The sequence below is a fragment of the Galleria mellonella genome, unplaced genomic scaffold, assembly GCF_026898425.1.
Source record: "Galleria mellonella isolate WM207_F2 unplaced genomic scaffold, CSIRO_AGI_GalMel_v1 utg424, whole genome shotgun sequence".
Taxonomy (NCBI): Eukaryota; Metazoa; Arthropoda; class Insecta; order Lepidoptera; family Pyralidae; genus Galleria; species Galleria mellonella.
Window position 1 is genome coordinate 1,211,651 of NW_026442097.1, and position 112,556 is coordinate 1,324,206.

The 112,556-nt window shown below is 36.4% G+C and overlaps 3 protein-coding genes and 1 long non-coding RNA gene across 15 annotated transcripts; 2 read left to right on the forward strand and 2 right to left on the reverse strand.

The window, feature by feature from the left end:
* Positions 1-2,160: 2,160 nt before the first annotated feature.
* On the reverse strand, positions 2,161-73,951 carry LOC113515758 (paired amphipathic helix protein Sin3b). 11 transcript variants are annotated; one of them, XM_052898316.1, is made up of 30 exons: positions 73,761-73,951; positions 56,397-56,506; positions 48,379-48,445; positions 44,665-44,816; positions 42,713-42,918; positions 41,934-42,102; positions 41,170-41,279; positions 39,919-40,037; positions 39,021-39,124; positions 37,544-37,672; positions 36,757-36,888; positions 36,056-36,133; positions 34,950-35,278; positions 34,584-34,744; positions 31,388-31,546; positions 30,160-30,257; positions 29,299-29,415; positions 28,114-28,290; positions 24,748-24,852; positions 23,636-23,834; positions 21,452-21,619; positions 19,350-19,447; positions 17,575-17,671; positions 16,855-16,964; positions 15,605-15,779; positions 14,175-14,356; positions 12,139-12,282; positions 11,026-11,133; positions 8,958-9,313; positions 2,161-7,647 (listed from the first exon to the last, which is right to left on the reverse strand). In XM_052898316.1, the coding sequence occupies exons 2-30, from the start codon at positions 56,469-56,471 to the stop codon at positions 7,512-7,514; spliced, it is 4,260 nt and encodes a 1,419-aa protein (XP_052754276.1). In that variant the 5' UTR covers positions 56,472-56,506; positions 73,761-73,951; the 3' UTR covers positions 2,161-7,511. The 11 variants fall into 11 exon arrangements, with proteins under 11 accessions (XP_052754276.1, XP_052754273.1, XP_052754274.1 ...); XM_052898313.1 differs by having other exon boundaries at positions 42,713-42,921; XM_052898314.1 differs by lacking the exon at positions 73,761-73,951 and adding an exon at positions 72,492-73,731 and having other exon boundaries at positions 42,713-42,921.
* On the forward strand, positions 64,680-65,163 carry LOC128201427 (uncharacterized). The gene is made up of 2 exons (XR_008253239.1): positions 64,680-64,860; positions 64,976-65,163. It is a non-coding gene; the product is annotated as an uncharacterized LOC128201427 (long non-coding RNA).
* Positions 73,952-75,227: 1,276 nt separating the features above from the next.
* LOC113511358 (protein seele) lies at positions 75,228-82,015 on the forward strand. Its single transcript, XM_052898350.1, has 7 exons — positions 75,228-75,441; positions 75,516-75,583; positions 76,462-76,561; positions 77,047-77,201; positions 77,760-77,852; positions 78,298-78,393; positions 79,022-82,015. The coding sequence occupies exons 1-7, from the start codon at positions 75,354-75,356 to the stop codon at positions 79,154-79,156; spliced, it is 735 nt and encodes a 244-aa protein (XP_052754310.1). The 5' UTR covers positions 75,228-75,353; the 3' UTR covers positions 79,157-82,015.
* A 610-nt stretch (positions 82,016-82,625) lies between these two features.
* On the reverse strand, positions 82,626-94,952 carry LOC113513657 (uncharacterized). 2 transcript variants are annotated; one of them, XM_052898352.1, is made up of 6 exons: positions 94,574-94,952; positions 89,956-90,083; positions 89,050-89,192; positions 88,014-88,158; positions 86,685-86,778; positions 82,626-84,442 (listed from the first exon to the last, which is right to left on the reverse strand). In XM_052898352.1, exons 1-6 carry the CDS (start codon positions 94,614-94,616, stop codon positions 84,336-84,338), a joined length of 660 nt encoding a protein of 219 aa, XP_052754312.1. In that variant the 5' UTR covers positions 94,617-94,952; the 3' UTR covers positions 82,626-84,335. The 2 variants fall into 2 exon arrangements, with proteins under 2 accessions (XP_052754312.1, XP_052754311.1); XM_052898351.1 differs by having other exon boundaries at positions 86,661-86,778; positions 94,574-94,951.
* Between the last annotated feature and the right edge of the window lie 17,604 nt (positions 94,953-112,556).

Here is a 112,556-nt window from a genome sequence, read left to right on the forward strand (position 1 = left end):
TATTGTATTTTATTATATTATATTTTTATTTACCAGAGGGAGACTTTGTATAAAAGTCGATTGCTTGGATACCTCTGTCCCATTCGTGTTTCAACCGTGAAGCAGTTGTGTTTGCATGGCTGTGTTTCGGTTTGAAGGGTGGGATATGGCGTGAATTTACTGGGTACAGAGGAATAACACCCGAGTCCTCAGGAATGGCAACGCATGGGGGGTATCATGGGCAAAACAGTATACTCTGTTATGTCCATTACACTGCTCATGTCTATAGGCGACAGTTACCACTTTCCATCAGGCGAGCGGGTTGTATAAAAAAAAAATATTTTTCTTTATTTTCATAGGTATCGGTTTAATACAATAAAATAATACATAATGAAGTACATATTTAAAACCAACATCGATTATGTTGTAAAACTTGATTTTGACGGCTTCGCAACCTTCTGTGAATCCCTTATAAAAGTTTAAGGATCCCCTAGGAGGTCACGAGCCACACTTTGAAAAACACTGTTGTTTTTCGTGATTTTGTATTACGGATAAGTATTGTTTTTTTTTTAATGGGTGACAATAGAATGGTAACCCCGCCTGCGCTATCGGTATACGATGGCGGGGCACCAGTGAGGGACGATAGGTGACGATGAAAGCAGGTCAGTTAGCCCATCGTGACGAATTCCACTAGAATTAACCACAATAGTTTTCAGGAGGAACCGCGTGGAGGTCGACCTGATAGGGTATAATACTAATAATCCCTTTCTCCCCGATAGGTATTGGTTACCGTGTGGTTCGAACATTAAATAAAGCCACTCCTTTTTTTCTTGTCTTAAAAAACGACTAAGGGCATAATTGCCAAGGGATGGACAGCAGCGTCCCTCTTAGAACATGACCAAAACTTAATTACGGGGGCTAACCCGTCTGCTAATCGTGGCAACTACTGGCAAAATCCCCTTTATGGAGGAGATCTATGTTCAGTAGTGGACAGTTAACGGTTGATATTTATGTACATTTTTTTTATACAACTTAGAATGGCAAAGTTGACGGCCCATCTGATGGAAAGTGGCAACCGTCGCCTATAGACATGAGCAGTACCGTGGACATAACAGAGTATACTGTTTCGCACATGATACCCCCCATGCGTTGCCATTCCTGAGGATTCAGATGTTATTCCTCTGTACCCTGTAAATTCACGCCATATCCCACTCTTCAAACCGAAACACAGCCATGCAAACACAACTGCTTCACGGTTGAAACACGAATGGGACAGAGGTACCCAAGCAATCGACTTATTATTTATTATTCACAGCAACGCAAGGGGAGGTCCCTTGCGTTGCCATTCTTAAGGACTCAAATGTTATTCCTCTGTACCCTGTAAATTCACTGCCATATCCCACCCTTCAAACCGAAACACAACCATGTAAACACAACTGCTTCACGATTGAAACACGAATGGAACAAAGGTGCCCAAGAAAACGACTTTTGTAGTCTCCCTCTGGCTTCAGGTTCATCATGTGGTGCGGCGAATCGTATTGTGATCTCCATGGTGTTATTACTTTCCCATGATTTATTAATGAAGATCGCCTTTACACATGTACAATATTGTGGACACCATTTTCTGTGGGTTTCCAATATTTGAAATAAAATAACATATCACAGAAATTATGAATTTTGATAGTAAAAAATATGCATGCAAAATTTTTAGTGATAAATCTGCATCTTAGTCATGAGTAACATTTCAAATCATTTTTCTAAATATTTTCTTTACAAATCGACCATTTTATTTATTTATTTATTTTTTATACAACTTAAAATGGCAAACAAGCTGACGGTCCACTTGATGGGAAAGTGGTAACCGTCGCCTATAGACATGAGCAGTACCATGGACACAACAAAGTATACTGTTGTTGTGTTCGCCCATGATACCCCCCATGCGTTGCCATTCCTGAGGACTCGGATGTTATTCCTCTGTACCCAGTAAATTCACGCCATATCCCACCCTTTAAACCGAAACACAGTTATGCAAACGCAACTGCTTCACGGTTGAAACACGAATGGGACAGAGGTACCCACGCAATCGACTTTTGTACAAAGTCTCCCTCTAGTTTTTCATATAAATACATTACTCCATTTGTATGTTCTAATTTTAAAGAGGTTAGAAAAAAAAAACAAAGAAATTTATTATAAATATAATAATATTTAATCTTTCAAGTCATTTCTTTTTACAAATTAACAATTGGATCTTGACACGGTTTATTGTCGTGTCCACTCACTGCACATAACTATTTACACTAAATGTACTTTAAAACGAATAAGAGATCTTTTTACAAACTATTTGATTCCATCAACTGGTTTTAATATTTACATAACAATTAGAAATTTCTATAAAAATACGATACTCAATATTAACAAAACAAACACGATCACTCCATACATATGTCAAGACATTTTGGTACACAGTCTTCGATTAAAACATTACTATTTGAATTTAAAATGTTCTATTAATAAATTGGACGATGTATTGATAAACTAATCTTTGGTTTACTAACAATCGTCTACGCTCGTTCAAATGAACTTTTTCAGCACTACGCCAAGCTTCCCATACACCACCAAAATCTGTTATTTAAACATTCAATTTCTCAAGGAACTAATTATCATGAATTCTTTTTATATTGCTTTATTTTAACAATAGAATTTTTAACAATAGAATTAAATCAGATACCTTCGTATGGTGATCCACAAAAAAAACTACGCAGAAAACGCGGGCTCATATTAGTAGAAACTATTCATTTTAATGTCAAATTAAATAAAATACTTATTAATCTTGGTACAGCAATAAGTCTGTACAAATCATGTAAGCTTTTTAATTTATATTTAAATCTAGAGTGTTAAAGATTTATTGTAATAATCGATTTTAAAGAGGATAGAATTTCTATATTGTACTTACGTATGTACGGAGTAAATCTTATATTTACCTACATGGCCCAAAATGGCGTCAAAAGTTGTCTTATAAAGACAAATAATTTTCATTGAGTGTCGTATCTTTCAACTACAGATCGGTATTACCATTTTTATTGTATGTATTACGCACATTATAATAAATTAAAAATACATAAATATTGCAGACAGACTTGACAATTGGCGGACACAAGATGGCGGACGCTTCACGACATGGCGGCCGTCCGTGTTTTAATAATCTCAATAATAATTCCTTTCGGATCGGAAACCAGTAGTCCAATGTTAGACAGGTGGACATACCACTACGTGGCCATTTAAATGCTTTTTATTTGTGCAACCCGTCATTATCTTCGTCTAATAAATGCGTATTACATACACGTGTTAATCTGTCTGTTAGAAATTTCTAATATGTCTGGCCGAGCGGCCGCGTGTCCGGACACCACTAAAACGTGGTGTCGGACGGCCCCCATCGCAATATTGAGATTTCGACAAATGCAAATATTGTTGGTATAATGAAGTTTGTTCTTTATCATTTTTATGAAAAAAAAAAAACTTTTTTTTATTATTACGAGAGAATACAACAAGGAATTAATATTCGAGATTAATTGAAGTTTTATTACCCTGTTCTCCTAATAATTTCTTTATCAAATTGCGTGCCAATTTTTATTTTATTCCTTCATAAATAATTAAGTTATTTTTTATAAGTTACCATTAAAATCACATTTGCTAGAGGCTTGTTGCCATACTAGCAATAAGTTTTTAATCGTCAAACTCCAATGATACCAACATAGGAAAAAAAATCGACTCTTAACAGTGAGAACATTGCCTTCTGTGTCAGTTTTTTTTTATAAAAATAACAACAATAACAAATTAAAAATAAAATATGTTTACGACTATGTCAGACAGGGATGTAAGAGGCACTTGCAGATTGTTGCCATTCATTGTAATAACCATAAAATTCACGCAGATTAATAGGTAATATTTATATATGTACAATAAAACAATAATTCCGCCATTTCTAATTCGGTCGTTTCAACAAAATGGCCGATTCAAGATGGCTGTCCAAGTACAAGTATCTTGAAAGATTTTTGATAAATATCAGTAACGATTCTTTCTCTTTGTATTATACAGGATTTATTTAAATCTACCAGAGACTTTTACTATAGATACGTTTACGCAACAGACAGAATGAGACAAGAACCTCTACTGTCTTGCCCTTTTTTTATACGTGTTGTAGCGTAAACATATTTATAAATAGCTGTATTAAGCAATTATTTGTCACTGACAATTATATTTTTTAATATTTCGACAAAAAATCTGCATAACAATGTTTCATTGTATGTGTATGATAAGATAAAGGTCAAATCCCATTTACAATTGTGAACAAAAATATCAATGAATTGAATACTAACTGAAAACTACTATATTTTTACAAAATTGACTTATACAGACCTTGGATTCGTGATCAAACATTTTGTTTTCAAGTTGCAAATGGACTAACCTTTAGACTTTTTAGATTATAAATATAATAGGATCATATATGCGTTTTATAGTAAAAAAAATATAATGTAAAAATCAATTATAAACTCATGAATAAACTATATATTTCAATCGTATTTCTATAATTTGAATTAGACTCCAAAACCGCAGGAGGCGAGCTCCTCGTCATCACTAAGATTTTTTTTACCATTTTACTTCCATAAATACATTATATATCCAAATAATATGATCTTATTATTATTATTATTTTTAATAAAGCCTTCCGTCACAGCGCCAGGGTGAAAACAACGGACAGTCCGTTCGAGAAATGATATAAACAAATATTTTTTTTTAAATAATCTATTAATTACTAAACAGGTAACATATTGCCAATACGAGATTTACAATGTGAACATAACAACAATCTTAGTAATTTGATACGAGAAACGAAAAACTATTTACAATGCACTTAAAGTAAGGAATTTATGTAGACACATGACCCTATGGGAGGTTTTATAATTAAAAAAAATAAATAGTCGAAAAAAATGACAGCGGGAAGCAATATTCTCACTGACTAATAGTATATCACAAGTGTTGCCACAGATGTAGATGTAAATAGGCGTACCATGTACCATATGCTGTTCAAATTTAGCATACCAAATTTACAGTACTACCAAACCGTTTCTTCTAAACCATTCAAAATACTGCATATAGTTTTTTTTTTGTCAGTTATATAAATTAAAAGAGACTGCCAGTACGAGAAATAACATTTTTTTTTTTTAAGGATAACGTTGGAATGAAGCACCCACTTGTGCTAACGGTACCTATACACGAGGGGCACCAGTGTACAGCGAGACTATAGGGATGGAGTCAAGCCAGTTAACCCATTCTGGTGAATTTACTGGGATATTAATTTTACGACTTTTTTTATGTAGAAAAACGGAACGATACACCCGCCTGTGTTAACAGTATTCAATGTGAAGAACCCAGGAAGCTTCTGCGCTTCTGGACGGAGCTAGGTTGGCTGCACTAGCCACGACTCATACGCACAATGGCCCAAATGAGAGGCTAAGTGCGGAAAATGGAGTCCCTTTCACATTCACATTCAACAGTATTCAATGGTGGAACATTGGTTATGAATAAAATGATGGGAATGCGGTTAGTTAATTTCCCCTGATGGACCACATCGTAGGAAATTCACATGCTAACTTTTTACCCTTCATCCTTATCCACCATCCTTCCCTGGGTAGATTTATTATTTGTGTGTGTATGTATGTGTGTATGTATGTGTATATGTATGTGTATATGTATGTATATATATATGTACATTAGAAAGCGACTTATCAAGACTGATCTGAAGATCTGAAGTACAGCTTTGTATGGATGTGAGACATGAACATTAACTTAGAAAGACATAGAGAGCCTTAGAGGAGCATTTGAAATGTGGTGCCGGAAAAGAACGGACATAATTAGCTGGAAAGATCGAATTAGTAATAAAGAGGTCCTACTTGGAAAAGAGACAAATTATAAGAACCGATTGATTATTTACTGAAGAATAAATAAATAAATACTCAAATACAAAACTTTGCTACTTGGAGTTATTGTCATATATTTTGCTATTGTTTTTATTTTATAGAACCCCATATCAAACAATTACAAATAAAAAAAAAAAAAAACATTTTAATTTAAATAAAAACAAAAGCTTTTATTACAAATCTTTTATAGTTTCTTTTAATTTTTAATTCAAAGAATGTTTCACTGTACAAATAATTTCGCTGATCTCTGTGACTACTTTAATTGGGTGTAAATGGTATGGTAACCCCGCCTGCGTTATCGGTATACACTGACAGGGCACCAGTGAGAGGTGATAGGCGAGGATGAAAGGGGATGTCAGTTAGCCCATCGTAACGAATTAATTATTGATAGCAACGGGGACTAACCTCCCAATTACTATCCCTTTCCCACCCCCCTGGTGACTACTAGTCTACGGAACCCCTAGGTTTCATTTAACCCACTTTAAGAATCGCTGCACTATATAATTATACTACGTCTCTAGTGAGAGATACGTCAAGTATGTGCTGTGCTACTAATGATGAAGTTTATCGCTACTTATAGGCGTATATAAATAACGGGAGCCGGGTGGACCCAGCCCACCCCACTATTGTCAGATGCCCACCAAGAGATTTGAGTAAAGTTTCACAAAGAAATTTCTTAGAGTACAAAAGATATAAGTGAAGTTTTGGCAAAGACTTAGAGTACATATGTATATTTTTAAGGGGCCAGTCCCCCCCCCCTCTACATCCCGGAAAATGAGCTTGAATTTTAAGCTTAAGAGCACTAAGGCTCTTACTCGAATTCCGACTTATTTACGCCAAAATTAAAGCAGGGATAAGCTTTATCTATGCGTCATTTTTTTTTATGGATAAACATAGTTCAGTTGTCTATGGTATAAGTTAGCACGGTATTATACTCAATAATAAATAGTACTTAATAAAAGTGAAATCAAGTTTTGTTAAATTTATTACAGGAATAATCTCTAAATGAAATTAATAACAAATCGAAACATTTCATAAATTAACCAATTTTTGATTGGACATCTGTAGCGTCTTATTGTTGGTTCAATCATTCGTATTTTACATTTTCATTAAGCTCTATTGAGGATGAAGTCAGGGCATTTCTCATTTACAGACAGGCAAAGGTAAAGTCAGGGATTTGGCTCGTTATAATGAATTCACCAAAAAATAATATCGTAAAAGACAGCGTGGAGGTCAATGTGACCCTATATTGCCGGCACTGGGACCCCTAACGACTGCATAACAATCCCCTCCGATTTTGAGATCCATTAATACATTTCACTTCAAATAATACCCAAAGTAAGGAATCCAAAATTTTAATAATTATAACTTGCTCTGATTTAGTTTAAAATCAGCGACATCTATATTGAGAACTGACACAGTTTAGATGCGGTTGCGTCGTCCACTTGTTAAAGTGGCCAACGGATGGCAGTAGTGTAAAGATGGGCAGGTGAAGATAGACGCGTGGCCTACGAGCGCTACATCACTACATCTGCGTGCGGTGCCGCGGCCGGTTCACAGCGGGCGGCGCTGCGCGAGCCAGGCGTGGAAGCGGTCGCGGCGCGCCGCCGCCGACCGCGCCCGCGCCGCCGTCCGCGCCGCCGACAGCGCCCCCGCGCGGTACAGCTGCAGCGGCCGGGACGTCAGCAACCTGCGCCCGCATATTACATATTTTATTAATCATATTTTTTTAGGAAACTTAACTTACTAGCAGACCAATTAATGGAATTCAAAATTCAAATTCAAAATTTAAAAATCATTTATTCATGTAGGACATTTTAGCCGCTTATGAACGTCAAATTTTTACATTATAATTTTATTTTTTTCCCTACCGTCCAGTTCGGTATATAGATCCAATTGAGAAGAACTGGCAAGAAACTAAATTGAATTATAGAATGAAATAATAGTTGCTTAAAGACATAATAATAAATTTTTACTATCGCTCTGCCTGCAATTTCTTATACGTAAGCCTTGAAAGTTTACTCTTTTAGGGGTTGAATTTCCAAACTTCCTTTCTTATTGTCCATCTACACTATATAAAAAATCTCTCTACAAAATTTCAAGACTCTAAGACTGGATAAGACTAGAAATACTGCCAAAGTATACTTATTAAATTTAATATTTATATTTTTAATATATTATTAGATAATATATTAAATAATAATAATAGTAGGTTAAAATATTATGAAATACCCCTTTTCTAATAATGGGAAGAAACTATACCTTACTATACCTATATACATAAATCCATTTAAAGTTAAGTAAAGTAAGGGTTTCCAAGTAAAGTAGTAAGGGTTGATTAATACAGAATATTTGAGTACATTCTTGTAACATACAAAAGAGAGACTGGCTGAAAAGCAAAGCTGTGCAACTCTACACATTGCACTAGAACACTCACAACGTCAGCTGAGCTAATTCCTTTTGCTTAATATGAGACGCTTCTTATAAATTATTTTTTATTTTCTTTAGTAAATATGTGTTATTATTATTATTATGACACTAGCCTGCTATGAATTGACAAAAATGACAAGTGATGGTGTATCTTTCGTACTCTTTTTACTAATTATATTTGCATAAGAAGAAGGGAGGCAACCATATGATGTACAGTTTTTATTTTATTGTTCCTTCTATGTGATTCCTTGTTTTTAGATTAGTAATATTTTTTTTTTTATCCAATATAGAATTGCTATTTTTCACAAACTGACGGCCCACATGAGCAGTACCATGGACATAACAGAGTATACTGTTTCATCCATGATATGTCCCCCATGCGTTGCCATTCTTGAGGACTCGGGTGTTATTCTTCTGTACCGTGTAAATTCACTGCCATACCGCACCCTTCAAATTGAAACACAACTGTTTCACAGTTGAAACAAGAATGTAAACAGATGTATTGTGTGCCTCTGTTGCAAACGCGTTTTGTACAAATGTCTGTAGGTGGTGAATAGCAAGTGCAGTGACCTGAGCGTGTGCGTGATGGTGCACTCGGTGGCGTCGCTGATGCGCGGCGGCTTGCGGCGGCGCGCGGCGTCGTGCGGTGGTGCGGGTGATGCTGTCGGCGCGGCGGCGTTGCGCGCCAGGTCTCGCTCGGCGGCGGCGCCGCGCCGCGCCGCGCGCGGCCGCGCCGTGCGCCGCAGGAACACCGGCTTGTGCGGCCGCGCCGCCGCGTCGCTCGCGTCCGGCCGCGCGTACCGCTCGCTGTACAGCGACCACGCCGCCAGCCGCGCCACCGCCGACACGCACATCGCCGCCGCGCCGTTCGTCGCCGCCGCCGCCCCCACCGCGCCCACCGCGCCCACCGCCGCGCGGCACTGCAACTGCGCACCACAACACCACACGCTCACTACTAACGTTCACTCTTATTGTTTATTGACAGTACAGTTATGTACAGTTTATGACCAAAAATCCACTACCTACTTCATTAATTATTATTCATATAAACATTACTCCATTCAATTGGATAAATAATATCACTAATTCATTGCATTAACATTAGTCTAGCCACAATTAATTATTACTATCGCCATTCATCTTATTATATATATATATATATATATATATATATATATATATATAAATATATATATATATATATATATATATATATATATTTTTTTTATTTTTATTTTAAATAATTTAACAAATATTCAGTAGTAATCATTAATTTACTAAATGAAATTAATAACTATTACACATAGAACAGACAAAATTTAATGTAAAAAATAATATTAAATAAATAAACACTATCATATTGAAATCTTCATATAATTGTAAATTCAATCGCTTCTTTATTGAAATTGGTTGAAACAAATTATTACTAAACATGATAAATAACCAGTCAGGGTGGCACAAAGGTACCTGAGCAGACGACTTGTGGTATTCCTCTGTTATTTTTATAATAAACTTTCATATTGACAGCAATGATTACACCACTTTTCATCAGGTAACCATCACCTTAACTCTCACAAACTGTATCAAACAACAAACCACACTCCATTTTACATAAAATATGTAAAGAATTTAAATATAATTTGTTATGTATGAAAACAAGGATTAATTCGATGAGTACTTTTGAATTTTATACAGAGGTGCCCAAGCAAACGACTTTTGGTACAGTCTCCCTCCATTACTTTTTGTATAGATACTTTTGTGACTGTTATATGTGGAAGGACCCTACATAAATCATTGTATAATTATTATTATGACAATTAAAATAGTTTTACTTCAAATCTCAAACAAATTGTACCATTTATAATAGTTTTTTTTTATACAACTTAGAATGGCAAACAAGCTGACGGCCCACCTGATGGAAAGTGGTAACCGTCGCCTATACACATGAGCAGTACCATGCACATAACAGAGTATACTGTTTCGCCCATGATACCTCCTCATGCGTTGGCATTCCTGAGGGCTCAGATGTTATTCCTCTGTACCCAGTAAATATAATTTCTAATAAAACAATAGGCTTACGTTTTGTAGCTTTAAATATTAATTTAAAAAAAAAAAAGATATACTTTTTTTATAAAATAAAAGTATATATATATATATATATATATATATATATATATATATATATATATATATATATAACATTGTACATTTTATTATATATATATATATATATATATATATATATATATATATATATAACATTGTACATTTTAATTTAAAGACGTCAGTAGGAAGGCAGCATGCGTGTGTTCAACACTGACAGTCTGTCACACGACATCGCATGGCTCTCATCATTCGTCTCAGTTGCTATTCGAGTTTATTGCTCATAATGAAGATCAACATCTCTATTACTAGTAATGTCCCAATTATCCCCTAGTAAAATGGAGAAGAGGTCAATCTATTAGGTCGATACTGCATCCTCACCTTACAGGGATGATCCTCGCTGGTGCCCCACCAGCGTATACTGACAGAGCAGGCAGGGTTACCATTCCATTATCACTCATTTAAAGTAAAACCCTATTAAATAGTGATAGAGCAGTAATTATTAAATAAAATTACTATATTAAAGTTATAATACCTGGTTGGTCGGCGAGAGTCGGCTGTTGTCGTTGTTGTGCGGCGAACTTCGCCCCTCGCCAGCGCCCTCTAGCAGCTCGAACGTCACCTTACACTCTTCGCCGCCGTACTGTGCACAAATTGATAGGGTTTAATACAAGCAATATAAAATTCACGTCATGAAATAAATATATTAGCTTCATTTTTTATCAATCTTACAATGGTTTTTTTATTATATTCAATCCATGTTTGTATTGTTGTTTCGATTGAAGTGTGACAATATGGCAGTGAATTTACTGGGTACAGAGGAATAATACCCGAGTCCTCAGGAATGGCAACGCATGGGGGGTATCATAGGCGAAACAGTATACTCTGTTATGTCCATGACACTGTTCATGCCTATAGGCGACGGTTACCACTTTCCATCAGGTGGGCCGTCAGCTTGTTTGTCATAAAAAAAAGAATTAAAAACAATAAGAAATACAGAGTAAACAATGAAACATCACAGATTACATTGTGATACCCCTATATCCCCTCTAATGCATTTCCTGAAGGTTAGAAGTGTAAACACTATGTACCCTGTAATTTTACTGCCACATCCCACCCTCAAACCGAAACACAACCAGAGTGAGACAAAGATGACCAAGCAAAGTACTTTTGTAGTCTCCCTCTGTTATTTCTATCTAGCCCCACCATATTAGAGGGTTAATTCCACGTTATCTGATTTAGAAACTATCGTAATTAAATCCTAATGAATACGTCACGATGGACCAATTGATTTTCACCTATCATCTCTCACTGGTGCCCCACTAGTGTATACAGTTAGCCCAGGCAGGGTTACCATTCCATTTATACCCCATTATAACACTGTAGATACTAAGGAGGAAGGAATTGTTAGTAATGGGATCCAATTTCCCCATAACCAACAACAGACCCTATCAAGTCGATCTCCACGCAGTTCCCCCTAGAAACTTTCGTAATTAATCCTAGTAGAATTCATCACGATGGGCTAACTGACCTGCTTTCATAGTCACCTATCTCACCTCACTGGTGCCCCGCCAGCGTATACTGATAGCGCAGGCGGGGTTACCATTTCATGATCACCGATTTAAAGAGAGAGCCTATGGAAACTGACCACCCGCACGAGGAAGGCGGCGTGGTCGCCGCGAAGGTAGCTGGCAGCGCGGCGCAGGTAGCTGGCGCCGCCGCCGCGCATGCCGCCGCGGGCGCACATCTCCGCCGCGCGGACCGACCACGGCTCCGACACGCACTGCTGCAACTGTCCATACACTCCACTGTTAGTACCATGCCAACGCATGGGGGTATCGTGGGCGAAACAGTATACTCTGTTATGTCCACGGTACTGCTCGTGTCTATAGGCGACGGTTACCACTTTCCATCAGGTGGGCCGTCAGATTGTTTGCCATTCTAAGTTGTATAAAAAAAATTGCAAATGGCAAATATATTAGTAATAAAATTTGTTAAGAGTTGCCAACGCACGCGACTTCACTGGTGTCGTAGGCGTCCTTAAAGCTATGGGTAACCGTTTACCTTCAGACTTTCTGTTTGCTTGTTTGCCACCATAGTAATTAAAAAAAAATCATTTTTTTTTTCTTATACATGACATTAGAGAGAAGTAACCAACATACTATGTCTGGAAGAGATTGCTTTAGCGATAACACCGTCTTTTGTACTCCATATGTGTAATATACTATTCTTTATGTGTGTTCCTGCAGTTTCCAATTCCATCTTGAGGCAGGGTTGTGGCACTGTTAGAGGGACCAGCGTGTTTCTGTTACTGTCTTCGTGTTAGGCAGGCGATAAGTGCCGACGCAGCGATCGGGCGAAAACAAAAATGGTGCAAATAAAAGGTAAGACTATTTCTAAAGTGAAAAAAGTGTTGTCCTCCTCTCTCCTACTCGCTGCGCCCAACAGGGTCCATAATTGAAATGTCAACTACAAATTATATTATGGAATGCAATAAGAAATAAATAAATAAATAAATATTATTTAAAATCTTATTCTGCCCTTATTCTGCCGACATTGGGACATGTAACTATTTAAAACTAACTTATTGGCAATAAAAAAGTGGTATAAATAAAAAGAGACGTCAGTAGGAAGGCAGCATGCGTGTGTTCAACACTGACAGTCTGTCACACGACATCGCATGGCTCTCATCATTCGTCTCGTCAATACGATGACACAAAAATTAATTAAAAAAAAAAACATTATTTTTAATAGAATATGAACATCGCGTTTACTACCCTGTGATATCTCCATGATACTCCTCATGTGTTGCCATTCCTGAAGACTATGGTGTTATTTAGTGTTTTACTACCATATCCCAATCATCTGAGACATGAACGTGTCAGAGGTTTCTATGCAAACGTCATCATCATGTTAGGCATTATCTGTCCAGTGCTGAACATAGGTTCTGTCCGTTCAGTACTGGACTACGTTTTTTTTTTGATGGGTGAAAATGGTATGGTAACCCCGCCTGCGCTAACGAGATACGCTTGCGGAGCACCAGTGAAGGGTGATAGATGAGAATGAAAACAGGCCAGTTAGCACATCATGATGAATTCATCAGGAATTAACCATGATAGTTTCCAGAGGGAACCGCGAGGAGGTCGACCTGGTTGGGTATATTGCTAGCAATGGGATTCTCAATCTCCATCACTAACAATCCCTTTCCCCCCCTACTGGACTACGTTAGGTTTATATTATATAGGATTTCTCCATAGACTGGCATAAGGAACGAGGTTTTACCTTATGGCACTTTATAATTAATTTTACTAGTAGTTACCACTCTTGTAGTTCGGATTGGCAACCACAGTTAGGCTTTTGATGAGGTATTAAGAGAGATACCGCTACCCATCGATTCGGCCATAAGTTTCTTTAGTGGCTTAGAACATCGATGGGAAAGGAAATCTATGTAAACAAATTTAGTATAATCACCCTGTTGATAGTCGACCATTTCAGGGATTTACAGGATATGGAGGCATAACACCATAGTTCTTAGGAATAGCAAAGCATGAGGGATACCATCGGTATAATGTTCATGGTACTGTTCATATCTCTAAAGCGACAGTTACCACCTCCTCTATCAGGTGGACCGTCAGTTTGTTTACCATTCAAATTATTTATTAATAAATTGATAAAAGTACTAACCTGTCTAACAGCGATGGACACCAACTTGTCGAGCGTATACGCAGGGTACGCTTTGATGCCAAGCATTTCTCTCGCCGCATCTTCGTACGCTGCAGAGTCGATATTTCCGTCCAATACGCCTTTAACTAGTTCCAGTAGCGCGTTGTAGTACTCTGATGGGGAGGACGCGTCCGCTGGTAGGTCTGGGGAGAGAGGATTAATAGTATAATAGATAGATAAATACCCTTTATTGTTTCTTCTATAAGATTACAATAGTAAACTTATTATAGATACAAACAATTACAAAAAAATATTACAGTGAGAAAGAAATGGGCGGCCTTAGCGCTAAGAGTGATCTGTTCCAGGCAACCTATCGGTTTAAGAGTGGGATATGGCAGTGAATTTACAGGGTACAGAGGAATAACACCTCAGTCTGCAGGAATAGCAACGCATGGGGTGTATCATGGGTGAAACAGTATACTCTGTTATGTCCATGGCACTGCTCATGTCTATAGGCGACGGTTACCAATTTCCAACAGGTGGGTTGTCAGCTTGTTTGCCATTCTAAGTTGCATAATAAACTTGGAGGAGTAATTATAAAGAGAAATCTTACTTGTTCAAATAGACTTGTTTACAAGCTCTATTAAAATTTATTTATGATTCCACTGCAGTGTCACTGTTATCTGTTGAGAAGGACCCGCATGGAACTCAACAGTTAGTATTTTCAATCTATTTGTGTACTTACTAGATAATTTTACATTTGTATGGGGTACTTTGATTTTTCATTATAGCATTTTAGGGGGGAGGCCTATGTTCATCACTGGACAGTTCACTAATAATACATGCTGGTGGGGTACCAGTGAGGGATGACAGGTGAGATTGAAAAGGTAGGTCAGTGAGTCCATCGTGATGGATACACCTGGAATTGAACACGAAGGTTTTTAGGGGGAACTGAGTGGAGTATCCATCTAATAAGATGTATTGATGGTAATGAGGGTGTATTAGTTTCTATTACTACGAATTTCTTCTTAATTCTATGTAGTGTTGGTAGTGGTGCTTGTGGTAGTTTTGGTGATGGTGGTGATGATAGTGAGTGGTGATAATGGTGGTGGTGAAGATGGTGGTGGTGGTGGTGATGATGGTGGTAAGTGATGATTGTGGTAGTGGTGGTTATGGGGTGGTGGTTGTTACGGTGTTGATGGCGGTGGTCGTGATGGTGGTAAGTGGTGATGATTGTGGTGGTGGTGATGGTGTTAGTAGTGATGGTATTGGTGACTTTGGTAGTGTTGGTGGCGAGTGTGGTATTGGTGACAGTGGTAGTGTCGGTCTCGGTGTCGGTGTGGGCGGTGTCGGTGTCGGTGTGGGCGGTGTCGGTGTCGGTGTGGGCGCGCGTGGTGCCGGTGTGGTGCCGGTGTGGGCGGTGTCGGTGTGGGCGCGCGTGGTGTACGCACTGTTGGGCTTGAGGCGCAGCGCGTGCGCGACGGCGGGCGGGCGCGCGCGGCCGTCGAGCGCGTCCTGGCGCGCGAGCGCGGCGGCGGCGCGGCGCGCGCCGGCCAGCCGCTGGCACACGGCGCCGTGCAGCCGCAGGAACAGGTACCACGGCGCCGTGCACACGAACCGCGCCTCCTGCGCCACGCCCACCATACCATACACATTGTATTAGACCACCTCTGTTACATTCGTGTTTCTACCTCACGCTTCACAACACTGCGTTTCAGTTCGAACGGTGAGGTATGGCAGTAAATTACCGTGACCATTTACATAAATTATGGTAATTTAACTGAATTGTCTTAAATTGGATGTTTAGACTACTATTACTACTAGAGTGATCTATAAGTAGATCCTTTTATACATATCAAAATAAATTCAAAATCAACAGAATTACAACGTAACAAACAAACAAAAAAACTAAGAAACTCCTTTTTTAAAGTTGACAGATAAAATTGTAACTGAACGCTTTCTATACATGCGAGGTATTAAAAAAAAAAATACTATAAGGGATCTTAAAACAATCAATAAATATCAAAACAATAATTATTACAAATCTTGTCTGTCTGTATGTTAATTCCGTGGATCACATAAAAATTACTGCACCAAATTGGATGCCTAATTGCACAGCCGTATTCTTTAAAGTCTAACTTAAAATCTAATATATATTTCATCTTAATATGCCATGCCATTATAATAATGCCATAGTTAATAGCTTATTAACTCTACTTTTGAAACCACACTTATAATATAGCAAGCAAAAAGTATTTTATTTTTATTATTTTTTATTTATTCATTAAAAATAATTACAACATCATGACAGCAAAAGCCAAATCAATGTTATAAATCTAGTGTGCTAACATACAAAGTTACAATAAATGTATTTAACCCGACTCTAGATATTTCTGAGTCGCTTCTAATATCTTTGGCAGGCTACTAATCATCATCATCTTCCTACCCTTATCCCAATCATTGTTTGGGGTCGGCGTAATGTTTTCTATCCATATTATAAAAAGATTTGGCATATAGTTTTACGACCGGCCGCCTGCCTGACGTCAACTCTGTTTGGGAACCCTCTTTGGCTACTAATATTAATAGTATATATATATATATATATATATATATATATATATATATATATATATATATATATATATATATATATATATAAATTTTGTTTAAAAAAAAATAGCAATAACGAGACACAACTCACATTAGGCGGATAGTCTCTGTAGTCATCCTCCTCTTGTTCCATTTTGATCTCCATCTTCACAGAGTCCTCGTTACTGCTGTTCCGTTTCACGCTGTTTGCCGCATTTGTGTCTGCAAATAATTTAAAAAGTTCTTTTAAAAATCTACGCTCTCCATATCCTGACCTTTTTTTTTAATAGATGATAAGGAATCTGAATTTCAAGTTTTTTTTTAATGCATGATAATGAAAAGGTAACCCTTGCCTGCGCTATCGGTATACACTAGCGGGGGACCAGTGAGAAATGATATGTGAGGATGAAGCAGCTCAGTTAGCCCATCGTGATGAATTCACTAATGTATCATTCACGATGGTTTCCAGGAGGAACCACGTGGAGGTTGAGGGTATATTGCTAGCAATGGAGCTATTAAACTCCATTGCTAACAATCCCTTTCCCCTCGAATTCCAAGTATTGGAATGGACTAACTGACCTTTTTTTTTCATCCTCACCTATCATCCCTCACTGGTGCCGCCAGCGTATACCGATAGCGCAGGCGGGGTTATCATTCCATCATCACCCATTAAAAAAAAGTACAACATAGATGCACCACTCGGTAAACAAAAGAAAACTTGCCAAGACGTACTATAACTCTGTTAACAAAACAAATTTGTGGCATCCGCGTAAACAAACGTAACATGTGATGGTAAACCCGTTTACCATCACATGTTTAATGTAAAATTCACCTTTACTGTCCGTATGGTTGTTGTTCTTGGGTTTGTTCTCCTTATCGTTCTTATTGTTTCGGCCGCTCTTATCTGACGCGTTGTCCGACTCCGACGACTGTTGATTATAAAAATAAAATAAATTTTTGAATTACAACAACTTTCCAACAATAAATCAAACATATAGATAAATAAATAAAAATATTCTTCATTTATAAGGATTTTTTTTTAATCTACCGCCCACTTCGAAATGCATTTTCAGCTGTGAAATACGAGAAGAAAGTCAGCTGTTGCTTTTTCTACAAAAAAAAAAACATGAAATGGCTAAAACAACTATCCCAAACTTCATATTGATATAAAAAAAAAAATCAGTGTTCTTTTTTTTTAATCTACGTTTAATTTGGGATTTTTGTTTGTTAACATGTCAATATCCCATAAAATCTAAACAGGTTATCTACTATTATAACTAAAGAATACTACTTACTAATTCACTTAAGCAGTCAGTGTTCTTGAACAGACCAGTCCCTACTAGAAGCATCAGTTCACATCACCAGAGGGAGACTTTGTACAAAAGTCGATTGCTTGGGCACCTCTGTCGCATTCGTGTTTCTACCGTAAAGAAGTTGTGTTTGCATGGCTGTGTTTCGGTCTGAAGGGTGGGATATGGCGTGAATTTACAGGGTACAGAGGAATAACACCCGAGTCCTCAGGAATGGCAACGCATGGGGGGTATCATGGGCGAAACAGTATACTCTGTTATGTCCATGGTACTGCTCATGTCTATAGGCGACGGTTACCACTTTCCATCAGGCGGGCCGTTAGCTTGTTTGCTAATCTATATTGTATTAGCTTATCATCCGCTACTTAGTACATTTTGATTTTAGAAGTAGAAAAACGCAATGGAATATACCACTTTTAGACAACTTATCGACAAACCATTTTTAAAGTTTTTTTTTCTCTATTCAATTCTTTTTTTGCTTTTAACCCTTTTAGTGCCATTGATTTTTACTAATATCTACTTAAAAATGCCAAAGAAATCTTTGTCATGTTGATGTCATTTACTCTTGTCTCTAAAAAAAACTGTATCTCCTCCAAAAAATATCCAATTTTAATATTTTTTTTTTTACAGCAAGGTAAACAGCGACTGATTTCACGAGCGCTATGACGCTCGTGGCACTTTTAGATGCAATGCGCACGAGCGAGATGGCGCTCGTCGGCACTCAAAGAGTTAAATTGTACTTTTTGCTACTGTCGTAGCTATTTTTTCCTATCTGATTTTTTTTATCTGCTGTTCTAATTTTATCATTGTTAGAATTATAGCTGTATATTATATACATGTATTTGTGTATATAAGAGTATATGTATGTATACATACATATATGTAATGTGTAGTAACAATACACATATTTTAATAGTAAATACACCGCCTACTTAATTTTCCGCTTATCTCATGGTTAACTGGCAGAAAACGCCATTAGATGTTAAGTCCGCCATATGTACACTTAAATAATTGTGCATTCTAGTTTTAAATACGTAAATATTAGTAAGACAAGATATTGGGGTCGATACTGCGGCGATCTTCTAAAACTTATCCTTAAATTAAATATTTCAATTTGATACCACAGCGAAATCTATTTTAAATATCAATATTAACTAAATTTGTATTATATTTGATAATAATAATAATTATTTTATTTAATTACCATCAATAAAACATAAATTTCGTTAAATTACCAAATTAAAACATTAAGTTTAAGATACAGAGAGATTACACCTCATCGGCAACAACGTCTTACCTCTTGTTTCTCCGATTTGACGTTAGGTGTCGCCTTGTCGTCTTGTGGCGTTTGGTCGCCAGACGGACTATCTGGGCTCGCTGGGTCGTCTTTTTCTTCTTTGAACAAAGATATAAATATAATTATTGTGAATTAAACATTTTATTTATATATAAACTAAGCTATAATGATGTTTCAGTAACTTAGCGAGACTCAATTTGAATTTAAACTTAATTATTTTACCACTTAAGGTACAAACGTAAAAAAAAAACTAAATTCATTTTTGTACTAATAAACTGTTTAGTAAATTAAATTTATTCTACATTTCCAATATAATCGTCGTATTTTTCTTATCTTTTCTGGTGCAGTGGTACAATGGTTGGGGGCTCAGAATTAAACATTTTGTTTATTTATTTGAGACAAGTAACAAAGGTAACAGAGATATTATTTTGAAGCAATTTAGTAAAGTAATTATTGTTTATATTTAAATAAACAATTCATATTTTTAAGTTATAAAATGTATTAGAGACGCCATATTTTTTTTCTTTCAATTACCAGTCACAGGCCAGAGAGCATCAGTCTATCTCTATACATCAAGCATAGACTAATAAAGTTGCCATATTAAGAAATGTGTGGATTGCTTTCTCAACGAGAGACGTCAGTAGGAAGGCAGCATGCGTGTTGAACACACTGACAGTCTGTCACACGACATCGCATGGCTCTCATCATTCGTCTCTACTTAAACCACAGTATTATTACTTATCAAATGTATGTACTATATATAGTCTGTCAAGTAAGATTATAGTCAATTTGTAAAAAAAAAAAAAACTTTATTTAATAAAAATAAAAAATATATAGAGTCATTGTTCTTGATCAAAGCGAAGAAGCAATGTTATTAGTATCACGTTCAGTCGACATTGCGTCAATAATTGATGGATTTATCAATAAATCCTAGATATACTTTGGACCAAGTATATGGCGTATTCGTCTGGTAAAGACTTCCAAATGCGATGGATTTCTCGAGATAACTGCTTTAAAGTGTATACTCTTCTTCAACGAAACTTCCGCTTGATGTACGCTTTAACATTTCGGGTTTTTGTCACAATTGGGTTAGCGTCGGGCGATTGAGACGTCCAATCCTATGTGACAATGCCAGATCGCTCCTTCTACTCAGGGAACAGTTTGCTACAATGTTTGGGGTCGTTGTCTTCTTGTAAGATCCACTCCTCTTTTTGGTTAATGAACCGGCGTTCAACAACCAGTAACAATGATTTATTATAAATTTCGATCAAGCATTTAGATTGTAGGTAAACGAGGTCAATGGCCCAAAACTCTTATCCGAGAAGCAACGCCAAAAATTAATTTTTACAGCGTATTTTATGATGCGCTGTACCAATTTGTTGTTTGGGATTGACCAGGATCGAGGTATGGAAATATATACCCAAACAGATGCTTCGTCTGAAAAAATTACATTACTCCTGTCCCGATCGACATTTTTCTTCGCTAAGGCAAGTCGTTTTGTAACGTGTTTTTCGCTTAGTAAAGGTTTCTTTACTGTAGCACGCCATTCGATGTCGTACTCACGGAGATGCTTACGTACAATTTCGTAGGATATATCATACCCGTTTTGGTACAATTTTGTTTGTCCCTGTCACAATGTTAGATTAGGATTGCCCAAAAATAAGTTTACTATGACTTTATCGACTTTAGAAGTCACTTTATTTGTGGAGCTAACTTCCGGCAAGCCATCGACAATTTTTATCTCATTAACGAGTAACATGTTTCTGCAATAAAAGATCGACAAACTTAAACGTTCTCAACAATGCATCAACTAGAAAGTGCCATCTATCGGCGTAAAAAAGAATTCGTTCGATACGTTCACTTAAAAATGAGTTATTCAGACAACGATCTTACTTGACAGTTTTCTAGTATAAAGATTTATAATAACTTGAAAATGATTTGCCATCAATAACAAAACCATAAAATCAAATAAGTAATACACATAGACTAGTACTATGTTATATTTCAAGAAAAGGACCATAGTTTAATAAAACTAACGACTCTTTTCTTAAAATACGCTTATTCCGGGAAGAAAAAAAAAAAAACAATAAACAAATAGCCACCTTCATCCTTCTCGTCATCGGACAGCGGCTGCCTCGGGTGCGAGAAGAGATCCGGTAGGAACCTCCTGAGCAGTTGCTTGATGCGTCGCTTCTCCGCCTTCTGGATGGCAGTCTGTCTGCGGGCGTGGTGGATCAGCAGTTCCGCCGCATCCCGTACTATTTTTATTGCTGTGAAACACATCGTCATTGTATAGAGGCATTAAAAACACAGTGACAATGAGAATGAGTTTGTAAACAAGTCTATTTAAATAAAAAAATATTTCTATTAACTATCTTACTAATATATAATAAAATTATAACTAGACGTCTGTACATGTGAGATATTTCAAAAAAAAAAAAAAAAACAATATGAGGTATCAATAAGACCAAGATAAATTTTGTCTGTCTGAATGTTTGTTCCGACATCAAGCAAAAACTACTGCACTAAATTGTATGCAGTTTTCATAGTTGTTTCTGAAGATATATACATAAATATATATCTATCACGCCACTACATGGTTGACACTCAGTTAATATCAGAATAGGTTGAGAATGAACAAATTGTTGGTAATGGGGTCTAGGAGGCTTCATTGCTAACAAAATGTCCATGCAATTACCATAGAAAACATCACAATTAATAACTAGTGCATTCATCACGATGGACTAACTTGACCTGCCTTTTCCTTGCCTTTAATCTGTCGTGATTAATTCTAGTGGAATTTGTCACGATGGGCTCACCGACCTGCCTTTTCATCCTCACCTATCATCCCTCACTGGTGCCCCGCCAGCGTATACCGATAGCGTAGGTAATGTTACCATTTCGGTTTCATCTTGTTAAAATACAAAAATAAAATTTGTTACAGTATATTTATTTATTTATTTAACTCTTCATTGCACCAAAAACATAAAAATAAACAATGACATATAAACAATTCAAGTGAAATACAGTAGTATTGAGTACAGATTAAAATATATACATAAAGGTACAAAAGGCGGTCTTATCGCTTAGTGCAATCTCTTACAGACAACCTTTGGTTAAAGGTGAACATATAAACATATATTACTGAGACGTCAGTAGGAAGGCAGCATGCGTGTGTTCAACACTGACAGTCTGTCACACGACATCGCATGGCTCTCATCATTCGTCTCGTTTCTAATTAGCTGCAGGATTTTTCTTTTTATACTACTTAGAATGGCAAACAAGCTGACGGCCCACCTGATGGAAAGTGGTAACCGTCGCCTACAAACATGAGCAGTACCGTGGACATAACAGAGCATACTGTTTCGGCCATCATACCCCCCATGCGTTGCCATTCCTGAGGACTCAGGTGTTATTCCTCTGTACCCTGTAAATTTACGCCATATCCCACCCTTCAAACCGAAACACAGCCATGCAAACACAACTGCTTTACGGTTGAAACACGAATGGGACAGAGTTACCCAAGTAATCGACTTTTATACAAAGTGTCCCTCTAGTTCTCAATTAGTTTTTTTTTTATTTGTTACCTCATAATTTTTTCAGTTGTAAACCAATTTGGAATATCTTTTTTTTATCTGTAAGGATATTTTTTATCTTTCACGATTGATTCAATAGAGATTTAATCAAAATCGATTCCGTAGTTTCTAAATCAAAATTTGGTTTTGTCACAATTGAAGGAGACATTTCTTTTTTGTGAAACAAAAATGTAATTGCTCAAAAAACTGAGTTCTCAGGACCGTCTTTGATTACTGAGGTCATAAAATGTTTTCCAAAATTTCGGAGCCAAACGAAACACAAATTTGATATTAAAATTACATAATACATGCCATTTGGAATTTTTTTTTATACCACTGAGGTGGCAAACAAGTATACGGCCCACCTGATGGTAAGTACCGTAGCCTATGAACACCTGCAATACCAGAGGTATTACGCGCGCGTTGCCGACCCTACTCTTTTAATCTCTTTATTTTTAAATATTAAAAATGTTAAAATATTATTTCTTTGGACTTTTATAATAGGATGTATGACGAACGAAATGTTAAACTCCATTTATTGGTCCGATTTTGGTAAAAACAAAAACACGAAATTGAGTCCGAAATTTCGGAATTTCATTTCATGGTAGACCCGCTGATGACTTGATCGTACCTACACGTTAATGCAATGACGAGTTTACTCATCACCTATCAGCAAAGTGTTAAACTAGAGCATATGAAGTCTCATCTTACCTTCTTGCCGACTCTGCATATTGTAGTCCACGATCAGGTGCGGACCGGGCCTCCTGGCCGCGTACGCGCTTTCCACCTCATTGAACAGTGACTTGGAGCGCATCGCTTTCAGATCGTTCTGCTTGAAGTTGATGCCCTGATGATCTAGTGACTTCAGGTAGTATTTCTCATTCTGCTCGCGCCATTGTTTGTTGAAGCCCTGTCGAGTAAAATTACACAATGAGCACACATGGGGAGAGAAAGAGATTGTTAGTAATGGGGTCTCAATATAACCTATCAGATCGATATCCACGCGATTCGCCCTGGAAACCATCGTAGTTAACTTTCCCTTACTAATATAAATAATAATAAATATGACAATTTGTTTGTTTCCACTTGGCATATTAACGGTATAACCAATCGCTATGAAACTTGGTATAAAAGCACTTTCAAGATTTTTTTTATAGGTGGCAAGCAAGCTGTATGCTTGCCCACCTGATGGTAAGCGGTCACCGTAGCATCAGGTCAGCCTCAACGCAATTCCCCTGGAAACCATCTCGGCTAATTCCTGTTGAATTCATTTCAATGGGCCAATCGACCTGCTTTCATCCTCACCTATCATCTCTCACTGGTGCCCCGTCAACGTATACCGATAGCGCAAACAGGGTAGATTTCATTATAACCCATTAAAAAACCCTCCAAGCTTTACTTAGTTCGCTACTAGATGGCAAGTGTCCAGCGCTCTTTGTATTATTTTATTGTTTTCTCATTGTGATTATTTCTTGTAATTGTTTGTATCTATAATAAGTTTACTATTGTAATCTTTTGGAGGAAACAATAAAGAGAAATCTATCCATTTAAGAGCTGCGCTCTTGTCTGTGGAGCTCTTGCCACTCACTACGATTTGCAGCGAGTCTCTTCACCTCTTGATACGACACGAGACCAACTCCTTCCTTGATCTGCCTGGTGTAACTATGCCTTGGTCTTCCTCTTCCCCTCCTTCCTTCTATCTTACTTTCTATTACAATGTTCATAAGTTCGTCGTGTCGTATCAAGTGTCCCAACATTTTTTTCCAAAGATTATCTATATAGATATATCTATTTAATTATTACTGTAAACATATTTCTCTCACCTTCTGCGCCTCCCTCCACTCTTCCTCTTTAGCTTTGAGCCGCCGCAGCACGACGGGTACGGCCACCACCGGGTTCTTCTTGAGGCCAGCGATTATGTCCACCGCCTGTCAACGTAACATATTTCAAGATTGGACTTTATTCTCCACTATCTATGACGATCTAAGGTCGAGTTAAATGTTTGTTTACTTTTTTTTTATTCCATTGAAATATATTTTTTTTTATAATACTATGAAACAGGCCTGCGAGTCTAGTATAGTAATCACTGATAAGTAAATTTATTAAGTTATTATTATTTTTATTTGTCTTTTAACTGTTTTAGTGCATTGATTTTTACTAATATCTACTTAAAAATGCCAAAGAAATCTTTGTCGTGTTGATACCATTTACCTTTGTCTCTAAAAAAATTGTATTTCTTCCAAAAATTATCCAATTTTAATAATTTTTTTCTACAGCAACTGATTTCACTTTTTTTTTTACAACACAGGAGGCAAACGAGCACGCGGCTCACCTGATGGTAAGTGACTACCGCCGCCCATGAGCACTCGCAACACCAACGGCATTGCAGGTGTGCTGCCGGCTTTTTAGTTTTAGCGCTCGTCAACACGAAAACAGTTATATTTCTCAGTTTTTAGAGCTGGTAATTATTTATTTATTATTTACTTGAAACATGAGATACATGGTATTAAAAGATAAGATAAGATCGCCATACATAAGTATGTAAAAGTTAGATCCTTAATAAATTTTTTTACATTATTTTGCTGTTATTTCTGTATGTCAGTGTTAATTTAATCATGTATTCACTCTATTATATTCATTAACATTTTAACAATAGCAATACGTAAAATATTTATTTATTTATTCTTTATTGCACAATAAAACTTTGTACAAATGGCGATACCATTTGTACCCAACCAGCATTCTCTACCAGCTAACCATTAGGTAAAAACGGAAAGCGTATGCCCTTCATACGCTTTTTAAACATACGCAGTGAAAAAGATGTGACTTTATTAATATTTTATATTTTAAATACACAATCAGAACATAATGCGATGTAAAACGATGTGAAATACTATTTACCTGTAAAGACTTTTACATCGTGTTTAAGTGCCGATAGTGTATTTAAAATATGTGTAAACAACAACGAAAGTTCAAAATTAACTAACATTGTATATTTTTTTACATTATTTCTTTATCAAACTATGATCTCTTTCAATGGAACTTCAATGAAAACGTAAACAAACAACTAACCCGACTGTAAGACAGTCTTCTGTCTAGAGATGGATAATATATAGCAAATCTATATATTGGGGGGAAAGGGATTGTTAACAATGGAGTTTGCCCCATTGCTAGCCCTATTAGGTCGACCTCCACGTGGTTCCCCCTGGAAACCATCGTGAACGATTCTTGCTGAATTCGTCACGATGGGCTAACTGACCCGCTTCATCCTCACTTATCATCCTTCACTGGTGCCCCGCCGGTGTATATCGTTAGCGCGGGTGGAGTTACCATTCCATTATCACCCATTAAAAAAATATATATATATTTGCCTAATAATGGATATATTAAATATATACCCCATTCGTTATGAGGCTAGCTTCGCCACCCAGGCGTAAAGAAGCCTCAACAAAAATTAGATTAAAAAAAAACAAATAAATATATCATCATCACCTTCCTGCCCTTATCACCATTATTATTTGGGGTCGGCGTAACATGTTTATCCATATTACAAAAAGATTTGTCTTATAGTTAATACCGGCCACCTGCCTGACGTCAACCCTCTGGGAATGCATTTGCTGGTGATTTCCACCACAAATAAATATATACCCGATCGTAATTAATATATCCATCTGGTATGGGCGATGTAGAAATTTTGATGGACTTTCTTTACTCCATCAATGTCCAGAGGAGCCGAATATATAGATACTGTGCCGGTAAGGATAACACCCATGCCCGGGGGAAAGGTATTGTTAGTAATGGAGACTGAGAATCCCATTGCTAGCAATATACCCAACCAGGTCGACTTCCTCGCGGTTCCCCTGGAAACTATCATGGTTAATTCCTGATGAATTCATCATGATGGGCTAACTGGCCTGTTTTCATTCTCATCTATCACCCTTCACTGGTGCTCCGCCAGTGTATCCCGTTAGCGTAGGTGCGGTTACCATACCATTTTCACCCATCAAAAAACACCTATGCCCACTAATAATCCAAATAAAAGATCTATTAAGCGACTGAACATTTCGATTTGTTACAGATTCATTTATTATTTCTGTGATAATTTCAACAAAACTTGATTAAATACTACGAACCCCACACCAACAAATATTTACTACTACACCGGTACATAAATAAATGTACTGCCAAGCTTAAATTAAACTAAATAAATTACTTTAATTTAAATAACCAGATAAATATATAAACATTGTAAATATAGCTACTAATAAAATATATTAAACATACTGCATAATTAATAGAATATAAATATAAAATAATATATAAAAATCGAGCCTCAAAGACACTGCATGCGGTATAAATCTACATTTTACAAGTGCTCCGTTGTACTGAAGGAAAGGAGACAAGAGAAGGAGAAGGAAGGAGATACAAAATAGACAACTCGATAAATTTGAGTACATAATAACACCAGTCATTAGGAATGGCAATGTATGGGGGGTATCATGAGCGAAACAGTATACACTGTTATGCCCATAGTACTGTTCATGTCTATAGGCGACGGTTACCACTTTACATCAGGTGGGCCGTCAGCTTGTTTGCCATTTTAAGTTGTATAAAAAAATTGTACTATTTACGCCCATAATAAAAATTACTTTTATATGTAACAGATTATTTATAAAAATCTCTCCTAAAACATATTTTAGTGTTGTTTTTTCAAAATGTTTCATGAATAACACTATACTAATTGCACTTTTTATCAGAGATGAGTTTTTTTTTTTTATGGAATGGCAAACAAGCTGATGGCCCACCTGATGGAAAGTGGTAACCGTCGCCTATAGACATGAGCAGTACCGTGGATATAACAGAGTATACTGTTTCACCAATGATACCTCCCATGCGCTGCCATTTCTGAGGACTCAAGTGTTATTCCTCTGTACGCAGTAAATTCACGCCATATCGCACCCTTTAAACCGAAACACAGCCATGCAAACACAACTGCTTTACGGTTGAGACACGAATGGGACAGAGGTACCCAAGCAATATATAAATAACTAATAGATTACCGACAATACTAATAACAAATAAAAAAATATAAAATTGTGATCTACAGTTAGAGGAGGGAGGTAGAGGGTAGACGAGAGGAGATCGGCGAGGAGTGTCTGCGGCATGCGTAGAGTCCGGCGCGACCGTACCACCTTGTCTCCGTAGATCCTGCGCAGCGCCCTCTGGTGGATGGTGGGCGAGTGGCCGCCGAGGCAGTCGTCGAGCCGGTACTTGGCCGCGTCCTCGGGGCTCATGCGGGACAACTTCTTCTGGACGCCTTCTAGCACGCGGATGGTTGACGCGTTTGTCTCTATCACCACGTCCAGCTGGAAGCGATGGGGAATTTATTACCAATTTTATTATTGAAATTTTCTTAAATACATATTATATTTTAATGTAAGAATACCCGGATTGACTTTCGTGTACTTTAGAAGTCAGAGGGTCTACCATAAAATGAAATTCCGAATTTTCGGGCTCAATTTCGTGTTTTTGTTCATACCGAAATCGTCCCTGTAAATGAAGCTTAATATTTCGTTTGTCATAAATTCTACTAAAAAAGTCTAAAGGAATGATTCTTTAGCATTTTTAATATTTTTAAACGGGTATGTATTATGTAATTTGAACATCAAATTTGTGTTTCGTTCGGATCCGAAATTTCGGAATACATTTCATGGTAGGCCCTCTGGCTCGGCTTACGTCACGGCCGTTTGCGACTAAAGGACTCGGATGGTCCCGAAACTAATCGAAGCATTCTAAAATACACGTAAATCAATCTGAATATTCTTGTATTAAAACACGACGTTGTTGCCATATGGGAATTATGTGTTTCTTATTTAGAACAAAAAACTTTAATCGTGATAAAACACATTGACTGGCGACGAGAGATTTTGTAATAACCAATTAACCGATAAATTAGTTACGATGGTTTCCAGATGGAACCATCGTGGAGCTCGACCTGATAGCGGAAATTGTTTGTAATGCGGTCTACCAGTCCCATTGCTAGCAATATACCCCGTCAGGTCGACCTCTACGTAGTCCTCCCTGGAAACCATTGTGCTGAATTCCAGGTGTATTCATCACGACGGGCTGACCGACCTGCTTTTTTTATCCTAACCTATCAACCCTTACTGGTGCCCCACCAGCATACACCGATAGTGCAGGCGGGGTTACCATTTCATTATCATTCATTAAAAAACATTCCTGATTACTAACAATCCCTTTCCCCCCCCCGGTGCCGATGTAGGCATAGGTACTTAGCTTGTAAGAAATTAGAGTTTTTATAAACAAAACGATATATTTTCGTAGTCTGTGCATTCACTAGTGGTTGTAATTACCTCAAATCTCTCGTCTTCGCAGCGATATATGTACTCTTCATACTGAGTCTTCCGCGATGTCACGAACGTCGAATCCTCACTCCACGTCGGGAACGAAACCCACGTATCATTTAGCACCTTAACAATGGAGAAAATAAAATTAGATTACACTCTTTATCGTTTCCTCTAAAAGATTATTTTATACAATATAGAATAGCAAACAAGCTGACGGCCCACCTGATGGAAAGTGGTAACCGTCGCCTATAGACATGAACAGTACTATGGACATAACAGAGTATACTGTTTCGCTCATGATACCCCCCATGCGTTGCCATTCCTGATGACTCAGGTGTTATTCCTCTGTACCCTGTAAGTTCACTGCCATATCCCACCCTTCAAACCGAAACACAGCCATGCAAACACAACTGCTTCACTTTTACACAAACTTTTTTTACTTTTGTACAAAGTCTGCCTTTGATAATTAATGTTCCTTTCTCCACTAAGTTTGCTGGAAGAGAACTCTGACAGAGTTAAGCTCGCCTATTGTATATCTTTATTTAATATAAGTTACAAGAATGTAATTTTTGTGATCAATAAAGTATAAATAAATAAATGTATTCCACAAGAAGAAAACGGACTTCAATTGTGGCAAAATATGTTATTTTAATTTCAAATATTGTTGGCATTGATAATAAATTTCCATTACTAGGCAATTCCCTTCCTCTAGGGTCATGAGGTCTAGAAGCGGTAATAGTGAGATGACGATTTAAAAGTGCTTGTAAAGAAGCCTATTTAAATATTTTTTTTTATAACACACTCAAACGAACATGGGGCTCACCTGACGGCGAATAAAGCCGCCCTGATAATTTAAATTGGACTCACCTCCTTGCAGAGCTGGGTGCGACCGGAACAACGGCGGGCGGCCGCGTCCCGTGGGAGGGCGCAGTACGACGTCCCCAGTCGCTTGCACGTCGACAGGTCTGTAGTGGGAAACAGACATCTTTACTAATATAGAATATATCTAATAAATAAAGTTACCATGAGGAGTGAGGCCCTGGTGACCTGAACTTTTTTTTTATGGGTGAAAATGGTATGGTAACCCCGCCTGCACTAACGGGATACGCTGGCGGGGCACCAGTGAAGGGTGATAGATGAGAATGAGAACAGGTCAGTTAGCCCATCATGAATTCATCAGGAATTAACCATGATAGTTTCCAGGGGGAACCGCGAGGAGGTCGACCTGGTTGGGTATATTGCTAACAATGGGATTCTCAGTCTCCATTACTAACAATCCCTTTCCCCCCGGTGACCTGTACTACAGGTATTATTATACCTATCTCAGGTACCAGTCTCTCACAATTATATTTATAGGGGGAGAGAGGATTGTTAGTAATGAGGTCTAATAGCCCCATTACTAGCAATATACCCTTTTTATCGCGTGGAGGTCGACACCTCCACGAGATTCTCCCTGGATACCATCATGATTATTTTTTGTCGAATTCATCATGGTGGGCCAACTAACCTGCATTCATTCTCACCTATCATCTTCCACTGGTGCCCCGTTGGTGTATACCGTTAGCGTGGGCGGGGTTACCATTGAAATGAAATGAAACTTATTTGCTTGATTACATTCCATTGTCACTCATAAAAAAATATTTTTAATTCGATCACTTTAAGCTTGTCTCATTGCATTCCACTGTGATGAAATATGAAGAGAAAATAAATCAATCATTATTATTATATAGCAGTGAACATTGCTTTGGACTTGACATCAGTATCAACAGTTATACCCTATCAGGCAAGTAATATATATATATATATATATATATATATATATATATATATAAATATTAATTATTTGAAAATATGACCAATGTCGTCTCGGCATAGAATAGGCCGCCCCCTTCCTTTTTTGTTGGTGTTGTCTAAGACAGGGCGAGCGATGGGCAGCAGTGTCCCCCGCAAAACATCTATAAAGCCTAACTGCGGTTGCCAACTTAGTTGTTTGGGTTGCCACGATCGAGTGGACTAATAGTCGCGATCGACCGGTTGTCCACCTGGTGTATACTGTGTCGTCCAATGGTAGTGGTTAGCAGTGCAGTGTCGTTACCTATATCCATAGCGGCGTCCCCCTGCGGCCGGTCGTGCCGCAGCTGGGCGCCGAGCGGGCCGACGGGCTCGAGCCGCAGCTTGTCGGGCGGCGCGGCGCCCGCGCTGCCCGACAGCGAGCTGCGCCCGTAGCTCAGCAGGCCGGAGTTGCTGCCGTACCCTGCTCCAGAGATGACGAAACAAATCAATAGGTTTGAACATCTGGTGATACAAAATACCATTAACCAAACTGTAGAATCGCCCATTGACACGTTGGACTATAAAATGCATGGCAAAATGTGGGCAGATAGATAGATGGTACTGCTCATATCTATAGGCAACAGTTACCACTTTACATCAGGTGGGCCGTCAGCTTGTTTGCCATTCTAAGTTGTATAAAAAAAAATATTTATTTACATTACTTACAGCACACAAATTACAATAAATAGAAAATACAATACACAGTAAAAGAGATAAAAAAATGAAAATAAAAAAGCATATAATATAAAATATATATATATATATATATATATATATATATATATATATATATATATATATATATATATATATATATATAAACTAACAATCTCCGTTCTTTTATGTTCAACACAACAGCAACATTGGTTAGTAGGCATGAGTAATATCGAAACCACTCTGATATATCTATATATTGGGTATTTCACATCCTAAAGAAGTTACTCATATCGGTATCACTCATACTAGTCGGACATCAATATTCATTTTGATTGGATTCTACAATTCAATATTATGTATTGAATAAACAACAATTTAATTCATCCATTATTGAGCTAATACATATATAGATACATATTGTTTTCTCACTGTGATTATTTCTTGTAATTGTTTATATTTATAATAAGTTTACTATTGTAATCTTTTGGAGGAAACAATAAAGAGTATCTATCTATCTATCTATATTAAAACTAGCTCAAAGTCCCTGAAAAAGATAAGGTTTCTACATTTCCATCTGTCTGACATATCTCGAAGGATAAGCAAGCTGAAGTGACAATGGGCTGGTCACATAGCTCGAAGAACCAACAAGAATATACAAAGAAAAGTTCTTGACTGCAAATCCCGTACAGGCAACCGTAATGCAGCACGACCACTAGATGGAGTGACAACCTCAAACGTATTGCAGGATGTCAGTGGACACAGGTGGCTTAGGACCGTTCCTTATGGGGGAGACATATGTCCAACAGTGGACTGATAACGTCTGATATGACGACGATGATATGAATCAGTAAACAAAGCTAATTAAACTGACCAACCTATCACTGGTTTCCGACAGATCAACATTTGTATTGTTTAAAAGCACTAATTTATTAAAAAATTGCTGATATTCGCAATAAAAATGTCTGTGCACATACAGGTTATAATGTCACAGTGGAAAGCACTCGATAAATATTCAAAATTCAATAAACATCAAAATCTAATGAAGACTTGACCGAAAAACTACTAAATAACATAACACAAACACATACACAAATATATAGACAAGAAAATCAATAGAAATGAAGTTTTGAAAAGAACACAGTCTCACTTGCACAGTAGATAAAATTAGAACTGAAACGTCACATTTTTCGTATGACGCCGAGGGTAGATTATCGAAGTTGTGACAAGTAAACTGTCAACGTCATGCACTAGTTGGTTATTAATCTAAGTCGCACACGGTACGTTTCAATTCACGTAAAATATGAACAATTCAATGCACAACTATTTGATAGTTTAAAGATAGAAATGGAAAAAAATAAACAGAAAATTTATGATTCTGCAAAGAAAACATTAACTAAGACTTTTGAAAATAAGTTAGATCTTTAAGAAGAAAATACATTACTAATAAGATTATGTTCCACAAATAAAATTAACTTTAATTATGGTAAAACTAGTTAATTCGAAACTAAACTGTTATAAAAAAAAATCTATTGGATCTAATCTGCAAGTATATCCTTTTAGAATAAAAAAAGAAAAAACAACCAATTTGAGAATATTATTTCCTTTTTAAATCAATTAAAAATAAAAAACATTTGAAATACAAAATAACTATTGTATAAAGAAACAACAAAAAAAAAACAACCTCATAACTGTTTAGTTTGGAAGAAAAAGAATAATTCAAATATAGAATTGGCCGAAAATATAAAAGGAAATTTTCTAAAAAATAAAACTTAAAAATTACTTTGAAAAAATATGAAATAACAAATGGTCAGAACAACATAGAAGTATCATGGGTATAAAGGATAGGGTTCAATTAGTGGGCATTAAGGCAATAACGAAATTCAAGAATGTATACAATAAAAAAGTATGTCGGGTTAAAAACATAATACAAGCAGTAACAGGTGCAGTTTGTACAAAGATGGCCAATGATAGTAGAATGGAAGACTCCGGAGGAAGCATGTCTTCGGACAAAATAGGTGTGTCAAAACAGTTGCTGATTGAATATTAAATATATTGTTACATTGCTTATTATTATGTATAATAACTTGTACCTAGCCAATAATGATTTTGAATGCTTTAGACAATAAGGCGAACATTTGTACTTCACAATAAATCAATATCTGTAAAAACAATGTTCTGACAAATCAATCTATCAATCTAATTATCGTTTCCCCAAAATTCACATCTCCCCTCTTAATAGCAAATTAACCCCAGGCAGAAACACAGCCAGATTTCAGCACCCCAGGGAAAGAAACTGGCGTACTACTTTTTTTTTATACAACTTAGAATGGCAAACAAACTGACGGTCCACCTGATGGAAAGTATTAACCGTCGCCTATAGACACGAGCAGTACCATGGACATAACAGAGTATACACATAATACCCCCATGCGTTGCCATTCCTGAGGACTCAGGTGTTATTCCTCTGTACCCAGTAAATTCACGCTATATCCCACCCTTCAAACCGAAACACAGCCATGCAAATACAACTGCTTCACGGTTGAAACACGAATGGGACAGAGGTACCCAAGCAATCGACTTTTGTACAAAGTCTCCCTCTGGTAATTCTGGTAGTATTATGCAAGCAGTATCTCTTTCTACATCTTTCCCAGGAATGAGCTGCCTCGGAATCTCAACCATCTGAGATGTTGTTCTAGACTGTTTGGGTTAAGACCCTTCACCTACACAACAATATCTTTTTTTTTTAAGAGTTTCCTCTTGTTGGTGCGACTAATAAGATTTATTATTATCATTCCACTGACCAACATGTATGCCGGTGTTGGTGGGCGTGTGCGGCGGGGACGACAGCCCCACAAAGTCCTGCAGCCACTTCTGCAGCTCGGGGTGACGCCGGAGGAATGGACTCGTCACGCACAGCAGCTCCGACGACGAGATGACTTCGTGCGTGAACAGAAGGAGGCACCTGCCGGTGATCAATTGATAACATTAGTCTATTGTAAATATTTGAGTCAAAGGAAGCTATTTAACTATCCATCGAGATATAGGCTCTGGCTTTTAACGTTAAAAACAGAATTTCTGCGTTTAACCCTATGGTGTACAAATCCTTATTTAACAATTATATTAATCAATAAATGAAATATTAAAAATTTTTAATGATAATTAAATACCTCAAGAAATTATCGTAAACACGCTGCGAGCGGAGAGCCTTGCGCGCGCGGTCAAAGAAGTTAAAATCCTGCAGGGTGGCCACCTTCGCTGCTTCGGCTAGAGACACATCCCGTATGCCGCCGCCTCCGCCGCCACCCACGCTGCCGCCTCCTCCCCCGCTACCGCCTGTGCCGCACACACCGCCCGATGATATACGGCTCTTCTTGGCCGGCGGGCCTGCCGGCATCTGGCTGGAGGATGTGAAGCTGGGTGATCTCTTGAGATGGTGATGCTGCGACGGCGGCGTTACCACGTTGCTCGACACTGAACTTGTGTGCTTCGGTATCTGCTGATGTATTTGTTAGATTAGATTACCGTCTTTTAGAATTTAAGAGATTATGCTAAGTACAACCTTGGCTAGTCGTATGGTCCCGGCACCCCTTCTTATCCCGTGACTGTCTTAAGAGGACACTAATGGAGGGCAAGGGATGGCCAGTAACGTCCGTCTTAAAACATCTCCAAAGCCTAACTGCGGTTGACAATCAGCCTGCCAAGCGTGGCAACTACAGAAAAACCCCCTAAGGAGGAGGCTTATGGTCAGCAGTGACAGTTAAAGGCTAATATGATGATGACGATGACCTTGGGTTCGCACATTATAATAATCAGAACTGTATAGCGATCTAGCCTGTCTGCCAGCTGGTAGATAGATTTTCAAAATAATATATAGCCTATGTTACTACTCACTGATTATATAGTTTACTATAGGAGTAATTTTTTTTTAAATCAGATGAATAGTCAACTTTATGAATTACAAACAAACAATCAAATCTGTCCTGTTTATAATATATAAGCAGATGTACATATATATTTGAAGACCTCTGTGGCGCAGTGGCGGTAGACGAAATGCTAAGTTCGACTCCTGGTCCAGCCAATTTAGGAAGCTAAATTTTCTGAATTTGCTCGGGTCTGGATATTATAGGTGTTTTTACCTCGGATATTTGTCGCCTGAGTTCTTAAAACACAGGGTAAGTCTAGACTAAGGACCAGGCGAACTGGTGTACAGCATTTAAAATTATTATAAGTATATTTATATGTATACAAGTGACATCCCAGCAGTGGGCGTTACCTGCGCGAGATGGGCATGCGGTGGTGGTGATGCAGGCGGGGCGCTAACAAAACGTTCCGTTTCACTCTCCACACGTTGCTGAATCAACAATAATAATATATCAATCATAAATCATAACTATTAAGTGTCCAAATTTTTAAAACGTAAGCAGTCTAAGACTGTAGTTGTTAACTTCATCAATGTTTAAAGAAACACTTGTTAGTGGAACATGTTGAGACAATTACTAATAGGTCCTATTGACACAACCATATTGGTGGGGCCTGTTGAGACAACCATATTGGTGGGGCCTGTTGAGACAATCATATTGGTGGGGCCTGTTGAGACAACCATATTGGTGGGGCCTGTTGAGACAACCATATTGGTGGGGCCTGTTGAGACAACCATATTGGTGGGGCCTGTTGAGACAATCATATTGGTGGGGCCTGTTGAGACAATCATATTGGTGGGGCCTGTTGAGACAACTATATTGGTGGGGCCTGTTGAGACAACCATATTGGTGGGGCCTGTTGAGACAATCATATTGGTGGGGCCTGTTGAGACAACCATATTGGTGGGGCCTGTTGTGACAATAATTGGTGGAGCTTGTTGCCAATATTATTAGTAGGGCCCATAGACATTATTATATTAGTAGGACCTATTGTGGCAGCCATATTGAGAGACCTAATGAGACATTTATTGGTGAAACCTATTGAGGCACTTACCGGCGGTGGTGGCAACAAAGGCGGTGTTCTGGCGTGTGGTGGGTAGTGTGGCTTGGTCACTGCTTTAGCATCAGGCAGAAACTGACCAAACTCCGCCAGTAGATCGTCTTGATTCTCAAACAGTTTAGCGACCTGAACCACAATTATAAGTGTTAAATGTAATATCAAACCTTTATGTTTACACAAACGTACACACGGAGACAGAAAATTAAAATAGATTTAAAGTAACTTCGTTAATGTATTGTTATTAAAATATAGAACATTGAATAATTTTTTAAATTGAATCACACAAAATTCAGTATGAATGTCCTCATTTAAATACAGTGGAAACATATATTAATGCAATATCAAATTATTCATAAGCATTATTTTTATTTTATCTATATTTTATATTTTATTATTTTTATAAATGAAATTAAATTTATTTCACTAGAAACATTGTTCACAAAATGTTAGATTTTATTTTGGTTGTCCATTATGTTTCGCCAGATTAAATGTCATGAAAATAATTTCTATAGTAGATTGATTTTGAATTTTTAATTTTGCTCGCTTTTCCATCCAAATATAATCTTGCACCAATTTAAGGCAAATGTGAATAGACTATTCGTGGGCCCGCAAGCCTCATCATAGACTACATAATGGCTTTCATATATATATATATATATATATATATATATATATATATATATACATAGCATATTCATGAGTACACACATTTGTTAAGATATGATAACTCTGCTTATCATCAGGCGGCCATAATTTGCTAAAAAAAAAAAATCCAACTAACCTGCGAGTAGACTTCCTGCTCGGTCTGCTGCTTTGCTTGGGGCTCCTTCACGTCGCGGTGGCCGCGTTGGTAAGCGTGCAGTATCTCCAGGAACCTCTTGTATTTGTCCGGTTGACGTGAAAAGCGCGACTGTACGAAGGTGATTGATTTATTAAACTACTATTATGTTTATATATCTCTAATTATATGACTAAAAATTATACAAACGATTAATTCAGAACTCTTATAGAGCAGCCGCTAGTTTTTATCACTTTGGGTCAAACGGTAATTTGTGTCATCATAATTCCTAACAGTCGAACAATTGCTAGCAATATATCCTAGTTTATGTATACTTTATTGATCAATACAATGGTGGTACAAAAGGAGGACTTAATGCTACAGGCATTCTCTACCAGTCTATGTAGGATACATTATGTACATTTATATGTGATACACGCAGGCGCAACTACGATATATAGCTAGTTAAAAAAATGTAACTATAATTAAGTAATAAGTAACAGCATCATCAAAGTCCAAATGCAGTTGTCAACCTGCCAAATTTGGCACTTTGGTTGGCAACTGTTTAATTACTGGCAATACTCCCCTCATGAGGAAGGCCTATATTCATAAATGGAAAGTTAACAACTGACACAAGTAACAATATAATAAATTTATTTAATTTTGTAACTATCCTAGATAGTATAAGTATTTTTAAATATATTAATAAATAATAACAGATTGTTAATTTTTTTTTTTAAAACATTATTGTAATTCTAATGGAGGTATGTAAGTATGTAATAACATTATAAAATAAATAAATATAATATTGTGCTATTACAGGTTACAGAAATAAAAGATTACTTACATAATAATAATAAATAGGTAGATAGATAGATACTCTTTATTGTTTCCTCCAAAAGATTACAATAGCAAACTTATTATAGATATAAACAATTACAAATATAAATAATAATCATAAAGGAAAAGTAAATTTTGTACAATAAAAAAAAAAACAATTATAATATAGCCTTTATTGCTAAAAGTATATAGTCTTTTTTTACACTAAAAATGCTTATTCAGTTCATTTCCAGCTTATCCTTTGATATAGGCCTCATCAAGATACTTCCATTTTTATTTCCCATTCGTTAACCTATACTATAATTTTCCATGGAAAATTAAATAGATACTACACTTAAAAACACAGAAAATAGAACTCTATACCCAATGAACAGAACATACTATTCAATTGACGATTTCCTTGGAGAGAAATGCAATAAATTTCCTTAATATTATGCTAATACAATGATTTTTTTACTGTAAATGTGACATAATTGGATTTCTTTTGTTTTTTTTTTCTTATATATATAAGTTTTTGATATTGTATACCTCGATAGATGAGGTTGATCATAGAGGACTTGTTTTAACCATCCATTATTATATACCTAACCATGTACCTATGTATTCCGAAATAAATAAATGTAATGAAAATAGAACTCACCTTAATCTTGTTAACATATTCGATGGCATGATTGAACTCGACCGGTTGGCCGGGGGGCGCGGCCGGCTGGTGGGGACCGCTGCCGGCCGGAGGCTGCACCGTGCCTAAAATAAACGCTACGATTACACACTCGTTTACGGGACCTACACATCGGCGGTAGGTAAAGCTCGATCAGAACTCTTTTAGAGCAGCCGCTTGTTATTCTCATTTGGGGTCAATCGGTAATTAATTTCATCATATAATTAAGTGTTAAATGTTCAATATTAAATAATGACATCTCCATATTAATTTAAAGGCTTGCCAATGAAAATCAGCGCTGTATCTGCTCAGTTGCAGCATAACGCTGAGCGATGAACCGATTCAGCAAACATTACCTAACACCTTTCTCTCGGGATTGTTAGTAATGGAGACTGAGAATCCTATTGCTAGCAATATACCCAACCAGGTCGACCTTCTCGCGATTCCCCCTGGAAACTATCATGGTTAATTCATCATGATGGGCTAACTGGCCCGTTTTCATTCTCATCGATCACCCTTCACTGGTGTTCCGCCAGCGTATCCCGTTAGCGCAGGCTATTACCATACTATTTTCACCCATAAAAAAAAAACCTTTCCTTTCTATACACGTTACGTTACTCTGTATGAACCTTTTTAAAACCAGAGCTACACATTTCGCCTTATCTAAGGGCATTCAAATGTTGTCTCAGCACATGTTAGTATTTTTTAATGGCTTACATATATACATATATGTTTATTACAATTGTAAATTAAATAAATGCATTTATTTATTGTGAGCAAAGGTAGATTTATCCCTTACAAAGATCTCTTCCAGTCAACCCTACACAGTAGCTGGTGAATATAAGCATATAATAGTGATTTCGAGTCCAGACGTGCTTACCAGGTGGATGATGTATAGCAGCAGCTTCGATCTGCTGGTGAGCTTGTGATATCTGATGCAGGGTGTTGGCCGGCGGCGCGTTCACAGTCAAATTGTGGACTATGGCGCTGTTCACTGACCTAGGAGTAATGAATATATTTATTAATAAAGAAATGTAAAATTGAGTTTGATAGTCACTTGGTGGAATTGCAGCTTGATCAATAGATTTTTCTGGGGGGAAAGGGATTGTTAGCAATGGGGTTTGACAGCCCCATTGCTAGCAATATGCCCTATTAGGTCGACCTCCACGTGGTTCCCCCTGGAAACCATCATGAACAATTCTTATTGAATTCGTCACGATGGGCTAACTGACCTGCTTCACCTATCATCCCCCACTGATGCCCCGCCGGTGTATACCGATAGCGCGGGCGGGGTTACCATTCCATTTTCATCCAATAAAAAAAAAAATCGGTTGTATTACTTTTATATGTTTTTAACCTTCATAACTCCATCAGTTATTTTACAACCAATTTAGGAAATACATTTTTTATCTGAAACTATACAATTACATATTCAAATTCATTTAATTTCAGTTAAGATCTATTTTGTTAGTAGATTTAAAATTACTTTAGTGAAAAAGGTTATAATTTAATAAACCATATACGTGAAGAAAGGCATCGATCAGGACGGCGACAAACCAGGGCATGGTTATTTTGTGTTTCAGTCATCGTGCCGACGGGATGCCTAGACCTAGACGGGATCACAAGTGCATGGACATCCTCAGCTATCATTTTAAGGATGGTATTGTCACTTCCCCACATTCTTTTCACTATTGACGCAAATTTCTTAAGAATGATGGAATATTATTATGTATATTGGTCCCATAGAAATTTTATTAAAATCGGTTGTTATAGTTTAGTTTTGAAATCAAAATAACGGATTTTGGCACAATTGAAGTTGTTTTTTTCACCTATATATAACAAAACATTTATTATTATAAAACATACATATTTTACTAGCGACCCGCCCTGGCTTCGCACGGGTGCACATTACATCACATTACATTAGAAACCTCTAAAATTATCAGTGTTCCTCTACAATATTATGCATGTATTATACATATAAACGTTCCTCTTGAATCACTCTATCTATTAAAAAACCGCTTTAAAATCCGTTGCGTAGTTTTCAAGATTTAAGCATACATAGGGACAGACAGAAAGCGACAGCGACTTTTATACTATGTAATGATTATTATAAAACACAGCTACTCACTGTGCGACAGGCAGCAAGTGCACCAATTGTGGCTGCGGCGGCGGGTGGTGCACGCCCAGCAGAACGCCGCCGGTACTCATTCCAGTCGGTGAAGGCATCGACACAGAGACCTGTACATAATGGAGGTATTCAATATATTTATTTACAGGGAGTCCACTATGGTTTACTGGACAATTTTTTTTAATTTTTATTATACTTAGAATGGCAAAACAAGCTGACAGTCCACCTAATGAATGAATGAATGAATGGTTTATTTCCTCTCCACAAAAGATAGTATACAGTGACAACTTGAGGTACAATTACATATGTAAGACCAATTTTGGGAGACTGGTGCTTGCGGTAGGTTTTGAAGAACCCGTGTTACAAGTCACCAGTGCCCCATCACCATGGACTACACACATACAAGGCAACCAATTAGTGTTATAAAACACAGATAATAATAATGAGATATAAATTACGAAAATTAAGCTAATGAATGGTAGGCATTGTCTATAAGGGCAGATCCACACTACACACACTGCAATAGCTCTGCTATCCTCTCTCATAGGAACAAGCCGTTCCTTATGTCAGTTTACCATTATGGAGGATTTTCCTAGTAGTTGCCACGCTTGGCAGGCGAGTTGGCAAACGCCGTTGGGGCTTTTAGTGATGTTTTCCTCGACCATTAAGTTCCCTTAGTCGCCTCTTACGACACCAACGGGAAAGGAAACGATACCCAATTCTATGCTGGGACCATATAGCAGTAGTAAAGAATAGAAACCAACCTGTCCATTACTCTGAACTTCAATCTTGTAACCGGGCGGCAGGAATGTATTGAACCCGACTATCAACTCGGGGTGGCCCTTGAACAGGTTCGACACCCTGGTAATGACGCCGGGCGTGTCGATACTGGAAACAAAAAACTCGCTGGGGTATCGGCCGCTACTGAATTTTCTGAAATAATTTTGCTATACAATCAGTCAAGTTCGATAGGACATAATAATTGTATTGTATATGTGTATTATTTGTTTCAATAGAATACCATTAAAAGGCAACTAAATATTAATGGATTTATTTATTTATTCATTAGTACATGTATATGTGTACATGGCGGACTTAATGCTGAAAGCATTCTCTCCCAGTCAACCGTAGGGAAGTGTCAGAATACACGAATGCGGTACTAGTAATTATTGATATACATACATACTAAAATTTATATAGATACACGAAGATGAGAATAGTAAAGTTTTTTTTTTAACAGAAATGATTGATGTAGATCTGTTTGAATCGAAACATTTGGCGTTCCATTGTACCTGCCTACCCTAATGGGAGACGGGCGTGACAGATATGTATGTATAATGCAAATTCTACTGGCTGATAATATAGCTTTCTATAAGTAAAAGAATAAAAAAAAAAAAATATGAAAACAAACAATGCGTAAAGTAATATGAAGCCAGTGATGAGTACTAGTAGGTTTATATACAGGGCTACTCTGTTTGAGGTGCTTTGCATGTGTGCGTGTGTGTGTATGTGTATGCATTTCAATTGGACAAGGCGAACTCACGTTTGACTTTTAAACTCCTTCATGATATCGAGGAAATCGTTGTACACCTGCGGCTGCGTATTGAACTTGAACTTGACCTGGTCCAGGTATGATAGCGCGTCCTCGACCTTCAGCCGTTGGAACTGTGCGGCCGGTGGAGCAGCACCGGGCGACACTCGGCCTCCCGCGGCCGCCGCAGGCGGTAGGTTGGCCTGCTGCTCGAATAGCTGCTGAAAACATAGATCCTGTTAGTACAAATAAAGTAATTTAAACTAATATTAAAAAGAGTTTATTATAGTAATATATCGTTTCTAATGAATAAACTCGAATACTTGAAACAAGTTGAAAACTTCATTCACCTGTAGATAGTTACCATATCAGTGTTGTCCTACACAAGCCATATTATCTACCCATGCGAGGCAGGGACGGGTCGCTAGTATTTTACACAAATGATAGTTAGTTGATAGCCCTCTTAGGAGCATGACTTAACATAACTTTACCGTAACAAAGTGTGGTAACCTGGCGCAATTATTTGTCATTTTTCAAAAAAAAATTTCAATAATTAGTTATTTACAAAACTAAACTTTGCTAAAGTTGGCACGTGAAGACGAGAAACACGGTGGAATTGAGCTCGAATATTTTTTTTTTTTGTAAATTACCTGGGATAGGTATATTTGGGGGGTTGCAATACCCAGGATTGTCTGGTGGTGTGATTGTTTTGGTCTTAGTGTTTGTGTCTGTGTTGTGAATTAATATAATACATGAGAAAGTTTGTAACAATCAATTGAATCCTTTGTTACTCCTACACGAACGAAATTTGGTACACTTTCCATCAGGTGGGCCGTCAGCTTGCTTGCCATTCTAAGTTGCAGAAAAAAATCTGATCACTATATGGAGAATTTGATCACCTCAAAACCCAAAAAACATGGATAATTTATATCCTATAACCTAGCACATAAAACACATCTTTATTCACCCCCCCCCCCCCATCTAGGAAGAGTACGCATGGACCGGATATTAATTTCCAGTTTTTTAAGGACATTTTACATACTGATTCACGTGAGTGAAACTGCAAATCATAGCTAGTCTTAAATACGCCAATATTTATAACTGCAATACTCTGGGAGGGATCAATAAAGAGCATCTTTATTCATCTCTCAAGCCGATTGAAAACTGAATTCTCCCCAATTACAGACATACTTTAGGGTTATTGAACTATGTAGAAACGCGAAAAAACTTCTGTGTCCCCCTTCGAAACTGTCAATATTACGTACATCATTTCTGAATCGCCCTTGCGTCGGAACGACAACCCAGCACTTTGTGATACAAGGCGTCGCTCAATAAACACCCCACGAAAAATATGTCAGCCTTTATATTTAAACCAATAAAATATTTGTCAATATATTTATTTATTTATTTATTCACAGCAAAACCAGGGCTACACTACAGCAAAAAAATACAGTTTAGGATCACAAAATAAGCCACTAATAGGTTTTCACAAGTGGCAACAATATAGATACAAAGCGCTGTACACAAAGAAACAAAAATAGGAGTTAACAAAAAAAAAATGAAGTTAAATAAAAGCTTGTAAAAAAATTCTGGGTGACATTATTTTGCTAGGACGTTATGGCTAATATTATAACCCAGCTATATACCTCGGCTTTACGCGCGAGTCCGTACTAATATTATAAATGTGACCATTGCTAGGAATACACCCTATCAGGTCGACCTCCACGTAGTTCCCTCTGGAAACCATTGTGGATAATTCTAGTTGAATTCGTCAGGATGTGCTAATTGACCTGCTTTCGTCCTCTTTCATTAGTCATCTAACACTGGTGCCCCACCAGTGTATACCGATAGCACAGACGGGGTTACCATACCATTATCACCCGTTAAAAAAAAACGTACACCGATAGTGAAGGCGGGGTTACCGTTCCGTTTTAGACCATTAATAAAAAAACAAATCCACTGACCTTGAGCCGCGGCTGCACTTGCGGCGGTTGTTTCGGCGCGGCGTACTGGACTGCCGGCTTCATGTACCCCATGACCGGGGGGCCGGAGGCACGGGGGGCGGTCCTCGCGAATCCGCCTACGCTGCCGCCTACAGACAGCATCGCTGTTGCACCTGTTCGATACAAACAATATATACATATAATAAAATCGTTACTAATTCATTAGATTATGAACGCAGTAGAACCCAAAACAATGATTTTTAGATTTTTTTGTCTGTTTGTCTGTACGTCTATGCATTATAATCTCAGAAATAGCTTAATCTACTTGGATGTGATTTACTCCATTTAACATTTAGTGTTTGTTTTATTACAATCGGTTCATAAATAAAAAAGTTATATCAATCTAAAGAGTCACATATACGAGGTTTGTCCGGAAAGTACGTATAAAAATTTTATTTTACAATTATTCAGGTAAATCAATTTTATCCCCTTCAAAGTACTCCCCCTGTGACATAATGCACTTGTGCCAACGCCGTTTCCACTGTGAGAAGGCTCCTTGAAAGTCCTCTGGTTGTAGGTTTCTCAGCTGCCCCGTCGTAGCTTTTTTTATCTCATTTATGTCCCCCAAATGCCGCCCCCGAAGTACCAATTTGGTTTTTGGGAACAAGAAGAAGTCACACGGGGCCAAATCCGGCGAATAGGGGGGGGGTGTTCGGTCACCGTAATGGAATTTTTACTCAAAAACTCACGGACAACAAGAGAGGTGTGGGCAGGGGCATTGTCGTGGTGAAGAATCCAACGCCCCTCTCGCGCCAATTCTGGACGAACTCGTGCCACACGAGCTTTGAGGCGTCTGAGCACATCGACGTAGAATTTTCCATCAACTGTCTGGCCTGGAGGGACGAATTCTTGATGGACAATCCCCCGAACATCGAAAAAAACAATCAACATTGTCTTGACATTTGAGCGGGATTTTCTTGATTTTTTGTTCGTGGTTCCCCGGATGTCTTATCGAATTAGATCGGCAAAAATTTCACGGCCATTCTTGCCGAGTTTCGAGAGAAACTTGATTACGACGCGCTGCTCTTCAACGGAAGCGGGCTCCATGCCGACGGGGTTTCGTTAAGAGGTAACTTCACAGATGGCGTGACAAGCCAGTTCGCACCGCACGGCGGTCAGACCAGAACTGAAGCATTGTTAGGGACATAAGGAAGGGGTCCTGCGCTTACCTGGCCTCCCCACTCCTCTTTCTCGCATTCCAGAACACTTTTATACGAACTTTCCGGACAGACCTCGTAAAATGCTATAAAATAACCGATCAGTTGAATTGGCTGACACTTTATGAAGGTATTAGGTACGTATTTATCGTTTAAATGTATAATACAATATAAGACCGGATTCTTGAAAAGTTCCAATCGGAATGATATACGGGAACTACATAGAAGCGGGCATCGCCGCGGGTAACGGCTAGGAAATAAGTATAATCACGACTATAATCCTTAGTGGTGTAGTCAGATGAATTTATTTATTTATACTTTTGCACACATTAAAATATGTCTACAGGGCGGACTTAATGCCTGATGGCATTCTCTACCAGTCAACCGTTACGATCAACAGAGAGAGCAAATGGCGGTGCATTGATTTAGTATGATACAATTATAAATCGACATCAAATTGTTTTACATTGTAAGAGATTCCTTTTTATTTTCAATAGACTTTGCTAAATTTAAAGATTGTGTCCCACAAAAAAGAAACCGGATTCAATTACGAAAAACCAGTTATTTTAATTTAAAAATTAAACTACTCAGCCGATTTTGATAAAATTATATGGAACAAAACCAAGTAATTTTTACCTTTTACGATAAGAAAGAAACAGAAAATTCAAAATCGGTTTACAACTGACCGAGTTATGAGAGAACAAACATAAAAAAATACAAAACCGAAACGACCTTTCTTTTAAAAGTCGGATAAGGGGGGGGGGGGGGGTCCTCAATTATATTCTGGAGGGGCGTGCAATGTTAATGTTAGACCCATCCATCTATCGTACACTAGTACAATCGACTCGAACAATATAAAATTGCAGCTTCGAAATCAACACCAGGGACGCGACAATCGCTCGTCAAGCGGGTGAAAGGTTAAAAAAATATGCAGCATAACAAATATACGTCATCGAATATCAGATTTTTTTTTATACAACTTAGAATGGCAAACAAGCTGACGGCCCACCTGATGGAAAGTGGTAACCGTCGCCTATACACATGAGCAGTACCATGGACATAACAGAGTATACTGTTTCACCCATGATACCCCCCATGCGTCGCCATTCCTGAGGACTCAGGTGTTATTCCTCTGTACCGTGTAAATTCAAGCCATATCCCACCCTTCAATCCGAAACACAGCCATGCAAACACAACTGCTTCACGGTAGAAACACGAATGGGACAGAGGTGGCCAAGCAAACGACTTTTGTACAAAGTCTCCCTCTGGTAAATTCACATTATTTAAATATTGATATGTATTTATTCATATTGTAATTGTCTATTATCAGTTGTACACACACTCATAAAGTTATTTATAGAATCAACAACAGTTTAATGTATTTAATTAAAAAAAAAACGTATTAAGCACTCATTTTAGTTGGCCAGTTTTCCCAGGTTTCCCAAGAGACTACAGCATGGGGTTCTTCAAAAGGGGGGTAAAGAGGTTACTTCAGGGTCGGCAACGCGCGCGTAATACCTCTGTTATTGCAGGCGTTCATAGGCTACGATAACCACTTACCATCAGGTGGGCCGTATGCTTGTTTGCCACCTCAGTGGTATAAAAAAAAGTTCCTCGTATATGCTTTGCTTAGTTTAGGACTAGACGACGCTTTTGTAATACGTCCAGCAGTATTTATGTTAATACATAAAATAAATTCCGTGTCACGTTGTTCGTTTATATTAAGTCTCCAAAACCGATCGGACAGATTTTAATGAAATTTTGCAATTTGTTTACTTTATTTATTAATTTATAAAACAACTTTTAAGCAAGTAACAAACGAACTTTTACACTTATAATATTACTAGCTTTTACACGTGACTTGTTCCGCATGACCGAGATATTTCAATTTATTTATTGCATTCTACAATATTATTTATGAAAGATGTTATTAATCAAAACAGTATATTGTAGAGACCCTGTCGGGCAAAGCAATTAGAAGCGGGGAGGGAAACGTTTTTTTAGTTTTCATCAAGATTTCAATAATGAAATAATTCAATTTCAATTTAATCAATTTAAATTCTATTTAAATTCCAAATTAATTTAATGATTTTTTTATTTCCATGTTTCATTTTAAATTATAACAATTTAACATGGTTATTTATTTATTGAGATATGTTCATTGACAGAGAGAGAGAAAGCAGCCTATATCCTTCTCCGTCCCATTTAGCACGTTTATACCAAATTCCATAGTGATTCGGTTAAGTCATTAAAGTTATATACACTATAAGATAAACAAACTAGCTATAACCGTCTTCAAGTTTCCATCTATCTCTATACTAAAAATCTATCATAATCGGTTCAGCGGTTTAGACGTGAAAGCGTAAAAACAAACACTTTAGCAATTACAATATTAGTTAAGGATATATTTTGCTTATAAGTTTGTATCTATAATAAGTTTACTATTGTAATCTTTTGGAGGAAACAATAAAGAGTATCTATCTATATATATAAAAACAAAAATATCAATTCAGCTCACCAATAATAGAAGGTTGGGCCGATTGGGCCAATGTATGCATGTTACTTGCTCCAGGTTGTTGTATTTGCTGCAACAATACCAAATAAATAATTAAATACAATTATTTATATAAATATATCTTATATATAAAATTCTCGTGTCACGGTCTTTGTTACCAAACTCCTCCGAAACGGCTTTACCGATTTTTATGAAATTTTGTGTGCATATTGGGTAGGTCTGAGAATCGGCCAACACCTATTTTTCATACCCGTCAATGATAAGGGTGACCATCCCCAAAATATTTTTTTTTTATTTTTTTGACAAATTTTTCCATTTTTATTTTATTATGATTAAGCATTGAAAAATACATACAACTTTAAATTTTCATCGTTTTACGATCAACCCATGTATTTTAATTGCGATTTTTATATTTCGCAATAAGTGGTAAAACAACGTTTACGGGGTCAGCTAGTATACATATATATTCTTTATTGCACTAAAACATACAGTAACAACAATAAGTTAATAACTATTAGCTAGTTATATTATAATACAAACGTAAATGTTTCAAACACTTTGTTTAATGCTACTGTTTCCCTTATATCTGCATAGTTTTTTGTACCTAATATTAACTTTAGTGATGTTTTAAGAGAGACACAGCTGCCCATGCCTCGCCCGTTTAGCGACCTCTCACGACACCAACAAGAAAGGAAGGGGGCGGTCCATTCTATACCGGGAGCGTACAAGTTCTATTGGAACAGTCAAATCGAATCGACTTGCAAACAAAACAATACCACGTAAACAGACATAGTGCGGTGAAACGAACGCCCGGCGTCCGCATGACAAAGCTTCGAGAGTGATTCAAACTTCCTATTTATAACTCGCGCGTATTCAATATAAATGTCAGTTTTAACCATGTTTACGGATTTGCTTCGACCTTGAACGCTAGATAAAATGAATGTGCCTCTAATTTTTTTTTTTCACTTTACTTATATTCGTGGTGTACTGTGTAACACGATTGAGATAGGCTAAAAGTATATTATTATGTAATCCGTGACATATGTGGTCTATCTGTGGGCCGAATTTTATACAAATCTGTTCAGCCATTTCACTACCAGACATCTTTGAAACTTCAGCTTTATACACTTTTATTTAAAGGGATTACGACGACAATAGTTTTTATTTATAATCGAATCCCAAAAGGCATAGTTTCTAAACTCGTTTTTTTTCTGCGACTACGTCACGCTATTACGTAGCTAATTCGAAACCGATTTTCACGATTCTTTTTGAAATCAATTCGATCTGCTGCCCGTGTCGGTTCCGTGTTTAAATTAGAATATAGTGCGACAAATATTCTATTATTTTTTTATTGATTTACTAACTAAACAATGATCCACAATAAAGATTTGTACTCAGAAGATATAATCAGTGCTCTGTAAATTGTGATTGTGAAGTCTAACTGTACCTTAATGCATACATTAATACGTAAAGCAAAAACTTTGTACCCCTTTTTACAAAAAATGCGCGGACGGAGGAGTATGAAATTTACCACACTTATAATTTACATAGAGAAGGAGTGCGAAATGCTAAGATTTTTTAAAAAAATTATGCATAACAAATACATTAAATCAATAAAAAAAAAAATTACACACACTACCATGTATTTTGCACACACACGCACGCATATATTCTCACACACTATCACTCTTTTGTTTATTGTTAAAGTCTGTGGTCAAACTGAGAATAGATTAATATTGTTTGTCTGTTAACATTATTTGTCCATAGTCTTACTGAATGTCAAAAATGACCATAATAAATTCATTTATTTATATATATATTATGGTCGAACTTCGACCACTGGGCAACTAGTAATAGTAAATAGGCTATGATGTTATGTATGCTCAAAACTATGTAAGTAAACATTAATTTAAATTAAGCCCTATCCGAAAGACTCCCGCTGAAAATCAGCGCTGTAGCTGCTCGACTGCAGTATAATGCTGAGCGGGGATCATTTCGGCAAAAATTGCGTAACACCCTCCCCTCCTATACAAGTATATTACTCTGTACCAACCTTTGTTTACTGAATAAACTATTATTTATTTTATTTATTTATTTATTAATAAATAAAGAAATAAAGTGTCCCAGTGTGCAGTGTCTCAGTCCTTTCCGCAACTGCAGTGTCCCTCCCTTTCCATTCTCACATAAATCCTTTATTCCTCTCATTCACCAATTTCCTTTACGCATTTTCAACGTTCCCTTCCTTTTCTCCTCAATCCTTTCCTCCATACCGTAGGTGGCGTAGCCATCAACAAATGCATTCCCAAAGAGGGTTGACGTCAGGCAGGTGGCCGGTCGTAAAACTAAAAACCAAATCTTTTTGTAATATGGATAAAATCATATTACGCCGACCCCAAATGATTGAGATAAGGGTTGGAAGATGATGATTTATTAATAATTATGCGACGATGGAAGCTGCAGTTTTCCTTTACGGAGAAAAAGACTACTTATTTAAAAGCAAAAAACACCAACCGTCTAGTCCCGGCATAAAACAACCACCTCTTCCTACCCCGTGGGTGTCGTACGAGTCGACTAAGGGAGTACGAAGAATGGGCAGCAGCGTCCCTTTTAAACATCTCCAAAGCCTAACTGCGGTTACCAATCCGCTTGCCAAGGGTGGCAACTACTGGCAAAACTCTCTTTATGGGGAAAGCTTTTGTTCAACAGTGGACAGTTAACGGCTCCAATTATAATAATAATACTATTGTTGTAACAGTACGTTTCACATTGCAGAGGGAACAGAGAGTAACAATTATGCAATTCTATTCGGCAGCCATTTTTGTATCTAAACAGAGTCACTGGGCAAAACCAGTTTGGTCATGACCAGTAACAACATATGTGGTTCGTTACTCATTAAGTACAATACATTTTACATAATGCATAAAATTGCATAACAATCGCCTTCTACAAGGTCAGGAGGAAGGTGGGGGGGGGGTTACCAACAAATATATAACTAGTAATGGAGGCTTTTTTCTTTTAATGGACGATAAAGAAGTGGTAACCCCGCTTGAGCTAACGGTATATATACGCTGTCGGGGCACCAGTGAAGGAAGGTGAGAAGAAAAGGGACAGGTCAGTCAGCCCATCGTACTAATACACCTGGGGGGAACGGGATTGTTAGTAATGGAGACATAGACATGGGACAGATAAAGGAAACACTAGGTGTCACGTCATATAGAAAGTTCAAAGATATGGCCTGGGATAGAGCTGGCTGGAAGATGCATGAATTAGTCGCACCGACAAGAGGAAACTCTTAAATGAAAAGAGAGAGAAGTAAAAATTACAAAAACACGAACAAAGTCACGGGTAAAAGCCAGTAAATAATCTGTTTACACCTACAGCAAAATGATAAGTGTCGATAACCTCACACACACACACTATGCAAAGTTTATCTGAGTTATGTACCTTTGTATGCAAGTACGTTTAAATAGATCCTCATATTTTGTTTCACGTACTGTCTAATATTTGTTATATTATTTATTTTACACTTTATAGCACCATTTAAGAAATAATACAGTTAATTTTAATGAGAAATGATACAAAAGGCGGCCTTATCACTAAGCAATCTCTCCCAGACAATCTTTGGGTATAGGACATTGTAAAAAGAAAAAAAAGGGTAGGTGGCGCACTATTATATATATATATATATATATATATATATATATATATATATATATATATATATATATATATATACTAATATATGACACCTGATCGTGCCGTTTAAATTCAAATATAATAAATCTAATGTATCTACGAAACAAACATTACATCGTTTATTGACGTATTTAAAGCTTTAAATAAGTTTTCTTTTTTTTAATGTAAAATAGTTTTATTTTTTGCAAAGCAAATTTACCTGTTAAATGACTTACTTGACAGTTTTATTTTAATTTTATGGACTTTTACCTTTTTTTTTTTAATGGACGATAATGGAATGTTAACCCCACCCGCGCTATCGGTATACACCGGCGGGGCACCAGTGAAGGATGATAGGTGAGGATGAAGTAGGTAAGTTAGCCCATCGTGACAAATTCAATAAGAATTGTTCACGATGGTTTCCAGGGGGAACCACATGGAGGTCGACCTAATAAGGCATATTGCTAGCAACGGGGCTGTCAAACTCCATTACTAACAATCCCTTTCCCCCCCCTTTTACTTCTTTAGGTATATCTGCCCTATCGAACCCCGTACTGATTTCCAGATAAGGTTTTATCTGCCTTGTCAACTCACAGAAAGAGAGAAATCAATTGGGCATCAATAATTTACAAAGATGTTAAAAAAATTCCGACTTAGATTCAGCTAATATAGATTGAATAAAACCAATGTTTTAACATTTTCGGCACGCCATAAGTCATGATAAACTAGATGACGCTTCCAATGCTAAACTCAATATACCCCCTTGTACGCAGTTGGTCAAACCTATTGTAGGTAAGCAACGGGATGGGGGGGATGAAATTCGATTGTTTTACCAGAAATAGTAACATTTTGGCAAAAAAAGTTATATCACGTTTTCTTTAACAACTTGTTAGACAAAAAGTCCCTCAACATACTAAGTAATCTATTTAACATTATCTTTTCTAAAAACACCAATCTTTTATGTATTAAAGTTAATTTTATCAAAAACAATAAATTAGGCATTTACCAGAGGGAGAATTTGTACAAAAGTCGATTGCTTGGGTACCTCTGTCCCAATCATGTTTCAACCGTGAAGCAGTTGTGTTTGCATGGTTGTATTTCGGTTTGAAGGGTGCGATATGGCGTGAATTTACTGGGTACAGAGGAATAACATCTGAGTCCTTAGGAATGGCAACGCATGGGGGGTATCATGGGCGAAATAGTGTACTCTGTTATGTCTATGGTACTGCTCATGTCTATAGGCGACGATTAACATTTTTCATCAGGTGAGCCGTCAGCTTGTTTGCCATTCTAAGTTGTATGAAAAAAATCATATATTCATACGAAATATATATTTAATATTATGTATTGATAATTATCACTAACCCATATTGTTGCCTTTTTCATTTTCTATACCGAAGTCCAAAAATACACAAGTTCAACATACAAGTTCCAACTCCACTACGAGCCTCTTATAGGCGGACACTTGCTGATATGGTCGTAAAAATAGCGATCGATTGCCATTAACGAGAAAGAGTTATATCAATCCTAACATAATAAGATTACATACATACATATCTGTCACGCCTGTCTCCCATTAGGGTAGGCAGAAACAATGGAACGCCAAATACTTCGATTCAAATGCACCTCTTTCGCTTCCTCCACATGCATCAATCCTTTCATACACGCTCGCCGGTTACGGGTACTTTTAATTTGGCCCTTCTTCAGCACGTCGCCTATTTGGTCGACATACGTCCGTCTAGGGCGGCCCCTACCGACATCACCATTCATTCTTGCTCGATAAATCTCTTTTGTAATTCTTCTTTCATCCAACAAAAAAAAAACTACTTTAATTGTGACGTAACCCGTTATTTCGATGTAAAAATAAATTACTGAAGTAATTATGATAAAATTTCTATGGGACCTATATTTCTATAAGACCTCTTGCTTACTGATCGCAATTGTATATTAAAAATAAACTATCTAAACATCATATTTGGAAATAATAGAATTTCCTTGGTGCCTCCCATCAAACTGTTTATAATTACTCCTCTCCACCCAAAGGTTGCGTGGAAGAGATCGCTCTTAGCGATAAGGTCGCGCATTGTTTTCTCACTGTGATTATTTCTTGTAATTGTTTATATTTATAATAAGTTTACTATTGTAATCTTTTGGAGGAAACAAAGATCTATCTTTCTATCTTTTTAGTAACAAATCATCAAAATCTATTTATAATAAACATATATATATCGGCTAGTGATGAGTTCTATGTCCAGCGGTGGACAGATAATGGCTGAAATAATGGTGATGAATGAGTCATCTATATCGATACTTATAATAAATCTGTAGAGAGGTCAATTCTGTACATGAAATATATTTCCATTTATATATTTCTTGTAATTGTTTATATTTATAATTTATTTATTTATAGCAAGGCAACAGATTACAAATTAATTAAATAATTAAACAGATACAATAATAAGTTCACTATTGTAATCTTTTGGAGGAAACAATAAAGAGTCATAGAGAGAGAGTAAAACAGAGAGTAATACGTATCTCTATGGGCTCGATTAACACGTTATCATCAATTTACACCCACCCGTTAGTCGTGTCAAGGTTTAATTACTATAAATACTATGATTACAAATAACAAACAAACTGTTAAACATTACATTAACCACGTGATATTTTGATGGTATCAAATCAAATCATATTTGTTCGCTTGCTACATGGTACAATAAGAAGTTACATATGAATACCTGAATGTGACAGAAAATGATCTCTGACTACCCCTCATCTAATGGTATCTGTTATTTATTTATTTATTTATAATATAATATCAAATGGAGGCAAATGTAATGGACACACACAATGCATTTTATTTATATTTCTTTTTATTGTTATTTTTAATGAGGAGTTTCGCAACTGACTCTTGGCCACAGCAGAATATCAGTGTTTTGCTCTTTTAAGGGCAAAGCAATAAACTGAGCTGTGACCATTTTGTGTTACTATGGCACACGCATGAAGGAATGGAAGGAAAGGAGATTGTTAGTTTATATATATATAATCTACCAGTGTATTGTACTAAAATGTTTAGCTGTATCTTATGTTGGTAATCCTACAAATATTTTTTTTTATTTGTGCTTTTTTATTTTCATTCTTTTATCTCTTTTACGGTGTATTATGTGTATGTTTGTATTGTAATTTGTGTGCTGTAAGTAATGCAAATGTTAAACTGTATTTAGTCTCTACATTACAATTGTGAAGTTCAAACGTTTTTTAAATTATAGTACAGTTGTTTATGTCAAATTAACATAAATTTATGGTTTATATTTTAAGTAATCTTTAATACATTACATCTTTTAATAAATACATTGTTTTGTCATTAAAATATTCAATAACTCTATCGTGTATTGTATATTCTTTATTGCGCTTGTAAAAAACAAGATACAGCGATTAGTTTAACAACTTGTTAGCAAGGATAGGCTCATATCTGAAAGAGATCTCTTCCAGCCTCCTCTCAGTGCAGTGGGAGAGATATATTTGCACTATAAGACAATCCTTACGGTAATTGCTAGATGAAATAGTCTAAAATAAGTATAGGAATTAGATATAGAGCAAAATCTAGAAAAAAAAAACGTACGTCAAACCGAACGAATGGTATATGTACCTTATACACAGTACAAAGTACATATATAAGTGCATACCTATTATGTATTTTTGTAAGAAAATAAGAGTTTTTTTTTTTGAGATCCTTGTTTTTTTTTGAGACATTTTTTATTAATGAAAACTAACACTACTTTTTAATGGGGTACGTAAATTTACAATTAACGCTACATAATACACTATTTACAGCTGTGCAGTTCTGCCACAGAATGTACCACCTATTCCTTTCCCGTGGGTGTCGTAAGAGGCGACTAAGGGTATTTAACAGTCGAGGGATGGGCAGCATCTACCTCTTAAAACATCACCAAAGCCTAACAATTTTTTTTTTATGTGTGAAAATGGTATGGTAACCCCGCCTGCGCTAACGGGATACGCTGGCGGAGCACTATTGAAGGGTGATAGATGAGAATGAAAACAGGCCAGTTAGCTCATCATGATGAATTCATCAGGAAATAACCATGATAGTTTCCAGAGAGAACCGCGAGGAGGTCAACTTGGTTGGGTATATTGCTTGCAATGGGATTCTCAGGCTTCGTTACTAACAATCCCTTTCCCCCTAGTCTAACTACAGTTGCCATCCTGTCCGCCAAACGTGGCAACTACTGACAAAACCTTTCAATGACAAAGGTAGTTTATGGGGGAGACCTATGTCCAGTAGTGGACAGTTAAGAGCTAATATGATAAATACATTATCTACATACCTGGGCAGGAGATTGGGGCGGTAAGGGCGCAGGCTCGTCAGGCCCAAGCCTGGGCACGCCTGTACGCTTCATCATGATCAGTGATCAGCGGGGTCCCATCACCCGTTCACCTGGAATTAAATAAACACACACCGTTAATACATTTTTAAACTATCGAGTTATATTATTTATATTCTAGATTTATAACATTGATTTGACTTTTGCTGTTATAATGTTATAATTATTTTTAATTAATAAAGATTGAAAATTGTTGGTTATTAGTACTTTTGACTGCAAATTTGCAGTTAGATTAGGTTTTTTTTTAATGGGTGAAAATGGATTGGTAACCCCGCCCGCGCTATCGGTATACACCGACGAGGCACCAGTTGAAGATGATAGGTGAGAATGAATGCAGGTTAGTTGGCCCACCATGATGAATTCGATAAGAATTAAACATGACGGTTTCCAGGGGGAACCGCGTGGAGGTCAACCTGAGAGGGTATATTGCTAGTAATGGAGCTATTAGACCCCATTACTAACAATCCCTTTCCCCCCCAGTTAGGTAAGGTACTTTTAACTGCTATTTTAGTAAAAAGTATTATTGACTAAAGCATACGGGCAAAAGTACTTTTGATTGGTTAAGAATTTTGACTGCTACAAATACACAATGATACGATACTCATGGTGGAATGATGGGCATATTACTTTACATAAATAAGGGGTCGTTTATTAATCACGTGATGTTTTAGCATAGCAAACATAAATAAATAAATAAATACAAAAATACAAATTAGCATCTTTTACCCCCCCCCCCCCCCCCTCCTGGTGGTACGTTGTGAGGTTTTAGACTCCCCCTCCCCCTACCCAAAATCACGTGTATTTTTGGTTTTAAATATTTAAAAAATATTTAAAATCATCATGATCTTCCTACCCTTATCCAATTTTGGGGTCAGAGTAAATTAGATACAATATAATTTAATTCTGCAAGGTCCCGCTCTCGATACCCGGTGGTGGCAATTTAGGAAAGGAAAATTTCCGAATCCTCACTAAATGCGTAAACGAGTTTATTTGTAACCTTAAGTAGCGTAGCGTCTTAATGACTTAACCAATCACTATGGAATTTGGTATACAAATTGTGAGCATATTGTTGGTTAGTCTTTTATAAATAAATACATGTACTATATGGGACGGGGAAGGATATAGGCTACTTATATATTATTCTTATATATTTACATAACATCTCTTGCACACATGTGTCCGTGAGTTACGTATTTAGGGGCCTACTGAAAATCAGTGTCGTAGCTTCAGATTTGAAACTGCGACATATGCTGGAGTTAGGTCCTTTGCACAAACACTGCTACATTCATTTTATTTTTCTTTTTATTCGAAATTAAATTATTCTAAATTACTTCTTATCCTGGTCAGTAAACATATCCCGGTTACGCTGTAAATCACGAGTACAAGCTAGTCGGCTATAAAGCTCTAGGTTGTACCCTCAGATATTTTTTTTAATACTTGATAATAGAATGGTAACCCCGTCTACGCTATCGATATACGCTGACCAGCGAGGGTTTTTTTTTTTTTTATACAACTTATAATGGCAAACAAGCTGACGGTCCACCTGATGGAAAGTGGTAACCGTCGCCTATACACATGAGCAGTACCATGGACATAACAGAGTATACCGTTTCGTCCATTATACCCCCCATGCGTTGCTATTCCTGAGGACTCAGGTGTTATTCCTCTGTACCCTGTAAATTCACGCCTTATCCCACCCTTTAAACCGAAACACAGCCATGCAAACACAACTGCTTCACGGTAGAAACACGAATGGAACAGAGGTATCCAAGCAATCGACTTTTGTACAAAGTCCCCATCTGGTAATGATGAGGCAAGTCAGTCATCATTACCAGATGGAGTCAGTCAGCCCATCGTGATGAATACATCTGGAACATAATGGTTTCTACGGTACAAAGAGAAACCATTGTACAATAATCATAATCAAGAATGGTAACGTAAACCAAGAATGGTACCATTTTCCATTAAGTCTATCATGTTTTTATCATTAAATAAGATATCAAGTCTTAAAGCAGTTGGGCTTTTCAGAGTTAAATACGTGAGTAAAAGCTATGTAAATAACTTCAATACTACTTAATATTTTGTAAGAGATATATACATTTAAAAAGTATTATGGTCACGTAATTGACTTAGTGTCTTGTTTCAGGAATTCAAGGTAATAAGCTTTATGTATTTGCATGTAGCCATTGTAATTTAATGAAGCGTGGCAACAACTGGCAAAACTCCCCCTATGGGGAAGACTTATGTTCAGCACTGGACAGTTAACGGCCGAAATAATAAAAAACAAAACTATCGTTTTAACTCACGTGTAATTAGATCGAAAAATTTAGACTAGTTTCAAGATCAATTCGTGATCTTTAGTTATGAGCGACTGTGACATAGTTATTACACTAAAATATAATGTGTGTTTAAAAAACACGGAGCCATTAATTTCGATTTCTTACAAATTTGTTTTAACATTTTCGGCACGCCATAAGTCATTATAAACTAGATGACGCTTCCAATGTTAAATTTAATATACCCCCTTGTACGCAGTTGGTCAAACCTATAGTAGGTAAGCAACGGGATGGGGGGGAAATATTTTTTTTTAATTTAAGTTACTTTAGTATATAATTAATTATTTTCGACCAAAATTTGTAACCTATTTTTTAAGCAATTGCTGGTGTATTTCACGCAAAAACTACTAAATAGATTTGAATAAAATCAAGATACACGGATAGGTTATATTCTAACCTAACCGATTGACACGAACGGAGCCACGAGATGCGCCTAGTGTTATATAAAAACCATTTTTTCACGAGATTCTTTTGATATCAAGTAATAAAATAGCGTCATTAGAGATTACGCCAGTCTAACGACTAGCCTGGCTCGGCGATAATACTTACGGTGCTATAAACACGCGAGTTTGGACCGAGCCTACACAAACAAGTTGATAGGCGTCATCATCGTTTCAGCGTGAGAGGGGATGGGAGGCCTTTTGTCAACTAATCATTCCGCCTCGCCGTCCACTTGTGCATTGCACAAGACTGCCCTACAAACACGTTTGCCAGGACCTATAGAGTAATTTAAGAGAATTTCCAAATAGAAAAAAGGGCCAAAATATCCAGACAAGATTATATGCAAATAGTATACATAATTAAGACTGTTTTACAAAAGAAAATTAACTTCATTTGTGGCAAAACTGATTTTTATTTTGATTTAAAAACTAAACTACTGTATTAGTTATTGATAAAATTTCTATGGCACCAATCTAAAAGTTTATCCTTTCAGATAAAAACAGAAAATTCAAAATAGTTTCACAAATGACTGAGTTATGAGGTAACAAACAAAAAAAAAAAAATTATAACCGAAATGAGAATAACCTTTTTTGGAGTCGATTGAAAAAATAATCAAGAATCCATTAAGTAAATGTCACGTTATGAAACTACGTTTTCAATATTGTATATATCTAATATTGAGCCAATATCTATATATTGCAACTACAATATATATATATATATATATATATATTATCCAATTCTATAATATACTATACGTACGTACTACCAAGACGCATCAGACATACTTGCAGCCTCTCAAAGTCAATCGATCGTAGCCTTAACAATATTGAGATGGATGAGCAGCAGTTCAAGTTTGAGCACTCCTGTCTTATATTATGTGACTATTTGTAAATATATTTATTACTCCCTTATGTGTAAACGGCTAAACTGATTTTAATGAAATTCGATACACAAACGATCGATCAATTAGATCGAGAAGAAGAAACGATTAATGGTTTAGATGGATATCTAAAATTTACCACAGGGAGACTTTGTACTAAAGTCATTTGCTTACCACTTTCATTCAGGTAGGCCGTCAGCTCGTTTGCCATTCTAAGTTGCATAAAAAAAAAACATTTTATGCCAATTCGTATGGTCAAAGCTGGGGGACACAGATTATTATATATGGAAGATCCATATCATAAGACCATAAGCTATATCCTGTCGTTTTAATTTTAATAAAGTAGTTCAAACCAATTTTAACTATAATATTACAATGTTTTGGCAGTTTCAATCTAAGAATTTTAGCATAAAAGGAGATAAAACAGTTCAATTATTAAAATAACTTAATATGAGACGTTTGGCATTTTTAATTTTTTTTTTAAAGTTTAAACTTCCAATTGGTAGTGTTTAAATACCCAAACTGTCAGTGGTACCAGCCATTTTGGACTTCATTGGTGACGTCATAATTCCAATATGGCGGTCACAGCAGCTGGATCAATACAAGAACATTAATTGCGTTTAGCACGTGGGTGGTAGATGGAAAGTTTAATTAGTTCATCAGATAACTCAATTAGACCGTTTTATCGATAATTGACACTTATCATCGTCATTACTTTAACCAATCTTATCATCATGCATAGGAGGAAAGGGATAGTTAGTAATGGGGCCTACCAGTCCCATTTCTAGCAGTATACTCTGTCAGGTCCCATGTGGTCACACTCAAAAGAAACTCAACAGTTATATATATATATATATATATATATATATATATATATATATATATATATATATATATATATATATATATATATATATATATATATATATATATATATATATATATATATATATATATTACTTGTATGCCAAATCTCATGGAACTTGATTAAGCCTATAAAGCGTCAAGAAGTAAACAAACAAACTCACTTTCACATTTATATTTATTAATATTAAATGCAGGTGGCTCAGGACTGTTTCTTGTGGCAGTCCATGGGCAAGACCTGCTCAGCAGTGGACGGTTAACAGACGAGATGATGATGGCGTAATATTATAGAGTACAGATTTATTTTGTGTTTATTAATAGTTGAAGTAAAAAAAAAACTATTTAATCAATTTTCAAAAATATTTTACCTATAGAAAGCTACATTATTAGCACATAACATAGACTACATATTATTTTGGAAAAAAAAAATAGAGATCCCTAAGAAAATTACAATAATGTAACCCAAAATGTCAAAAAATTGTCTATTAATGCTAATATAAAATACTAATTGATCTTTCTATCTACCCATGCAAAGCCGGGGACAGGTAGCTTGTATTAAATAAAGATGAAAATCGTCTACAAATAAGTTACTGTGAGATTGAAAAAAAAAATGTGGTTAGGGCAACAAAGAAGCACTCTTTTCGAAGTCGGTCAAACTGGGTCAAGGTTCACAAACTTTCCGCCGTTGACAATGGTCCGTGGGCGTCACGGACCGTAAATACCAACGAAACTGATATTATAATATTTCAAGCCAGTTGATGGCGACTGGTAATGCTAATGACCAGATCACTGATCTCTACAAATAAACAGTAAAAAAAAAAAAAACAGAAATACACGCCAATTGTGAATGTGTTTGTTTGTCACATATTCACACATTACCGATTGTCACGAAATTGTGCATACATCAATGAATCAATAGTTTTATTTTGCCACTTAATAGTTATACAAAACACACACATAGGAAGTACTAGTAACAATATACTTTATGGGATCGACCTCCACATGGTCCTACCTGGAAACCATCGTGCTGAATTCCAAGTGTATTCATCACAATGGGCTAACTGGCCTGCCTTTTCATCCTCACCTATCATCCTTCACTGGTGCCCCGCCAGCATATACTCTTAGCGCAGGCAGGGTTACTATTCCATTGTAATCCATTAAAAAAAATCATTCATAGGAGTATGTAATAGTAAAATAAAATTTGGTGCTTGGTCATATACCTTATTTTTAATTCATTCATTAATACAAGTGATTTACTTTCCACTACTGTACAAAGGTCTTCCGAATAAGAAGGGTTTTGCCAGTAGTTGCCACGCTTGGCAGGCAGATTAGCAACGGTGGTTAGGCTTTGGTGATATTTTAAGGAGGACACTGCTACCTATCCTTCAACCATCCAGTTCATTTAATAACCTCTTATTACATCAAACTTATAAGTATACAAAATGTAAATAAAACAAAGTAACACATCTATTATACTAATACTTGGAATGGAGAAACAGGCCACATTTTACTCTAATCAATACTATCCATGCAGATAAAGTCGCAGGTAAAAATTAGCAAATCACAATTACGTATCTATCCACAGTTGCTACTGTTTTTATTCATTAGTACAAATATGTGTACATGGCAGACTTAATGCTAAAAGCATTCTCTCCCAGTCAACCGTAGGCAAGTGTCAGAATACTCGAATGCGGTACTGGTAATTATTGATATACATACATACTAAAATTACATATATAAACGAATAAATATATATGAATAACAAATATATTTACACTGTTAATTCTCTTTTTCTTATATAAAATTCAGTTAAATATAATTTATTATTAATTAATTTATTATATTCCTAGGCACCCTACCAGCTGGCAGTGATGTCAAAGAAATTTTTTATCTTTAAATATATATATATATATATATATATATATATATATATATATATTATTTTTTAATTACTTATCTCTAATTATATATCTACATTAACTATCTCATCTATTTAGATATTTATAGTTTATGGTTATTATGCAATTAGTTCATTTATTATTGTATTTCATATTGCATTCCAAAATACAATATTAGAGAAACAATTAACTAGTAATTAAAAAACAATTTTATGATATTATATGTGTATGATTTACCATCAGTATATTATAAGTGAGCAAATGTATGGAGATTCCTTTTCCACAATTTTTATACATATACATGACATCATTGGGAAAAAATAAATGTGTCTCCATACAGTTACATACATTTTGTTTCTGATATTTACAACACAAAAGAAACAAATTATAATGAGAGATTTAATGATGGATTTAAAGTTAGACAGAGTATTGTTTTTCACAAAATTACGGAACCTCGGAAGACTGTAAATTGACTCTCATTGGCTTATATGGTGACATAGAAATCAGTAGCAGTGTTTTAAAGGATGATCCTACCTTTTTTTTTTTAAATTGATCATATTCTCTAAAGAAACATTGGTTGTTATAAACCAACAAAACAATTCAAACCTTCTATATACAATCTGGAAACTGATTTTTTTGTTTATAAAACCATGCCCCTTTGGGGTCTCCGATCAAGCTGTAAAGGCCAACAGCGGCCAACAGTATTGGAATAATTAAAACAAAGTTATTTGGGAAAATTATTCAATTTTACAAATGGAACACTATCTTAAAAGAATTCTAATAATTACAATTTAATACTGTATATCTAATAATCAGAAGATAATAAAAAAAGGAATTATAATTGCAAGGAAAATGACCTTTCTGAACATGATACAAACTGCTGGCCTATAATATATTGTTTATATATATCACAGATTAAATGAACTTCTATACTTAAAACTTAAGATTTCATGCCTTCATATATTACTATTGCATAATATGTAATACACAAACGAAATAAACTGTAGGTACAAGATGAAATTTGAAAAAAGAATGTGTATATAAACTATACAAGAAAATACTAGTTCCTAATCAACCCACTGGCCAAATTGTGTTGGAAAACTGGTAATTGACTAGAAATAATAAGAAATAACTTGAGTACGATTTAAATAGAGAAAAGACACAAAACGTATCTGTAAAAATGTAATCACCTCGTACATATGTACGAAGTCATTTTAGGAGTAAAATGAACACATTACTAGATATTACAAGCTTATTAAAAATTTGATAACCTACACACTACACTGCAGACCGCATGGACTATAAAGAACAACGATAACATGAGCCCAGAGTTTACGAACAAATTGTTTCATAAACGACATGGAATATTTCTGATTACGTAACATTAAATTTATACATACCAGAAAGTTTCTCTTAATTCACAAATAAAGAAAAAAAAGAAAAATAATAATAGAATAACAACGTGACAATCAGAAGTTTCGTTTTTTCCACTTAAAAAAAATCCTCAAAATCCTATTGGCGCACAAAGTTTGACACAGATAAAACAAGACGTGTGACCGCCAAAACATACTATGGGTACGTTCTCGTTCAATGAAAAATAAACGACGCAATAAACATAAATTCTACCATGCACTCGATAGCTACGCACAAACTAGAGGTTGGTTCCAATTTGGAATTTTAAAACGCTCCGGTCACAGCACCCACACAGGTTCGTATAGAAACCGGTCCGGTGGCTACGGCGATGACACAAACTCGTACTTATTTATAGCGGAAAACGTATACAAATCGATAACAGCTCAGCTAGGTGCACAACTACATAGAACGGGGTGGCAAAATGCGATCCGCGTAGCTTTCTTCTTGGCATTTACTTAGCAACAAAACAAAAAAGAGTTGGTTATTTAAATTGCCCTTTGTTAAGTACTTAATCTATGCCCATATTTTAATAATGCCAAGGAAATATTGAATTTGGATGTGGCTTATTAAATGTGCGTTCCTTTAAGAAAATATTGAGTATTATTATTTCTACTGTGAATCATAGCACAGAGAGCGGATCTTGTTTAAAGAAAATGTTGGATTTGATTGTGGATAATCATCTTTCAGAGTATAGCAGTAAAGTCCGGTTTGCGGTGGGCTGGGGAAACGAGGACGGCGCGGCGGTATTCGTCACCGACGTAGAAAATGGCGACTAAATACCAACAATTACATCGCGCGACTGAACGTCAATGTGAATTAATTTCTATTAAAAATGCTTAATATACAAAAAGGAATACAAGTAGATCTAATTCAAATCAACCTTTTTTTATTGTCTCTTTGGTTCATTTGTTTGTCATATGAGATATATCCGATAAGACTTTTCTAAAATTGTAAATAAAAAAACTAAAAACAGTACATACCGTTAAAACACGATGATGTCACAATAAAATCTTCAATACTACGTTAGATTCACGTTTTGTAATTTAAAAAACAATTGTAAGACAAGGGATGATGATAATAACGCGTCACGGTACGCTCGAGGCGAGCATATTCGTGCGCCTCCAAATAGCGCAACGGCGCAACTTTTTCAAGCGCGGCGTCAACACGGTCAGGTGGGCGAGGTTGCGACACTGTCATAGCGCAGTCTCTTTCCCGCATCACTTGCTCGCTCTAGTTACAAGCCTTCTCGCTCGCACGCGCGACGAAGCCCTAGCCCGGGTCAGGAGGGACGCGAGCGGAACCCTCCGCAAACGAACGTCGCGCACCAAGTTGCGCGGCCGACTGACTGCGTTTAGCGCCTCCATCCACCGAGTGCCCGCGGCCGACCGACTAATCGAGCCCCGAGCTGATCGAGGAACGGCAACGTCGCAGATGGATAATAGCAAGCGAAACGGACGAGCCGCGAACCGCGATATGAAATGCCACGAACTTCTTACAGAGGTGGTAGACCAAAACAAATCTCCTTTCTCTTAAATTATACAACAGTCGCTATTGAGAACACGGCCGGGTTCTTTGTATTAATTTTCCCGCCAATAACATCAACTTTCAACACTGGAATAATGACAAACCGTCCGATGACCTAATTCAATCTTTAGTCAAAGATAGGCACGCATTAGTAGTTGTTGTTGACGATATCAGTTATCAATGTACTAAAGAATGCTAACCTCGTGTGTACTACATGTACATGCTCGCCAAGAGGCCATAATCGAAGCAGTGGGGTTGGTTACCTTGACGATAACGCAGAAAGTTGATGTTACGAGGGGTGCGGCTGAAATAACATAAGTACCTACTTATTTAAGACAAGTACATCGTGTTCTGCAAAATAAACCGTCACTTCAATCGTAAATAACCCCACATACTGCAGAATGACGAAATAATTCTCAGAGACATTAGATTGAAAATATTTAAATTTAGAACGCAGAATTGTATGTCTACAAGCCAGTTTAACTTCTTCGTAAATTCAAATAATATTCATAACAAATAGTATTGTGGGGCAAAGAAAAATGACACAGCCATTACGAAATGTATATGAGCCCAAAAAAAAAAACTATTCGATTACAAAAAAATATAATTATCCATAGACAATTGCCAACATATTAAAAATGGCAAATTTAAAAAATACAACATTTTAATTATGAAATTTCTTTTCATGGTAATCTCTTAAATATGTACCTGTCATATTGGTCGCAAATAAGTTTAAACTTGAGCAATTGACGAAAACAATAGTAAGGAATGACTTCTTTTGTTCTATTGTATTTAGGGCATTATGATGTTATTCTTCTGCCTAAACTACCAATCAAACATTATCGTTCTTTTTTTTTAATTCAATATAGGATGAGGTGCACTAAACAATAAGACGCATACAGGTATAATTTTTTTTATTTACGCCAATGGTGTAAACAATAACACATTCATAACACGCTCGACAAAGACATACTGCCACTTATCTTGCTACCTAAAATAATAATAAAAAATTAAAAGATAAGAATAAAAAAAGAATATATGAATTGAATCAATAAAGCAATAGTCATTATGACTTATAATTTTCATCAGCTATTTAAAAATGTTAACCACGTGAAAACTTTGATGTTATTATTGTGATATTTATAAGCTTAATAAAATGTGAATTTTTTTTATGCAACTTAGAATGGTAAACAAGCTGACGATCCACCTGATGGAAAGTGGTAACCGTCGCCTATAGACATGAGCAGTACAATGGACATAACAGAGTATACTGTTTCACCCATGATACCACCCATGGCGTTGCCATTCCTGAGGACTCAGGTATTATTCCTATGTACCCTGTAAATTCATTGCCATATCCCACCCTTCAAACGAAACACAGCCGTGTAAACAACTGCTTCACGGTAGAAACACGAATGGAACAGAGGTGGCCAAGCAAACGACTTTTATACAAAGTGTCCCTTTGGTAAAATGATTATAATTCATCATTAAAGGTCTTGCTTTTTGCTTCTATCTAGTACTATTACTGATCTAATATGGATATACATCATGCTGAGAAAAATAATAGCTCTAATAAAAAATACTACCACAAAAATTACTCCTTTTAAGTCAATTAAAAGCATAATAAAGTATTAGCTAAATAGTTGAGCTTCCTCTTGTAACCAACTCACCGTTTGCCTAGGACACAGGATCTAAGATCGTTCATTGTCAGATAAGTGACATATATACCTACACTTGACGATTACTGATAAGTTTTCAAATCGTATGTTAATTTATATGCATTTACTTAGTATTTAAAGTTTTATGTAAAAAAAAAATTAAAGAATTTTAAGAGAACAAAGTATGAAACTACAGATGTCTTATTAGTCATTAATTAGCAAAAAAAAAAAAAAAACAACGTAACATTGTGTCTGAAATTGTGTATAATTTTACATAAGAATATTTAAATCGAATATTTGAAATAGTAACAATAATAAATAGAAAGAAAAAGAAATATTACCATTGCAGTAAACTTAGATTTAAGCATTTTTTAATAGTCACTTTTTTTTATTATTATTTTAACAATTTTAAGTATCCACATTATATCAAAATCTCAATTTTCATCTATCCACAGCTGTAAAGTCCTAAGCCACCTCAGCAGGGAGCTCATTCCATAACCTGAGTGTTCGTGGGAGGAAACATCTCTGAAACCGCGCTGTACGCGACCATTTAGGCTGGAGAGTATGAGGGTGAACTCCCCGTCTATCTGGGGCTTACTGAAAACCAGCATCGCGACTTCTGAGGAAACTTCAGCTTTTTGCAAAGAGCTTTCTCATAAAGTCATCATCATATTAGGCGTCAACTGACAAATACTGAAGGTCTCCCCCATAAAGAGGGGTTTTGCCAGTAGTTGCCACGCTTGGCAGGCGAATTGGCAATCTCAGTTAAGTTCTTTAGTGACGTTTACAGAGGGATGCTACTGCCCATTTTTAGTCTATTAAATTTCTTTTGTTCTTACGACTCTCACGGGAAAGAAAGGTGTGGCCCAGTTTATGGCAAGATCATAGGACCACAGCAAGGCAACTAGAACATACAGTGTACCAATAATCTCTATAGTTACCTAGTCATATCGGTCATATTTTCTCTCAACCCAATAAAGTATTCCTATAATATGATGTATTACAAGCTAAAAATAGATATAAAGTGATTAAACGACCACCTATCTATATTTAGATCCTGTCTATCACAAAGGTCGTAGTGGGCGCCAGTTAATTCCAGCATGTATTTAAAACATGGAAACGTTTCTATTGCAGATACATTCTTATTCTTCTTCCTTAAACAGAAAGAAGTGTTTTTCTCCACAATATTTCCTAGAGAAATAAAATCTCGAATTCTTTAGCAATGGCGAACAATAATAGCACACAAAGTCTAAATTTTTACAAATTATTGCTTCTAGTTTGTGTAAGTTTTGCTTTGCTTTGCATTTTCTATTGGCTGTATCTGCTGATCGTGTTCTGAAGAACTCTTCAATATGATGCCTTCAGCCACTTTCCAATATCATACTGCTCGCAATCGGCAGGGAACCCATCCTCGCCAGAATGGTCACGCACAGTGCGGTTTCAGAGGAGCTTTCTTCCGCGAATACTCAGGTTGTGGAATGACCTTCCTGCCGAGGCTTTTGACTAGAGACTACAGCATGGGGTTCTTCAAAAAGGGTGTATTCAGTGTCGGCAATGCGTTAGTGACATTCCTGGTGTTACAAGCGCCTATAGACCCCGTTTACCGTATTTATTAGACCGTATGGTTGTCTACCGCCATAACTGTGTAAAAAAAGCAGATTTCATTTCAAGTCTTGCCCTTATTTTCATCATAGGTGAGGTAGAATCACAAATCTGTGTAGTAAAAAAAATTCTTTTAGACGGATACGCCTCAAAGTGATATTTTAGAGAACTGACATGTTTGTAAATAGAAGACTTATCCAATATATAGATCAGGGTGCACATAATTTCAACTGTAAATCTGCTATTTGATAAATTTTTTTTTACAACACAGGGGCCAAACGAGCGTCCGGCTCACCTGATGGTAAGTGACTACCGCCGCCCATGATCACCCACAACACCAACGGCATTGCAGTTGTGCTGCCGGCCTTTTAAAAAGGAATATGTTCTTTTCTTCAAGCTGATGATGTCGTTATAGTTGCATTGTTACTTTACAAAGCACGTTATTAAGGTTAACCTATTAAATAATTTGATAAAACCTACGTCATCACTTCTATACCCTCCAATTGGTGTCAATTTATCAATTCTTACTTATACATACATACATATCTGTCAAGCCTGTCTCCCATTACGGTAGACAGAAACAATGGAACGCCAAACGCTTCGATTCAAACAAACCTCTTTCGCTTCCTCCACATTCATCAATCCTTATTTATATAGGTACACATAATCTATATAAATAACTGTGTGATCCCGGCGTAGAATAGGCCGCCCCTTCCTTTCCTGTGGTAGTCGTAAGAAGCGACTAAACGAAACTTAAAGGTACGAGAGATAGGCAGTAACGTCCCACTTTAAACATCACTAAAGGCCTAACTGCGGTTACTAATCCGCCTGCCAAGCGTGACAACTACTGGCAAAACTCCCCTTATGGGGAAGGCTTATGTTCAGCAGTAGACAGTTAATGGCTGAAATATGTATTATTAATATGCAGTCAAATAGTAAATAATGAACTCAGGAATGGCAACGCATGGGGGGTATGATGGGCGAAACGGTATACTCTGTTATGTCCATGGTACTGCTCATGTGTATAGGCGACGGTTACCACTATCCATCAGGTGGAACGTCAGCTTGTTTGCCATACTAAGATGCATAAAAAATATCCGATCACTGTATGGAGAATTTGATCACCTCAAATGTGTTACAGGGAGTTGGTGAACGCTGACGGCTCAAAACAGAATCTTATTGCAATGTATAATAAAGACCTATGTTTAGTGAACCATTAACGGCTGAAATGATAGCACACCATTTTCACCCATTAAAAAAAAACTGACGGAATTATCAAGAAACAATCATAATATCAAATATAACCGAATCGGGAACCTCCATTTTGGAGTCAATTGAAAATTAATTTTGTTTCGTCACTTGTTTTTATCTGCAGTGGTAAATAAACTAGTGGCATACACCTGATTATAGTAGAGAAACCGTTGTTAATTAATACAGATGGTAACATAATAGCCTCAGTTTATACCGGGGGCGATATGATACGCCCATGACACGCCCCATGCGTTACCATTCGCAATAAAAAGTAGGGGATATTACTACGAAACGACAAATCCGAAGTTTCGACCAGATTTATGACATTCTCCTTTGCAAACCGAACCTAAATGGGGGGGAGGGATTGTTAGTAATGGGGTCTAATGAACCCATTTCTAGTAGGTATACCCTATCAAGTCGACCTCCACGCGGTTCCCCTGGAAACCATCGTGGTTAATTCTAGTGGAATTCGTCACGATGGGCTCACTGATCTGCTTTCATTCTCATCTCTCATCACTCACTGGTGCCTCGTCGGTGTATACCGATAGCGCAGGTGGGGTTACCATTCCATTATCACAAAAAAAAAAAATCGAACCTAACTTCATTGGATTCGTATGTTCAGACTTTTAATTCAGTCTTTAATTTTTAAAGTCTAATGTAAGCTCTACTTATTCCAGTAAATTAGACGTTTTTTTTTTTAAATTTAATTAGTTTAGATGTTTTATTTTTAATTTAATTAGTTACATCATGATGGTTAGCTATATTTAATTAAAACTTGTTTAATCTATTCTTAAAACTGATATTTCCCTTACTGATTAAATTATTCAAGTTTTTATTTTTACGCATGTTTTTTTCTCAAGTTCGTATTCCAGGAAATAAAGACTGTCACACAGACATTTCTAAAAAGTTTATTTATTAATGTAAGTACGGTAAGTAAGTAAGGTATCCATTCATTATTGTTACAGAATTTACTATTGTCACAAAAAAAAAAAAAAGGTATAGAACTAACAAAACAAATATTATCAACATGAAAAACATGCTCAGTTGTGATACACATAACGCCATCTAGTGATGGCCTCGAACAAACTCACTTACTAAACATCTAATTTTGGTGCAAAACACTGGATTTTTATTATGTTTTTACCGTTTATATTTCATTAGATGAAAATATAACAACTATGATATTTCTTTAAGTAGAAAAAAAATGTTAAATTGATTGATTTTACTGTTTATTCTAATCACATAACCCAAATGTGATAACATCGAATCAGTAGCTTATTCTTCACGTAGATAACGATCTAGATTTGATCTAAATACATACAACATGAATATTCAATGTTTACATAAATAGGTAAGAAACCTTAAATGACGTAATACACTAATACATAACAATAATACTGTGCAGAAATCTATTATCCTGTCTGACGAATAAAGGTACTCTGTAAGTGTGACGTCTGTGCTGTGTGTGTGTGTTCATAAGCACACAGACAACATACATGAAGAGGTATCGAGAGACGCCAACTTATTAACCTCAATTTACGACCAGTGTGTGCGTGACCAACATTATTAGAATTCATAAACACAAAACCAATTACTAAAATTTAATTACATATAACTCAATACAAATGCTACACAATATGTATTATAGCGCGTTAATTTTATCCATTGTTACAAGCTGAGGATACGAAACGTTTAGCCTTGAAACTTCTTATCGAACAAGTGACTGTCGAATGGCGCGAACGCGACGTTGCCGACATTCCGTGCGCGATACTGCGCCGTAATTTACAAGTAGCGCCGCCATTTTGTTTTATATCAGATGCAACGAAAATGATGAGTGATCTAGCCATACGGCTCCACATTATCAAGATTCATGGAGATAACGTCTCAAATACGCCTAACATCTAACTCACAACTCACTCTCGGCTACACAAGTAGAATATATTACGTAACCTGAAAAAAATGTCTACGTAGACGATTCATACCATCACATCATCGCACGTACATTACCTACAGCACGCTAAGAGGATATTCCAATAGAGGTATGGATATGCGAGTGATAGACGTCTAGATCGTCGAGATAACAAGCGTCCGATGCATATGCACGGCATATCCATAACCACTTATGTAGGGAGGGTAAAGTGTCGGCGCAATATGGTAGAGATACGTACATTGAGCGGATCGGGAGCCGGGGCCGGGTGCAGAGTCCACACCCAGCGGTCCTGGAGCGAAGCTCCTGCCGACCCACGACCACATAGATCACAAATTCGAACATTTTCAACGCAAATTCCACGGTATCGATCACCCACCGACGCCATTTTGAACCGACACTGAGAGCGGACGGGCGAGTGGCGAGCGGTGCGGCGTTGCCACGTCGCTAGTTTCCAATCCGCACTTCTATTTCTGGCTCCCTCCCCCCCGCGCTCGCCGTCACGCTCATCGGCGAGCAAACAGCGCTCAACAAAACATGATTTGAATCGTATCTGCCACTCCGCGGACTTATTATCGTGCCTTGAAAAATAAAAACAAAATCTAGTCGGCTGTGGACGATGCGAGGGGGGCGCGTGAGCGATACACATTTCGGCATGATAAGATAGTTAACTATACACAGTTACTATATAGTGTGTGTAATGTGGCGAGCGAACGCCCGGCTTTCACCAGAGCGGGGCGAGGCACGGCCGCGCAGTATCGCGACGACATGTGCCATTGGCCACCGCAAAGATCGATAGTCAAACACTGACGAGGCCGCCGACCTTTACAGTATTCTGTGCCTTATTACGGTGGCGGTGCGGGCGTCTCTCGCTCGGCGGCCACTATAAACAAACTACCACACAGCACACTGACGTCCTCCATGTACGAATGTACGAACACAGGCGCTTCGGAAACGACGCTCGGCCAGAGCGATGAATGTATACGTACATATCGACATATATTATGGCACTTTTCTAGAGTCGAAATTCCTATACCACGGCGCACTCAGCGCTCCCTACCGAAGGACAAAGGGCAGATTTCATACAGAAAACAAAGGGAAATGCCGGCCGAAGGATAATAACATTTTATTTCCATATCGAAATTAACTCTTTAACAAGTGTATAGCGAAACAGTGCGTTGCCAAGTCGCTAGATCGAACGTAGAGAGCGCGCGGCCCGCTGTCTACTCATTATGAAATTCAGATTTTTCGACTACACATGACTAAGATTGGGGTTTGATAAAGATTGCACCAAAATATTACGTTCGCATATGCATTATTACGATATCTCGGGGCGTAACGTATGGCTCAGGTATACGTGTGGGCAATGCATCTATACACTATATTACTAATTAAACCGATTCTCATTAGCAAAATCAACGTACTACAGTAAAAAGCAATACAAATCAACCAAACATATTGATAAAAAGCTTTTATATAAAAAGACGCAGTCTGTCAACCATTCACTCACCTGGATTTTTACTCGAAATGTGCTGATTTCTTCACAATATTCACGATAACGTCACACGTAGACGCAACAAACAAGAATATTAAGGTATTTTAAGGATTTTGAAAGATTTGATATGCACAAAAAAATTACACATTCCGCGGAGCAAACGTCTGACGCGTAGATAGACCGAATGCGAACTGTTGGTTTAGTTTGGATCGGTTGATGGGTGGGGGCGGCGGGCGGAAAACCGGAGAACGGGCGCGACCGAGGGAGTCAGAAAGGGCAAAGATTTATTAATTATAAAACAGCACAGAAACCCACTATATAATACTCAGTAAATAGTAAATAGCATCACAATTTTTCCTTTGTAAATGTCTTTTAAATTCTATACCTACAATGTAATAGAATAAATGAGTTTCTCTTTTGACATTTCGATTTTCCTGTTGACTACTGACGACTACTTACACACACATTGATATAGAACCCTGTTGATTGTTTTTTAATTTTCTTGCGATAAGTTCATTATATGCTAAGGTGCAATATGTAGAGAAATAAATTTAAATATATCAATGCTAATATTACGTTTGGAAGCTTGTAAATATGAATAGCTTATTAAAAAGTAAATATTTATTCTATTTATTTTGGAATAATGTTTATACCTATGATTTAGACAACATACTAGATTCTTATGGTAATTGCATAAAATTGAGTTTGAAAGTACAAGTAGATATAGGTAAGTATTGACATTCGCATACAAATCATAAGTTGCCATTAATAATTAGGACATTTATTCTATAGAGACACCTTATAGAGACCCTTTTTTTTTATTTATTCAAACAACTTTATGGATTAAATAAAAATATAGTACAAAAGGCGGAGTTAATACATTGTAATTTTATTTTAAGATTTTATTAATATTGTTAATACTTAACTCCTAGCTTCTAAAATATATAAGGAATTTGTATGTACTTTTGTAGTAAGTATATTATATAAGTTCAAGCACAGGCACTTAAATACAAATTATAAAGATCGTTCGCGCGATTTTTTTCTGTTCAGATGTTTATAATAATGTATTTTACACCTAGGATTCTACCTGCCAGTGTATTTGATATATATGTACTCCTAGTAACAAGACCAAAGCAATATTTGTAGTTTCCAGAAATTTGAATTAAGTAATTAATAAGTACTTATGAATTTAGAAAAAAGTATGCAGTAGGAGCGTTCTGAGGTTTCAATCTATTAAAATGGAAAAGAGAATATAGCTCATTTATAATAAATATCAATAACAATTTGTAACTATATTAGTGATATACTACAGCTATCAAGACCTACCACAATGACCATTTTATTTTTGTACTGGTAATATGAATGACATTGACGTTTCCCTATTAAAAAAAAAGCCCAACCAATCAGAAGCAAAGATTCATGAAAAGATTTATAAATTCCAAAAACAACAAATAGCAGAGCAGTTCGTGTATTTTCGTATTTGACATTAGAGACGTCACAAAAAAGATAAATATTTTTACACGTCGAAAAGTTTTAATTCACATTTAACGCGATTTTCTCTCGAAATAGCACATTTTGTACACCAAAAGGCACCCCGTTAATATAAAAATGAAGTCCAGCATCTTCATTTTAGTGTTAGCTGTTTTATTGTATAATGTATCAGCCAAAATAGATCCAAGAAATTTGAAATGTTTAGGTTCGTAATTTATTCTTTTTTTAATTATTTTATTCATTAATTCTGTATCTAAAGTAGTATTAAATTGATTGCAGTATGCCGGACGACCTTCAAGGAATTAAATAGTGTGATAAAAGGCGTGGACAAATGGAAAAAAGTCGATGTAAGTGTATCACAAATTGATGTATTTATTTTTTTTATATATAAGTTTGAAACTTATTTTGTGAATGTAACGAACATTAAATGTTATGTTGTGTATTAAAAATATATATTTTTAAAGGGATTATGACAATTTTAATTTAATTGGACTACTTGATTGACTACAAACATATGTACTATGACATAAAAGCCGGTCAAGTTCGAATCGAGTGTGTGAATTATAGTGCCTAAGGGCGTTGGTGTAACTTTATTTTTCAGAAGAAAGGAGTCTTCTATTGATCATTTTATACTCTTCTGTGGTTTGGTTATATCTGATTTTCCAGTAGTTGCCATGCTTGGTAGGAAGATTGGCAACCGCAGTTAAGTTTTGATGATATTTTAAGAGGAATGTTGCTGTCCATTCTTTGACTATTAAATCCCCTTAATCACCTCTTACTACATTCATGGGAATGGTACACCAGGACCTCTTTAATCTGAACTCTTTCAAACCCAAATGCCCAGCCCCTGCCTACATTTTCACTCCCCCACCTTTAATACATGTCTTTAATGAGCTGATCAAATGGACATTCCTTTAGCAGAAGACTTTATTCTTTTTCCATTCCTTTTATTCTTTTACGTAAATTACGAGACAAAGTTTGTTATTTATCATTAAATAACTAAAATATTGGATTTCTTTAAAATATGTAATAAATGAAACCTTTATAAATGAATATACACATGTACATTTAAAATTTCATTAGTTTTATTTAATAAAAAAACCCCTATAAATTCTTTGTACTATATTCGGAACAAATACAGAATGCAGGGTGTAGTAGTTATTAATTATTTAAGTATAAATTGCTCATTTACAATAATTGACTATGGCACTTTATTAATTTTCAGGTTGGAAACTTCCGGATGGACGCGAGTGGCAACTTGCAGCAGCAGAAGTTGCCTGCACACAGATCCGCTGTCTACATCTCTGAAGTTATAGATGGAATTTGTAAGTAAATTAAAAAAGTGGTGTTTGAGCAACCTATTTATAGGTTGGAACTTACTTGGAAATGAAATTAGTTTATTTGCATTAAACAGCCTTAAAATTACTGACAAAAGCCATGTGGCCAAATATTTAAATAAAAAAAAATTATATAATTTTTATAAAAAAAAAAACTGAATTTAACTGATCTAGATCACACACCATGTATTTGTGTTGACGCCACGATTGTACAGAAGATGATGAATTGAATATCCATCTTCTTTTTTCTAGAATTGTTTGATTTAGTAAGAAAATGTAGATGTAATTTTTTATACAACTTAGAATGGCAAACAAGCTGACCCTACCCTCCTACCGAGCATGGCAACTACTGGCAAAACTCCCCTTATGCAGGAGGTCTATGTTCAGCAGTGGACAGATAAATATGACGGGTGTCACAGTGTATACTGTGATGTCGATGGTGTCTAGTGATATTCAATACTGGTTCGTTTCAGGTAAGAAGATGGACGACTATGTACGCGTGTATTACAAGGCGACAGGCAAATTGGACATCATGTTACTTATAATGCCGGACGGCAAAATGAATCCGGACTTCTCCAAGACGAAATTCGTGACTGACGACGACCTCAACAAGAGTCTGGAGTACTATGTTAGTATTTTTGTTTATTAACTAGCCTTTAGCCGTGACTTCGCCCGCGTGACGTCGATATATTCGCTGACCTAAAAAATAGTATTATTATACCTACACAGAGCTGGGTGCTCTGCGTAAGCATATTTTTAAAAGAAGACTTTTTAATTATTTGTTGAGTCTACAAAACTTTACTAATTATGTAATTGTTTTTGATAAAATTTATTTTAATACATAAAATATTGGTGTTTTTAAAGAAGAAAATGTTTAATAGATTACTTAGTAGGTTGAGGGACTTTTTGTCTAACAAGTTTTTTGTCTCCCTCTGGTAATATGTTATACGTATTATATGTGTATTTATTATGTATAATTATTTCAGTATGTTACTATGATTATGTTACATATTTTTCACCACATCTGCCCTTCATACGCTTTCTGTTTTCACCTAATGTGTAGCTGGTAGAGAATGCCATATGGCATTAAGCTCGCCACTTGTACAAAGTTTTATTGTGCAATAAAGAATAAATTAATAAATAAATTTGAATGTGTACTAAAGTCAACCCCCCTCCTCATTTCCAGTGCGAGCGTATGTTCGAAGAGAACGAGGATGAGATCACCGATTTGTACAAGAACCGGCCCGAGGACGACGTGATGCCTGACGCGGAGAGGGAGGTGAGTACCGGACATGCCATTGAGCCGTTTCTGAGATTAGCATGCATAAACATACAGACAAATAGACAAAAATTGTAAATACCATTGTTTCGTGTTTTATTGCGTTCATAAAACCCCGCTATAGTAGTTTCTCTTATATCTTTTCCATGTACAGACAGTAACCAGTTACAATTTTATTATATATATATATATATAATAAGTATAAAAATAATAGTAAAAAGTAACTAATTTTATTAATAAAAAGGGGTAAAGAGGTTTCTTCAGGGTCGGCAACGCGCGCGTAATATCTCTGGTATTGCAGGCGTTCATAGGCTACGGTAACCGCTTACCATCAGGGGGGCCGTATGCTTGTTTGCTACCTCAGTGGTATAAAAAAAAAGACATATTTACCATAAAGAAATTTGAATATACCCCCTTATTATTTGTATATAATTGTGTTCTCCAGATATGTTTCAACCATGCTAACTACTGCGAAGACTGGATGCTGCCCAACGAGGAGGACACCACCTGGACTGAGGAGATGGAAGCGGAGTATGTTAAGGTACAATTCGCAGTTGAATTCTTGTAATTAAATTAAAAAGAGACTGTGATTATCACAGTACCATCGTTATAACCGTTACTGTCCACTGCCGAACATAGGTCTCCACCTATTGGTTTTTTTTATGGATGATAATGGAATGGTAACCCCGCCTGCGGTAACGGTATACACTGGCGAGGCACCAGTGAGGGATGATAGATGAGAATTGAAAGGCAGGTCAGTTAGACCATTGTGATGAATAAACTTACCAAGTATATTCATCACCATGTTTTTTTTTTTGGTGAGTGAAAATGGTATGGTAACCCCGCCTGTGCTAACGGGATACGCTGGTGGAGCACCAGTGAAGGGTGATAGATGAGAATGAAAACAGGCCAGTTAGCACATCATGATGAATTCATCAGGAATTAACCATGATAGTTTCCAGGGGGAACCGCGAGGAGCTCGACCTGGTTGGGTATATTGCTAGCAATGGGATTCTCAGTCTCCATTACTTACAATCCCTGTCCCCCCTCATCACGATGGTTACCAGGGGGGACCACGTAGAGGTCGACCCATTAGAGTATATATTATAAATATATATTTAGACATTAAATAAAAAAATAATATAAGTTTTAAAAATAATGATTTACAGGTCCACGGTCCTGACCCATACGGCTTCGGCGGGCTCCCCCAGCCCCCACCAGAGGCGTTCAACACCGAGGATGTTGAAACCACCCCTGATGACGGCGAGGATGAGCAGGTGCTGGACACTAAGGATGAGTTGTAATTGGAAATTGTCATTTAGTAGTTTCAATAGTACCTCAGGCACATTTATGAGAAGGCACCGGATGGGCCATGCCCATCCCAAAGCCATCATTCTATCCCAGGAGCGAGCAAAGCTTCGCAAAGACATGTCAGTATATATATGTACCTTGTTTAAGTGATCATGTCCCACTTAAAAATAACAATATGCTATAAAGAATAACTTAATAAAAAATTTAAAAACAAATAATCGATACGACCATAGACAATTTGTCGATATTCAATAGTATTACGAATAAAAAATCGATTAATCGATTGATTGATTTGATTTATTACTTATTTTATTGAGCACGCTATCATTTAGATAGTTTATTTATTTATTTATTTATTATTCGTAAAACTATAAGCAAAAAGATTTCTTTTTGTAATATGGATTAAAAAAAAACATAGATAGATAGATACTCTTGATTGTTTCCTCCAAAAGATTACAATAGTAAACTTATTATAAATATAAACAATTACAAGAAATAATCACAGTGAGAAAACAATGCGCGACCTTATCGCTAAGAGCAATCTCTTGCAGGCAACCTTTGGATGGAGAGGAGTAATTATAAACAATTTGGTGGGAGGCACGATGAAAAATTTTGTTAGTTCTAAATATGGGAAATGTAATACATATAATATTACGCCGACACGTGATGATTTATTTATTTATTTATTATTTTATTCCATAATGTTGTTGGTAGATACCACATTAACTTCCAAGTTTTAACAATGCTTAGTTACTTTTCATTAGCGGGCTATAATATTATTCTCATTCCATTTTTACATTCCGTATATTATAACGTATATATCTTCATAAGTATTTATTTATCATAGACAAACATTTATACGTCTTCCATTATAGGCATAGAGTACTTATTGTGATAAAATGTGTCGTGTAGTTGGTATGTAGCATTCGTAACTGCCAAATGTATTAATTAAATGTAATGAAACTAAATTTAATTTAACGGTACTCTAACCGGTTTACAATCAGACGGGCCGTATGCTTGTATGTCACTGTAAAAGTATTAAAAAAAAATCTTTTATATTTTTTTTAATTTAAAGTTAATAAATTTCTTTTATATTTTAATTTAATAACTACCTGTTAAACTCACGTGTAAATTAGATCGAGAAAGCTCGACTAGTTTCGGGATCAATTCGTGACCCTTAGTCGTGAGCGGCTGTGATGCGAGTACGAGCCTGACTACGTGTGACTGACTAAACCGGTAGTTATTATATTCAAATCTAATGTATCTTTATGAAACCAATAACAAATTGGTTTATTTATTTAAATATCATCACATTTACTCTCTGTATATATTTCACAGTCACAAAAATAACAGAGGAATAACACCTGAGTCCTCAGGGATGGCAACGCATGGGGGGTATCATGGGCGAAACAGTATACTCTGTTATGTCCACGGTACTGCTCATGTCTATAGGCGACGGTTACCGCTTTCCATCAGGTGGGTCGTCAGCTTGTTTGCCATTCTGAGTTGTATAAAAAAAAAGAATGTATGTCATTAATATAATATTGTTAAATTCCAAGTGATTATTTGTAAGATCATAGCGTGCCTTACTGCTTAATGCAATTTACAATTTGAGATAAATCTTAAAGACTGTTTAATATAATTTTTGATTATATATAATATAATTTATGCTGACGACAGACATTTTGTCCGCGTACTAAAAATCCCTGTGTGTACGCCATTTAGTTATATTTTAAATGGATGATAATGGAATGGTAACCCCGCCCGCGCTATCGGTATACACCGACGGGGCACCAGTGAGGGATGATAGGTGAGGATAAAGCTGGTCAGTTAGCTCATCGTGGTGAATTCAAAAAGAATTAATCACGATGATTTCCGGGGGGAATCGCGTGGAGGTCGACCTGACAGGGTATATTGAAAGCAATGGGATTGCTAATTTCCATTACTAACTATAAGAATAGAACTTACACTTAGTACAGATTGGTCCCATAGGAATTTTTATTTCAAATCAGTTCAGTAACTTAGTTTTTATATCAAAATAACTGGTTTTGCTACTTTTTAGCCTTTTTTTTTTAATAATTAATTATTTATCATGACGGTCACAGTTGAAATTGTTAAAAATGCAAAATTTCCTATTTATATTACAATTTATCATGACGGTCACAGTTGAAATTGTTAAAAATGCAAAATTTCTTAATTGTATTACAATTTATCATGACGGTCACAGTTGAAATTGTTAAAAATGCAAAATTTCTAAATTGTATTACAATTTATCATGACGGTCACAGTTGAAATTGTTAAAAATGCAAAATTTCTAAATTGTATTACAATTTATCATGACGGTCACAGTTGAAATTGTTAAAAATGCAAAATTTCCTAATTATATTACAATTTATCATGACGGTCACAGTTGAAATTGTTAAAAATGCAAAATTTCCTAATTATATTACAATTTATTATGACGGTCACAGTTGAAATTGTTAAAAATGAAACATTTCTTAATTATATTACAATTTATCATGACGGTCACAGTTGAAATTGTTAAAAATGCAAAATTTTTTAATTATGTTACAATTTATCATGACTTTCACAGTTGAAGTTGTTAAAATTGTTTTATATATTTATTTATTTATTTTGTTCGACAAAATGTAGGTATGTCGAGTGCTACGTTCACCACAACGGTAACAGGCGGTAGGTATTAAGATTATATTTATTGTTTTTTTTTTTATTCTTAATACAGATAATATATATATATATATAATAATATGACAATATTTTTTAATATCAGAGTGATGTATATGTTGTGAAATTAGTGTGATTATATTGTTTTTAAAATAAAAATGTTGTTTTTATTTGATGAGTTTTATTTAAAAATATTTTATGTATTTTTTTTTTTTTGCCATGAATGTATTATTTGTGTTATTATAATGTTCTTTTGGTATTTTTGGTTTTTGGTAAGTGTAAATCTGTATATATATATATATATATATATATATATATATATATATATATATATATATATATATATATATATATATATATATATATATATATATATATATGCATGTGTAGATTGTACAATAATTGTAATGAATTAGACATTTTTGCTTATAGTTTAAATTCTTATCTTAAAATGGCAAAAGAAGTGTCTGAATTTAATATGTAATTGTTCTCGGGTTCAATTGTTATTGTATATAATATTGAAACTAGTATAAGCTAACGCTGTGCGTAGCAACTAACGGTGTACAATTTTAAAACAGTTACTTAGTTGAAAAGCTTATTATAGTCAATGTAATGTGAATTGTATTATTGTTGCTGTGCCTAAATGAATAAATAAATATACTTTAAATATATTTTAAAATTGACAAATATAGACATCACTATTTTATAGATACTATTATATATATAAATAACAACCTATCTTCACGCCATGCTCCTTGCGGGGCAAATAACAAGACAACATTATGGAAAAATATTTTTATTCATATAGTATCACATTATTTATCGTTCACGTTCAATAAAATTAGATTATACAAAATATTATTATATAAATTCGTTATATTAGTTAATTTAATTATTGTATTAAGTCAAATCTTAACGTTTTATAGTTAAGTAAGGCTGTGTAAGTCTTTTACAGACGCTGTTATTTGTATAATAAAATAGTAAAATATATTTTTTTTAATCGAGGGTTAAAGAGCAGTAAAGAAAAAAAAATTACATTCCAGACCTAACTAACAAGTAATGTAAAATAGAAAATAATAACAAATGCTTATTGATTTAAATACTTTTTTAAATATATTTTTCTTTTCTGCTTTTAAGGGCAAATCTATCAATAATGTATCTTTTGCCAAAATTAGAAAAAGAAAATATAAGTATTCTTTACATAAAGTAGTTATTTAAAAATTCTCTATATCTTCGAACTATCTAGGTATTTTAACATGATAAATTTGCATAAGCATACAACGCCATCTAGCGTCAACAAAAATAATACAGTTGTAAAATCGTAGTGTTAGATGGCGCTGTAAATATAAAATATGTCGCCGACATATTGCAAATACATTAAAAGGTACATAAAAATTAAAAAAATATATTTGCGACTTAGAAAACGGCAGTGTTAAAAATAGGAATTATCGAAATATTTTGTACTCGACATATTTTATTCCATGTATTCTTATTTATTATTAAATAACTGCATATCCTATATTTGTATACAATATAGAAGACAGTAAACGTTCAACTTTTATATATATACCATTTACAGAGCAACCTGTAACCAAGTTAATGGGGACATTGATCCCCATTAACAACAATAATTAGTCATCATTCCTTTTTTAATGGCATAAAATGGTATGGTAACCCTGCTTGCGCTATCCGGTATACACTGGCAGAGCACCAGTGTGTGATAGATGACGATAAAAGCTGTTCAGTTAGCTCATTGTAATGAATTCCACTAGAATTAACCACGATGACTTCCAGGGGGAACCGCGTGGAGGTCGATCTGTTAGGATATATAGTTAGCAACGGGTTATACCCATTACTAACAATCCCTTCCTCCACTAGCCGCATTTTACTGGTGATACACCCCGCCAGGTAGACCACTATGCCATTCCTGCTGGAAGTCGTCTTGGTTAATTCTTTACGAAATAGTTACTATGATCTAACTGACCTGCCTTCATCCTCACCTACCATTCCTCACTGGTGCTCCGCCAGCGTATACCGATAGCGCAGGCGGGGTTACCATACCATTCTCATCCACAAAAATAGCTTAAAAAATAAGTACATACGCGAAAGATTTCAAGGTCATACAATTGGAGTTATTGTTTATTTAATCTCATACAATACTTGGTATTTTTAGTGCATTATACTTTTTAGTGTTTACATATTAAATGATTTTTTAAAATAATAAAATTGTAACCTCACTAAATCTGTACATAGGAGATATTTAAGAAGAATCAATAAGACTAATGGACGCCAGGACAAAAATTTTTAGAAATGTCTATCGGTCTGTCTGTTTTTACATATTTGTTTTTGGGTTCATACAAAAATTACGTTTGCACATTTATAATATTATTAAGCAATGTCATGTGTATAAAATTATATTCAGGAATGCATTCACTTGGTCCCCGTTTAGATTTTCATAAGACGACACCGGCGCCCCCTGCCGGCGCGCAATCAGCAACACATGCTCCTCTGCATTTCCCCGTGGGCGATGTTGTCTATACTCCACGCGGGTAGTTCCACTTTGCCCGTATGTGTGGCTGTTTCTTCGCTTGGATTGCCTGAAATATATAATTTTAACTGTAAGAACCCCATAACGTCCCACCGCTGGGCATGAGTCCCCCCATAAAGGAATATAACAATAATATGTTTATCGGTACAAAGATTACAGTTTGTTTCAATAGACTTAAATTAATATGTAAACAAATAAATAATTGATCCGACCTGTGAAAGAATTTAAAAAATTAAAAAATTTATTAAGTATACATACATTATCTACCAGACGGAGATTTTGTACAAAAGTCGATTGCTTGAGTACCTCTGTCCCATTCGTGTTTCGACCGTGAAGCAGTTGTGTTTGCATGGCTGTGTTTCGGGTTTGAAGAGTGGGATATGACGTAAATTTACAGGGTACAGAGGAATAACACACGAGTCCTCAGGAATAGCAACGCATGGGCGAAACAGTATACTCTGTTATATCCATGGTACTGCTCATGTCAGGCGACGGTTACCACTTTCCATCAGCTTGTTTGCCATTCTAAGTTGTATAAACAAAAGAAAATACAAAAAATAAAATATTTCCTTTTTATAAGTTTAGATAAGTAGAAAACATGCAGGCCATGTATATATGGTATATAAACTTATTTCGAGGAGCAATCTATGAGAGGTATCGCGGACGTCACAGTATATTCTGTGCTGTCCATGGTACTGCTCATGTGTATAGGCGATGGTTACTTTCCATCAGGTGGGCCGTCAGCTTGTTTGCCATTCTGATTTGCATAAAATATAATTCATTAATTACAAAAAAATCATTATAAAAAAGGCATTTTTTTTTAAATTCGCTAGATTTTTTTTTTCATATATGTCAGATATCTTTGCCAATTCTTATCCGAATTGAATAAGTTTTTAGACATTCAGAGTTCCATTTGTAAAAGTATTGTCAATTCTAAGAGAATTAATTTTTTTTTTTAAATAAGTAACTCCATTTTAAAGTCTGTTAATAAATATTTTAATCGATCAACACAAACAAAAACTGACAAACAAACTTAACAATTAATTAAATAATAAAAAAAAAAAAACAAAGCGCCAATTGGTAGAAAACAGCGTTTGGGTGACAGCAGGAGGGAATGTAAGGCGGGTGACATGGTTATGACGTGCCTATGAAGAAAAACTTTGCACACAACTCTTCGGCATGTATACTTCTGTCACATATTACTAACGGTATTCGCTGTGTAGGTCCCGGCATAGAATGGGCCACCCCTTCTATTCCCGTGGGTGTCGTAAGAGGCGACTAAGGTAGCTTATGATGGAGGGATGGGCAGCAGCGTCCCTCTTAAAACATATGTAAAAGCCTAACTGCGGTTGTCAACCCGCTTGCCAAGCGTGGCAACTACTGGCGAAACTCCTTATGGGGAAGGCTCATGTTCAACAGTGGATAGTTAACGGCTGAAGTCAATAATAATGGTATTCTTCAAATTGGTATTCTATTTTTCGTAACGTCAATTCGTAAATAAATATAGTTGACTTTTTTTAATTATGATAAACTGCGTATATGACGAGCTGTGATTACGACAACCTGAGTACATGACGAGCTGTGATTACGCCAACGTGTGTACATGACGAGCTGTGATTACGCCAACCTGTGTACATTGACGAGCTGTGATTACGTCAACCTGTGTACTTGACGAGCTGTGATTACGCCAACCCGTGTACATGACGAGCTGTGATTACGTCAACCTGTGTACATGACGAGCTGTGATTACGTCAACCTGTGTACATGACGAGCTGTGATTACGCCAACCTGTGTACATGACGAGCTGTGATTACGCCAACCTGTGTACATGACGAGCTGTGATTACGCCAACCTGTGTACATGACGAGCTGTGATTACGTCAACCTGTGTACATGACGAGCTGTGATTACGTCAACCTGTGTACATGACGAGCTGTGATTACGCCAACCTGTGTACATGACGAGCTGTGATTACGCCAACCTGTGTACATGACGAGCTGTGATTATGACTAATTGCGTATATAGAGCGAAATGTGATTATGGTAAATTGTATATACTTGCTACGACTTTGAGCCTTCTATAATAAACTTTTGATTCAAACTTGTCATTTATTAACCCATGTTCCATTGGAAAATTTTCCCAAATTCAGATTTACTAGTAGAACATGTCCGTAAGAGATTGTATAGAAGAACACAGAAGCATACGGTAGAGTGATATAGCGGGACACAGAAGCACACAGCAGGAGACAGAGGAGAGTGGTGGGGTTACCAAACGGCAGCCGGTGGGGCTCACCATCCGCGGAGTCGTACGAACGCAGCGACGCTGGACCCGTGTTGGACATCTTCAGCAGCGCTGCGGCCGTGCTGCGGAACACCTGGTCTATACCCTGTAATGAAGACAATTTTTTTTTAATCGTCTTCTCACTTTGGTTGTATTTTTCTTTTATGCTTGTCGCCTCATAACTCAGTCAGTTGTGGACCGATTTGGAAAATTCTTTTTTTATCTTTTTTTTTTTTTATACGACTTAAAATTTACAAGCTGAAATAAAAACATGGGTAGTTTTAATAACAAACAATATATTTTTTTTTTTTCTCTTTATAACATCAATAGAGATTAAAAATTATGGAATTCGCCTTTAAATTTATTAAGATCTTATGTCACTGTTTTTTCTTTAAAATTACTTATTTTAACATTATACAAAAGACATTTAGAAAGATTCGATTGTTTTTTTTTTTTATACCACTGAGGTGGGAAACAAGCATACGGCCCACCTGATGGTAAGTGGTTACCGTAGCCTATGAACCCGCCACAAACTAAAGTTTCATCCCAATCATCTGGACGAGTGGCGGTCTTCCACCGTGCGTTTTTCAAGGCACTTTCTTCCACGCACAACCATTCTTTGGAATCAACTTCCAGCAGCAGTATTTCCGAACCGATACGACAACATAACCTTCAAGAAAAGAGTATATTCCTTTTTAAAAGGCCGGCAGCACACCTGCAATGCCGCTGGTGTTGTGGGTGATCATGGGCGGCGGTAGTCACTTACCATCAGGTGAGCCGCATGCTCGTTTGCCCCCTGTGTTGTAAAAAAAAAAAAAAAATGAACGCCTGCAATACCAGATGTATTACGCGCGCGTTGCCGACCCTGAAGAAACCTCTTTACTTTTATAATGAACAAAAAACATAAAATTACTCGAGCGATTTTCAAAATTCTTTCACCTGTAGAAAGCTATATTATTATGGCGTACTATAGGCTACATATTGGTTTTGAAAAATTCTATCTAAACGGGCAAAGCCGGGCCGGATCGCTAGTTATCGAAACATATAGTGCTATGTCGAAGATTGACTACGCTGTGTTTTCCACCGTGATCGTATATGAAAACCTATAGGGTACTTCCCGGTTGAGCTAGAATCATGAAATTTGGCAAGAAGCAATGTCATGTAGCACAAGTAAGGGAAAAAATTCTGAAAACTGTAAATTTGTAATTTCCAAAAAAAAAAAATAAACATTTAACTCGATGATTTTGTACGGAACCCTTGTTGCGCGAGTTCGACTCACACTTGACCGGCTTTTTTTTAAAGTTTATTTATTATAACAATTGTCGTCCAAACTCAACATACCTGGTCGTGCAAGGCGGATGTCTCGCAGTAGTTAGCGCCGATGGACGCCGCATACTGTGCCGCCTCTGTTTGCGACACCGCCCTCTTGTCCTCCAAGTCGCACTTGTTACCCACCATCGATAGCACCATGGGCTCTTGTACGTTACTGTGGATTTGAGAACGCAATTAATTCATCATTATCATGTATCAGCCTTGAACTGTCCACAGTTGAACATAGCCTCTCCCATAAGGGATTTTTTTTTAATAGATGAAAATGTAATGGTAACCCCGCCCGCGCTATCGGTATACACCGACGAGGCACCAGTGGAAGATGATAGGTGAGAATGAATGCAGGTCAGTTGGCCCACCATGATGAATTCGACAAGAATTAAACATGATGGTTTCCAGGGGGAACCGCGTGGAGGTAGACCCGAGAGGGTATATTGCTAGTAATGGGGCTTTTAGACCTCATTACTAATAATCCCTTACCCAATAAGGGGGGTTTTGCCAGGTAGTTACCACGCTCGGTAAGTACCAAGCGTATTAACTACTGACAAAACCATCTTACCATCACTTGACGGTAAGTGGTACCCGTCGCCTATAGACATGAGCAGTACCATGGACATAACAGAGTACACTGTTTCGCCCATGATACCCCCCATGCGTTGTCATTCCTGAGGACTCAGGTGTTATTCCTCTGTACCCAGTAAATTCACTGCCATATCTCACCCTTTTTGCTGTGTGGCTCCGGCATAGAATAGGCCACTCCTTCCTTTCCCGCGGGTGTCGTAAGAGGCGACTAAGAGAGGGCGAGGGACGGGCAGCAGCGTCCCTCTTAAAACATCTCGAAAGCCTAACCGCGGTTGTCAATCCGCTTGCCAAGCGTGGCAACTTCTGGCAAAACAGTGGACAGTTAAAAGCTGATGTGATGACAATCTCATCCTTAAACCGAAAAACAGCCTCGTTTCTTTCAAAAGTATTACCGTTTAGTGTTTATGCTGCATTAATTAATTTTTTCTTAATAAAACTTCAAATTCCATTGAAACAGTCCACAAACCTGTGCAGTTCTCTGACCCATCCCTTGATTGCTGAGAAGCTGTTCAGGTTGGTGATATCGAACACTAGTAAGGCAGCGTTCGCGTTTCTATAATACATGGGGGCCATAGACCGAAAACGCTCCTGGCCCGCTGTGTCCCATACCTGGAAATTGATTGATGGAGTCTAAAATCCCAATGCTAGAAATATATGCTATCTGGGGGGGGAAGGGATTGTTTTTTTTTTTGCTGGGTGAAAATGGTATTGTAACCCCGCCTGCGCTAACGGGATACGCTGGCGGGGCACCAGTGAAGGGTGATAGATGAGAATGAAAACAGGCCAGTTAGCCCATCATGATGAATTCATCAGGAATAAACCATGATAGTTTCCAGGGGGGGAACCGCGAGGAGGTCGACCTGGTTGGGTATATTGCTAGCAATGGGATTCTCAGTCTCTATTACTAACAATCCCTTTCCCCCCCGGGAAGGGATTGTTAGTAGTGTGAACTACCAGTTATATTGCTAGCAATATACTCTGTTAGTGGTCCACCTTGGAAACCATCGTGCTGAATTCCTGGTGTATTCATCACGGTGGGCTAACTGACCTGCCTTTTCATCCTCACCTATCATCCCTCACTGGAGTCCCACCAGCGTGTACACACACACAGGCGGGGTTACCATTTTATTATCACCTACTAAAAAATCTTCAAAACAAATCCATACCCACCAGGAGTAAGGATATTTTAATAATGGGATTTAAAAACACCATTGCTAAGTCGACCTCCACGTGGTTCCCCCTGGGCTATCGATGGGCTAACTGACCTGTTTTCATCGTCACCAATCATCTATCACTGGTGCCTTACCAGCGTATACTGATAGTGCAAGCGGGGGTACCATTCCTTTATCACCCATTAAAAAAAGCCACCCACCTGCATTTTGACCCTCGCGTCGTCGACGTTGATGTTACACGTGAAGAAGGACGCGCCGATGGTGGGCGAAATGTGCTTGGAGAACATCTTGCCTATGTAACGCACCACGAGGCTCGTCTTGCCCACACCTGCCATTGTGATATTTCTGTACTTTATTTTACTGAACTTGATGTTATTTTATTTATTTACACGTTTACACACATTAAAACATGTGTACAGGGCGGTCTTAATGCCTGATGGCATTAGAGAATACCATCAGGCACCATTCAACCGTTACGATCAACAGAGAGAAGACAAGTCCAGACTGCCAGTATTTGAATCGTTGCAGAATGATTCACATGCTGGCTAACATACAAAAAGAAAGTAGGTTAAGTTAATGTTATTTATTATACGGTGTCAAAATTTGATTTAGTAATTTATATCTGGTACAAACTAAGATTGTTAAAGTTTTGTGCGCCCTGGTTGCCTTGATTAAAGAATTTATTTATTATTTATTATTATTAAAATGGCGGTGCATAGATTTAACTTAGTGGCGAATAAACTTAATAAATTTATTTTTGCGAATTATTCTTTATTACACACAAACATATTGATAAAAACACTTAATTTTAAAGGGCAAGTTTTTTTTTTAATAAGAGATTTCTTCGAGCAAACCTTTTCATGTCAATTAAATTGTTATTTAAAAATAAACGTAGACACTTATACGATTTGTGTACACTGCAATAAAAACATTTAAAATTATAAAATGTTAAGAAGCGCATTATGATTTATGAATGGGACAGAACTGGAATTTTACGACACTCATATATAGACACACCCAAGTGTTTACGCACTAAGTTATGCACACGCATACACGCACACACACACACACACACACACAGACGCACACGCACGCATGCGCGCGCGCGTGCACACACACACACATTCACACGCACGCACGCACGCACACACATACACGCATACAAACACCTATGCATATCCAAATTCACATTCAATGTCACATATTTAAATTAACCCTGTTCGCCGCACTATAACTGTCAAATTTCAAGCTTTGACTTGCACGAGACAGGCTTTGCCTAGTGTGGGCTCATAGTTATATTGTACTACAGGCTAATTTTGTTTAAGGAAATATAGTATATCTTATATATAAGTAAGAATATTTGTTATTTACATATATTTCACCAGAGGGAGACTTTGTACAAAAGTCGATTGTTTGGGTACCTCTGTCCCATTCGTGTTTCAACCGTGAAGCAGTTGTGTTTGCATGGCTGTGTTTCGGTTTGAAGGGTGGGATATGGCGTGAAATTACACGGTACAGAGGAATAACACCTGAGTCCTCAGGAATGGCAACACATGGGGGGTATCATGGGCGAAACAGTATACTCTGTTATGAACATGGTACCGCTCATGTCTATAGGTGATGGTTACCACTTTCCATCAGGTGGGCCGTCAGCTTGTTTGCCATTCTAAGTTGTATAAAAAAAAAAGTTTATCTGTTTATATATGTAATTTTACCGCATTCGTGTATTCTGACACTTGCCTACAGTTGACTGGGAGCGAATGCTTTTAGCATTAAGTCCGCCATGTACACATATATGTACTAATGAATAAATAAATAAGTCAGTATCAAAAGGAGTATACGAGTATAGCGTTCACATACAACGATAAGATTAACTCAAATACTTGAACCGAGGAGATTAACTGTAGAAAACCACTGCTCTTTATCTAGTAGTCCATGTGGCCATGTAAGGTGACGGACTTTTATAGATAGATAGATACTCTTGATTGTTTCCTCCAAAAGATTACAATAGTAAACTTATTATAAATATAAATAATTACAAGAAATAATCACAATGAGAAAACAATGGGCGAGCTTATCGCTAAGAGATCTCTTGCAGGCAACCTTTGGATGGAGAGGAGTAATTATAAACAATTTGGTAGGAGGCACGATAAAAAATTTTGTTAGTTCCAGATATGGGAGATGTAATACATATAATAATATAAAAATTATCCCTACTCATTATTATATATATATACATATATACACATACACACACATATACATATATATACACACACACATACACACATATACATACATGCATATAAACGCCTACACAAATACATAAAAATATATAAATACTGTTCACGTAAAATATGCAAGAAATAAATATGCTAACCAGACATATAAACATATTAAGGAGATGACAACTTGCTCAAATAAAAGTCCTTAACTTTTGTTTTAAACTTTGTTTTGTTTTAAACAAACTTTCCCTTCCCCTTTTATGGGGGAGGGGGGGGGGGTAATAATAATAGTGTCCAGTAGTTTTGTTGCTAGCAATATCCCCTATGAAGGGGAAAGGGATTGTTAGTTGGAAATTTTTTTTCAATTAATGATAATGTAATGGTGACCCCGCCTGGCGGGGCACCAGTGAAGGCTGATCGATGAGAATGAAAACAGGCCAGTTAGCTCATTATGATGAGTTCATCAGGAATCAACCATGATAGTTTCCAGGGGGAACCGCGAGGAGGTCGACCTGGTTAGGTATATTGTTAACAATGGGATTCTCAGTCTCCATTACTAACAATCCCTTTCCCCCCCAAGTAGATCAGTTGGCCTATCGCGACTAACAATTAATCAAGCACAATACTTTTTAGGGGGAACCGCGTGGAGGTCGAACTAATAGTGTATAGTGCTAACAATGAGATTGTAATTCCTATTACTACCAATCCCCTCTCCCCCCCGTTAGTTGGGAATTAACAACCCCATTGCTAGCAATACATCCCCTCGTACTGACGGCGGCGGTTTGGCAACCGCAGTTAGGCTTTGCTGATGTTTTGACGCTGCTTTCCATCCTTTACCCTCCCTTAGTCGCCTCTTACGACAGTTACTGGAAAGAAAGTGGTGGTCCATTCTATGCCGGGACCACACGGCGATATTATTGCAGTCGATTAAATTATGAAGTTGGTTAAAAATGGTTGCACAATATGAAAGAATACAGTGTTCCAACTGTAAAATAAATACGTAACAGATGCGTCAGTGCGTTAAAGCGTAACCGAGCATTGTAATAGCCACTTGTATGTTATGAAATGTATTGTCCTCTTTTTAAATAGTATTTTAAATAGAGAGACGTAAGAAATTCAGCAGATCTGCATTATTTGTCATCATGATTTCCTATTTTATGGACACTCATTGTTGTACATAGTTTCTTTGATGGATGGGCAGCAGCGTCCCTCTTAAAACATCTCCAAAGCCTAACTACCAGAGGCAAACTTTGTACAAAAATCGATTGCTTGGGTACCTCTGTACCATTCGTGTTTCAACCGTGAAGCAGTTGTGTTTGGATGGCTGTGTTTCGGTTTGAAGGGTGGGATATGGCGTGAATTTACAGGGTACAGGGGAATAACACCTGAGTCCTCAGGAATGGCAACGCATGGGGGGTATCATGGGCTAAACAGTATACTCTGTTATGTCCATGGTACTGCTCATGTTTACAGGCGACGGTTACCACTTTCCATCAGGTGGACCGTCAGCTTGTTTGCCATTCTAAGTTGTATAAAAATAATAACTGCGGTTACTAATTCACCTGCCAAGCGTGGCAACTACTGGCAAAACCCCTTTATGGGGAGGCTTATGTTCAACAGTGGACAGTTAAAGGCTGGTATGATGATGATTTATTCTATAATATAATTATATTGAGATTATCAGAGTAAGTTATTTGTTTCAGAAGAAATTAAAAAAATTAAATAATATATTTATATAAATACTAGCTTTTACCTACAACACCTATATGACTATTCTTGATGAATTAATCATGATGGGCTAACTGGCCTGTTTTCATTCTCATCGATCACCCTTCACTGGTGCTCCGCCAGCGTATCCCGTTAGCGCAGGCGGGGTTACCATACCATTTTCATCCATCAAAAAAAAAACTATGCATATTGGTCATTCAAGTAATCGTTAGGCTTTGTTCAATAAGTATTTTTTAATAACAGTTTTAAACTTATTAAAAGGTAGATCCAAAATATCCTTCAGTACCTTATTATAAGATTTAATCTCCATTCCCATAAAAGACCTATTAACTTTTTGGAAATAATACTATTATATATTATATTCATACTATAACTCCTATGGGACAGACAGAACTGAGGACCTCTATTCTTATACATTTTTATAATTCTTCACATGGATACACAGAAAATATTTTTTTTATCCATGTGAATTGGGAGGAAGGGATTGTTAACAATGCGAACTACCACTTGCTAGCAATATACCCTGTCACATTGACCTTCAGATGATCTCCCTGGAAACCATTGTGTCGAATTCCAGATGTATTCATCACGATGCGCTAACTGACCTGCTTTTTCATTCTCACCTAGCATCCTTCACTGGTACTTCGCCAGCGTATACCGTCAGCGCAGGTGGGGTTAATATTTCATTACTTTTTAAAAGATTTTGAGTTCTCCTAATTGTATGAAATATGAAACACCTACTGTATAACTTGAGTCAGTTTTAGTTTTAATGAAAGATTAACAGTACTTGTTGATATAAAATTAATTAACATAGATGTTAATTATTACTTGAATACATTAACATTTTTTAAGTGGCGATACATACCTTGGGATCCTAAAACAACAATTTTTGCTTCAATTACTTTCATTTTGATAGTTTAAACATACAATGCACTACATTTGTAAATAGAATCTTTACATTATAAAATAAAAATAAAACAAAAAAAATAAAAACAACAATTTCAACTTTGTTTTCTTTTACGGCAGTGGAAGAACATCACTGTTCAAAGCAACAAGTATACTAATAATTTTAAAATCACTGTGTCGAAACGAGTCACATTGTTTTTCAGAGTCTATCTAATTTGATGCGATTATCAGTAGGTTTGCGTGCTACTTTGCGCGTAGAGCGAGAATATCGAACAATGCAAGAAAACAAATTACATTTTCAGTTTGATATGGTTTGATAGCCAACAAATCAAAGTTCAATTGAAATGGGGTACAGAGTAAGTACAGGATAAAAGTAATAAATTCACTATCTTCTTTAAGAGTAGAAACTAGTTTATTCTGAAGAAAATTAGAAAATGATTCTATGCAGTGAAGTAGAAGTAACAATAAAATAATAGAAATGCATATTCATGTATTTTAAAACTATTTGTAACTTTATGGGAGACAGGCGTGACAGATATGTATGTATGTATGTTGTAACTTTATTTCCGTAAAATATTCATATCGCGATAGACAAGAGCTAGATACTTTATAGGAAAAACAGAAATTGAAATTCTGTGAAGTGGTTGCATAGGAACACAAAACTTTTTAGTTTGAAATGATGTATATGCAGTAAAAGTTACAGAGTAGTAATCATTTGTGACAGCTGATAAACTGACTGACAGTACATTGACGATGACAATTATATTTTATTTTGTGGGGCGTAGAAACAAATTGTCAATACTATCCTGAATCTATGTACCCCTTGAATAAGGGGTAATTAATAGATGGATTGATGGTATGACCCACGGGAAAGGAAGGGGTGGCCCATTCCGGGACCGCAAGAAAAAATATATGTATAATGTAAAATATATTTGTAGTATAATAAGAGTATTATATGTTATATTTAAATAAAACTTATTCAATTGCAATGATATATTTATTAACTTCAAAGAGAGTGAACAAAGGTGGGAAACCAATCGGAAAATCCGCTAGTACATACATGTCAACTAATGTCATCTGTTAATTGAGATGCGTTCCTTTTATACATATTTAAACTAGGTACGTTCATCTTCATTAATTAATGTACATATACATTAATTAATGAATTACTGTTTTAATTTAATATTATTCATCACGTTGCACTGTTTATTATATTTTCTGTTATTCCCGTCTACGGTCGACTATATTGTTACGGCCATTTATACTGTTTAGGTGTATTCTTTCTGTAGCCGTATACTCATGACAGAGTGGTCGTGTTTTTCATGATTATAGTTGATCGTCGATAAGGCTCTTTTTCGTGATTGAGGTTCTCGCAATGCGTCTCCATCTACTTCTGCTCACAGCCGAGCGAGAGCATTCCACAATAGACTGCTGTGTGGCCGTTTTGATGAGGTCAGTCCATCGCGTTGGTGATCTACACCGAGAACGTTTGCCTTGTACCGACCCTTGGCCAATTAGACGTTCAATACAGTTTTCATTCCGGATAATATGGCCAAAGTATTTGAGAATTCGTATTTGAACAGTTGACGATAATTTCTCTCTTTCTTTTAGTTCGCTTAGAATGGACACGTTAGCTCGGAAGCCAGTCTAAGATATTTGCAGTATGGTGTAATAAAATTTAATATATATAAAAATTATTTATTACATATATTATTCATTCTATTAAAACAATATGCCATTATAAATACGATCTCTATGAATGTAGCAATAAATCCGCCATTAAAAGCGATCACGATGGGCGTTCATATTTTACGACGTCGTAAAATCCCAATATGCTTTTAATCTCTTATCATAAAATGGAAGTGAGCGCTTAATTATGACTATGAAATTAATTATTAATTAATTATTATTACAGCGTATAAAATTCCCGTATCTCTATGTACGTTCACGCTAAACTTCGAACCCGCTCAATCAACTTGAATATTTTGTTTGAAACTTCAGAAGTAGTATAATTTGCAATAGACTATTTAAAAAAAAAAAGCTTTACTTAATGCCATCTGCATAGTCTAGGGGTTTTAAAAGAGGTATGCATTTTTTTGTGCAATTTAGAATGGCAAACAAGCTGACGGCCCACCTGATGGAAAGTGGTAACCGTCGCCTATAGACATGAGCAGTACCACGGACATAACAGAGTATACTGTTTTGCCCATTATATACCTTAATATGTTGCCATTCCTGAGAATTAAGGTGTTATTCTTCTGTAACCGGTAAATTCACTGCCATATCCCACCTTTCAAACCGAAACACAGCCATGCAAACACGATTGCTTTACTTAAATAAATCTTGAATCTTGAATCTTTACGGTTGAAACACTAATGGGACAGAGGTACCCAAGGTTTTGAGTTTCGACTTTTGTACAAAGTACTCTCTCTGGTAATTCTATTTCATTGGAGTACCTACTTCTAAAATCAACGCATAACGGGCAAGAAGCTAGTGTAATATAAAAAGATCTAAGTAAAGAAAACCGCTCAATGCAAAGTGCAAATAAATGAATTGAATTAGTTGAATAAATTATATTGATCTGTGGCAGTAACTTTATAATACCAAAAATTCTTTGTCTAAATTCTGATCAAAACCTAGACAAAATTAACATAACAAAATCCTTAAACACAAAAAGGCGGGAAATGTAATCCAATATGGCCGATTTGCACTCGCTTTCCCGGGGATTTCTGGCGCCATTACAATATTTGAGAAATCTGTTTTGCAAATATGCATTATTCTAATAAATAAACTCTAATGTAACAGCTGGAAGAGCGCTTTTCGCTCGTTCCGACTGTATGGTGGCTTAGACAAAGCAAGAGCCAGCCCGCCACAAGTCAAGTTGCAAATCGAAAACATTATACAGATTAAATTTCTAAAGAAATACACAGAGTTGTTGTTTAATTTTTTTTCTATAAATTTTATCTATCTATATATCTATGTTCCACTTACTTTATTAAAATGTTACTTTTTTACCAGAAGGAGACTTTTTTTAATGGATGACAATAGAGTGGTAGCTCCATCCGCGCTATCGGTATATACCGGCGGGGCACCAATGAAGGATGATAGGTGATGATGAAGTAGGTCAGTCAGCCCATCGTGACGAATTCAACAAGAATTGTTCACGATGGTTTCCAGGGTAAATCACAGGTGGAGGTCGACCTAATAAGGCATATTGCTAGTAATGGGGCTGTCAAACTCCATTACTAACAATCCCTTTCCCGTTGTATAAAAGGCGTTTTCCTGGAGACTTCTATCCCAGTCATGTTTTTGGCATTTTTAGGGTAGGATATAGCAATGCAATTACAGGGTTTAGAGGTATAACATCTTAGTCTTCAGGAATGTTAGGGGGGAGGGATTCTTAGTAATGTGGACTATTAGTCCCATTGCTAACAATATACTCTGTCAGGTCGACCTCCACGTGGTCCTCCCTGGAAACCTTTGCGATTAATTCCAAGTGTATTTGTGTATTCATGACGGTGGGCTAACTGACCTGACTTTTTATTCTCACCTATCATCCCTTACTGGTGTCCCGTCAGCGTATACTGTTCACGTAGGCGCGGTTACCATTTCATTATCATGCATTAAAAAAAAGTCCTCAGGAATGGCAACATATGAAGGGTATTGTGAGAGACACTGTATACTCTGTTATATCCATGACGTTCACGTCTATAGGCGATGGTTGCCACTTATTATCAGGTGGGTGTCAGTTTATTTGTCATTGTAAGTTGCATAAAAATACTTTTCTTATATTTAAAAAACAGAAGGGGGTTGTAACTACTCTCTATAGATTGGTAATGCAGGCCCGCCCCCAAAGAAATCTCATACAATCGGATCCACTACATAAGTATATTCTCGTTTACATAAAAAAGCTATTGCCCTAACGTATACAGCAGTTAAATCGAGAGGAATTGGCTGTTCTTTCGTAAATTAACTGAAAATCATTCTATATACTATACTAAGTTAGTTACAAGTAACTTAGTGTTTTAGTATAAAACTTATAATATAAATTTTAGACTAAAGCAAGCTGACCAAACAGCCAAATGACCAGCATAACGCAAAAATTAAAAATATAGATTGTTTTTTTTTCTGTGAATGACTTTTCCATAGAGTTCATCTTAGTTTTTGGTAAGATACGGGAAATATGGCGGGAACTTATCTTATAGGCGGGAAATTATTGAAATTAATAAAATTGTCTTTTGTTATAGCCTGACAATGTGTAATTGTTATGATTGTGGTGTAATAATCATTTCAAAAATAATAATTTTCGAGTTATGAGTCTCTTATACATGATGCTAACAGAAATAGTGGTAAAAATGGTGACTGATTGTGATTGAGTAAAAGAAGAAGGAAAAGACGAAGAGTCTTCCATAGGCACGGATTTTTTTTTATCTATCCAAAATAAACTTGACAGTTATGCTTTTTAAATCAAGGGCGTTATAAGTTTGAGGTTAGGTCTTGTTCTACTCAACTATTATTTTTTTTATTGAATCTTAATAGAATGATAACCTTGTATGTGCTATCGGAGCGCTAATGTGGAGTGGTAGGCGAGGACGACACCATGGCTCATCGTGACGAATTCAACAAAAATTACATATGGTTTCCAGGGTAGAACAGAGTGGATGTCCACCTGACATATACCAGTATGTCGAGGCATGAATATATGAGCAATGAGGGTTAACATCCTCATTACTAATTCCTCCCTCACACTGTTTATTAATAAAAAAACTCCTATAATAACACTATGCGTCCTCTGTTATCTTGCTATGGGTGGAGGGAGGGGTGGAGAATTTATTTAATTTTTACCCATTAAAAAAGTATGAGAAATGGGGGGAAAGAATTGTTTGTAATATTGTCCATATCCATCATTTCATAGTAATCCATTAAAAAAAAATTGTAGCTATGGGAGAATAAAAACATTTTGTCGTTCTAAAATCCATGGTTCTTTAAATAGTTTTAATGTTAGAACCATCTTTGGGATCGCAGTTATCGAAAAAATAGATTAATTGATGCGTATAATGGAACATAACGGCTTAAATATTTTATTTTCCCGCTCAAACACTGGCAATGGGAGTAGGAACTGCCCACTCAGCCTACAGAAACAAATTGAGCAAAAATCTTTATGATGCATTAGGGATATTACGATGGCGAATGTAATCCAAACAAATATGTTAAGGTAGTAAGTAAGAAATGAGACTAATTTAGCTAAAAGCCCGCGAAATGCGGACAAAGTGGTCGTAACAATAAAAGCGGCGATAAATTCCCTAACACTGCCATCTACACATCGAATGCTCATGTTGTATTCATGAAATTTGTAACTAGATGGCGTTAGTCGTGATTTAATCCGCTTGTTCTACTCTATTGCAAGCCAAATGTTATTTGAACGAGAGGGTAAAAGGTAATTTGTCTTTTATTTGATGTATACATGCTACTGTTTAATTCGTTTCTTCCATATTTAGTTGTCTACATCTCGAACGTCCAGAGAAGCAAGCGTTCATAAAATAAGAATGACAACCAAGCATACGGTCTGCCTGATGGCTCACACATAATGGTTCAATAATTGCTTTCATTAGTCAATATTAACTGTTATAGATGCATATGCAATGCATGCTTTTTTACTTTTTAAGTAGAAGAAAGGGAAAGATTATATAGATAGAGCCTCGAGCCTCAAAAATGGGTCAACTTTTTGTTTTAAACGACTTCCAAACAGAGATTCTTAATTCGTCTGTTTTTTTTTTCTGCGTACTATATTACGCTATTACGTCGTCGATTTTTCTTTTTACTAGCGGTCGCCCCGTGGTCGATATTCGACCATTACATATATTGTAATTTTAGATTATATAGATAGAGCATCGAGTGTCAAAAACGTGTCAACTTTTTGTCAGCTAACTGTCAAATTAGCTGACTCGATGTTTTTATCAGTGTTCTATATACTTACGCACACAATGTGTCTTGACGTATCTATATTTAATTATTTAATAAATAAAATGAGTTTTTACGCATTAATAAGATGCAGAATTTGTAAGACAAAATAAATATAGAAGTTATAAAGGAATCACTCGTAACTATTTATCACGCAAAATTGTATAAAAACGTTGGCCCGTTGTCAGATGCCAAAGATGTCAGAAATAAGGGAAATAAGTAATTCTAAATAAATAATTAAGTGTATACAATTTTTCTTAGATATTTCCTGTAGCTAAGGATTTTACAGTTTAGTAGATCTATACTAGTAAATTTATTACAACTAGATGGAGACTTTGTACAAAAGTCGTTTGTTTTGCCACCTCTGTCTCATTCATGTTTCTACCGTGAAGCAGTTGTGTTTGCATGACTGCGTTTCGGTTTGAAGGGTGGGATATGGCGTGAATTTACTGGGTACAGAGGTATAACAGCTGAGTCCTCAGGAATGGCAACGTATGGGGGGTATCATGGGCGATGCAGTATACTCTGTTATGTTCGTGGTACTGCTCATGTCTATAGCGACGGTTACCACTTTCTATCAGGTGGGCCGTCAGCTTTTTTGCCATTATAAGTTGCATAAAAAAATAATATTATTATAATTATTGCAAGATTTGAACAAAAATGTATTACAAGCATGTTTTGTTTTTATATTGGGTATAAAAAAATGTTCCGAAGGATTAATATTAATATAAAATTGTAATTACGTTGTCTGTACATACAAGATATTTAAGAAAAATTGATATGTGGAGTGTCTTAATAAGAGATACCTATAGGTAATATAACAATAACTTTAAGATGTTTCGTTCCGTCTATCTTTCCGTGTCTTTGTTCCGGCATCACGCAAAAAATACTTGATCAAATTGAATGGTAGCTTTTACAACTGTGGTGTTTTTAAAAAAAATCGACCAAGTGTGAGTTGGATTAACACACAATAGGGTTCCGTAGCAATTATAATAGGAGAAAAGAGAAAAAAAATTATAAAACAAGTACACGGTTTTTGGATTTTCCCCTTTGCTTATGGTATGCGACAATGCATCTTGTTTAGTTCCATGATTCTGAGTCAACCGGAAGTACCCTATTGCCATCATCATATTTATTCAATAAATGATAATGGAATGGTAACCCCGCTCGCGCTATTGGTATACACCGGTGGGGCCCCAGTGAAGGATGATAGGTGAGGATGAAGTAGGTTAGCCCATCGTGACGAATTCAACAAGAATTGTTCACGATGGTTTCCAGGGGGAACTACGTGGAGGTCGACCTAGCAATGGGCTGTCAAACTCTATTGCTAACAATTCCTTTCCCCCGCCATCATCATATTAGCTGTTAACTGCTAGCTCCCTTAGTCGCCTCTTACGACACCCACGGAAAAGGAAGGGGTGGCCTATTCTATGCCGGGACCACATGGCATATATATATTCATATCAGCCTTTAACTGTCCACTGCTGAATATAAGCCTCCTTGGGGGGTTTTGCCAGTAGTTGCCACGCTTGGCAGGAGGGTTGGCAACCGCAGTTAGGTTTTAAGAGGGACGCTGCTGTCCATCACAGATGCAGACTTTAATACCTCTGGTATAGCAGGCGTTCATAGGCTACGGTAACCACTTACCATTAGGTGGGCTGTGTGCTTGTTTGCCACCTCAGTGGTATATAAAAAAATGTATTCGATATTAATTTCAATTTGACACCTTCACGCGTTCCTGTGAAAAAGGGTCGTGACAGACGATCAACGAAGTGATTCCATAAGGGTTCCGTTTCTCCTTTTGAGTTGCGGAACCCTAAAAAACAACTCGCAACCATGGTGAACTGTCGATATAGCGAATAGAGCACAGTGAGTGACACGGCGCGGTGTTCCCGTAAAACGGGACACAATCACGCGGCCAAGCGGTTACGGGGAAAAGAAAATGGCGGAGCTTACCTATTCTTTTTTCAAATTTATATTTTATATATATATATATAATTTAAATTTACCCTGAGGTGGCAAACCGTCATATGACCAGTCTGATGATAAACGATACAAGAAAATGGCGGACTTTTTTTATGGTTGAAAATGGTATTGTAACGGTAACCCCGCCTGCGCTAACGGGATACGCTGGCGGAGCACCAGTGAAGGGTGATAGATGACAATGAAAACAGGCCAGTTAGCCCATCATGATGAATTCATCAGGAATTAACCATGATAGTTTCCGGGGAGAACCGCGAGGAGGTTGGTCTGGTTGGGTATATTGCTAGCAATGGGATTCTCAGTCTCCATTTTTGACAATCCCTTTACCCCCTTAAAATGGCAGACTTAACTTTGTTTTTGTTTTATTTTTTTATACCTACCTTTGAGGTAGCAAACCATCATATGGCTAGCCTGATGATAAACGGCAAGGATTGTTAGTAATGGGGTGTAAAAGATGAATTGCTAGCAATGAACTCTATCAGGTCGATGTCCACGCGGTTCATCTTTGAAATCATCGCGGTTAATTCTTGAATTCTTCACTAACCTTTTTTTTTGTACAACTTATAATGGCAAACAAGCTGACGGCCCACCTGATGGAAAGTGGTAACCATCGCCTATAGACATGAGCAGTACCATGGACATAACAGAGTATACTGTTTCGCCCATGATACCCCCCATGCGTTGCAATTCCTGAGGACTCAGGTGTTATTCCTCTGTACCCAGTAAATTCACGCCATATCCCACCCTTCAAACCGAAACACAGCCATGCAAACACAACTGCTTCACGGTTGAAACACGAATGGGACAGAGGTACCCAAGCAATCGACTTTTGTACAAAGTCTCCTGTTTTCATCTTCACCTATTATCCACAACTGGTGGAGTTATGAGGTAATAACTTAAAAAAAAACATACAACCGAATTGAGAATCTATATCCCTTGGGGGGAAAGGGATTGTTAGCAATGTAGTTTGACAGCCCCATAGCTAGCTATAAGCCCTATCAGGTCGACCTCCACGTGGTTCCCCCTGGAAACCATCGTGAACAATTCTTGTTGAGTTCGTCACGATGGGCTAACTGACCTGCTTCATCCTCACCTATCATCCTTCACTGGTGCCTTGCCGGTGTATACCGATAGCGCGGGCGGGGTTACCATTCCATTATCGTCCATAAAAAAACTTATATTCCTTTAGTAAGGATACCCAATGACTACTGTTACTTAGTATTACCACAGATAATATAATACTACGTAGTAAAAACTACTTAACTATTTTAACAGGTTAAAAATATAATTATTAATAGATAAACAATGGAACATGTCCATACTATTTTAGTCGCACCGCAAACGAGCAATCAGCGAGCGATCGCCGACGCGACAACACTGCGCCCCACTCCCCCCTCACCCGCTGCTCCTCGCTAAATTCAATTTGCACCAATCAACGGGCGCTGTCTTCCCGCCTTTCGCGTTGTTGGGCGCCGGACGTGAGACAACGGTATGTTCGATTTTTGAATAATATTTTTTATTTTGGTTTGTAAGCGGCCAGTTTTAGCATTTTGCGGTTTCGACTTAGACCAAGAATATAAGAGCTGTATGGCGTGTGGCAAAGTCCTCTACGGATCGTAAAGCAATAAATTAAGCGACAGTTAATTTTAAATTCTAACCAGGGGGAAGGGATTGTTAGTAATGCGAACTACCAGTCTTATTGCTAGGAATATACCCTGTCAGGTCGATTTCATCACGATGGTCTAACTGACCTGCCCTTTCATTCTCATTTATCATCCCTCACTGGTACTCCACCAACGTACACTGTTAGCGCAGGTGGGCTTACTATTTCATTAAAATCCATTAAAAAAATATTCATATTAGTAATTACAAATAAATGTATAATTTAAAAGGGATCCATCTTCGCACCATATCCTGTTAGACAAATAAAATATTTATTAGTTCATTTTTCGTATCTGGCAAGTTAGATGGTAAAACGTCATTTAAGAACTCCCTTTTGAAGAGAGTTGATAGTTGATACTAGCGAGGAACTAGATCTATGACAGTATAATAATATTTATATCAAACCTTACCTTATATAGACAGAGTGTCTCCATACAAATGCTTAGAGAAAAACGGGCCAACTTTTTCATACTTTTTTGCATGATAAATAGTTATGAGTGATTCCTTTATAACCTCTATATTTATTTTGTCTTATAATTTCTGCATCTTTTTAATGCGTAAATATTCATTTTATTTATTAAATAATACGTCAAAATACATTTTATGCGTAACTATATAGAACACTGATAAAACAACGAACGCTAATTTGACAGTTAGCTGACAAAAAGTTGACCCGTTTTTGAGGCTCGATGCTCTATCTATGCAATCTAAGGCAACGAAATTAACATGAATTATACTAGCACAATTACATTTAGGTACCTATCTACACTAAAAATCGAAATTGATGACTCATAAAGTCTTCACTCCACATAGCTTGAAAAACTGACAACTGACCGAAGAAAAGTTGTTATAACATTCAAAGTTTCAGATCAGAACCAATTTAGATTTTTTTTTTGTTTTCTATGCACTAAGAGTCGAATTTAAGATAAATAAAGCTTCGTCCTATCTTATTTACAACATGAAAGTCCATTATTTTTCTGGATACTTTTATTTAGTAGATACAATATGAGTGCTACCGAACTAGTGTTTTATACTTATAAAATTAAATGGACCAAAATCAAATCATTTTATTGCAAACGATTGCAAAAATAATAAACGAATTTACGAGAATACCTGTGTAAAAGACGATACGCATAAAATTGTGTGCCACAAAATAAAACGACTTTAATTGCAAAAAAAAAAATGAAAACTAAAAAAAAAATAGTTTTAAAATAAAAGTACATGTAGTACTTTTGTCAAGAGTGTTTGATTAGTCTGTAATTTGTTTGAAGGTAATATAATGCGACCAACAAAACAATAAAATATTAAATTTGTTAAAATGAACAAGAAATTGCTTAGATATCGTATTACATAACAATTATAAAAGAACTTATACTTGCTTTATCTTATAATTTCTTGAATTAACCTAGTTTCGGTATCTATGTATTTAATAAAAAAAAATATGTCAAAAAAGGAAAAGCGCGGGAACGTCGCCAACATGGCCGCCGGCGGGAGTTTTCGTTACAAAATCAAATATCAAATATTGATATTCGCGGCGCGATTTTGTATTCTGTTTGAGGTGCGAGATACTATTTGCAGTTCCATTTGGCATAGCGTTACACTTGTCGCCTGTCATCGTTTCGTTATTGATATTTCGTGCAATATAAATTATATTTTTATCGTAATTCTATATCTATCAATCAATCAATCAATCAAACAGAAACTGTCATTTGTTGGTGGCCAGTATTGTTATTTGTTGTTCGTATTCAGTAAAACTTTTCTGATTGTTTTTTAGCTTTCAATACAAGTACCTAAAACTATTATAGAAATGAGGGGAGGGAAAGACATTGTGAGCAATGGAATTTGACAATCCCATTGTTAGCTATATGCCTTATTAGGACGACCTCTACTTGATTCCCCATGGAAACTATCGTGTTTAATTCTAGTGGAATTCGTCACGATGGGCTAACTGACCTGCTTTCATCCTCACCTATCATCCCTCACCAGTGCCCCGCCGGTGTATACCGTTAGCGCAGGCGGGGTTACCATTCCATTATCACCCATTAAAAAAAAATTATTATAGATAGAGGATTATGAGAATTTTTTAATTTTTACACGAGGATCTCCTCTCCAGGGGAGAGGAGGCCCTCGCTTTTACTATTTAGAAATATAAAATTACATCTTTTAGGGATTCTTTCTGTTACTGCTACATTCTGCTGAAAAAATCTACCGCCACCGCTGAGTGCTAAAAATTAAAAAAAAATGCCTACTTTTAATAAAAATAAAAAAAAAATCTTAAAAAAAAAAACAATAATTAAAGATACAATTGTGACCTAACCAGTAATTTTGATCTAAAAACTAAACTGACAAACTGATTTTGATAAAATTTCTATGGGTCCAATCTGTAAGTATATCCCTTCAAAAAAAAAAAAAAAATAAAGATTTCCAAATCGGTTTACAACTGACGGAGTTATGAGGTAACAAACAAACAAAAAATAACCGAATTGAGAATCTACTTCTTTTTTAAGTTGATTAAAAATATAAAGTAAGTAATACTTACCTTTCTGTTCTTTTCTTTTTTTTATCTTTTATACAACTTAGAATGGCAAACAAGCTGACGGCCCACCTGATGTAAAGTGGTAACCGTCGCCTATACACATGAGCAGTACCATGGACATAACAGAGTATACTGTTTGGCCCATGATACCCCCCATGCGTTGCCATTCCTGAGGACTCAGGTGTTATTTCTCTGTACCCAGTAAATTCACGCCATATCTCACCCTTCAAACCGAAACACAGCCGTGCAAACACAACTGCTTCACGGTAGAAACACGAATGGGACAGAGGTACCCAAGCAATCGACTTTTGTACAAAGTTTCCCTCTGGTCTGTAGCCTATAATCAACGGGGCTACGGATTGATGGACGTTTTATGAGAACTACTTAGAGATTAGTTCATTGATTTTATTAAACTCGTTTCAGTATATTAGTTTTTAAAACTATTTTTTTTTTTAGTTTTTAATCTTAGATTATATAGATAGAGCGTCGAGCCTCAAAAACGTGTTAACTTTTTATCAGCTAATTGACAAATTAGCTGACTCGTTTGTTTTCATCTGTGTTCTATACAAGTACTTACGTACACAATGTATCTTGACGTATCTATATTTAATAATATAAGAAATAAAATGAGTGTTATTTATTTATTTATTTACAAGAAACATGCTAAGTGTATAGATGTTACAATAAGTATAAGTCCTCATATTTCGCCATAATTAGGCATGCAAATGTTAAAACTTAAAAAGAATAAATGTTAAATGAGTCATTAAAATTCGAAATGTTATATAAAAAAAATACATCAGAAATGTCACATGACACTTGTCAACAATAAAAAAGAAAGAAATGTCACTGTCAAATCATGGACTATTGATAATGGCTGCATTGTAACACGATAGGTAATTCAAGTAGGTTGTTTACATTTTTGTATCAAAAACTCTTGCACACTGTAAAAGGACTCCTCGACAAGCCAATGTTTTAATGAATCTTTATATTTTCTAAATGGGAGTTCTCGTATACTTTTTGGTATTTTATTATAAATTTTAATTAAATTAAACAAACGTTGTTAATAAATGTTGACGCATTTAAAAAGGTGCAGAATTTATAAGACAAATACAGAAGTTATATAAAGGAATCACTCGTAACTATTTATCACGCGAAATTGTATGAAAAAGTTGTCCCGCTTTACTCGAAACATTTGTATGGAGACACTCTATCTTATATAATTTAAGTTTTTAATTTTGTTTTTTTTTCTGCAATTGAAGTCGATTTTTTGGTAGTACATAATTTTTATGTATCAATTTTCATACAGGTAGCCTGGAAAAGATCGCTATTTAGCGATAAGGCCGTCCATTGTTGCCTCTTTATCTTGCCTCTATTCATTTTGTTTGTATACATATTGTTATTAAAGAATGAAGATAATCTGTATCATTCTTTGAAAAAAAACAAGAGTTTTCATTCATTAATTCGCAAATTTCATACACCTTTTCATCGCCCTCTTCATACACTTCTATCCGTTTTCATGTCTAAGTAAAGGACCAACGATATACAGTACTGGTAACATAGTGCAATAAACTGTAGAACAATATCGACAATCGACAAGACTTTATCGATATATCGACGGGCGGCGGCGAGTTGTTAAAACAAAGAGCATCAATCACGACTCGGCACGCCCACATGCGGTATTCATAGTCGGCGTCAGATATATGGAAATAAAGTATTCACCAGTACAGTGAAAAGTTTTTAGAGAAAGAAATATTTTAAAGGTATTTTTAAGATCAGAAAATAGGCAAAATTTTATTTAAACAAATCGTATGTTATTTATTTTATAAAAGAAAGAAGGCACAGTTAAAGAAAAAAATAAATATAAACCTCTTTTAATGAAAAACAAAGGAAATAATTCGTTATAAAATTTAATATTGTATTATTTAATATCTGATCTTTAGCAACATGGATTTTAATTATTTTATATATCAATTAACTTAACTTTATGGACACTCACTATTATATATGGTTTCTTTCATACATGTGCTTATATTACTTGCATACACCCACTCTAACTTGCCTACCTTGCTTTGAAATCAAAATTTTTGTTTGTATAAATAAAATCCGTTATTGGCTGTATTAATGATATATACACAGCAAAAAGAATACTTCAGGTTCTGGTTGCAATCGGTCGATCATCGGGTGCGCAACTGGATAGTGTAGACATTGCGTGCTCGTCGATGAACCTACGGGAATAGCCCGTACAGTCGGTAAATGTACTGCAAATATTGCAGGTACGACTAAAGATTCGCACCTGGAAAAAAGTAAATATTTTTAAAGTATCGGGGAAAAAAAATAAAAACGAATTTAATAAAAAAAAAAAAGAAAACCTGTATTAATTTATATCGTAATAATAATATACTTATTATCATATAAATATATATTAAGTTAAACCCTATATATCATTCAAGGTGATCAATATAATTCACTTCACATATCATATCAAAAAACTATAATATTCGTATACACGAAAACAGAAAAACTTGAGACCAAAGCAAACAAAAAGTCCAAGACTTTGAAGAGATCTTCCAATGCAGCTGTGAAGAGTTTCGGGGATACGACATCGCCCTGTCTTACACCTTTCTGCACTGGGATGAGATTTTTTTGATGGGTGAAAATGGTGTAGTAACTTCGCCTGCGCTAACGGGATACGCTGGCGGAGCACCAGTGAAGGGTGATAGATGAGAATGAAAACAGGTCAGTTAGCCCATCATGATGAATTCATCAGGAATTAACCATGATAGTTTCCAGGGAGAACCGCGAGGAGGTCGACCTGGTTGGGTATATTGCTAGCAATGGGATTCTCAGTCTCCATTACTAACAATCCCTTTCCCCCCACACTGGAATGGGTTTCGTACTCCGGTTCTTAATGCCTTAATGTACATATATTTCAACGTGCAAATTCTAATTTTAAAGTCTAATTCTAAATTTGGCGAATAAATTTGTAATTAATTTAATTTTGTCTGTTTAAAAATTGTCCCAATATTGTACACCGCTCTACCCGTTGACGTTGATGCTCCTTTCCACTTTGCGTGTTGCTGGAAGAGAACTCTATCAGAGTTAAGCTCGCCTTTGTACATTTGATTACCTCTGTCATATTCTTATAACTGGTGTGTACAATAAAGAATTAAATAAATAAATAAATAATTTATATATGAAACTCGAAGATTGGACACTCGAAAACTAGACACTGGATAATTGACACTCGAACACCCGACATTTGGACATTCGATACTCGGACATTCGACACTCGAACACTCGAAACTCATGACAATTTACGAAAAAATATAAGAACTCCCATGGAAACCTACACTACCAGTGAAAAACATAGGCCATATATTTTCGAAAATTCTTTCTATCCGCGCGAAGACGGGCCGGATCGCTTTGTTGGATATAAAAATATATTAAAAAAATTATTTACTTTTTCCAAGTTCAGTCTATAAATACGGCACCCTGGTACAAACATAAGGAGTTAGAACGAGACGGTAGAACATGCCGTCTCTTGTTAACGCACGAGAGTAGAATACAGAACGAGAGAGTTTTTCAGCGCAATTTATATAGCCCGCCCGCCACTTGAGAAGACAGTGTGGGGTGACCATGGTCTGAGCAGGAATAATGTATTTTTTTTTATTCCTGTAGTTTTACCAAAGGGAGACTTTATACAAAAGTCGTTTGTTCGAGCACCTCTGTTCGACTCATATTTCTGCGGTGAAGCAACGGTGTCTGCTTGGCTTTGTTTTAGTTTGAAGCTTTTTTTTTTTAAATGGGTGATAATGGAATAGTAACCCCGCCTGCGCTAACGGTATACGCTGGCGGGGCACCAGTGAGAAATAATAGGTGACGATGAAAGCAGGTCAATTAGCCCATCGCGATGAATTCTATTAGAATTACCCACGATGGTGTCCAGGGGGAAAGGGAAAGGCGCGTGGAAGTCGACCTGATAGGATGTATCTATCTAGCAATGGGTCAGTTAGACCCCATTACTAACAATCCCTTTCCCTCCCCAGGATTAAAGGCATTATGGCAGTGAAATTACAGGATACAATAGCGTAACACCTTAGTCTGGAGGGGGAATGGATTGTCAGTAATGCGGGCTACCAGTCCCATTGCTAGCAATATACCCTGTCAGGTCGATCTCAACATGGTCCTCCCTGGGAACCATCGTATTGAATTCCTGGTGTATTCATCACGATGGTCCAACTGACCTGCCTTTTTATTTTCACCTATCATCCCTCACTGGTGCCGGCCGCCAGCGTGTACCGATAGCGCAGGTGGGGTTACCATTCCATTATCATTTATTATTAAAAAACACCTTTGTCTTCAGAAATGGCAATGCATAAAGGGCACCATGGATTACACAGTATACTCTGTTATGTCCATGGTACTTGTTCATGTCTATAGGCCTCGATTACTACTTTTTTTATATTACTATGGTGCCAAACAAGCATACGGCCCGTCTGAATGTACGTCACATATTTTTCACCATCTCTACCCTTCATACGCTTTCTGTTTTCAACCAATGGTTAGCTGGTAGAGAATGCCATATGGCATTAAGCTCGCCACTTGTACAAAGTTTTATTGTACAATAAAGAATAAATAAATACATTTAAAAAAAATCATGCGATTAGGAAAAAAGATGTTAAAATTGAAAAAAAAGGTATTTCGTATAATAACCTAAAGGTCATTAAAAGGAATTAAAATAAAATTTTAAATTAAACGACAAGACTATATTATAAATAAAAAAAGTAAATCTGTTTGTTGTGATTTGTGCTGTAATACAAATAAAATATATATATATATATATATATATATATATATATATATATATATATATATATATATATATATATATATATATATATATATATGTAATATAATTTACGCAATAAAGTATATATACATATATACTTTATTGCACTAAAACATACAGTAACAACAAAAAGTTAATAACAATGTTAGCAAAGGCGAACTTATCTCTAAAAGAGAGTAGAGAGAGTTTCTTCCAGTCAACCTAATACAGTGGCATAGGAAGTTGTGAGTGGGCAGTAGTAGTGCAAAACTGTAACTAAAATAAACATATACATAATTAAAAAATAATTATCTATCTATCTATCTAAAAAAATAATAAAAAAAAAAACTTAAACAAGATGTCCGCTAGTGCACGAGAATGGTGGCGAGCGTTCGACTCGTTAGCCCCCCGCCCCCTCGCTTAATTTACTGTTGTAAGCGATCCGTTACCGACGAGTTTGTGCCGTTAAAGCGGGCGCACCGCCGAATTAGCTACTGTATTCATTTGTATTGTATACAATCACACAGTGTACAATCAATACTGTAATACAGTAACTCATCTATCTGGATAGTGGAGCAAGTTTTTTTCTTAATGGCCGATAATGGTATGGTAACCCCGTCTGCGCTATTGGTACACGCTGGCGGGCACCAGTGATAGATGACTGATGAGGACGAAAGCAGGTCAGTTAGCCCATCTTGACGAATTCTACTAGCAATATATCTTATCAGGTTGACCTCCACGCGACGCGACGCTCCACGAGGGGGAACCCCTGGAAACCATCTTGACTAATTTATCGTTGAATTCGTCACGATGGTCTAACTGGCCTGCCTTTTCATCCTCACCTATCATACTTCACTTGTTTCCCGCCAGCGTATACCGCTAGCACAGGCGGGGTTACCGTTCCATTATTATTCATAAAAAATACAATTACTGGGAGGGAGAGATTGTTAGTAATGTGGAGTCCCATTGCTA

Excerpts from the sequence above, each read along its gene's own strand:
- LOC113515758 (XM_052898313.1), bottom strand. The coding sequence starts at position 56,471 with ATGATGAAGCGTACAGGCGTGCCCAGGCTTGGGCCTGACGAGCCTGCG. Across the intron at positions 35,279-36,055 it reads CGCATGCCCATCTCGCGCAG|CAGATACCGAAGCACACAAG; the intron begins GTAACGCCCACT and ends CAAATACATCAG. Across the intron at positions 34,745-34,949 it reads GTTTACGATAATTTCTTGAG|GTGCCTCCTTCTGTTCACGC; the intron begins GTATTTAATTAT and ends GATCACCGGCAG.
- LOC113511358 (XM_052898350.1), top strand. The coding sequence starts at position 75,354 with ATGAAGTCCAGCATCTTCATTTTAGTGTTAGCTGTTTTATTGTATAAT. Across the intron at positions 75,584-76,461 it reads ACAAATGGAAAAAAGTCGAT|GTTGGAAACTTCCGGATGGA; the intron begins GTAAGTGTATCA and ends ATTAATTTTCAG. Across the intron at positions 77,202-77,759 it reads ACAAGAGTCTGGAGTACTAT|TGCGAGCGTATGTTCGAAGA; the intron begins GTTAGTATTTTT and ends CCTCATTTCCAG.
- LOC113513657 (XM_052898351.1), bottom strand. The coding sequence starts at position 94,616 with ATGAAAGTAATTGAAGCAAAAATTGTTGTTTTAGGATCCCAAG. Across the intron at positions 90,084-94,573 it reads TGTTGTTTTAGGATCCCAAG|GTGTGGGCAAGACGAGCCTC; the intron begins GTATGTATCGCC and ends TCACAATGGCAG. Across the intron at positions 88,159-89,049 it reads TGGGTCAGAGAACTGCACAG|TAACGTACAAGAGCCCATGG; the intron begins GTTTGTGGACTG and ends TCAAATCCACAG.